The sequence below is a fragment of the Ixodes scapularis genome, unplaced genomic scaffold (genome assembly GCF_016920785.2).
Source record: "Ixodes scapularis isolate PalLabHiFi unplaced genomic scaffold, ASM1692078v2 PGA_scaffold4__175_contigs__length_147842914, whole genome shotgun sequence".
NCBI classification, from domain to species: domain Eukaryota; kingdom Metazoa; phylum Arthropoda; class Arachnida; order Ixodida; family Ixodidae; genus Ixodes; species Ixodes scapularis.
In genome coordinates, this window is record NW_024609879.1 from 23,839,107 (window position 1) to 23,983,285 (window position 144,179).

The 144,179-nt window shown below is 46.3% G+C and overlaps 1 protein-coding gene and 1 pseudogene across 1 annotated transcript; one reads left to right on the forward strand and one right to left on the reverse strand.

Moving 5' to 3' along the window:
• The first annotated feature begins 327 nt into the window (after nucleotides 1-327).
• Nucleotides 328-37,646, forward strand: LOC115331423 (annotated as a pseudogene).
• A 32,180-nt stretch (nucleotides 37,647-69,826) lies between these two features.
• LOC8024709 (translocator protein-like) lies at nucleotides 69,827-111,320 on the reverse strand. The gene is made up of 3 exons (XM_029993548.3): nucleotides 111,186-111,320; nucleotides 97,188-97,415; nucleotides 69,827-70,000 (listed from the first exon to the last, which is right to left on the reverse strand). The coding sequence occupies exons 1-3, from the start codon at nucleotides 111,318-111,320 to the stop codon at nucleotides 69,827-69,829; spliced, it is 537 nt and encodes a 178-aa protein (XP_029849408.2).
• Nucleotides 111,321-144,179: the final 32,859 nt, after the last annotated feature.

A 144,179-nucleotide genomic window follows, 5' to 3' on the forward strand; every position in this document is an offset into this window, starting at 1 on the left:
TCTTTTTTTTCTATGCAAGCTACGGCCAACACTTTCTCAATTGTCTAAATTTTATGATATCTTATGATTGAACTTCAGTTACAAGGCGATAGACCACCAACGCAGTCGCCATTTCGAGGGCATGTCCAAATGTCATCAAAGACGTAAAGTTCAAACGTCACAAGGAGCAGAGTTCTTGACCAAACAAATCCTTTGTATTCAAGCCTGATCTACGTCATGTATGCACTTTTTTTCAAAACAACAAAATGCCAATATTCATTGTGCAAATCAGCAAGGAATATATATAAAACTTGGAGTTAAGGCAGCTTACATCACCACGCGGAGAAAATGTTGTGGTATGTTATTTTAAGTGTCGTGTCTACATTAATCCAAGAAGCCACTTTAAATGGTTAGTAATATTTTTGTGTCCAACCACTATATTTGCAAGTGGGTGTTCATCTGATGTTATACGTATTAGCATGTATCCGCTTATGAATTTCTCAGACTATCTTATATTCGCTGATGAAATCTTTAGATTTGTTTATTTCGAAATCAATTTGTCATGACGAGACAAAACGGATTTTGAGAATGACAGCATTTTAATGAGGATTTATGCTTGATACAAGCTGTTTCATGAGCTCATAAACCACATAGGTAGCACTGTTGGCAGAAGCCAAGGTAGATCCGGACTCAAACTTATTTTGCAAGAGTCCGGGTATCTTGGCCCTATTTCGTGAAACAAGCGCCAATGTTCGGATCCATTGCGGGCAGTTGGGCTCTCATATATTATATGTGGGTTAGAATCATAAAATAATTGTCAGTTATTCTTCATTTCTGGTTGTTAGGCTGCCCGATATGTTCCACTGTTTCCTTCCCTCTACTTGTTTGGGTGTCATCTGGCGTTTTTGATCTACAAACTTAAAACAGACCATTATTTGGCGAGCCAGCAAAAAGTCCTCCAAACGGCGGAAAAAGTACTCGGGCACTAACTGATGCCTCGGCGAAAAACAGCAGTTGACCCGAGATAGCCCTCTATGATTGGAAATATTGTGCCTAGTTAGACGTTCCTGTGGCGTGCAAACCACGGCAGACTTTTGTCAAGTTGGATGCTGTATCATATTATGTGCCGCTTAGGCCCCAGTTGAGGACTTTCACTAAGTGTAAACTACCCAGAGGAAGATACTTTAAGCGAGATTGGCCCTGGAGGATTTTACCCGAGCGTTCAAATTGTTCTCCGGGAAATACTGTGATACCACCCTTGTACTGTTCACCGACGCCCCCTGAAAGGTTGTTTCGACTCAATGCACATAATAAAACTTGAACATACCCAGGTAGCACGCAAGAGAGATGCTCAACTTGGGCAAAAGTGTTGCAAGCGTAACGGCCAAGTTTGAGGCCAGTTAGAATTTACTCCATGGCGCTTGTCAATGCCTAAGTTCGTTGCCTAACTATAGCCCTTGTTCAGCGATCCTAGGGCATGCCAAAGTTTGGCTTTTTTCTGGTCCGCCACAGGAGTGCCAAAGTAGTTGCCGTACTTAAGCCGTAACTGTCAAAGTGAATCCTAATTTGGAAATTCGGGCATGGCAAACTTTGGCTTTCGTTTGGCGAGCAGTTGTAGTTCCAAATATCTGCAAACAAAAAGGACGAGGCCCGCCGAGGTTTCGCATTTCTCTGCTGTACTGAAAAAGTGTCCTTTCCCGCCCTCCAGAACAAACTTAGATTAAATAAGCGTACGGAACACGATGGGCAGATGTCATCCTCTCCGTTCCCAAGCTGCACGGCGGTACTTGGTAGTGTCGTGCCAGTTCGAGACAAAAATTGTTTCCGATATTTGCAGAATGTTCAATTTTGAACCACCGCTCGTTATCCAACAGGTTTTGACGTGCCGTCGTTTCGCCAGCGGCGAAGTATTAGCGCAACATCGGGCGATACTCTACGATGCGTCTGCTCCGTATCGGCCGGACGTCGTGCATCTCCGATTTATATATAGTGTTTTCGTTTTTTTTTTTTTTTTTAACTGCGCAAAATTCAAAAAGAAAGAGAACGTAAGATGGAGTAATTTGAGCCTGGTTCAATGTTAATGGCCACGGTGGCCTCTAGAAAACAGGTGAAATTAGGTAATTAGTTAGAGTAATTAAAACCTACGCTGTTTTAATTTTTTAATTTTTCACTTGTTTTAAAAAAGGAGCTTGACCTCAATATGGTGTAGCCCTGCCATCAAACTTTGATTAAAAACTTTGTTGTAGCTGCTACGGGGTCAAGAAATGTCGCTTTGGTGCACGGTGTCAAAGCGAAACTAAACGACAAAGAGCGCCAATAAAGTCATCGCTCTGTCCTTCTGGCCTTTGTGGATCGTCGTTATCGCAGCCAGCTTTGCCTAAGCAAGTGGAGCCGGCCTCGATAATGACGAATCGCATGCCCGGAAGGGCGGAGCGATAACTTAACCGGCGCTCTTTCCTGTTTAGTTTCGGTTTGACGCCATTTACCAAAGTGACATTTCTCGACCCCGTAGCGCTACCAGGAATTTTTTCATCCAAATTTGACTACACGGCTAGACCACATTGTGGTCGATCTTCAATCCTCTAAATACATTATGTGATCTTAAGTAAAAATTATAAAGTTAGTTAAACAATTTTTACCTAATTAGCAAACTAATTACCTAAACTAATTTTTTTAGAGGCTGTCATGGCCATTAACACTTCTCCAGGGCTCAAATTACTCTATCTCACGTTCTATATTTTTTTTAATTTGGTGCAGCTAAACAAAAAACGCCCTGTATAGGCCGTTGCATTTCAATTGTTGTATACCAAACGCATACACGGAAAAACAAAATTGTTTCCGATCGCTCCTAAGATTTCGTTAATACCCTACTATTACACGCCGCTTATTCTCGACACAGCTACAAAATATATAAATATTTGTAATATATATATATATATATATATATATATATATATATATATATATATAAACATTTATATTATATAAATTGACACTGTTTTCAGCACCACTACTATCAGAAGAATGCTTACATTGTACTTACTAATAAAAGAGCGACACCATGCAATCCGTTATAGAGGCATAATCCGACTCGGTCAGCTCAGAGCAACACAAGCACGAAGTCGAGAAAGAGGGTAGTCGCCCACATTTATGGTGTTTTTGCACGAGAGATCTTATCCCCGGAGAAAACCGAGTACGTCATAGAGCTGAGAGAAGGAAACGGCGCGAGAAGGAGGAGGGAGTGCAGAAAATCCAAGCGAGCATTCGCACGACGGAGTCGCGTGTAGTTGAGTCGCCAGAGCCTTTCTTTTCGGAAACCTGTTGGCGACTTTTACGGGCTCATTGAACAAAAGGCAGGCGAAAAATAATAAAGAAAAGGCACCCCACACTTTAAAGGAATACTACAACGAAATTTCGGCACTCATTTTTTGGCCTATATGTGTTCAATGGAGCAGTATCACATCGAACATACCAATATCTTGTTAAAAAAAGTCTCGAAAATTAATTTTAAAACGAATTAAACGATCAGCAAAGAGCACCTGGTGGATGTCGCTCACGCGTCGTTTCTAATGCCCGTCTAGGAACCTTGACAGCTAGTTACGGTGAGTGTCTCGCCTCCGGCCACGACGAGAGAAGAGGGGGAGGAGGAACTCCCCTCTTCCCGAGAATGCCTTTTGTGTGTCGCAGAAGTCGCTATTGTCCCCCTACAAGATCACAGAAGATTAACCCGTCACTTCAAATTCGTACAAAAGCAGCCGCTTTGGAGGCTGGAACGACTAGGCCACTTCTTGACGTCAGCCTCACCGTAGCTTTGCTCGTCTCGAGACGACCTACGTCACAATTGCGTTGGATGTCACGTGGTCTCCGCTGAGCCTTCTCCGAGCGCTTGCCAGAGTGGGCCGTTTATAACGAAAGATACAGCCGCCAGGCTCAAAATACAAACGTGCGATGGTCATTTACGGATATTGTGGATCATATTACCTATTTTTGAACACAACGGGAATATTTCAAATTTCGTTGAAGTATCACTTTAAAGCAATTCATCATTATCCCTCCCCAAAAGCATGGGGACAAAAGAGGGGGCCCGACCGCTCCGACGGATACCGACGGATAGGCGGATATTCTGTAGACCTGTCACAGATTCTCCTCGGGTCCCCGCGAGCACGCCGGGAGCTCGGGGGATCAGCGAACATCCGTGACGCGGAGCACGTGACCTCAAAACTCGATAACGTTTATTCTTCTCCTCGGGAAGAAGCTCCGTCGTGCGAATACACCAGTAACGAAAGTCTCGCTTTCGCCGAAGAGCAGTTTCTTACCGAAGCGCGTCCAACAACCACATCACAGCAATTCCATAAACTCCGATGAAGAAAACGTCCATTATCAAAAGCTTGGCATGAACGTATTCGTGCCATTTACAACAAAAAATCACGACTGCGACTCCAACGCACAAAAGCTCCAGAACAATGAAGAGCGCATATCGGAAACCGAACCTACATGGACCCCCTGCCCATCTCCAGAACTTGGCAAACGAAGAAGTGATCCCATGAGCGCGTCAGAGAGAGTCGGATGACAAAATGTTTGGACAAATTTGTGCGACACGTTTCATGGAGAGAGGCTAAACTAGGGTGCCTTCACGTTTCCGTCCCTACGCTGTTTAGCGTGGCGACAACGTTTGTGATACATGTTGCCGACGAACCAGTGTTGCCTACCTCGTTACCATGGAAACCTCCGCTGTTTTCGTCGACAATTTTGTCACACTCGCCGGTCGTGCGGTCGCACTACGCCGCTAATCCTCGTTAGGGCTAGTGAGCGCTCACCGCTCTCGTTCCGACGGCGAGGTCTCGGCTTTCAATGCCGGTCTGTTGCGTTCCATTATGTCGCGGGAACTCGCGTTCCGTTAAACGCGACGTACACGTCCTGCTCACAACATCAAAATATGAAACACCCGAATAAAGACAGCGACAGCCACCACGACCGCCATTCCGCTGAGCATCCGACTTTTCTTATGAACGGAAACGGAAGTGGCCTCACAATGTTGCTGGTGTTTCGAGACTACAGAAACTCAACGTTGTTTACGTTTAGCGAAATAAGAAGTTGGAAAAAATGGCGGTGGGTGAGGATCTCGGAAAGGGTGACAAGACGTTGGTGCCACCCTAAAGCGGGGCGGAAACATGTAGGCACCCTAGGTTAAACGTTTAGCTCCACGCCTCTGTTCTGCACATGATCTTGTTGTTAATATCTGAATTTACTTTTCTGCAAAGCCCTGGCAACTTATTAGGTGCCGAAAACACAACCTCATCAGCTACTCTACTTCCCACTTTCTTCAGGTTATGTGAGATACCATGAAGATACGGTACAACGGTGACGTTTTTTTCACTTGCCTATCCTTCAGGGTGGAATTACTACGCCTTTTCTTTAGTGTGGTCTTAGTCACGGCAGGGTTTTGCAGAAAAGTAAATTCAGATGTTAACAACAAGATCGTGTGCACTAAGAAACACCAAAATCAGTTCGTTTGTTGTGTCCAAGAAGTGGTCTATTCTATTCCTTTATCTTGCGGCCGTCGTTATATAGGACAAACGGGAAGATGCTTGAACGATCGACTCAGAGAACATCGATACAACGTTTTTAAAGTCGTGTCAGGGAACTTGGGCGTGCACTGCAGAGATTGCGGGTGCATTCCTGCCTTAGAGGGATGCAAAGTGTTTTTTTTTTTTAAGTAAAGACAGAGTGGCGTGAGAAACAATAGTTGCACGTGATATTGCGCGACTGGGTCCTGATTGTGTTAGTGCCCCGTCACTCGTACTTTCGGATAATGAGCGGCAGTTCTTAGAACGATGAGGGCAAAGCAGTGACAGGGTTGTATCGAAAACGTGACATGTTATATATCTTTTGTGTTTTTCTTTGATTTTATTGGGTGGCATGTTGGCTATTTACAACAGACGCCTACACGAATAAATCTTCAGTTGAAAGTCAGCGCTGTGTCCCGTGGTTTCTTCTACTTCGTCCTTGTCTTTGCGCTGTTTTGTTTTTATCATCCCAACTTTCCGATGTGTGAATGAATTTTGCATCTCGCAAAGTACATTGGGTTAAAATTTTGGTGTATGCTTTATTCGTTCCCATGATAAACAGGACCTCCCAAGGAATACATTGCCTTTCCACGCCTATTTGAGGAAAGAGGAACACATGGAAAAAAGTTATTGCATATTAAAAATGGACTAACACTGCGATTCGAGAAAATTTCTTCGATGGGAGAAAATTTTGTCTTCACCGAAAGAAATGGCAATCAGACAATTCGCAGACAGGTATGTTTGTTGTTGATATATTATTATTCTGCGTCCACCCTGATCGTATAGGCAAAAAAACAACATTGCTTTCTGATATATTATTTGGAGATATATATGGCTATAGATAATCCTTCATCTGCCAAAGGGAGTTAGGTGTGTTCACTTGTGAATTCTGCAGTGTTTGCGACTGAGCTGACGAAATGGACATATCTGCTGCTCGTATTTCAAGTTAAAGAGTGGTGACACTACAACAGGTTCAAATATCAGAACTAGTAAAGAGCGGCATTAAATTAGGTGAAGCAGCTCTTACGAGTTTTATATTAGTAAAGAAAACATAAAAGAAAAACAAATTAAGAACGTTTCCAATTTTCTGTAACGCCAAATTAGAGCGCAAATCGTAAGGAAGAGGAGGGGAGGGTACGGAGGAAAGGGTATTCCCCTCTTCCTTCCCTGCTAAATTTAGCGGGGAAATGTTTCCGCAATATTTACCGTGAAAATTTTACCCTTGTTACGTCACACGTGACATAACGTGCGACGTCACACGTGTCGTCACATGTGACGTCACGAGGGTAAATTTAGCGGGAAGGTTTTTCGCCAAATTTGGAGGAAAATTTTCGCCACTAAATTTAGGGGGAAGACGCATTATTAAATGCGTATGACGTCACGTGACGTCATACGTCACGTGTTTTCTATAATGACGTCACACGTTATGTCATGTGTGACCTCACGGCGGTTACCCTCTCAGCTACCTTTTGAGGGTAACCCACGTGACCCTCATGAGGGTAACCCTTGTGAAGTCACACCTGACGTCACGTGTGATGTCATTATGGAAAATGTGCCAGAATCTGACGCGCAGTTACGCCGATGGCGACGGCGTCACCGCTCAAGCCGGAAACGGGCGCCTAAGAGCTGCGCTCTAAAACGTTACGCTTTTATGAATTTGCATACAACCAATGCCGGAGTAACTGCGCAATAATGCCGTTGCCGTCACATCCTTGAAATACCTCTCTTATCTTTTGTTACTAATTATGAGCTTTTTGCCACATATAACCTATATAATATGATGTTCCTAACAGTAAAATTATTTACTTTATCTACATAAAGTTTGGTGGGGTCCAAGGAAAAATCTTTATTGTGCAGCAGTCCTCATACCCTAAAATGGTCCTCTGCATGCACGCGTGCTGCACACAACGATGAACAGCACTCAACGTACAGATACACAAAAATTACTGTCAGAAATATGTGAAAATCGTTTCTGTACAAAGTAAACAAAATGCAATTGACATAAGTTACTGGGCCGTATATTAAGCCCAATTAATGAGACAAGAATCTTCAGTTATTAGACTAAATATTAGCTAATATTTGCAAAACAATTTTCTTAACCGACATGGCAGGGTAATTTTACGCATTTGGAAGCCAAAATTTGTATCGTCATTTCTGCCTGACGAAAAGGGTAGGACAGCAAATTACTTCTCAACATCGCTAAGGTTTGCAAAAAGCATGTGCTTTTTATTTTGCCTTCTTAAAACTAGTGAATAAACGATAGTCACCTAGCTTATAAACAGTAGTCATATTAAGGCTCTGAAACTGGTATGGGCATAAGCCACATCAGAAACACATTTTCAGAACTTTTTCTGGCGGGAAAATTGTTATTCAGTATTCGACAATGTTGACGTGCCCCTAATAAGGTGGCAGTAAGCTAAATTGATATTAATAGACATAAGGCTTTCGCGATACGACCATCTCCGCTTAATATATGAGCTCCCCTCGCTTTCCCACTCAGAAGGAGGCGTCGAGTGCTTGCGGCCGCAGTTGAATGTGTTGACAACCCGCACGACACTGCCCACTTAAAGGCCGGTGACCAGACACGAGAATATGCAAGGCCGAAGATCCTCCTCACCCTGGGGGAGGAAGAAACACGCGACGGTGGACAGGGTAGGAGGGGGGAGAGGAGGAAGCGTGAGAAAAGTGGAAAGCGCGAACTGGTCGTCGGTCTTTAACAATCTGGGCACGCACTCACCACCGAATTTCCCCCATTCCGTCCGCACCGCCCCGTTTGACGACTTCGCCATTCCCTCCTCCCTGCGCCCTTCCTTTTTTTGTTGACCTTGTGGTGAATGAGTTAAAATACAGCCTCCACCCTCTCTCCCTCCTTTCCCATCTCTGCTTGGGCTCCCGGCATCTGCCACCAGCCTACTAATAAATGTTTGTTCTCTGAGTCGAAATATGTCTAGCCTTGCCCGTCCCTTTGTTTATTATTTTTTATAAGTTTTGATCTCAACCAACGCGGTCACCGAAACTTTATATGTAAATCAGTAATTGGAAATACGACAGAAAATCTTGAAGACATCGATTTATAAGCACCACACACGAGCTAGCTTCAGAGTAAGGTTGTTGATATGGTATTGCACTACTTGTTTGCATTAAAATAACTCCGAGAGTCTTAAAACAACCTTTCCAATTGATGACGATTCTATGTCTTTAGTCTTTTAATTACGAGATGCCTAATCTTGGTCGAAAAACTACCGCTTTTTTACTAAAGCTTCCTTGAATGTCATTTATCATCATTTATTAAAACCTTGAAGGCCATTGCTGGCATTACACAAGGTGGGTGTAACTGCTGAAGAAACATATAAAGGAACAAACAAAAAAGTGGGTTACATGCTGGAAAACATTGTTATATAAAGCAGCAAAAACAGAAGAAAAAAACACTTAAAACATTTTTAGGGAAAAACAGCTGATGAAACAGAAAAATACCCAAATAAAACATTTCTATAAACACGAGTTGACTTTACTATTAGTGTAAATGCAGATGGATGGTCAGTTGGGATATGAAAGTATTATAATCTGTCTGGGTCACGATACTGTTAGGCAGGCTATTCCAGTCCGTTATTGTGAATGGCAAGGTGGAGTAAAGAAACGAAACTGACGATGCGAAAATTGGACAAACTTTACAGACGTTATCAATGCGAGGAAATATACGAGTGGCTGGGGATAATAGTGAAGTTCTGATGTCATGGTTATGATAGTAAATCTTGTGAAAAAGAGAAAGGCGTGATAATTTCCTTCTGGTTGAGAGGAGATCAAGGTTATCTTTCATTCGTAAAGAAGTGATGCTGGTGTCTCGTGAGTAATCTGAAAAAATGAATCTGATTGCGCGATTTTGAAGTGCCTCTATCTTTGTTATCAATGAATGTTGCCAAGGGGACCAGATGGGTGACGCGTATTCAAGTTGCGATCTTACGAGTGTAGTGTAGGCTAGTTGTTTAACTGATGATGGTGCTAGTTTCAGATTCCGTCGAAAATACCCAAGAGAGCGGTTAGCATTAGACAGGACGTGTGTTATATGCGTGTTCCATGAGAGATCGTCAGATAAGTGAACACCCAGATATTTGTAAGATGGACACTTGGTAATTACCTGGCTGCACATGGTGTAAGTGAAAGAGAGAGGACTATGAGCACGCGTGAAGGAAACGAGATTTGTTTTAGAAAAGTTAATTGTCATTTTCCACTGTTTACACCAGTCGGCTATTAGATTAAGGTCAGCTTGTAGGGTTATGTTATCGTTCAGGTTAGATACAGATCGGTAAATTACGCAGTCATCAGCAAAAAGTCGAATACAGGATGTTATGCGATCTGGTAGGTCATTTACAAATGTTAAAAAAAGCAGAGGTCCGAGAACACTCCCCTGGGGGACTCCGGATGACACAGGAGAATAAGCTGACGACTGGTTGTTAATAACAGTATGCTGAGTACGATTGGTTAAAAATTGTCCTATCCATGATGTTACGAGTGGATGAATGTGAAGTTGGTTTATCTTGAGCATGAGTAAACTGTGGGATACCTTATCGAATGCTTTAGAAAAATCAACGAATATGGCGTCTGTCTGTATGTTATTATCGATGTTACTGTGTATTTCATGAACAAGTTGTACAAGTTGCGTTTCGCAAGAATATGATTGTCTGAACCCGTGTTGGTTTGGAAAGAGGATGAGGTTATTTTCGAAATGCTTCATAACATTTGAATATATTATGTGCTCAAGTAGCTTGCAGGGGACACTGGTTAGAGAAATAGGACGATAATTTGATGGTGAAGTTCGATCCCCCGATTTGTGTATGGGGACCACTCTGCCAATTTTCCAATCTGTAGGAAGCTCGCCGGAAGACAAAGATTGTTGGAAGATTATTAACAAAAAACGAGCTGAGTGTAATTTAGTGTTTTTCAGTAATTTGGAATTAATTTTGTCGTCCCCAGAACTCGACGACATCTGTAACCTTTCTATAGAGCTTATGATACCTGCATACGTTATTTCAATGGCAGCCATGGGAGTGTGATATGCGTTGTTAAGATGAGGCATGTTACTGTGGTCATCTGTGGTGAAGACTGAGGTGAAATAGTCGTTAAGACAGTTGGCGCTTTCTTCATCCGATAATGGCAACCGATCATCGCTCATTAGTTGTACAGGTCTAGACGTTTTTGGATTAATTACCTCCCAGAACTTTTTAGGTTTATTGCGAAGAATGTTTACTAAGTCATTGTTAAAGAATTTTGCCTTCGCCTCTGTAATAGATTTCTTATAAATTTTAGCAATATCATTGTACTGTTTCCAAGCGAGATCGGTAGTCAGTTGTTTGGCGCGGCTAAATAGTCGTTTCTTTTTTCTGTTTAGTTGGTTAAGCGTTTTTGTGAACCAGGGATTTGATTTGTCGCAAGTTATGTTTATTGATGGGATGTAAGTGTCGGCAAGGTATGCAAGTTTATTTCTGAAGAGAATCCAGTTTTCATCAACTGTCCTGCTCATACAGCCATGCTGAAAACTATCGAAAAATATTTCAAGCTCATTGTTAATTGCGGTGTAATTAGCTTTATTATAGTCTTTAATGGTTTTAAAATATGGTGATTTCCGCTGAGTTTCAAATTCAATGTTGAAATGAATTACGTCATGGTCACTAATGGGTGGGTGGTATGTTATATTTTTAACAAGTGTAGTGTCAGTAGTGAGGCATAGATCTAAAATATGACTTGTTCTTTGGGTTGATCTGGTAGGTTGAGTAATCAGCTGCGATAGATTAAATGTCAGACATGTGTCGACGAGTTCTCCTGAAATATGAGTCGAGAACGAAAGAGTATCCCAAATGATGTCAGGACAATTGAAGTCGCCTAAGAGAATGCATGATGCGTTTCGGGATTGGTTGAAGATGAAAGAGAGCGCGTCATGAAGCTTATCAAAAAAACCATTAACAAAGTCGGGCGGTCTATAGCACACCCCAAGCTGTTATTCTTTCATAATTTTGATTTTATTCTGTCTGGTTGGCTATGTCAATTACTTCATTACAGCGTAAAGGACACATTTGGCCTCAAGGTGAATGTTTACAACATAGTGATGATATTCTTTATTGTAGAAGGGATGGCGCTATTGCCTCAGTGGGAAGGGGGCTACGGAAGCACATGTTCACATTCTGGGGTCGACGCCGGTCGAGCGCGCAAACATGCATAACGAGAGTAGTGTCTTTTTAGTATGAGCGTCGTTTGTTGGGGTGACCCAGTCCTGCAGATTTTGGATGCTTGGGTTTAGGTACTCGGCTCTTTTTTTTTTGTAAGCCGCTGCAGTCCCATAATATGTGTTGAATAGTGGGAAGAACGCCGGCAGAGCACGTAGTGCAAGTTACCGGCGCTTTTGACCCCGACGCTTCCTCGTTCCCCGGCGCCTGATCTGGTGGGCGGCCTCACCGTGGCTTGTAGTCTGGCCATCTGGAAAGCACATACTCTGTGAACGCAGCTCCGGTACGGGCTTTGTGTACTAGCACTTGTGCCCCCCTAGGCAGTCCCTTGGCTAACGGTGCGGGGCTGTATGGTGTCTGTTCTCGCAGCCAACGCCGATATTCTTCGTGGGCCACAGCTTTCCGTTCGAGGGGGTCTGGGTCCGGCAATGCGAACGGGACTGAGATTCCCAGGTTGGAGCGGTCTCCCTTGTGCTCGCTCACCCACGTGTAAGCGGCCTTGTTACCGACGCCGCCTGGTGTCCCGAGACCCAATTCACGCGTACTTTGATGTCGTTAGCCGTTAACAAATCGGAGCACAGGCTTTTGATCCGCTGGCAGAGCGTGCTTTCGCGAGGAGTCTTTCCTAGGCGTGTGAGGGCCTCCCTGCAGTCCGTAAAGATTGTTATACGAGTAAGAACGTCCGCTCGGTAGCAAAGTTCTTGTATGCGAGAGAGCGCTAGGTTTATAGCACCAAGTTCTAGACTACTCGTGCTGGGCTTCCTGTCATATTGGAGAGTCTGAGCGTAGCAGTTCCGACCGGTCGCATACGCTAGGGTGGCCCCTTTGGATTCTTCACACCACACGGCCTTTGAGAAGACCGCGTGCGCCACGAGGTCCGTACGGGCTGCAAGTGCGGCTCCTACTTCAGGGTGGTCTTCAGGCCTCTCCTTGCGAGTGAGCGGTTTCGGTTGTCTCACCATAATGTCTTCTCAGTGAGGTATGCTTCTCAAAGGCGGGTTATCTGCTCCGAATGGCCACCAACGCTGTAGTTCCAGGAGGGACTGATCGGCGCTAGTCAAGGTTCGGCGCCTATGATAGCCGGCTACGTGGGTCTCGATAAAGCTTGCAAAGTAGGAAGGTCCGAGTATCAGTACAGCTCTTCCGTTCTGGTGTGTCTTGGAAGGCCTGTAATTGCACGCAGGCATTCTCCATGCAAGACTTCCAGCTGCTTGTGCTGAGCCTTGGTCAGGTCGAAGCACGTGGCCCTGTAACATGCTTTCGATGTGAGGAATGCCTAAGTTAGCAAGCGGATTGTTTGCATGCCTGCGCCACCGAAGCGGTTGCCTATTCTTTTTATCTGGTGGAGCTGCCGTCGCCATGCGGGTTTTAGTTGCGTTATCCATTTTTGTGCGCCACCTTGCTCGTGCAGCGGGACCCCAGTACCTGAATCAAGCGTTCACGACAGCGCTGACTGGGCTGACCACCCAGGGTTAGGTGTATCTGACCTCTGGAGTGCTCAAGGCCGCGGACGATCAAGAACGCCGTCTTATTTAGAGAGGGCTGCCTGCCCCTGGTCTGCACGCACTGGTCGAGTGTGTCCAAGGCCGTCAGCATGGTGGCTAGCGTTTCCTGGGTGTCAAGCTTTGTGTTCCGAGGGTCCACCCAAAAGGTGATGTCGTCTGCATACGTTGTGCGTTAAAGGTGGGCGACAGCCGCAACGCTCCCGCTATCTTTCTCATCACCAAATTAAAAAGGGAAGGCGAGAGTATGGCTCCTTGAGGCGCTCCACGGACGTTGCTAACAGTGCGAGGTTGCTTGGCGCCCGAGCTGATCTCGAAGCTGCGATTCCGGAGGTTTACAACATTTATTTATGTTTACAACAACAAATATATAAAACTTTAGCAGACATGCTCGCAATATACTTTCTTGAAGAGCACCGGTGCCAATGGGTATTGTAGCGGAATGCAAAATCACAATTTTGCGTATCTAAGGATAACCATTTATTTGTCTGAAACAATCTAAGCGTATATTTATACTAAAATCACCATCGTGACCGAGGTTATGTTTACTTCGCTGTATAAATATTCAAAAGTTTGACAAAAATTTAAAAAAAGGCTGGAGGGCTACCGTCCAGTGATCGGTAAAATAATGGTTCTATATTATCTACACAGAACATTTCAAAGTCATTTGCAATGTAATAACACTCACTAACGTAAATCGCTCCCTATACCTTCTCTTCTCAAAATAACTAATCCTTCTCCGCGATTTATAGTGCGATTTAGACAACGCGGATAAAAATGGGTAACTAATATAAAACTTAAAATAAAGAATTATTGAGGCCAACTTGTGCCTACAAACATAGACAAAGGTGCAAGCATCCTGCGTATACGACGGAAAGGCGATTAACCCCACAAAGCCCGTTATTCCGGCTGTTAGACCTCTCTACAACTCTAGGAACGTCCCGAACCGAAAGAAACGACAGCCCAAAATGAGCTGAAAATTTTAAGAAGAGTGCAAAATGATACAAGAAAGAGCCGGGCCGCGCGGGCTTCGACCCCCGTTCCTCCAAGTGGCAGCAGCATGCGTTGCCAAATCAGCCGTACTTGCAAGAATATGGTGATATGAAGTGGAACATGTCTGAATAATCAGTATACCATGTCTCGGTAAATATGGCGATATCGAAGAAATCACCAAATCATCCAGAAAACTGTTTAAGATTGATTCATTTATTTACTGATGACAGCGTGTTCGGGTGAAAACACTTTAAACGGGAACTTTATTTTTAACCAATGTGGCATTTTATTTCAAGGGGAAGCAATTCTAAGGTTTTTCATAACCACTCTAGCTCCAGCGAATAGCCCTTATTTCTGACTACGTTTTCCCATTCCCCAGCCTTTCTATGAGCCAAAATGTCGCCACTGCGGTTCTCTTCATAATAAAACCGAGCAGTTTGGAAAGCTCTTTTGCTATGTAAAAAAACGCCTTGTTTTCTTTCTTTTTTTTTTTTCGGGTGTTTTCATCAATACAAAGTTAGAACTTCGCGCTCCACAGTTTTTTTTTTTTTTCTGAGAAACCACTTGGGACTTCCCTTTTTACCCAGCACAGTGAATAATTATAGGTGGCACTTTGACGTGTATTGCGGGTGATGTGGGTAAGGCAACGACTTCGTTTTTATAGAGGCGGAATCTGCAACCTGGACGCAACCTCATAAATTTTTGTCGCACACTTTTTTTTTCTTCTGGTGTATGAATTTTTTTTTTTTTTTATCTCCAAGTTGAGCTTTTTTGTTTTCCACTGGAGATGATTTATCTCACCTCCAAATCCGTCTATTTTATGAGCGTGTTTTCGTGTTTAAATAACAGTTATACGCCTAATAACTTCTTTAATGTGCTTTTTTGTTCTGAAGTTGCTTTGTAAGGATATAAGCATACTTTTCAGACAAATTTTAAACTTCCTAATGCTGTCCCCGGTAATATTGGGGGGAGGGGGGGGGGCAGAGCATCTCGCTTATGATTCACCCCCCTAAGGGGGTTGCTAGGACAGGCTGATTTTTATTTGCTTGCCCGGCTCGCCTTAGGTTTTTCAACTTTGGAAGTAGGGCAAAACCTTTTTATAGCCGTGTCTTTTAGATTTAAATGCTGACTCCTCTACAACAGTGCAGTCGCCCAAGTGATAAGACAGTCGGCAATCCGAGCATGACGACACATTCCCATTAGCATGCAGTGATTGTCATATTGCAAACAAATCGCATTCTCTTCTTCCGACATTGCCCAGTACAAGGCATATGAGGTAACAAAAAACCACAATAACAATGCACGTGGCACTCGCAGCAGCAGGAGCAGTGATAACAAGCACTAGGTACAGCAAAGTCAAATACAGGAAGAATCTGAAAATAGAACGGAAGAAGTCGGCCGTGTGCTACGATAGACGGTGCTGCCGCTGCCAGAGTGACAGTCCGCACGACTGAGTGGGTGTTATATCGCAGACATCTGGGCAGGGCTCTTACACATCAACCGTTGACCAAAAGCGCACGTGCTGATGGCAATAAATGTTTCTTAGGATAACTATTCAATCTTCTTGCTTGAAGCCGGTTAGAACGTTCACAGCTTTCAGTGAGCAGTCCGAGCCGTGTGCGACCTTGGAGAATCTCAAAATAACACAGGAAGAAGTCAGCGGTGTGGTAGAATGACGCTGCTGCAGGTGCTAACGTTAAAATACACGCGACTAAACAGCCTCCACATCGCATATATTAAAGCGGTGCTGTCAGAGTCAAGCCGGTGACCAAACGTGAACGTGCTGATGACGGTTAATGTTATTTTTTATATAGTTTTTCTCGCTGATGACTTGAAGCGGGTCCGAAGGTTCACAGTTTCCCGGCAGCAGTCCGAGCATTTGACAGCCTTGAAGAAGCTGAAAATAACACAGGAAGGAGTACGCCGTTGGTTACCAATAACACTGCTGTAGCTGCCAAATATAGACTGCTATACAAAACAGCTGATTATGTTTTATCAAATATTTTTGTGATCGTGGAAAAGCAGCTTGCAAAATTATGATCAATTTTATTCCTTACAATTTTGTGATAACCGACGCAAACAAAATATTGTATATAAATATATGCTAATTCGAACTTTTTTCGGCATGTTTAGAAGCAAAACATAATCAATCAATCAATCAATCAATATATCTTTATTATACAGTGCCCAGGAACAACCCTGAGGTCTTGGTGCTGGTACGCTGGTGGATAAAAAAAACAAAAAAAAAACACACTATACACATTTTCGCAGAAGATAAGATACATTTTTAGCATAATACTAGGCAGTGCACGAGTAATTAGTACAATGAAATAAAAACGAGGCAGTAACAGTAGAGACGGAACACAAGACCGAAGGACAACAAGTACACCACTAGAAAACACGACATGGAGATCACGACATTCAGACATAACAAAGCAATTCAGCAATGCTCATCCTGCACGGGCAAGTTTTTAATAGAAAGGACAAACGTCCTGTAGCAAGGGTTGAAAATATCAAGTTTTTCAGAGTAATGATTCAAATGCTGAGCCATTCTTACAATTGGGTTTACCGGACTAAACGTTCTAGAAACATAAAAAGATGACAGAAGACGAGTAGGCACACGTGGGACCCTAAGGCACAGTTCAGATAACAGGTTCGGAGAATTGATGAGTCCATGCAGCGTTTTAAACAAAAATAGTAAGTCCGCGTTCTCCCGACGCCGGTGCAAGCTAAGCAAACCAACACGCTCTAACGCAGACTCATATGTTAAACATAAACATCCTCCTTTATGTAGCGATGTTTAAAGATAGAAACAAACTTTTTTTGCACACGCTCGGTCTCCAAGGAGTGACTTTTAGAAATTCCATTCCAAACAACTGAGGCATATTCTAACTGTGACCTGGATAGCGAGCAGCATAACTCGATAAAAGCCGTCGGGTTTTTGAACTCCCTGGTTAAGCGAGAGGCAACACCCAACATTCGCAAAGACGAGTTAACCAGCCTACCAACGTGATCAGAGAAACGCAACCCAGAATCAACAATGACTCCGAGATCTTTCATTACACTTACTCGAGACAAAGTCTCTTCTTGAATATTATATGCAAAAGAGATATTGTGAGTTTTCCCAGAGAGCGTCATGACCTTGGTTTTGGACGGGTTCAAGAAAAGGTCATTTTCAGAGCACCATCGGTAGAAAGAACATGCATCTTCCTGGAGCTTAGCACAATCACGTTCAGTAACTATTTCTCGATAAATTTTTATATCGTCAGCATATTGCAGGAATGAAGAATTTAAAACAGCAAAAGGGAAGTCATTTACGAAAATTGTGAACGGAAGGGGTCCTAAAACAGATCCCTGAGGAACGCCAGAGCGAGTCCTGTACAACGAAGAGTTCATGTTGTTAACCCGGACATATGCCTCTCTCTCTGACAAGTAGCTTTTTAACCAGTCATGTACTGAGCCACATACTCCATAGGAGGAAAGTTTGAATAAAAGAATAATGTGATTGACAACGTCAAAAGCCTTACTTAAGTCAAAGTAGACAACGTCTAACTGACCTCTGTTACATATTACACGAGATGCAGCAGACATAAAGCTGACAAGATTGGTAGTTGTTGATCTGCCGCTCATAAAGCCATGCTGATTGGGAATTGCTAAGTTTCGAAATTTGAAAGACAGGAATTGATGAAGTACCATTTCAAAGAGCTTAGAAAATGGAGAGAGAAGAGAAATAGGTCTATAGTTACAAATATCACCTTTTTTTCCCGACTTTAAGACTGGAACAACAGCAGCGACTTTCCACGTTTCAGGAAAGGTTCCCAACCTTAACGAGTTGTTAAATATAGAGCACAGTACCGGCGTGAATGTGTCGTGATACGTTTTGAGAATTGCAGAGGGAATGCCGTCGGGCCCTACTGATAATGTTGCTCTCATTTTCTTAATACAGGATCGTACGGACTCTTCATCAACATTAATGCAACTTAACAAGTCACCAAACCCATCTAAGTGAGGCAGCACAGGTGCAGAACGCTGCGTACTATCCCTGCAGACGGACCTAAAATGCTCAGCAAATAACTCAGGCACGGACTTCAAATCGCTCTCGTGATTATCCAGGACAATCTTCGACTCGATATGCCTCCCAGAACGTGAATTAATGTACCTCCAGAATTTCTTCGGATTATTGACGAGATCTGATTCCACTGAGCAACGATGAGCCTGGCGGTCGCGATCCAGGACCGTCTTACATTGCTTTCTGCAGTTCTTGAATTCCACCTCCCACTTTAAAAGGCCACTTTTCTTAAACTTCCTGTGAAAGAAGTCCTTTCTTTTCAGTAGTGTTTTTAGCTCACTGGAAAACCAGTTAGGAAAGCGAGATTTAGTAACTGTCCTTAACGGAATAAAAGTATCCATGGCCTTCCAAACAGTTTGCGTGAAGAGCATGACCTGGTCATTCACATCAGGCGACTCCAAGATCAATGCCCAATTAAAACTCGTGAGGTAATGATGCATCCCGACATAGTCCCCTGCCGACAGATTATATGAGGTGTGCGGCGGGAAATCACTAGAATGAGCACGAACAGAAGAATTCTCGAAAGAAAGTACTATATCAAGTGCAGGATGATATGTATCCTGAGGAACTAATGTTCCTCAGGATAATAATAATAATAATAATAATAATAATAATAATAATAATAATAATAATAATAATAATAATAATAATAATAATAATGTGCTTTATTCCCTTTACAAAGGCATATAAATAATGCTGGCCTACAAAAGCAGTAGCCTGCTTGTGCATCAAAGAGCTAAGCAAAACAGGTGTCCCATACAAAGAAAAACTCTACTTTTGATAGGTTAAGTTGGATGGCCTCCATAACAACTACATTTATTTTAAATCTGAAGTAGAACACACGCTCACTAGGCAACATTATTAAAATGGTTGCACTGAAATCTGAAGTAAAACACACGCTCACTAGGCAACATTATTAAAATGGTTGTGTGTGCAGCACTAAAAATAGGCAGCGAATGAAGCATTTTTTTAAATTTTAATGAATATCACATTGATTTGTTTCAATTCATTTGAAGGCAACTTTTAACATTTTACTTTTTTCTGATAAGCTTTACGGACTACACTGAGTTGTGTGCTCGTATTCAAAGATGCTAAGCCTAATGAACTGCGAAATTTTGTTAGGTAAATTAAACAGACTTTGTCTAACAAACAACTACTTCGAAAAACTCGTAAGGGTGCAGGCGAGCTGGTGAATATTAACCATGTTGAAATAACCTGAGACTGGGGTAGAGAAGAAGCATCAAATCGTAGAAGGGACAGAAACGAGACGTCGTCCTGTCTATTTTCTGTCCCTTCTACGATTTGATGCTTCTTCTCTACCCCAGTCTCAGGTTATTTCAACATGGTTAGATACTTCGACATTTTGTGCGTTAAAATAAAGATTCAACTTGTGCCTTTCATTGTAAACATTATTTCTATCTCTCATGTTTTAATGCTGGCAAGCTTCATAAAGTAAAAATAAATGATGTATTGAAATATATATAGCCATTTGCCATTCATTTGCACTCTTAATAATTTCTATGTATATGGCTCCCAGATTGCACCCAAAGAAGTATCCATGGGAGAAATCAACAAATTTAAATAAATTAAAAAATATCTAGTATAACGCATTGTATGGAAAATATCATTTTGCACTAACTAATTTCTAGATAGTTTAAAAAAATTGGTTATATGAAATGAATACATTACTGAGAATTTGAGAACATTTCTAGAAAGTGAAGTAATAAATATAGCAGTTCTATCAATATTACGTTATTAGCTTTACACAGTTTTGCGTCAAACACTTCTGAGTTATGAGCATAAATATATTTCTGAATTATAGAAAGATAAATGATGAAATTAGCTTTCAATACACTTTCTTTTTTTTATTTGGTACTGCAAACATTTAAACCAATCTCATGTAGAAGCGAAAAAATTAACCTGCATGGTCATTTCAAATTTCATAAAACATAGCTACAATTAAGGACTGTATGAAAGAACTTCACTAGTACATTTTAAATGTCAAGAGTTGCCACTTTTAATTTGCCTTCCAGATAAACGGGAAAGAAATCGAGGAGGGCTTGTACCAGGACAAGCACCAATTGGCCGCTGTGTCTGTGAAGCAAACTGATGAAGGTGTAGAAATTGTATGTATCTTCTGTTATTTATTTATTTATAAATATTGTATGCCCCACATGGGTTCAAGCATGAGGGATAGCACACATATAAATGAAATGATAATACACACAACAAACCACAGCCAAAACTATACTTATTTATATATCTGCTTAAAACAAATAATCATAGAGCATATGAACCAGTATGTAACCGAGGTTATTAAAATGCGCAAATAAACAACAAAAAAAGTGCAGTTAGCGAAAAACTGTCCTCTATTGCAATATTGTTTATAAAAAATGGTGTTATTAGACAGGGTCTCACATATGAAAAACAGATAAACCGACTAACGTATACGGGTCTGTACTCATGTCGCATAGAAAAAAATAGTAGGTAATGTAAATTTTGTGTCGGAGGTGAGGGTTGCGGAATGGTATCAGCACGTTATTTCTCCTGTAAAACACTCTTATTTCTCTGGTTAAAATACTCTTATTTCTCCTGTAAAATGCCGCACTGAGCGGGTTAAATATGAAAATTGAGAAGACAATAAATTATATAAAAACTTTAAATATTTTAATGTCGGTACAGCATTTCTTAAAAGTGTGTGAGGCTTACAAAGTAAGTTATGAATCCAGCACCATTAACCTTTCAATTGCAATATTAGAAACAGCTCACTTAAATGGTAACGCGCTACCTCAAGTGCCACACCACAAGGCACGTGCGACTTACATTTTAAATTAGATGAAAGTCGAGGGTTTCGGTGTTTAAAGCCAAGCACTCCAACATAAACCTAAAAAAGATTTTAGTGACTTAGTCATACTTCACAAAATTGCCTCACAAATTGCTAATGTAAACTTCAAAACACGTGACTAGGGAGTGAAGGAACGTTCAATCTTATGAACATTGTATCAATACACAGGGTGGAATGCTCAGCTCCACTTTAAGAATCGAACCGCTTTCGCTCATGGATTGATCTAAAAATGGAAGCATAGCACACAAATTTTTGAGATTGAAGCACACGCTCACAATAACCATGATTACATCCGTAAGTAACTTATTTAAAGCTATACGATATAAGGTATGGTGGATATCGATTGTTCTATTAGGGTTTACTGTTCATTGCTAGAACTGATTCTTGCCCAGTACACTTTATCTTCTGTCATCAATACTTAGAGAATTGTGTTGTCCTATCGAAAAGGAAACCTTAAAAGATGTTAAAATACCTACGTAAAACATTTATATTTAAAAATAGTGGTATTAAACAGTGTCTTTTGATTTGTGAAATTGTACTTAACACATTTGTGATATGCCTGCACGTGATATCATCTAGTATTACATTGTGCGAGCGCATTCACCCTTTTCTTTTATAAGTAACTTGCTTGAAACAACTGTCGTTTGTGATATTATGTACTTCTCAAATGAGTAAATTTATAAATTTATCTTAGTTATGTTTCGATATATGCATTATAACACGCATGCTCCAGTAAAAAAAATCAAAGGGTTTTAATTTCTCAACTCCGTTTGTCTAGTTAATATGCAAAGGGGTTTTAATGTAACCAGGTGGGAACAAAAATAGTTCCCTTAAGTTTCAAAATTGTTTTATGTGTTATTAAACATATATGGTTCAAGCGTTGTCAAACTTAAAGCATATTAGAGCCCTTGTATTTTAAGGGATAACTACTTTTATTGCTTTAGAAACTTTATTATTACCTTCGTATAGAGAAATTCCTTACAGGTTTCACAACGTAGCACAATATTAGCCGAACTCGGTCGGTGTTTCTGGAAAACGTTGCAAAGAATTTTCCCATATCAGTGGTCTTACCATTCCCTTCGAGAAGATAACCTATTGTGTCCTTTGCCTGAATGTTGTAGTATTAATGTTCAAATAATGGATATAAACACAAAATGACTATTTTTAATTAAAACAGAGTTATTTAAACCAATCCTTAAAAAGTAGACAGATCCGGTTTGTGCACGTGAGCTACAGGACCAGGGACATTTCGTAACGATGATATTTTAATCCGCGAAAACGCGATAAAAAGATCATCGTCCGCGAATTCGTACCGCTAGCGTGGCCCCTGTTGCATGACCAGAAACTTTATCGCATTTCTGCGCTTACCACGAGCTTCAAATATTTCTAAAATTTATTTATCGGCTTTGAATGACGCTCAAAAAATTTTTAATTACAACTTTTCGTATATTTTCACTAAGTAAAAGGTTAATCAACAAGATCTTTCGTATAGCATAACCTGCTGCGTGAAACAGCTGACTTTATTTGTCCCCCTGGTTGCATAACTCACCTCCAAAAAACCGCATTAGAGTTTGTTTCCCGGGTCGGCTTGAAAAATATGTTTCAATTAAAAAATAAGCTCACTGTACATCTCTGGTGTCAAACAAAATATCAATGCATTACACATAGACAAATAAATCTGCTTTAAGGAAAAACACTAAATAGCCACTCATTGGTTTCTTAATGTTGATTTCAGAAGTTTCATTAAAAAAAGAAAATGAACGTCGTTTACAATGCCCAGTAACGCCAAATCAGAGCGCAGCTCTTGAGGAGAGGGAGGAGGGAAGGGTATTGAGGGGAGGAGGTGGGAAGTCCAGCACTACTAACATGGGTGTGCATCGAAGTGTGCCTAAACAGAGTCGCAAAAAATGCACATCTTTGGTGAGAGCATCGCGTGTGAATTTGGCGGGAAATTAGGGGTGTAATTTTTCTCCTTACTTTAGCGCGGAACTTTTTCCACTAGATTTAGCGGGCAAATTTTTTCCGCTAAGTTAAGCGGGGAATATTTTTCCACTAAAATTAGCAGGGAGATGTTTTCCGCTAAATTTAGCGGGGAAATTTTTGTCACTAGATTTGGCTTAGAATTTTTTCTGCTAAATTTAGCGCGGAATTTTTTCCGAAAGATTTAGCGGGGAATATTTTTCCGCTAGATTTAGCGGGGATGTTTTTGCAAGTGACGTCACACGTGACGTCACTGATGACGTCATCAGTGACGATGACCATGGCGTCATCCCGATCAGGTCCCGTGACGTCACTGGTGTTCCTTGTGACGTCACGTGTGACGTCACATGACGTCATAGTGATGACGCCATTGTCATTGTTACTGCTTACGTCATCAGTGAGTTCACCAGTTACGTCACGCGTCCCATAATGTACCGCGCGGTTACGCCGACAGCGACGGCGTCGGCGACGCCGCTCAAGCCGCAAACAGGCGCCTAAGATGTGCGCTGTAATAAAAATTGGAAACCCTTGGCCCCCCCATCTAGTTCATTACGGCCATAACTGTCTGGGTCAAAACTCAGGTTAAACCTTTTTCTCAAAGCAGAATCAGCTATTACCATGTTTTAGTCTAAATATTTGAGTTTTCTCACACTCCTCGGAATGTATCTTATCAGTGAAGCTAAAATATCAAGATCTTAGATCATTGGGTGCATCCATCAGTTCGTTTATAAGGACACTAGTGTTTCGCTCATGACACCAGCTAAACTTTAAAAAATCTAGCTGACATAATGTTTTAATGTTTTGATTGTATTAAGTTAATTTATTTTCTTGTGTTCTTTCCATACCATGAAGGGTTCTTATCACTTTTCTAGCCTTAGAACTCATTATTGTTTGAGACTACTAGACAAAGAAAGCATGACATGCACAAAACTAACTGGGTTACTTCTCTCAATACAATAAAGTAGAAAACAGTTGCAGCAAGATTTATGTAATCAGGTTGTCCCTAATTCAGCTTTACAACAAGTTGAATCTTTGATAATTACGATCGCAGAAAATGGAGTCAAACACCGTTGTAGTTCTCTTTATGAGCGATTTGTGGTTCCTATTTTCTGAATTAAGTATCTGATCGTGTTGCGTAAATAATCTGCGTATTTATTCCAAATTTCCGGGAAGTGATGAGGCACCAAGAAAAACTCCCTTAAGAGAGGGTTGCTAAGATTAAAAAAACTAAAACAACTACAATTCAAGCAATGTAGAGATGAAGGTAACCTATGATTTCATTATTTATCAAGAAAACCTGAGTCTTCAACATATAAACGCCAATTTGAAAATAAAAAACATGTTTTTACTTATTTTATACATTTAGAATATACTGCCTTACAACTTTTGAAGGCCAAGGCATGGTGTAGGCAGTACAATAATAAATGGGTCGAATTCGCTGCTGCCACAACGCTGATTCTAGAAGACATGCGTTAGCATTTCGCGCAACAGCAGTATATAACAAGGCATGGTGAATTCAGCCTCTCGGTATTTTGATCATGGGGTGAACATTTCAGAAACGCCTATTCTCTCTGGTGCAAGCAGTTCTAGTTCACTTAACGTGTGCATGAAGTACGTACGCGTGATGCGCGTGAAACTACGGAGCCTTTTCGTCCTGCGGATTTATCCACGGCAAACGCGCGTTTAATCGTGCGGCGAATAGTCGGAGGTTTCGTACAAACGCTGCCGTCGATCCTTTTGGGCCTTACGTTGCCGCGCGTGCTGTGCATACGGGTGCGACAACACCGTGCGCTTACGGACCGGTGACATGGTAAGAGGACTTCGCGTCAAGAAGGGCGTGGCAGGCGTGGCAGGTTGAAGAACGGAACCGCAGCCCCGTGTGCGTCCACAGGTCTCCAAAGCCAACGGCAGGAGCTTCCGAGGGAGCCCAAAGCGCTCACCCGCACACCGCGAGCCATCTTTCGACGCTTGCAGTAGACGTTTCTCATACAGTTTCCACAGCCAGCGGCACCAAGGTGCCATCCCATGGCCATATTGGGAACATTGGTTAGTCTAATCCAGTTCAAGGTCAGGGCATGCACCAGGGCAAAAATTCTAACGCATTAAATGTCAGCAAAGCAAGTATATACACAGAAATATTCAATCAAAAGAATAAGCAGTTTTGCCCTGCAGTACATTCCAACGAAGAAAAGGACATCACTTCCACTCCAAAAATAGCAAAAGAAACAACACCTGTCGCGCTACGCGGCAACTCGTTCCAGTCACAACCGGTACGCGGAAAAAAATATTTGAAAGAATCTTTCCTGCAACCAAGCTCACAAACCAGTTTCAGGTGTTTCTGTCATGTGTCATATGGCTACCATTATACTGAAGATGGTCATCAAACTTGAAACAAGTTTTGTTATGTATTCTGCTATGTTAAAACATTTAAGCACTGTGGTTTCCTTCGACATAATAAAGTATGCAGTCCAGACACAGCATACAAAAGAAAATTGTGATTATTTGCCATAGACATTATACATGAACCTAGGAGATTTTCTTGGACCCCTCTGACAAGTCTATACGATAGATGATTGAAGGTTCCATTATATGTCCACATATTCTAGTAAAAGATGGATTAGAGTTATCTACACCATTAGCTTCGTTTCAGGCGTGTAGTTTATCATATTCATTCGCAACGTCCAGAGCTTTATAGACGCTTTGGCTATAACCGTTCCTATATGGTAAATCCAGCTTAAGTTAGATGTAGTTGCAACGCTTAGATCCTTGTATTGATTTATTACTGCTAAAGCTTTAGGTTTGATAGTGCTGCAAAAAAGGCGGTACTTTATTCAGAGTTATTTTCATTTGCCCTCAGTGATTAATGTTTAAGTTTTTTGAGGCTATTGTTTAAACATTTTTTATCAGAAACGCAAACTATTTTGCAAAAGAATATGCAGCCATCTGAAAAAAATCTACACTGTCTCGAGGGCTTATCTACCATCAACTCATTGATGAAAATGAAAAAAATAATAGCCCGACACCGAGCATTCGGGTACTTTCGGTACTCGGCAGGAGCCCTCGAGTACTGTTTCTTGGGTCAGACAGAGTTCCAGTTATTGGAGATCACTTTAAGGTAACAAGTATTTCTTATAATATATATTTCAGTTCAACCTGACTCCTTCTTGAAAGCACGTTATATGAACAATTACTACTGGACTAGATGTAAGTAAATATAAAACCATAACTTGAACTTTCTTTTGTGAGTTGTTTGCAATGTGTTTGTATATGCCAAACAAAAAGTAATGTTTTTTTTATTTCATCGTTATTGTACGATAATTTTTTTTGCATATCATGCATGACGCAGTGACGCAAAATGCCCGCAATATATTTAATTATATTTTGATATTCATAATAAAAGAGAGGGTAAAATTAATTTGCCGATATTCAGCATAGTCACCAACGTGTTCCGCGCATGTGCTCAAGCGCTTAAATAACACGTTGCTGCTGCGTTAGACATTATATTTATAATATCAAAACCCAAGGGTGCACCCTCCCTCTCAGCTCATCCTATTCACGGGATTTTGTTCCACCAGGAACTGCGTCGAATGGACCAAACAAATTAAAATCAATTGTCACCAATTACTTTGGGTATAGCGGATCCGAAATGCACCGAATACGCAGATCCTTGAATTGTTTTTGTCGATGTCACATGCCGTCTGGTAGTGCGCATTTTTGTGCTGTAGCAACACACCAAACGTCAAGAAACCATGGCACTTTGACTTGGTCACAGACGTTCCATCAATTTAAATACCTCAAAGACTGCATGTTTTTATCACATAAGAGATGGCTAAGAAACAAAAACCAGTGGCGAAAACCGCTGAGAAAAAGATAAAAAGAGCAACTCAACTACAAAACATCGAAGCAAGTGAAACTTCTACTCATAAACTCGTTACGCACAAATCTTGAATATTGTATCTAATAAAAGTTTCTTCAATTATGTTGTGTCAGGGGTTGCGCCAAGGTTTGTTGTAAGACCTTTACAATCAATGGCAGTGCGGAAAAGTAAAGAATTTAGGAACGGGACTGATATTGCTTTGGGCGTGCACGTCGATGGTATGTCCCGTGCGGCTGCGACGGAATGCTTTTAATGGTTCTCAAGCAGGACGCGATACAACCTGCTGTTTGCACTGATTTCCTTTGGTTGTGATGTTCAAATATTGATCCTTTAAGGTCTCAAAAGATGTTGAGCATAACTTCTGCCCTGCGTCAGACCTGCCCGGATCTTTGGTCTTGTTGACCAAGTGTATCTCCACTCTTTGCTTGCCCGCTTCGTCTCTGGCTGGACATTGTGTATTCAACATTCGTCCCAAGAGACGATGCGTAGAAGATTTTTTTTCTTTGCCGTATTGCGTCCCAGCAGCGCCTCGCATATATTCACACGACGTTCCTTACCATCTGGCGGAAGTTGTTTTGGTTCCCGCCTGCTGGACACTTTTTTGTACTTAAGAATACCATTAATCATGTGGTACCCTGGGTCATTGCCAAAGTTCAATGATGACTATTGTCACACCTACTAATGTTCATTTAAAAAATCAAGAGCATTTTAAGTTTATTGCTTAAAACCTACAGCGTAAACAGACAAAACAGAAGAGGGAGGAAAAACTTTTTTGCTGTTTCCTTTATCCTTTTAATGTTTTTATTGTTGAGGCTCTCTTGCAAGATATATAACAGCCTGTCAATGAGGCGACTCGAAAGGGCCACAGTAGAGTGGGCCATATTTTCTGATTTATTTACCGCAGAACGTGCCACCTATGATATGAATAAAGAACCGCAAATAACTAAGAGTCATATGTCACAGTCTAGATGTTCAACCAACTTGCCCCCCAATAGATCTTAATGCAGAGCGTACCAGCGCCGCGTCATGGGCTCCGACGTTCACGAAGACGGCCCACACTAAGGACGCCAGCAACGGTTGTGGATATACTCTCAGACGTTCAGTAAACTGCCGACCACAGATAAACAAACCGATTCTCAGCAATGACTGTTTGATAGCACGTGTACGTTATAACAGCCCCATAATTCAGAGACGCACTAAGCTCCTCAAAAGGTGCTTACAAGGCTTTACACTGAGCTATTGGCGGGCGTATCTGGGTCGATTGTGGATCTGCTAACTGCCGCCTGATACGTTGCCCCTCGTGACAATCGCTGGCAGGCAATCAAGCAAAACGTATGCAGTAAATAAATTTTCACAAAAATGACGAGAAAAGATGGGTCCAGAAACAATTTCGCACGGAAAAGTTCAATGAAGAGCGCTTGGGTCGACAAAGCATTAAATATGACTTTATACTACTCTGCGTACATGCTTAAGTTAGGATTTTGACATACCTCACTAGGATACATTTACCCTTAACGGAAACCGTTAATAAATAAATACTGGGTCATTAAGCCTGAAAAGAGGTACCTTGCAATCTGCAGCCAGTATCAACTCCATATTTCTACTATTAAATAGAGAAAACATCAATCTCATTGAAAATGTGCTGAAAATGTGATAACATACGAAGCGCGATAAATGGAATTTGTAATGCTTTCCTATTACAAACATATGAGAAAGTAAATGTGTATGGATACAACCAATATATTTTTGTCTCAAGGAATACAATGAGCTCATATTTAAGCACTATTCATGCATACAACACGTATTCATCAAGAATATATGCCTATTATTTATTTAGGTGTTTGGTCCTAAACAATAATAAAACTCCGAAACTACGCTCATTATGTTTATTATGTTTATTTTTCTCTGCCATCGCCAGAAGCTTGTGCATTCTATTTTTTTACCACTTTCAGCAACTCCAAAAACCTGTAACCATCCCCGACCTTTTCGAAGTTGAATTAAAACTTGATGTGGACAGACATCACCACGAGCATTTTGATCATATTGAAGACTTAATAAAATACCTTCTTCTCATCATTTCTATGGTAAGATATATTTATCTGGCTGATTCGGTTCGAAATATGTTATATTTATGAATTCATGGCGTAATGAAGCATTACCCAATATCACATATTTTATTCACTAAAACACCCCAGGGATGTGTGGATTCTATATACTCAATGAATACTCAAAATAATAATGGCAGTCAGAAGAGGGAAACGCATATATTGAAATAATTCTTCTTCTTTAAACCGTGCGTCGATTTTACCTTAATAATGCTTTTAAATTAATACGACCGTCGTCATAGGTGCTAGCGAGTACTGTCATATAACAAAGATACGGAATCGGAAAGTCTACAATTATATATAATCGCGAAAGCTAGACTTAAGACATTTCACTACAGGCTTCGTAATGTCGCACCTCGTGGAACCTGTCGATGTAAAGCTATGTGCTTTAGTGAGGCAGAAGAAGAAATGCGGGTTGATAAACGTGCGTTTCTGGGTTCATTTGAGTGTTTCCGCCATATTATGTTAGCACTGGTAATTTGACTTGCTTGAAGCCATGTTTATGTCTATCTCTTCATACACAGCAGCATTTTACTCTTGAAAGCCAAATATTAAACTGTTATTGAGAGTATGGGAATGGCAGGGCTTATCTTTCAAAATTCCAACACTAAAGCCACCGCCTGTAATTTTCGTAGATATGTGGCCGCGCTTGCGTGCTCGAGATTGAGACAGCTGATCGTCATTGAGGGCAGAAAATTCGCGCTTGAAGGGGGACACGTAAATTAAGTACCTCTTTGCCGTTCTTGTCCTTTCAGTATTTATTAAGTGTATTGTATGTCGCGGCATCGGCCACAACGGCAATATGTTTCGCAATCTCTATGCTTCGTCGTGGGGAGGCGATTTAGACCTTCGCCGACAAGGTTTGTATAAGACAATCAGAAAAGTGCGAATGGATTCTATTTCCCCCCGCGCCCGGGTCGTCTTGTCTTATCGGCCTTAACCCCGGGACTTTAGGCGTTAGTTTTACAGTTGTATGAGCGAATAATAATGTATTTCCAATCACCCTTTACGCAGACGGTCTCATGTGAAACCTCCGTAAAAGGACAATGAAGAATATCTGAAATAAATTTAACCAAACGAAATACACCAGGAGAAAAATTTGCTTTTTCTGAAAACTAAAAAAATGGGAATTTATATGTTCACATCAAAACCATGATTAGGAAAACTTAGTTTCCCAAATTGTTTTTTATTTTGCAAAACAGATTAAAATTAAAAGCGTGTGCAAATCAACACACCACGATATCTTTTAAACATTAGGTCGCTGTTTTAATTCCTGCTTTTAATGTATATTTATAAACGAGCCCTTGAAACGACTGTGTATATCACCATCTTAAATAATATACAAAAATGACGACAGAGAACCTGACCGAAATATTGCTACACAGCCGGCATAAAAATGCGTATTTGTGAGATAGTTTAATTCAATTCAAAATTCCCACTATTCACTTAAGTCCTGATATTTTTAATATTTTAGCAAAAGGTTACCTAGCAGTTCAATCTAAGAGCACCGATCAAATTTATATTGATGCTTCATGCCTTCCGAACCCATACGTCTGCACCGGTGTGCGACCACTGTGGAGAGTATGTTTTACACGTTTTTCTTTACCCTTGACTCCTACAACAACGGAGTCTATTTTTCCCAATATTGCCGCGCGCGCAGCTGGACAAGTAGGCAGCGCGCGCGTGGCCTAACGGTTATCGCGCTTGGCTCCCACGCAGAAGGCCAGGGTTCGATTCCTGGCGCGACTACACATTTTTGTTGACAGTGTAATTTGATGTTCTAGTGAATTCGAGAACCGTCTTGCTGATTCGAGGTTAGAATGTTCTACACACCGAACCTTCTACGCCGAACGATCCAGAAACCCACGAGGGTACATAAGGGATTCCGCCAGGCGAGCGAATTCAGTTTCGCCCCAGCGTTCGACTGTGCTGCTCCGCCGACTTCGACGCCCGCGACGCTCTGTTATTATCGTTGTACCCCTTTTATTTTTTTGGCACAAGTTCGCCACATTAAACGTTTATTTCTTCCTGTTTATTTCCTATTTTTTTGGTCACCACCCGTGACATTTTGGTGGAGGTGCTGGGTAGCACATGCCCGTGCAGCGTTCCCCTCCCAGGGCCCGCAGCGCAAGCCCCATTCCGAGCCCGGTGAGAAGACCACCCGACGCGGAACCTGACACTCGGACCAGTCGCCGCACCCAAGGTCTACACCCGGAATACGGACTTCTGCCCCCCAGGACCAAGCAGCCAAGGAAGCCGACGATGGACGGCCAGCAGTCACAGACCCCGGCCGCTCCTGCCTTCATCTACCTACCAGTCGCACCCCGGACTCCGACGCCATTCCACGGGGACGCCCACGAAGACGTCGAGGACTGGCTTCAACAGTACGAGCGGGTGGCCCAGCACAACCGATGGACGGAGGACCAGCGCCTGCAGAACCTTTACTTCGCGCTCGAAGGAACGGCCAGGCACTGGTTCGAGAATCGGGAGACATCATCGATCTCGTGGACCGCCTGCAAGAATGAGTTGAGGCGAACTTTCACTAACCAGTATCGACGGGAGAGGGCCGAGGACCTTCTTCGAATGAGAACCCAGGGCGCAAACGAGACCATCACCAGTTTCGTCGAGGATGTCCTGCGCCTGGTCACTCGCGCCGACCCTGAAGCCACCGACGAAAAGAAGTTGCGGATCCTGATGCGAGGCGTACGAGATGACATCTTCGGAGGCCTCGTCCGGGACCCGCCGACCACCGTCGAGACGTTTGTAACAGAGGCGACCAACATTGAACGGGCCCTGCAAGCACGAGCCGCTCACCTTCATCGAGCCCCTGCCGTCGCTGCACCCACGCCGTCAAGGTGCGCCCTCAGCCCCAATATTCCAGGGATCCGAGAAATAGTCCGGGACATCGTCCGTGAAGAACTGAAGAAGCTGATACCTGCCACCGGACGTCCAGCTTCACTCTCGATCGCCGAGATTGTTCGAGAAGAGGTCCAGCAAGCACTCCAGCCAGACGTTCTCGCCAACGCCGCACCGGAACCACCAGCTGTGACCTATGCTGCCGTTGTTCGTCGTCCGCAGCCTCCTATTGCTCGGCAGTACCCATCTGCACCCCAACGAGAAGTCTCTTCGCCGCAGTACGCGCCGCGCCAAGAGCAGCGTGGACTTCGAAAGACCAACGTGTGGCGCACGGATGACGGACGCCCGGTGTGCTTCCACTGCGGGGAGGCTGACTACGTTTACCGGAGGTGCCCCTACCGCCAGCTCGGCCTGCGAGGATTCGCTCCAAACGACCGTCGACCTCGTTTTGGAGAACGACCAAGGGACATCGAGGAATACCTCCGTCGCCCTCCGTCACCAGCGCCCACCGCACCACGAGGTTCCCGTTCTCCATCCCCCCGACGTTCCGCGTCGCCTTTCCGTCGGTCGCGCCGTGACAGCCTGTACCCCCTATCTCGTCGGGAAAACTAAGTGCGGCTACGCCTGGAGATGCCGTTGCCGAAGACGACCTGAGTAAAAAGCCTCCAAGAACGCCGGAGCGCTCCCACTCTCCCGACGCCACGCATCGCTACGACGCGCCTGCAACGGTGTCCAACAACCTAAACGTCGTCATCGACGGCCACGACGCATGGGCACTCGTGGACACCGGAGCAGACTACTCAGTCTTGAGTGGGAGGCTCTCCCGCCGCCTTCGAAAAGTCATGACGCCGTGGGAAGGACCCCGAATACGAACCGCCGGAGGACATCTCATCACACCAGTCGGGGGATGCACTGCTCGCGTCGAGATCCACGGTGAAACGTGCCCTGTCAAGTTCGTCGTTCTGCAAGACTGTTCGAGGGACGTTATCCTCGGAATGGACTTCCTCTGCGAGTATGGCGCCGTCATCGACCTCGGAACAAACCGGCTGACGTTACGAAAACCTGCTCCACCAGCGGAGGAACCCCAAGCGACGTCACCCACGGTCCGAGTCCTCGCAAACCACGTAAACCTACCACCGCGGTCGAGTGTTTTCGTACTTGTCGGGATCGATGAAGCTTCCTGTGGCGAAGTTCTTCTCGAGGGAAGCCTCCAATTGCTCCTGGAAAGAGGCATAGGCGTCGCAAGGGGAGTAGCTGAACTTCAGGATGGGCGGACTGTGGCCCTCGTGACGAACTTCCGAAACGAAACGCAACACCTCACGAAAAGTGCAGCCGTGGGCCACGTCGAGAAACTCCGAAACCCCGCCGAAATCACCGCGATTACTGACGAATCCTCGCCGCCCCAGCAAGACCGTACGTCGCCAGCGCAGCTCGACATTGAGCCTAAGCTTCCGGACCCTAAACGGCGTCAGCTGGTTAACCTCCTCGCCGGATACCGCGACTGCTTTGCGACGTCGTCGAAGGTGCGCCAGACCGCGGTTGCCAAGCACCGCATCGTTACCGAGGACGACGTGCGCCCCGTGCATCGATCGCCGTACAGAATCTCCGCTAAGGAAAGGGAGGTGATCCATCAGCAAGGTTAAGAGATGCTGAATGACGACATAATCCAACCTTCAAGCAGTCCATGGGCCTCTCCAGTCGTGCTGGTTAAGAAGAAGGACGGAACTCTTCGGTTCTGCGTGGACTACCGGCAGCTCAACACGGTTACGAAGAAAGACATCTACCCACTCCCCCGCATCAACGACACTCTAGACCGGCTGCGCCACTCTCGATACTTTTCATCGATGGACCTGAAGAGCGGCTACTGGCAAATCGAGGTCGACGAACGGGACCGAGAGAAGACAGCCTTCGTCACGCCGGATGGACTGTACGAGTTCAAGGTGATGCCCTTCGGACTATGCACGGCGCCAGCAACTTTCCAGCGTGTCATGGACACCGTACTGGCAGGGCTGAAGTGGCAGAGTTGTCTCGTCTACCTTGACGACGTCGTAGTATTTTCAGCTGACTTCGACGAGCACTTGAGACGACTCCGAGCTGTTCTTCAAGCCATTCAGACCGCCGGACTCACACTCAAGCCGTCAAAGTGCCGGTTCGCCTATGACGAACTGAAGTTCCTTGGCCACGTGGTTAGTAACGAAGGCGTCCGCCCAGACCCCGAGAAGACTCGCGCCGTCGCGGCATTTCCAGCGCCGACAGATAAGAAGGCCGTGCGAAGAGTCTTTGGACTTTGTGCCTATTATCGACGCTTCGTTCGGGATTTCGCAAGGATTTCCGCACCACTTACGAATCTCACGAAGGACGCCGAGAAGTTCGAATGGGCCGAGGAGCAACAGCAGGCATTCGACGAACTGAAACGACGACTCCAGACTCCTCCTGTGCTTGGACATTTCGACCAGGATGCGGAAACAGAAATTCACACGGACGCAAGTAACGCGGGACTGGGCGCAGTACTAGTCCAAGTGCAAGAAGGCATCGAGCGAGTCATCGCCTATGCAAGTCGGACATTGTCCAAGGCGAAGAAAAATTACTCCACAACTGAGAAAGAATGCCTTGCGGTCGTCTGGGCAATAACGAAGTTTCGTCCGTACTTGTACGGGAGCCCGTTCCGTGTAGTCACGGACCACCACTCGCTCTGCTGGCTTCCGAAGCTGAAGGACCCGTCAGGACGCCTCGCTCGATGGAGTCTTCGACTACAAGAGTTCAACATGACAGTGGTCTGTAAGTCAGGCCGCAAGCACAGCGACGCCGACTGCCTGTCCAGAGCCCCCGTCGAAACCCCTTCCGGCTGCAGCGACGACAATGACGACGAGTACTTCCTAGGAGCAGTGAACACCGACGATATGGCACGACGTCAACGGGACGATCCTGAGCTGCGCGAATTAATCGAGCACCTGGAAGGGGGCAGGAGTACCGTGCCACGTGTCTTCTCACGAGTACTGCCGACCTTCGCCATCCGGCAAGGTGTACTCTACAAAGAGAACTTCGGCAACAACAACACACCGTGGTTGCTGGTAATCCCGAGTGACCTTCGAGAGGAGATCTTCCAAGCCTGCCACGACGACCCGACATCCGGACACCTTGGTTACAGCCGGACACTGGACCGTATTCGTGAAAAGTATTACTGGCCGAAGCTCCCCAAGACCGTCCACCTATACGCACGATCATGCCACGAGTGCCAGCGACGCAAGAAACCGGCGACGAGGCCGGCCGGACTTCTGCAGCCCATTCCTCCTCCAACTACACCCTTCCAGCAGATCGGAATGGATCTACTTGGTCCTTTTCCGCCTTCGACGTCGGGGAACCGCTGGATCATCGTCGCCACAGATTATCTCACGCGGTACGCCGAAACGAAAGCTCTTCCTTCAGGGACTGCTGTGGAAGTCGCCAAGTTTTTCATCGAGTCCATCGTCCTCCGGCACGGCGCTCCCGAAGTTCTGATTACAGATCGCGGATCTTCGTTCATGGCCCAGCTGACGCAAGAGGTCCTTCGTCTCAGTGGTACCGGCCATCGTCGAACCACTGCATACCACCCGCAGACCAACGGGCTGACCGAGCGACTCAACAAGACAATCGCCGATATGATCTCTATGTACGTCGACGTAGAGCACAAGACGTGGGACGAGGTGTTGCCCTACGTCACGTTCGCCTACAATACGGCGGTTCAGGAGACCACTGGATTCACCCCTTTCCAGCTGGTACATGGTCGGAAGGTAACGACCATGCTGGACGCAATGCTGCCCCATGAGCCATCTGACAATGAGAGCGACGACGCCCAGGCGGTTGCTCAACGCGCCGAAGAAGTCCGCCAGCTCGCCCGACTAATGATTCAAGACCAGCAACGCGTCGACGCGGGCCGCTACAACCTTCGTCGCAGGGACGTTCACTTCCAGCCCGGAGACAGGGTGTGGGTGTGGACGCCCATCCGTCGCCGCGGCCTCAGTGAGAAACTGCTGAAACGGTACTTTGGACCATACAAGGTACTTCGTCGCCTCGGCGAGCTGAACTACGAGGTGATGCCCGACGGAACAAGAACATCATCACGCCGCCCACCACGACCTGAAGTCGTCCACGTCGTGCGCCTGAAGCCGTACTACGCTCGATAGGACTGTGGATCTTATGTGTTTCAAGTGACTCTTTAGTTAGCCGTTCTTTTTATGTGCTTTGTTTTGTTTTGGGTTGCATCGGGACGATGCACTTTTTAAAGGGGGGAGTAATGCCGCGCGCGCAGCTGGACAAGTAGGCTGCGCGCGCGTAGCCTAACGGTTATCGCGCTTGCCTCCCACGCAGAAGGCCAGGGTTCGATTCCTGGCGCGACTACACATTTTTGTTGACAGTGTAATTTGGTGTTCTAGTGAATTCGAGAACCGTCTTCCTGATTCGAGGTTAGGATGTTGTACACACCGAACCTTCTACGCCGAACGATCCAGAAACCCACGAGGGTACATAAGGGATTCCGCCAGGCGAGCGAATTCAGTTTCGCCCCAGGTTCGACTGTGCTGCTCCGCCAACTTCGACGCCCGCGACGCTCTGTTATTATCGTTGTACCCCTTTTATTTTTTTGGCACAAGTTCGCCACATTAAACGTTTATTTCTTCCTATTTATTTCCTATTTTTTTGGTCACCACCCGTGACAATAATTTCCGGCACTTCATTTCATTCCAACCCACTCTGTTTTAATGGGAGTAGCCTATTATATCATTTCACAATATTTTAGGTTTTAAACAAAATTAAATTTAATATACACAAATTATAGCCATTTTTATTCCTGTTATACTTTTACTATTGCTTTCTAGTTTACCTTGTTTGATGCAGTATGGCTATCGGCGTCTTTGCGCTATAAATCCCGCAAACAACAACAATAACTCTGAGATGTAATTTGTTTCACTAAGCCTAACCACAAACAAATTGTACGTAGCAGTGTGCCTCCAACTCCACCCACTTCTACAAAAGTGCATTCTACAGACATCAGTAAAACAAATAAATCTTTACCGTTTCATTGTATAAACACGTAACACTATGGCAGGAAAGCACACGAAAACAGCGTGTTACAGTAAGCTCCCGTAAAAATAGCGCATTGTAATAATAGCACGATATAGCAACAGGACAGAGGCTTAAGAGCGCGGTCGGCAAAACCACGGCGTCGTTTCATACAGGGTGCAAACCTGCCTTTTCTATTCACATAACAAATTTCGTGTCTCAGAAAATCCAGTTTAAAGTTTTGTCCGAAATATACCACAAACTTTTGGGGTGACTTTATTACAAATACCCAATATCTTCAGATGTCACTCATGTACCAAGAGGTTACTTCCCCGATGATCAAGTTTCTACTTGTGGAAGTTGAAAAAGACAATGTATGTATTCGGAATATGCAATTTTTATTGGCCAACTCGAGATATGATATTTCAGACTCAAACACCATAAATTTTTTTATTATTTCTCTAGGGTAACTACTTTAGTACCACAGTCAATGGTCCTGATCCAGAGCATTCCGAACGCAAGAACAAATTATTTCTTAATGCAGAGGACACAATGACAAAACTTGCAGATACCCAATAGGAAAGCGCAGCTGATGTTGTGATCCTAATTACCGGGTAAGATTATGATGTATTTATGTCAATATTTCTAATAATTTAAAGTATATCCTAGACATAAGGCATCCACATATACTCATATATATATATATATATATATATATATATATATATATATATATATATATATATTGATAATTTTTTTTGTATATTGCTTACTGGTCTTGGAAATATAAGAATTGCAGAATGCAAGACATAAGGCAAATAAACATTTATTCGTTCACTCATTCATTTATTTGTTTATTTTCTGTGGTCATGAACAGCTTGACGCCTTGATAATGATGCACAACAAATTGATCACAGGTTAGTTACAAAAGTCTTAAAAGCTACGAAATTTGGGTTAAAACCATCAATATGTGCTCCACTGAGGGTATTGTAGAAGTGTGAACACTCGACCCCAGGATCAACAAACCGTTTTCAAGCCCAGTCACCTACTTTGACGCTACATTCTCACCGGCGTCCTTCCTAACCCTAACGGAGTGGAGTGTTATTTCAATAGGCGTAACCTGCGTAGGCGCAGTTTCAAACGCTGCTGGCGGCTCAAATCTTGTCTTTTCCAGCTATATTTTGTGCTTCATAGTACATATATTTCCCCAAGGACATTGAGAAAGCATTGAACCATATTTAAAAAAAAGCAAAAAACAAAAAGCTCTAAACTATTTTTGTTGGCTACGTGCGCGACAGTGCGAATGCGACTGGAATGTAAAGTTCTGGTTATTTGTGTTTTTTCTCACGATAAGCTTTGACGGCGCCGCGGGATTCGCCGCATGTTAAACGACAAAGCGCTGTGGTGTCAAAAATAAATTGTAACAGAAAAGGCCTGAAAGGCATGCATTTTTTAGACTCACAAATATCTTGTCTACCAATGGACAGGACACGGACATACACTTACCCAAGTAGCACAACACGCCGGGTTGGGGATGGGGCGGTAATGGCCTGCCGGGATACCGATACCGGCCGGTACCGGAAACGCCCCAAGGGGTGACATCGGCCGGGCCCAATGCCGAAATCCGGCCGGTACCGGGAACGTATTGGGAAACCGGGATGCCGGGAATACGGGATGTTCCCAGCGAGCTCCCGACACAGATCCCCGGCATGGAACCGGTGGTACGGTAGGAAACCATCAGTGTGCCAGCGTGTTTCCGGGTCAGAGCCAGTCCAATTGCGGATTAGTCCCAGCGTAAAAACAGATCAGTGCCAGCGTAATTGTGGGTCAGTGCCTGCGAAATTGCGGATCAGCACCAGCGTATGCGTCATTCAGTGTACCCAGCATAGAACCAGCAGATTGCTAGCTGTGTCAGGCTTTAAAGCCCAGGAATGAGATTTTACTGCATTTTTGAACAGCTAACTTCTCAGTAGGTCAAATTGACTTAAACGTGGAAATGCTAAATTTCTCTGTCCAAACTATTTTATTGGTTTTCATATCTTTTATAGGTGCTGACCGTTTTTAAAATGTTTTTCGGACTTGAACTGAAAAAAGCCGGTTTAGTATTTGTGCAATTTTAAGAAACAATTCTGTGTGAACAATTGACTTTCTCAATGTATACAGTATACTCATGGCAATTATTGTATACTCGTTGAGACAACATGTCCCATTCATCTGTCGCCCAGATGCATATTGTGGGTAGCAGAAGAAGGGAACATACAAAGTTTTTTTTTTTACCGTGACATTCTTTATTGCGATTCGTGCATCCATAGCAGCTAGCTCCTCAGCCAGAGTGTCCCTCATCGTCAAAGGCGCTTGGAACCACCAATGGAGTGTCCGTCTTTTTAACTCTATTGCCCTTGCCCGCCTCCCTGCCCGTCAGCCACTTCTGCACCGCGTCCACGCTGCACGAGTGCGACTTTGTATGGCACCTGTAAAGAGAATTGTCAGATCACACAGATTAGTTGAGGGATAGGGGAAGCCAATATCTTGCATATTAGCTACACACAAGGTGCTGTTCACACACTGCAGTTTGGAAGCATTTCCTTTGTGTAAATATAGGTCCCTCACCTAGCCTACAATTCAAAGGTGACAGAAAGAGAGCACCACAGAGGTGGAGATAGTGGGTTCGGCTAGCACGCTAAGGTGCAGATTCTATGGAGGCATATGGCTATTTCACGCAACATCCTATTAATCTGAAATGGGGGGCGAGACGGGGCGGGCGCAAGAAGGGGTGGGGTGCAGAGATGAGTGGTTAAAAAAAGAGCAAAACTTCCCCAACTGACACTCTACAGACCAAGGCCTCTAAATGGACGTCATTAGATTTTCAACCTGGAAACTAACAGGATAACAAGACAAGAGCAACAAAAACCTTTTTTCACAGTTCCTTCAAGACGCTGCTTTTCAGTATGAAGGTTCCGAGAATGCTAACATAGGAGATATTCATAATAAAAAATGCAAGTCAAATTAAAAAAAAAAAAAACGACAGAAATTGACGACTTAAATTTTGCATATTGCAAGTCTTAATAAGAAACTGAAGCTGTTCTGTATTTGAGGAAGAACACCAAAATCGTCTTGATATGGCCTCCAGGATCACGAATATCGAGTTTATTTTTTCAATCTGGTGCATGGAGGCTGCAGAAATTAATTTCTAAAGTACAGCTGAAGCCCGTCCTTCCCAGGGCGTGACGTCATGCTGGGAGTTTCGGAATTTCTGCTCTCGCTCATCTTCAGCTCCTGTCAAACCTATGCACGTAAACTCTTGTATTTGTAAAAAGGTCATAAATAGACGCCACAACTGGCGTCAGTGTGGAAAAATACAACTGGCAAGCTTTCAATTGCACGCGCCGCCCACACGATCGACACGTGCTTGGCGCCCCAAAGATCCTAGTACGACGTCACGACTGCTCTGAGGTTTTTCGTGTTTTCTCGTGTCTAGTTACACCTTCGGGGAAAACGAAAGCGATATACAGATTCACAGGACAAAAATACGCCAGAAGTCACCTAAACTCGTTTTTTTGTCAAAAAGTGTTTCAGTTTCCCTTTAATTGTCAACATATTTCAAAGATTGTGCTTGTCTATTGTGCTCCAATAGAGATACCATCAATTTAATAGCTAGTAAAGAATATGCATTACCGATGACCACCTTACACATCATGGCGTCCTTGAACCTTGTCTTACCTTGGTAGCCCAGAAGGGCCGGAGAACTGCTCCTGGACTTGCTTTGAGAACAGGCGTCCCACCATCTCTCGTACCACCTTCTGCAGGTTCTTGCTGTCTCCTAGAGACACGAGCTGCTCCTCCTAGAAAGACAAAATGTGTTCTCAATATGTCAATAAAGTTATTTATATGCAGATACAATGGTATGAACATGTCTCAAGTAAGAGAATGTGAATGCCCAGGTAAATGCAGCAAGCCACACTATACATGCATCAAAATGTTACAATATTTACTAGAGAGAGAATAAAAAATATTAGAATATATGGCATCTCTACCTGTCTTAGACGAAACCAGAAAGATTAAAATATTCCCCTCCATACTCCGCTAAATCTCATTAGTCAGTCAAATTCGTTGGAACGTTCAAATTGTGCAAACGTTTTGATGGATCCTCCTTGCCCTTCAGCATCCATTCAGTAACTTTAATAATGTATGTGGTTCTCAAAACAGTGCATTCAAGACCCTGCGCATCTTGACTTTGTTAAAGCTTAGTCTAGCTGCCGGCTAGTCACCCTACAAATTTATCACCTATTTTACGACTTTACGAAGACTGGAATTGAAAAAGGCATAAAAAGGCAGGAATTGACCAAAACCGTCATCATAGCTGCAAAAAATGGCAACAGCAGCACAGTATGAGTAGTTACCTTTCCATATTTTTGTTTAGTGCTGACACAGTTGTGGCCCTGTAGGTCAATGAACCAACTTACTCAGCTCAAGCTCGCCTCGTGTAATAATCGCTGTGCGACTACCGTATGCTATGCCTGGAGACACAGCTACGCAAGCACTCACACCCCCTGAATAAAGTGGCGGATGCAATGACAGTTACTCTTTCACCTTGGAAAATTTGATTTCCTCTCATAGGGTGACCTTCGGGTTAGGACTGGTTAACATCTCATTTTGGAAATGCACTACTAATGTAAAGTAAAGATGGAATTAAGATTTATCTGGCAACCCCTTACAAATTTGTTTGGGCATACGCAAATGGTGGGCACGCTCAAAAGCGATCTTAGACCAGGCTAAAAGTTATTTTCAAGCATGTACCTTTATTTCTGCAGCAGATGCCGAAAGCAGAAATGAATTTATTGCCCTAAATATTTAGATCTCTTGACTATAGCCTCAAGTGAGAACAGGAACAAAACCGAAAGAGGCCCAATATATACTACAGCATCTCGATCCTTCTGTCAAGCAAGCATTAAACACAAAAAGCACGCAGGCAGGTTTGTGCGTGCTCCGCACACATACTCACGGCGAGAGTTGTTGCAGGTCTGGAATTTAACTTCTAAGGATAAAACGGGCAGAAGTGTCGTAGCAAATCAGCATGATTTATGATTATTTGCAGGCCAACATTTTGTAAGCACCCAAAGGCAAATATGTTGGCCGATTTTACTTCCCCCATTGTGAAATGTTTTACTTAAAAGTATTTCAAGAAGCGGCAGTTGAAAAAGACATAAAATGCCGTTCAATGAGGATGCACATGAAGGCCTCTTGTCTACACGACCTTCGGGTGGAAAGAACTGTTCAAAAATGTAATGATGCACAAATATGTAATTTTCGGTGGCCACCGTCCGTCATTTCTCCCTTCAGTAGCCTCTATGAAACGCAGTTTAACAATTGCAAAAAGTTTACGCAGGCTACTAAAGCTGACTTGCAAAACGTGCAACTGGCGTTGAGTCACCTTGACACAATTCTATCGCACGGTTCAGTTTAAGGGTACCGCTTACAATAAATAGCCTTCCATTGTGCATTGGCTGTGGATGCACTCTGCTGTTATAAATAACAGAAGGCCCGTAATGAAGGTAGGGCAACTTACTCATTTTTAATTTGCCACCGACCGTGCTTAAAACATAGTTTGGATGGGCATCCATTTGAAATATTACGGTAAAAGGCTTCAGTCCACATTCCAACCCCATTTGCATAAATCTTCAGATAACCCAAGTTAAACCACAAAGTAAGAATCGCAGCCTTATGCCCGTCAATATTGTGAAAAAGAGGACACATAAATACCGGCAGTGTCCTGTTGGTGAAGTTCTTCAGCTGCGCTTCTGCAGCACTAAGCTGTTCCATGTTGCGGAGGGGCATCAGGAACAGCTCGGGTGGTTCAGGCCTGGCCAGTTCCTGGGGCGTCGCCTGTTCCCCGGGCCTGGCCTGCTCTCCCTGGTGCTTGAAAGACACCACGTGCCCGAGCACCCGCCCAACAGACTTGCAGTTCCCTGTTCTGCTGCTGTAGGTGCCCATTCTGGATGTGCATGTCTATCACGGCCTAAGCAGCTGAGCGTCGGAGGCTGCAAGATAACCAAGGCATAAGAAAGCATTATCCCTTTTGCTGATCAACATTATGCACTGATGATGCGAAGAAACTTTTTCAGAAACTTGGGTTTCGGGAAGTTTCAGAAGGACGCTTGAACCTTCAGGTGTTTCGGATGGTTTGGGTAGCTTTGGAACGGTTGCCAGACACAGTGAGTGTTTAAAATTTTTGTAAAAATTTAAGAGACATTATTATTTGTATGCAATATTTATAAATTTAATAAAAAAAAATGTGTTGATCAAATAAACTTTCTGAAAAAGAGACACAGCCCCAATTTTCAGAAGTTCACAGTTTTGGCTTGTACGGTCAGAATGAATGCTTCCACAAAGTTTTATGATGTTTTTTGACAATCAAAGAAAATAACAATACTGATTCGTCGGCGACACACGCGAGACGCGCTGCGCTTGGCTGCGATAAGCACCAGTTTAAAAATCTGATATATAGGTCCGTGCCTATTAGGCCTAGCTTGGTGCCTGTACCCTTGTTGGAACTGCCATTTTCTGGGCTTTCAGGACGGCCTTTTTTTTTTTAACTATCAACCGTCTAAGAATGGGAGAGAATCCCGTTAAGAACACTTGCCCTGGTATAGAAAATGAAATTGGCTGCAAGCGGCTGCTCTGTGGTCACATGATACCTCGCACCTAGGCATATGACGCTTTAGAATGAATTGGCACTTCCAAGTAAAGCACAGGTCATCAATTGCGCCCCTTGCTAAATAGCAGAAGTTCCCCATGCAACTTTTTTTTCTATCGTTTCACTTGCAGCATACAGCGTGTAACAGATGATCCACCTTTCTTCGGTTCTGGTAGCAGACGACGCAACGGCGTCTTGTTTCCTGCAGCAAATGACACTCTAGGGCAGACAAACCCTCCCTCTTTACTCACGTTAGCAGGCGACGTGTCTGTTAAAGAAAGGTCAGCTCCCTCAGTACAAGCCTGTTGAGATCTCAATCTCACAAAACACCAAAATTGGGCCATTAGTACAACATTTCAAGGTACAGACAGAAGCTGCACAGCACGGCGCCGAAGCGAACTTGCTGCACCTAAAAACAAGCCTCTACGCTGTCCGTCGAACCTCTCCAGAGTAGGACAGCACCACGGCCGTTCTTGGCAGCATGCAATGCTTTCCCACAGCATTACGAGAAAGTTTTGTGACCAGAAGCGTATTGAAGGACTCGGTCACTACTGTAATTGTGCATGTGTCACTACGAAGATTATGGAGCTAACTAAATTGAGCAACTGCACGCAAGCGAATCTGGTCAAGCATGCTAACAGAGGGCAGATCAAAAACGTGTGCTAGCACATTATCAAGACTTTAGGTGAAAAGGAACAGTACAAAATAATACTTACTGCATTTCTGCAAACTTGATGCTCTGAACGAAGGCCAGTCAGGGTCTGGTGCTCGGCCCGCTCGCACACGAGACAAGATGTCCGCCCCAAACATTTTGCTTGGCCTCACGCCGTTGTTTCATACTCACGTCGAACCACAACAGAGGGACGGGCGCCACCGTTATTTCGTCATTCTCTTCGATGAACAGTACTCCTCCTCACTAGAATAAAAGGCGTGGTCAGACATGATGTTCATTCAAGTTACTTCACACTGTCAGGTCTTCGCAAGCTTTAGCATATATTATAATAACTCCATGGCTATATCCCCATGCACGGCCACAATGAAACACGACGGCGTCGTATTCCGGTAACGCCAAGTAATAAAAGTAGCAGTAAAAGAGAAAAACGGTGCTCATTTCGCGTAAAGGTCTGTTTACACCATGCTTTGTAGCTTTTTACTTGCAACGGTTTCGTGATACCGAGGTTTCGTGCAAATAGCTTATTTACATCCAGTTTTTCAAGCAATGGCAATGGCGTTTCGACTATACTCCGTTCATTTTTAAGCTGAGACTAGAAGCTCCGCCTTCAACGCAAGCTTTCTGCCCTTGCTAACACAAGTGCGATCATGCAAGCACGCAAAACCAAAGCACTGCAGAAGCCAGCGAGCTCGCACTGAAGGCGGAGATTCTAGTCTCAGCTTAGGGGCGAACGAAGTATACATTCCTTGCATAAGACGACACGCTAGGTAAGGACGGGGCCCTGTGCCATGCCGGTGGTGGACTTCACAAGGCGCGGTTTTGCTTATCAAGGCGTAGGATGCCGCTAACTGCCTGGACATACCGTAAAATACCGTGCATCCGCCCATTCCACATTAAGCGCCCATTACCAAATTTGTGAGATCTGAGGAAATACGCACAGTACATTTATATGTAAAATTGACGACCGGACAAGCACCCATCCCCCATTTGTTTGCGATTATTTCCAAAGTTTGAGTGCGCGCTTGCCCGGTATTTAACGGTACACCATGTTTTCATAGAAGGAACCTAGTTTTGTTTGATGTGAACTCGGAAAAACGAGCCGAGCTTATGATGATGACGGTTAGCCAGTACGTGCGGAATTTTTCAGCATTGGTGCGATTACTTTACGAGCAGAAAGTTTCGATATACCGCTAAGTTATAATGCAAAACAAAATGTGTCGAAAAAAAAAAGAAGCTGTATTGCGTGCCGCAAAATTTGACGAGCGGCTCTAGGAGTCGCCTGCAGAAAAATCGTTACAACTTTGCGAAGTATGGCAAACAATGCAAGGTTACCGTCATAATCTAAAACCTGATGCAAGGATAAATAAAATAACAGACAAGCGTCTCGCGGACGGCACAAACCAATGCCCCGCCAGCAGCGCCTCGGCGAGCTAGCATGCCTCCACCAACACGGCGCGGTCGCCCCCGGAGACCGCCTTGATCACCGGACACCGCGCTGTGCCAGACACCAGTGCTAAACCCCCCCCCCCCTCACACACACATACTCACTCACGGATTAAGCGCGACGTTGGGATGACGAGCTAGCGGGACGGTGAGACGCTCCTGACGCCCGACTCCTACTTCTTTCTATCTTCTCCCCCACTTTTCTCCCCTCACTCTACCCCAAGTCAGTGACAAATGCGCCTAGCGCGCGTACACGATTGACTCTATCGCCGCCGCCGCCGCCGCCGCCGCCCCCGCCCCCCCCCCCCCCTTAATTTTACTTCAACGCTTACAACAACACACGGAGGCCGCCGCCGACCGATCGCCGTCTCGCCGGGCTAGCGGCGCGACACTCGTCCATACTCGGCCGGGAGCCCCGAAGGTGCGCTCGAAGCGTGGAAACAGCGCGATGCAACGAAAGGCAATGAGCATCTACACTACGAACGGGCAGAAGCCGATGCAAAAACGTGCGCGAACGTAAACAGAAAAGTGCCGCCGCTCGCCACTACGAAATAATACGCGGCCGCATCCCTTTCCTGCTGCTCGTACTTTCTCTTACTTGACGGCTACTCTGTCTTGCGGGACATGCCGACGAAACGATCGTCGGGATACGGCGAAGGGCCGTCAACACCGTCGAGTCAATCACCAGCAAGCGTTGTTGAGCGGAAGTTGGTTCACTAGGCCTACATACGACGAAACCGACAGAACACGAACATCAAAATCAAAGCACAGGCGGTAACTTTGAGCGACTTCTGCCTCGCATAGATTTACATGCAGCGCTTTCACTCGCCACCACGGTCACATACAATTTTTCAACCCTGGAGCCACCGTACCTGAACCATGCCGCGAACCACGCCAACGTCCCGCTCTCCATTTGTGTTTGCTCACCTTGTCCGGCTTTGGATTGGATGCTGGATCGGCTTTCTAGCAGAGTCTATCAACAGCTGGCTCGATGCTGGATGAGGTCTGTTCTAGTCTAAACACGAAGTCGCAAATATATAATTATGCTACTGTGCTACTCTATAAAAAAAAAAAAAAAAAAAAAAAAAACAACAACGGGGGCACGAAGAAATACATCACGCTTCGACAAAGTGCCCTCTGGGAACTAGTTGGCCACTCAGTTTCAGTTTCGATTGAGCAGCTTCCTTTCATGCTATCACGCCCTGACTAGCCGTGACCTAATGCGCCGCTTGAGTTTTCGATTATCTGACTTTTCACGAATGTACAATACATTCATTCTCGAACGAAACAAAACGAAAACTGGGGCGATTTCCTTGCACACAAATTACTGCACACAAATTACTATGATGTCTTCCTCATGTCATCATATATCGCCCACTCAAATTTTACGCTGATAGGAAATTAGGTTTTCGCAAACGCTGAGGTCGGCTAGCTACGACAGAGGCTCTAACAAGCGTCTCCTACTCTTCGCTAAGCCTTTTTGGACGAGCTTTACTGACGCCCAAGATCTGCGTCTGAACGGTGTTTGAAATTATCTCGGCATACTCAGTCAGGAAGAAAGCAAACATATAAATATTACGGCCATTAGCAACCGTCAAATGCGCTTTGAATAATTTCGTTCCTTTGGCACACCGCATAGAGGTTCACACCCGTCCGACGCACTTCCGGCGAACGGTGCGACATTCTTCACACAATTGCTCGACCTTTGCTTTCTTAAAACGGTTTGTGTGTGGGAATGTGCCTATATGATTGCGCGTAAGAGTTAGATGTAGTGACCCTTTCTGGTTGAATATAGGGTGCACGTGATGTTTCAATTGTGATCATGCAGAAAGATGTAAGAACCGAATGTGCCGCCTGAACTGTGTCTTCCTCGGACAGACCGCTCGGACCCGGAGTAGTTCTCCGCGCAGCCTTTTTCGGGGGAGTACGATCTGTAGTCACTCGCAACATTTCAGTTTCGTTATCAACGTTGCCGCGGGGGAATGAAGGAGTTTCGCTGTTTTTTTGTTTCGATTGCTGGGTGGGCTCTCTTGCTGTGCTTGCTTTCGTTCTTCTTGTCATGACCGACTGGCTCGAGCATACTGCGGCGCTGAGGTCGCTGCAGTTAATTTCAGGAGGTCCAAGAAAACGCATTAGCAACGAAATCAGCGACAGCGACGAAGATGCCAGCTTAGCTCCAGCTCGAGTGACGACGAGGCAGCCGTTCTCGGCGAAGTCTTTGCCGACTCATTCGCCTTGCCAGCGAAGAGGCCCAAGATATGGCGTTACGTCGAAGACGTTGTGCGCACCTATTCGGATGAAGAGCTAGGTATGTCGTTTGCTAGAAGACAATACGACAAATTCCCCTGAGATGGAACTCGCCTTCGGAGATGACGGTCGCTTTACGGCATACGTGTTTGGTATTGCTTAATAGGCCCTTTGCAAAACGTACAGCGCCACGACGGCAGGAAATTTTGGGAACCCTCGGTACAGATCACGCGCACGCGCTTTCTCGTTGCGCCTCCGTGACTGCGCGCGCGTCCCGGCAGCTACCGCCAGCAGCCGTTGCAGCCATCCCGCCGAGTCGTACGTCGTTGCCGGCATACCGTATCTGTGGCAGCGTAAAGGCATCGCGACAGGTGAACTCATTCCAATACGTTATTCGTCGGAACTTACCTTCACGTATTGAAGTGTCACCAAATCCATCTAGTTTGCACCGCAACCATGGCAGGTTTCGACCAGGTTTGACAAAGCGTTGGTGCAGCAGACGACAGAACCGGTACAAAGGAGAGGGATACGAAAGGGGCAGCCGTCGGATCGTCGCTCGCCCAACCAGCGGCCCAACTCGGCTGCTTTGTTGCCGTGGTAACCTGTGCCTGCTCGTGTATGCCACGTGGAAGCCGGAGGAGGGGAGTACCGAGGACTCCCATTATTTGAAGCGCGGCGCGCGCGGGCTTTTGGGATTTTTGCAAAGGGTCTATTGCATCCTGCGGCTCGTACAAAAGTACTTGTAGTTGTCTTCATCGGGTTTATATAACTGTAAGGAAAAATAAATACTGCCTCAACGTCGGGGTCACCGTTAATAAAGTAGTAACAATCAACATTTTGTCAAAGCATCAAGTTCCGATCAGAACTTCATGCTTTCAGCAAGATAGCAATGGGAACCGAAACTGTTAAAAAGCGAGGGCAGACGCTATGAAAGCGGTGGCAGCGCGTGCAACTGGGTGGATCGCTTACTGAGGCCGACCGCTCAACGACCGCTTGCGCGGAGCGCTCGGCATCTGCCTGGGCGAAGGGCTGGATCGCGCATCCCCGCTTGGTCGCTGCAGCTGCAGCGCGAGAGTGGAGCCACCGATCGGCGATTTTGCATGTTGAAAAATCGCGTTTTTGGAGCGTTGCGGAGGCTGGCGGCAACATGCTGAAGACACGTTTTCTACTCGTTCGTAGTCATTCGTCGAAGAAGCTCTTTAAAACCCGGTGTAAGCCCTGAGACTTGTCGTTGAGAACATGTGGAAGCGCAGTGCCGCAGTAAAAATGCCCAACTCATCGAAAGCAAGTTTCGCCGCCACGATGCAACGCGCAGGTCACGAGTGACCCGCGCGTTGCATCATTGGACTTTTTTTCATAATGCAACGTGCGGGACCCTTGTGACGTCACGCGTGACGTCAATTGTGACGTCATTATAGGAAACGTCCCATAATGCAATGCGCGGGTCACGAATGCGACTGCACATTGCATTATAGGACGTTTCCCATGACTCAACGCGTAGTTACGCCGACGGCGACGTTGGCGTCGCCGGCCCGCGCGTTGCATCATGAGACGCTTCCGATAATGCAATGTGCGGGTCACAAATGAGGCGGCGCGTTGCATTATGGGACGTTTCCCATAACCCAACGCGCGGTTACGCCGACGGCGATGTTGCCGTCGCCGTCGCCGACCGCGCGTTGCATCATGGGACGCTTCCCATAATGCAACGCGCGGGACCCTCGTGACGTCACACACGCCGTCATTATAGGACGTTTCCCATAATGCAACGCGCGGTTACGCCGACGGCGACTGCGACGGCGATGCCGCTCAAGCCGGAAACGGGCGCCTAAGAGCTGCTCTCTAAAAAATTAATAGATGTAAACCAAATTAAATTTTCATTCCACAGCCATGTTTGATTCCGTCTTTTTTAACAAAACTGAAATAAGCCTTTGTTAAGTGGTTTAAGGATGACGCGGCGTTAATACTAGGCCAAGGATAATATTAGGTGTCACCTTTTAGCATATTGAAGACATGCCCAACCTAACGGTCATTTGTAACCATCATATAGTTTCGATATCAGCGAAAAAGCCATGTCGGTTACATATCAAAACTTGCGTGGCTCGAATGGCCTGTGAAAGCAGCGAAAAAACGATGTCGGCCAGTCACCGAAAACTCAGTGGCTGAACTGGCCGGTGATAACAGAAAGAAAACGATGTCGGCCAGTCAGCGGAGACTCCACGGCTAGACTGGCCGCTGACTACAGCAAGAAAACGATGTCGGCCAGTCACCGGAAACTCTATGGCTACACTGGCCAGTGACTACAGCAAGAAAACGATATCGGCCAGTCACCGGAAACTCCACGGCTAGACTGGCCGGTGACTACAGCAAGAAAACGATGTCGGCCAGTCACCGGAAACTCCATGGCTAGACTGGCCGGTGACTACAGCAAGAAACCGATGTCGGCCGGTATCGGGAACTTTCCGGCTGGTGCTGGCCAGTTTAGACAAAGAGTCCCCGATATCGGCCGGCGTCGGTTTCTCACCGGCGTCCCTGGCCGGGATCCGCCGTACAGCTCCCGGTACTGGCCGACGTAATCCCAGTATCGGCCGACATGGTGTGCTACCTGGGTAGCAACCTGGAATGATGATATAGCTTCGAATTCTTCATGCCCAGCCAAAACCAAAGCACTGTCCTCGGCGTACGGATGTACCTGTGAGGATAAGTGTAACTTGCTACTTACACTAACGTAAATGTTAAAAACAAGGTTCTAAAATTGGGTTCTAAGAGATACCCGATTTAATTAGAAGTCAATTGGCCTTCACATCGCCAATTTTTACTAGTTGAAGACCTGAATGTTAAATAAATATTCGATAAACTGATCTCTGAACAGCGAGTGCTGTAATTTAGATATAATTGACTCGTGGACAATTAAATCAAATGTTAATGTAGAAATAATGCAAGCAATTGTTGCATTAATACTGTCTTACGATAATTATCGGACAGATCTTCCAGTTATGTAATTGTCACTCTCTTCTGAGGAAACCCGTACTGGAATAGACCGATCTCACCGAGCGTTCGACGCTTGCGCGAGGCAGCCATAACTTTAGTTTACAGGAGGCAATCGGCAGTGCACGAGACTGTTCGTGCCCTGCACGCGCAGAGCTCTAGCGAGGTTGTCCCACGCGCAGAAAGACTAAAGTTCCCTCGAAGCATTGCGGCAGCGGTGGCGTGGTCAAACTGGCTGGGGTGATCGGTCTATTGAAAAAGTAGAAAATAGTTTTAAACTATTAAAAAAAGTTTTAATAATTAGCGATATCTCATAGAAGATATTAATGCGACTGTAATTTAACGAAACTTTCTTAATTTTTGTCGTTTTGAAAATGGGCCCAACAACAGCAACTTTTAGGGCGCCGAGAATCATTGCCGAGGCAAGAGTGAATGAACTATATTGAATAGCACATGCCAAAATTTTCAACATTTGGCAAAATATATCTTAAACGTAATCTATCATTCCCAGGTGGTTTGCCCACCAACCTACTTTTAGTAGTCATCCTCCAGTCATCTTCCGTCATCTCTTGCAACTTGGCCGAGTTGCAGCGCCCCCCACCAGGGTGGCTGAAGCGCCGCATCAGCTACGCCATGGGGACTCGAGGTCTGAAACGCTCTACACGAACGCGTCCATCAACCTGCTACAGAATGACTTAAGGTCACAGTCTTTAAAGGCCTTTTTACATTGTTAGATCAATTCTTTCTTCAAACTTACAACCAATTAACTCATACACTCGATCCCTGATTTTTTTTGCGTACCTTTGATTTCGCTAAAACGAGCGGCAGGCATCTTTTCTTTTTGTTGGTAGTTTTAATTCTGCTCTAACCATATTTTGTAAACTTCTAAGGTCTCCCTTGAGTTCGCTATCCCCGGGATAAGGTTTGCATCTACGCCACATTCTGTCCTTTTTATGGCAGAGCTACATCATCTGAGTGGTAATCCAGGCATTCTTCCGTTTTCCTTGTTCCAGCTTAATTTTGCAAGTCACAGTTACTATACATAATTTCGAAATTTTCAACTATCTTTAGGTGGCAGTAATATAATCAAATTATATGAAAACCCTCTAATGATATTCATTAACTAATGTATCTCTCCGCAGGGGGCACCTGTGAAAGCAGGTGTTTGGGGAGTGGCGTCTGCACGGACCTTGAGCCATGCGGGTTCGCCCGCCCACGTCTGGCTGTGCGTGGCTTTCCCGTGTCTAGAGAAAAGGGCATTCTGGTGGTTGAGCTGAGCCTGGGGTAGGTTTGGACCCTTCGGTGCCCCCCGGGTGAGGCAATACACCACTTCGGCCCCCGCTTCTCATAGACGGGAGTCCTGGTAAGGCCGGGCCAGGATGATTCAGTCTAGTCGCCTTTTCTTCTACTATCCCCTCCGATCTTTCACTTTTACCCTTTCCTGTTTCTTCTACTTCTCTCTTAATTCTCTTACTCCTTTTTCACTCCTTTTTGGCGGCAAGGGCTAACCTTGGGTGGCTATGGACCTCTGTCTTGACCCACACTTGGCTATAGTTTCCAGGCAGCACCGTTAGAGTAACGTTTCTAGCAAAGCCCTTTTTGTTATGGTGCGTTACCTAACCCCTTGTTGGGCTCGATGGTGGGTGGTGCACCGCGGATTCCGAATTTCCTCTCGCCTTTCATGGCTCGCTCTTAAACCTAAACCTTCGGTTCTGGACGCGCCTTTAAGAGGCAGCGTCCTGAACTCTCTGTCATTGCCAAAGATCATGAGGACGAAACATTCCCGAGATTCTTGCTCATTCACTCTGAAAACCAAAACCATCATCTTGCCAAACTGTCGCCTTTTTTAGTTGCAAAGATGCTGGACAATAAGTTTGGTGCAGAATACAAAGCAAAGAAACTCCATTCCGGAGACCTACTTGTTGAGGTGGTAAGGAAGTCAGAGCTCGACGCTTTTGAAAATGACATCCCTTGGTGATCTGCCGGTCAGAGTGAGTAAGCACAGAATGCTGAAGACGGTTCGTGGGGTCATCTCGGAAGATGACCTCTTTTCGACCAGTGAGGATGAAATTTTGGAAGGCCTACGAGCATCTAAAGTGGTTTCAGTCCAACGCATCACTTTCAAACGTGAGGGCACTGCAGTTAAGACCAAACACTTGATTTTGACATTTGAGCGTCACACGCTTCCGGTACTTGTCAAAGCTGGCTACTTGAGCTGCCGCGTGCGACTCTATGTCCCTAACCCACAGCGGTGCCTCCGATGCCAGCGCTTTGGTCATGGGACGCGCAGATGTCGGGGGAAGGAGACGTGCGCTAATCGTGGGAGCCACGATTATGTGGCCGACATTTGTGAAAATGAGGTTTCCTGCGCAAACTGCAAAGGTCCCCATCCAGCATACTCTCGCACCTGCCCCTTGTGGCAGAGGGAGAAAGAGATTTTGGCGCTTAGAGCCAAAGAGAATATATCCTACCCTGAGGCGAAACAAAGGTTGTCCTTCATATCGAAGGGCTCATACTCTGACGCGGTGCGCAGGGGCCTGCATCGCACATGGAATCTAGGGTCACCCAGTTTTCACTTGAAGACTTGGTGGGCCCTCCTCAGGCCCCAAAACTAACCGTGGGGAAGCCGTGTGCCCCAGCTAACACTGGGAGTACACATGCTTCCTTTGCCCCCCAGGCGAAGCTGCCGGCTGAACGGCCGCCTTGTTCTAGTGGGTCTTCTCCACGGGACCAGGAGCGAGGCCATCGCTCCAACTCCCTGGATGCAGCCCACCAGCCTAACGAGCAGCATGGCTCACATGCTGCTTCCACCTCGAAAAACCTGGGAAACACAGCTGTGGGTGACGCTCGACCCAGCACGTCGAAGCCGCCTTCGGCTGGGTCTGGTTGAGGAAAGAGGTTCGTACCGCGGGATTCTGACCACGCAAACAGTGGCAAAACTGCCCCTATAGAGCAGGCTTCACAAGAAGCAGTCAATCCTGCTAACCCTTCTGGTCCTTCATCGGACCAAGAAGAAATGAAATGGCAGACCCCTAAGCAAAAACACAACTAACAAAGACCGGTAGTCCCTCCTCCTTAAGGCAGAGCATGTCACTAGTGCAACAAAAAGGCCTAGTCTCAACTTTTTATGCAAGCCTTTACATCTCTAATTTACATATCGACCACAACCATGAGTACTCTTTAGTGAAACTGTAGAGGACTATTATGTAATTATGATGATGTCTACTCTCTGCTTGAAGAACATCATCCAATAGCCTTCTGCCTTCAGGAAACTCACCTGAAGCAGACTCATTATAATTTTCTGAAGCCTTTTCACGTGTATAGAAAGGACAGGCCTGGCACATCTCACGCTTCTGGAGGTGTTGCAGTCATCATCCCTAGGTCACTGGCATGCGTGGAAGTTCCACTTGACACTCAGCTGGAACCAGTCGCTGCCCGAATTTTAGGTGACCGGTTGATCACAGTTTGCTCGCTATATATAACACCCACATACTCTCTCAGGTATGTGGAGCTCGAGGCACTCGTGATACACCTTCCTCAGCGCTTTCTCCTACTGGGTGTCCTGAATGCCCACAACCCCCTTTGGGGAAGTACCCGACGTGACACTCGGGGAGCGAAAATTGAGCGGTTTCTTCTTTCTGCGGGCCTCTGCCTCATGAACAGTAAAGAAGCCACTCATTATAGTTCCTCCACACATACATTTACATCCATAGACCTCTCAATCGCACATGCTGCCATTCTTCCACTATTTACATGGAGGGTTATTACCAACCCATATGGCAGTGATCACTATCCTGCGATGTTAGAGCGTACCCCTCCACCAGTAACACTTTCCCAACGTGCCCCATGATGGAAATTTAATGAGGCCGATTGGGCTCCGTTTGGGCAGTCTACATTGCTTGCCTGTGCATCACTCGATGAACTCACAATAGACGATATGAATGAACTTCTGAGCAAGCACATCCTTGCTGCAGCAATTGTCTCTATACCAATGACATCGTCTCGTCTTCCGAAACGACCGAAACCTTGGTGGAACAACGAATGTAGTGAAACACGGAAAAAGCCCAACCAGGCATGGGGTAGGTTGCGCCGCTACCCTACTCAGATTAACCTTATAAAGTTCAAAAGAACGGAAGCCCGGACTAGGTACGTACGAAGGCAATCCAAGCGCACCAGTTTTCAAGCATATGCCTCCTCAATAAATTGCAGCATAACGACAAAAGAACTATGGGATAGAATTCATAAAGTAAATGGCATATATCGAGCATTCTCTGTTCCTCTGATAACAAAAAAGGGGCTCTGCCCAAAACGCCTAAATGTGCAGGCAGACATCTTGGGAGAGTATTTTGAATTTGTATCGAGTTCGGAACACTATTCAGCTACTTTCCGCAGTATAAGGTGCAGGCTGAAAAGAAGGCCATCAAAACAACGGGAGGCGAAAGGGAGCCATATAACACCGCTTTCACACTACTTGAACTTCAAATGGTCCTCCTTAATTCTAAGCCTTCAGCAGCGGGACCACATGGCATTAACTACCACATCCTTATGAACCTCCACCCCTCTACCTTGGAGATTGTTCTATTTCTTTTTAACTGTGTATGGCAAGAGGGTTTGCGGCCCCTTCCATGGAAAAATGCTCATATTATTCCTATCTTAAAGCCTGGCAAAGACCCTTCTAAAGTATCTAGTTACAGGCCCATTGCCTTGACTGGCTGTCTTGGAGAAACTTTTGAAAGGATGGTCAATAAGAGGTTAATGTATATATTAGAAAAATACGGCCTGCTTGATCGGTTTCAATGTGACTTTCGATCTTCCAGGTCAACCACAGACCATCTCGTACGACTTGAAACCACCGTCCATGAAGCCTTTGTAAATAGACAGTTCTGTTGTCTTTGACTTGGAGAAGGCTTATGACACTGCCTGGCGTCATGGAATTCTCATTGATTTATATGCCTTTGGCATTCATGGTCAAATGCTCGCTGCTATTAAAGACTATTTAAAACACCGTACCATTCAAGTTAAACTAGGAGCTACGCTCTCTAGATAATTCCTGCAAGAGAATGGTGTCCCTCATGGTGGTGTGCTTAGTGTTACCCTTTTTATAGTCAAAATTAATTCACTCGCCTGTGTTATTCCGAAATCGGTCCAGTATTCTTTGTATGTAGATGACATTCAGATTTCTGTGTCGTCTTGTATTTTTTCTATTTGTGAACGTCAGGTGCAGCTGGCAATTAATAACATGGTTAATTGGGCAGACAGAAATGGATTCAAATTTTCTACTGAAAAGACAGCTTGTGTTACTTTTTCGTTGACCATTTATAGCCAACCAGTCCAGAACAAAACGACTCATAAGTTTTTAGGCCTTATGTTTGACCGAAAATTGACCTTCATCTGTCATATAAAGAAATTGAAGGAGAGTAGCCAAAAGGCATAAAACGTCCTAAAGGTTCTGTCTCACAAGTCATGGGGATCTGACCGCTTGTGCCTGCTGCGCATCTACCGCTCACTTGTTCGGTCCCGCCTTGACTATGGATGCATTGTTTGTGGATCGGCAACGGTGTCTGCCCTGAAAATGTTAGATCCTGTTCACCACGCAGGCATACGGCTTGCCTCGGGAGCCTTCCGCACGTCTCCTATTCATAGTCTCTATGTTGAAGCAAATGAATTTTCCCTGGAAAAAAGTAGGGCAACTTTGAGCCTTATGTACTCGTTGAGTATCAGTTCGGTTCCAGAACATTCATCTAGGGAGGCTATTGAGCGGTCTCGCTGTGAATAGACGTTCGAGAACAAGCCGAACACCATTCCCCCACTTTCAATAAGAAATAAGAAAATAGCAGAGTCAATAAGCCTTGATACGAACCTCAGCGTAGCCCAGTATCTCAACAAGATTGCCGACTGGGAATATGTCTTCATTTACTGTGACCTCTCACTGACAAAATTTAATAAAAGGGAAACACCATGTGACGTGTCAAACAAGAATTTTTTGAACTGCCAATTAAATACTATCGTTTCAACAGGTTGTACACTGATGGCACAAAGACAGACTTGTATGTCGGCTGTTCACTGGTGGGACCCTCTGTTTAAGAGGTTACAATGATTAATAACTCGGCAACAATACTGACTTCCGAACTGTATGCTCTCCTTCTTGCAGAAGAACATATTGAAAATAGGGTTCCCTTCGCAGTAGTTTACTGCGACTCTCGCAATGCGTTAAGATCACTCACGTCTTCAAAAGTCACAAAAACCCTCTTATTATAGCACTTCAGAACAAAATAATTCTTGCATTAAAGTATAATGTGAGGATAGTTTTTCGTTGGGTTCCCGTTCACATTGGCATCCGAGAAAACGAAGAAGCTGACCGTTTGGCACACACCTCCATCCAAAGATCAATTGATTTCTCAAAGATCTCTGATACAGACTACCGCTCATCAGTGAAGAAATCCATGAGACGATGCTGGCAAGATGAATGGAATGCAGCAATATATAACAAGCTACATGGTGTAAAACCACTACTAGGTGAATGGAAGAGCGCACGACACAGAAAACGTTTCTTCGAGGTTGTCCTGTGCCGACTGCGAATCGGTCACACGCACATGACCCATGGCTACCTTCTGCGCGGGGATGATGCCCCCTTGTGCGAACATTGTGACAAAGTCCTAAGCATTTTTCATATTCTCATTGAGTGTCCTGTGTATGACAGAGATTGTCTTATTCATTTTTTTTCCACTTTATAAAGAACATGCGCCACTTCACCCAGCACTGATTTTAAGTGATGAGCCCCTTGTGGCATATAAAATTGTTTTTAAATTTATGGACTCCATCGGCATTCTACACCGACTATAAGTGTTTTAATAAGTATCTCATGGCCATCGTTTGACGTTTTGTATTTCATACACGTGTTTTATTTAACCACCGGCTACTAAAGCCCTTTCTTCTTTCTAACCCTTAGTATTAAATAGGCTAGTTCTTGGCGCTCTATAGCGTTAGTTGCTTTTGCGCCACAAAAACCTAAACAACCAACCAACCAACCAACTAATGTATCTATTTTTTGTTATTTGGTATTTTATTTTGCCGCTTTATTTTTGGTTCATCGTTTAATGTGCATCCAAACTCAACGAGATATAAAATATTGGTGTGCTACTTTTTGCTTAATTACTCCTAACAGTGCCTAAGACTAGTTTGATCTGATGACAGTATGATCTATGCAGATGCTTCTAATTCAACTTCGCAGGCAATCTTCCCTTGTAAATTTCGATATCACATATTGGAGCCCAAAACCATATAAAGTATTGAGATAGTCGTTAACTCATTATTTGTAAAAGTTCATCACATCAATGTTAAAATCACCAAACAGATTGAAACATTTTTCCATTTCATCATAAAATAAGGAAGCTTTCAACTGGGCGTCATGTCAACTGCGTGAACAACAAATAATGTAACTTGATTTGAGATTAAAATATTCGATATCTAATGCAGAATGAAAATAAGTGAAACCCATCTAAAGCAAACAATGTGCACGTTTCTGCGTTTTTATTTACTTCGGGTAACATAAAAACATCAAGAATATGAATTCGATCGGCCAAGTAAACTACAGCTTGAAACAAGGAGACGCCAGGCTCTTTAAATCGACCGGAAAATTCGGTTTCTTAACCTATCGCGCTACGACTTTGTGCAGCGTTGCCCGCAGATGGTGCATTTCTTTTTGTAAAATTTGCGAAGAGCGAACTTACCTGAGGAAAAAGAAAAAAAAAAAGAAAAAGGCTTACATCCTATGGAAACAGAACGACGCCACCGGTCTGCAAACAACACGGCGCCGTTTCGCACGGGAGACAAGAGATGGCGCAACAAACGACGCCTACGAACGAGCATACGGCGCCGAGAGCAGGCTGTTTTAGCAGACGATCGTTTCGACTCAAAAGCGGCGCGCGTTCCGCAGGCGGCGACAGTCGCAGAAACAAAAAAGACAGGCGCGGTAACAGCAAGGAACTGCAGTTCCTTGTCTGCAAAAGAGCCGGCTCTCGGCGTCGTCTGCGCGTTCGTTGGCGGCAGTTGGCGTCGCGACCGCTTGCGCAATCTCTTGCGTCCCGTGCGAAACGGCGCTGTGTTGTTTGCAGATCGGTGGCGTCGCTGCGTTTCCATAGAAGCTAAGCCTTTTTCGTTCTTTACTTTTCCTCAGGTAAGTTCGCTCCTTGCAAATTTTCCAAAAAAATATGCACCATCTGTGGGCAGCGCTGCACAAAGTCGTAGCGCGATAGGTTAAGAAACCGAATTTTCCGGTCGATTTAAAGAGCCTGGCGTCTCCTTGTTTCACACCGGAGTTACTATCCCAGTGTTTAAACTCAGGGCCGAACAAACAATGCACTCTCACGGAATTCTAGAGACTCCCCGTTTATTCTTACTAGGGGTGAAACGTTTATCATTTCGTCTTTGTTTCTTGTTCTCGAAAGTTCCTGTTCATTCTCGCCCCGAGCGCGCGACTCTCGAAACTTCTTTGCCAAATATTCTAGATAGTGACGTATACTAGATAATAAACTGACAGCGACCTTCTGGAGTCACTCAGTCTCGCTCTCGCTTGCTGTTACTCCGAAGAATCGCCGCCCTCTTTTCTGCTGCCTCGATGTTCGTTCTTTACTTTTTGTTTGGCACAAGTTCGCCGATTAAACCTTTATTTTCAGTTGATTGCTCGTCCTCTCGTCACATTAATTTGTGACATTTCTGCTGAAGGTGCGGGGTACTGCAGCCCATGAGGCGCACCACTCCGTGGCATCGCAGCGCAAGCGCAGTACCCGGTTAAGGAGACTGTCCGTGGAGACAACTGAGACGCGAGGAAGCCGCCTCCCCAACGGCGAACCCCGGAATTCGGACATCTACCGAACCCGCAGAGGAAGTAATAGACGAAACTAACTATGACCTCCCGGGGCCTGCAAACTGAGACTATCGCCGCTGCCTCCCTTGTCGTTTACCTGCCCATTGCCCCTCGAGCACCGACGCACTTACACGGCGAGATCCCCGAGGACGTCGAGGACTGGATCAGTGTTGTACACGTTCCTCAAGAAAAGGAACGAAAGCTCGTTCCTCGTTCCTTCTGATTTTTGTAACGCGTTCCCGTTACAAGTTCCATATGTGAGAAAGGAACTCGTTCCCGTTACTGTTTAAAAAATGGAACGTAACGTTACATATACGTTACATTTGTATTTTTTGCTAATTATCATATTTAGTTAAACCAAGCAGAGTTTTTTTATATTTTTTTTATTTCTGCCGTTAATAGTCAACATACGAGTTTGTATGCCGTGATGGAAGGGCACCCGGAGAAGAAAACACGCGGAAGCAGGGTTTCATTTGTTGAAATATTCATGTTAGAAATCTCAGCTATTAGCCATGTCCATGCTTGTAGTGGACAATTCAGACGAGCCAAATGTACTTTTACCCAAGATTGCTCAAGCGTTTTACAACAAGCTCACACGTTTCAATTTAACAGACTCCCGTGTTGGAGCTTAACGACAGTTGTTTCTCGATGTTGCTGTCCGCAAGACGAGCGAGTAAAGGAGAGGGTCTTTTGAAAAGTCAGTCTTGAAAGCTACAAATACTTCGTTGTGAACGTTGAATTTGCTGTTCAGTTTGAAGGTTGGGGACAAGCCAAGGAATAAAGGTTATTTTTTGTTTATCCTTTAAGGATACAGGGGTGGGTCCGATATCTGGCGATCTGTGATCTTGATGTAATTGTAGGTCTTGATATTGAAGTTCAGAAATGGCAGTAGTCGGAATACGATTTCTGGGTCTATAAGGATTCGTGGAACCAAAGAAAGTAACTGAGTTGAAAACAACCCTCCTTCTTTGTCTTTTCCTACGATTAAAAGTTTTGCTTTTTGTACCGCAGTTTTTGGGCACTCAAAAACGAATCAAGACCCACCAGCTCTCCTGCATCCTTAACTGTTAGCAGGCGAGGACCACACAAAATAATTTTTAAGATGAGTAGCCTAAAGGTTAGCGAGATCCTGCACTTTGTAAAGGTATTGTTTTTGTACTTTCATACTTTCCCTGTTAGAAATCAAATGAAAATAACCCCACTGGACGAAAAAAAGGAACGCCGTTACTCTTTTCGTTCCACTAAAAATGTAACGCGTTCCCGTTCCAGTTCCAGCGATGCAAAATGGAACGGCGGCGTTCCTTCGTTCCTCCTAAAAGGAACGCGTTCCAGGGACGCCGTTCCTTGGAACGCCGTTCCGTACAACACTGGACTGGATCCAACGCTACGAGCGCGTCACACACCGCAACGGACAGGCCGCCAAGCAGTGCCTCCAGAACCTCCACTTCTCGATGGAAGGTACCGCGAGGCACTTGTTCGAGAACAACAAGGCTCCGCTCACTTCGTGGGACATCTGTACCACCGAGCTGAAGCGGACCTTCTCGAGCCAGCACCGACGGCAGCGGGCAGAGGATATGCTTCAAGCACGGATACAGGCCCCCAACGAAAGCATAACCAGCATAGTGGAAGATGTGGTATGCCTAAATGCCCGCGCCGATCCACAAGCTACCAACGAGAAGACGGTACGCTTTCTTCTAAGAGGCGTGTCAAGTGAAATCCCCGGCGGACTTATTCGCAACTCCCCCGACGACCGTTGAAGGAGCCGAAGCAACTAACATCGAGTGGCCGCTAACGGCCCGAGCGCGCCACTACCATAAGCTCAACGATGTTTGGACTCTGGCATCGGCCAGCTCCGAGTTCAGCACAAGAGCCGACGAGCTTCGACAGATCATCCGCGACGTTGTACGCGACGCAAGCAAGAAACTTCTACCTTCTGCCAACCCCTCGGCATCGCTGTCCGTCGCCGAAGCTGTGCGGGAAAGAGCTTCAGAGAGCAATCGAACCCCAGGCTCCTGTCAACCGTGCTGCGCTCGAGCAACCGACCATGAGCTAGGCCGCCATGGCCCGACGACCGCTGCCGGCAACCCTCCAGTATACCACCACGTGGCGCCCCCTCGAAGGGAGGCCCCTACGGCGCATTACGCTCGGCGCACAGAGGAACAAGCTCCGTACGTCAGAACCGAACCCCCGGCAATAAGGAAAATGGACGTATAGCGCACGGCTGACTGACACCTGCTGTGTTACCACTAAGGGGAAGCCAACCACGTCTACCGCCGTAGCTCGTACCGGCAGCTTGGGCTACGTGGCTTCCGCCCCGACGACCCGCGCCCACGCTACGGTGAGCGACCGCGGGATATCGACGGCTATTTACTACGTCCACCCCCTCCGATCCCTGCGCCTCGACATGGGTCCCCGTCGCCCTCACCACGACGTCCAGCTTCGCCGAAGCATAGGCCCCAGCGTGAGAGCCTGTCGCCCCTCGCGTCTCGATAGAGAACGAAGCGCGACAACTTGTGGAGGTGGAGTTATCAAAAACAACTGTCAGAAACATCCTTCAAGAACATCGGAGGTTCCCCACTTTAGCGACGACCGCGACGCTTTCGATCGCGCACTTCGGCAATACTGTGCGAAGAAAACTTGGCCGATAACAAGTGAACGTGGCTGTCGGTCAGCCCACAATGTATCGAGCGGAAGTATCCAAAGCCTCTGGCACGGTGCGCTCCAAGTGGTGATTACAGATCGAGGGTCGTCGTTCTTGGCGTAACTGGTACAAGAACTTTGCCTCTACAACACGAGCCACCGTCGAGCCATTGCGAACAATCCACAGACCAACGGGTTGACGGAGTGCCTAAACAAGATCATCGCCGACGTGATCTTAATGTATGCCGACGTAGAGCAAAGAGTGTGGGATGAGATTTACTGTCTGTAAGGTTCGCCTACGGTAGTGTGGTAGAGGAGCCTACTGCTGTCACACCATACGAGCTTGTCCATGGTCGGAAAGTAACGACGATGCTGAACGCCATGCTGTTCCACGAACCTGAGGAAAACAACAACGGCGACTCTCAGATCGTCACTCAACGGGCAGAGGAAGTCAAACAGCTTGCCAGGCTCCGATTAGAAAACGAACAACGCGTTGATGCTCACTGGTACAACCTTCGTTGTCAGGACACCTACTTCCACTCCGGAAACCGGGTGTGGATATGGATACGGACACGATGACGGGGTCTCAGCGAAAATCTTCTAGAGCGCTACATCGGTCAAAAGAACGTACTTCGCCGCCTAAGGGAGCTCTACTACGAGGTGGTACCCGACGGAACATAAGCACAAATATAGCGTATTTGATAAGCATCCTGACGACGCTGACCGCGACCCGTGACGGCTCATGTCGTTCGACTCAAGCCCTTCTACTCCTGATAGGAGTCTGGATTTTTTGCGTTACGGATTACTCTTCAGGTAAACATTCTTTTTTTTATTTTCCTTGTTTTGTTTGGTGTTGCGTCGGGGAGATGCAACACGCGGCTGTGCCAGGAAAGCACCGTGCCACACAGAACGCTTGGCGGTCGAGGCGACACCTGGGACTGCGGCGGAGGTAGAAATGCCCGTGAATGTAGACTTTCTGAGCCGACGTGGTGAGCAAGGTGGTCGCAGTCCGTTTTTCGGAGATACCGTTGGCAGACGCGACGGTGTAGAGGCGGTGGTTATAGGTTCTGGATGCGGGTGTCATGGCAGATCTTCCTCCCGCAAAATCGTCCGAAACGCTCAGCCGTTGCTGTGCACCGGACCGCGGAGAACGTTCCCTCTGGAGGGCAGGCGATCGTAGTCCATCATCAAGTCTGGGTCACAAATTTGTAGCCCGTTCTTTGTTGAGAGTGGAAGACATGCTATGACCGACTCCGAGCTTAGCCGAAAGCGTTCTGTTTATTAACTCGTGCCATTGAGCTCGTATCGACGAGCAACGCTGTCGTTGTTTATCCGGGGTGTGGCACGCCGATGGACCGCCACAATGATCAATACGGGGACTTCCATTCCACGACTTTTTTTAATAGGCGCGCAACTCCGAGTTTGCTTTAAATGTTCTCCGAACGAGTCTTGAACGAAGAAAATGTCTTCCGTGTTAACATCAAGGAATAGCGTGCCACACCTTCAAACAACCTTAAATCCCAATTGCAGACAAAGAAATTGTTTTGAAAAGCAGAAAGTCAGATAGAATCCAGATAGATTTCCAGTTCATTAATCCAGGTAGCGAAAAGTTGAACTGGGTTTTTCGGTAGGGAATGAACTTTTAACGAGAGATGAAACCAAGCGATTTCTCTCTTGCTATTCGACGTCAGGTTTGGCAGGACTCAAACAAATTACAAGTGCGACGCGGCTTCGACATTTGCTGCAAATTCTGCCTCAATTGGGTCCAGGAGGTCTAAACAGCGCCTAAAAAACAAAGCCGTTCTGCTGCATTTTCTACGTAGCCTTCCGGGAACCGGCGTTCTGGAGGGTTTGGGTACGAGTGATACGTCAACGTAGAGATATGCGCGGGCTCGGGTGAGCCTGAAAGCCCGAGCCTGAATTGGCAGTCAGGTCAGTCATGGGCGAATTACTGGAGACCACGGTTCAGGTTCGGGTCGGGTTCGGGCCGATTCATTCCAAACTGCGTCGGGTTCTGGTCGGGCCTAGCTGGAGACATTGGGACCCGATGGCCCGACCTTGCAAATTATTTCGGAATTGGTGCAAGCAGTAAGATTCAGGCATTAGCAGATAAGAATTCCGAACGAGGAATCACGAAGTATGAACATAGTAGGGTCACTCTATATCAAACGTCCCATACGGTAATATGGACCACCACCAATTTATATGAAGAGAAAAAAGAACCGGGGTTGTTCGTGAGATTCTGAATGAACGTTCGCCAAAATATTTTTTACAGATTTTTTGATCTGGTGAGCGCTTCCTAAAATTTCTATCACTAAGCTGAATGAGGTGTAACTTAATATCTTCCCGAGAAATCGAAGTGAAAAAAGGGGGGTATGCCAAATACTTTTACATACTATACTGAGATAATTATTTTGTATAAAGCCAGCACCTATGTTAAGTAACTGCGGGTATTTATTATGTTGCTGATACCTGTTCTAAAGTAAACAAGCAGAAAATGCTACATGATCAGCATTTATAACAGGAAGCGCTGTCGACCTCATGTATATTTGAACATCTTACATCTGTTCGAATGTTGCTATATTTTACTCTTAAAGCTGTTTGAGAACAATAAAGCGAGCACGTTTACAAAAAGTAAATATCGCGGTCGTTAAAAACTTACGTTTTTTAAAGGTTCAGGTTCAAGTTAAGTGTTAGGTCCTTCGTGACAAGAATATGTAGGACGGCTCGTTAGGGCCTGTAAGGATCAACGAGGGCTCCACGCGTGGGCCGTTAGCACCAGGGAGGCTTGGCTGATAGGAACGCATTGGCGTAAACACTTTCCGTGGTCGGCCACCTCGAGAGACAGGCGTACTTTACGACGTGAGGTTCAGAACGCACGTTTCCTGCCGAGAGAATCGGAGCGTGCGTTTCGGGCCTGGAGAACGCGGTGACTCAGGCCGGCACTGTTTACACAGCGTGTTTACATCGGTGTAGTCTTTCTCGCACGCGTGTGGGGGATCAGGGCGGAACGACAACGTCAGACCGCGTCTGGCAGAATGAATAACGGGATTGCTCACTTAGTCGGCGCTCTCCACACCGGGCTCGGTTGTCCGCTTCGCCTTGCGAGAAATGATTTTGCTTGCATCCGAACCAGCCCGACCTTCGGCCTTTATCAACTATACACGTGACCGTCAAGAAGGGGCATGATGCGATGTGATTGAGTGAGAAATGCGAAGCATTGTCGCAAATGCGGTCTGGCGGAGGCGACGGGCGTCCCTGGTATCCACTACACACCCCTGGAGGCGTGTTGGAAAACTTACAGCGTCGTTGGCAGCTTTGGAAGGCCTACAGGGGCGCGCGTGTTCTCATCTGGGGTCTGGCAAGGGCCGAAATTGACGATACGTCGCCAAGCATGCAATAAGAACTCCCGCAGCACTATTAGTCGAGCATGGCGGCCGCCGGCACGGTCCGCGCTTGGCTACGTCTAGTTGCTGCTTTTTTGATCTACTCGCGCTTGCGTGCCTTGTTTCTCACCGACGCCTCTGAACGTGAACTTCCGGGCTCACCCGGAGAATGAACTGCCGGCCCTATGCGTGAGTAACGTCGGTACCACCGTCGGTTACGCCGTAGCCTCAAGTGCCACTAGGCCTAAAAGCCGTGAGGCGCGGGCCTAAAAGCCCGCGCCTCACGTCTGCGTGACCGCACGTCGTTTGGCTCCTACATGCTGCCGGAGACATTTCCCTAAACCCCGGACCAAGGCACCCGTGCCCTCGTTGCGCCCGGGCCATAAAGGGCAACACAGCAGCACTACAGTGCGACCAGTGCCAACTCTGGGTGCACTGAAAGTGCGAGTACTTCCGCTTTCGGCCTACCGCCGTCTCTCCGCATCTCCCGTGGTATGGTATTGCGGCACATGCCAGCTCCCACGCTTCGACGACGAGCTATTCGCAACAGTAACCCGGCAGTCCCCCACAGCTCCCTTATCCACTACACCTCGCAACCCACCAACAAACGACCCCAGCCTGTCCACGCCACGAAGAAAGCATGCAACGCACCTGAACTTCTGGTACTCTAACGTCTGATCAATCAAAAACGAGCTGCCTGAATATAACACCATGATCGAGACCACAGACGACGCAGTGTTCGTCTTCACTTAAACGTGGCTAGATGAAACGACACGCGACAGCCAAATTGCCAACTCTACCCGTTACCAGATTTTTTGCAAAGACCGCTCTACCTCCCGTGGGGGCAGAGTCATGGTGCTCGCCCCGTCTCACATCTTCTGTCGGCGCCGAGCCGACCTGGATCAGGATGACCTTGATGCTGTCTTCGTAGAATTGTGGACTCTCCGCAGCAAGATCCTTCTGGCCTGTGCTTACATAGCCCCAAGCACGCACTCCTTGAGGTTTGATTCTCTCCAGACTTCTATCGACAGACTTTTGGAACTCAGCACATCTTATGCAAGTGTCTACCTACTAGGGGACTTCAATGTGCAGATTGATTGGAGAGACCTATCGTCACCTATACCCGCGGACCCAGCGCTTCAGCAGCTCCTGGAGATGGTAGAGACATCCGGACTCGTCCAGCTCTGCAGTGACCCCACATATTGTTCAGCTGCCGGCAAGGAATCACAATTTGACCTTTGTTTCACTACAAACCCTACCCTTGTGTTGAACTGTAACGCACAGGGGAGTCTGGTCGGCTGCGACCACAAGGCTATATACATTGGATGTTACACGTCTCTCTCCCGCCAAGGAAATTTCTCTTGAATGATATACTGGTACGGAAAGACGGATCTCTCCCACCTACGCGCGATCCTTCACCTGGCACCCTGGTCGATGGTGCTGTCCGAACCCTCCACCCACGAATGGTACGACCTCTGGACTGATTTTATGACCGCAATCCAAACGGAATGCATTCCTCACTCACCACCCTCAAAGAGACCTCCGTGGATTACCACAGACATTGTAAAACTTGCAAGACGAAAGCGCCTACTCTTCAATCGTGCTCGAAAGCAACACTGTGCATCTAGCTACATCGAAGCAAAAAGTCTGCAAAAGGACATAAAGAGACTGGTGCACAAATCACATCAGGAATACCTCACCAGCATTGCAGCCCGAGCAGCCAAAGAGCCCAAGCTGTTTTAGGCCTATGTCCAATCCCAAAGAAAGACCTCTTCACCTGGCCACCCAGTGTTCAAACACAACCAGAAACTTGCATCAGACCCTCCCCCCCCCCAACACACTATAGCCTCTCTGTTTAGTGAACACTTCTTCTCAATTTGGTCTCCCCACACGACTCCCGCCTCACCACTACCCTGAAAGCCTCTCGTACCTCCCCAAGCCTCACCTTCCCCCCAGCTAATCATGAGTCATCCCCTTCACCTGGAGCCTCTCTGTCATCCCTAGCCATTACCCAACAAGACTTAGAAAAATCACTAACCTCCCTTCGCCCAGCACAGAACCCTGGGCCAGACCGAGTGCATCCTGCTTTTCTTCAGCTCCCCGCCCCTGTATTCAAGCCCATCCTGATCCGCATGTTTCAACGCATACTCGACTCTGGCACTGTACCCCCATTCACAAAGGAAATGGACTTGACACCGACAGCATTGATTCGTATTGCCCCATCGCCTCCATTTCAGTTGTGAGCCGCACACTGGAAAGAATAGTAAATAACAAAATCCTGAACCACCTGGAGGATAATGGCCTGCTAAATCAGCCACAACACGGATTTCAAAGAGGATGCAGCTGCGACACTGCCTTGGCAGTAGCAGTTCACACGCTGAGCTCACACCTAGACTAGTGCATCCCCTGCCAACTGGTACAATGGATTTTTCAAAAGCATTCGATGGCATCGACCACACTCTTCTCTCTAAAAACTCCAGAAACTGGGTATTGAGGGTTCCTTGGCCAACTGGCTAATAAACTTCGTCAAAAATCGAACCCAGCGAGTCGCCTTCCACGGTCATATTGTCACGAATTAAGGCGACGAGAAGGAAAAGAGCAAACTGAAAATAAAGGTTTAATGGGCGAACTTGTGCCAACACATTAAGTAACGAAAGAGCGTCGAAGCGGCAGAAAAGCAGGCGGCGATTCGGCGGCGAATCAGAGAGCGTGAGCGAGACTGAGACTGACTCGACAAGGTCGCGGGCAGCTGCTTATCTACCGTGCGTCACTATCTCGAAAGTTCGGCAAAGAAGGTTCGAGCGTCGCGCGCTCGGGGCGAGGATGAACTGGCACTTTCGACAATAACAAAGCAGAGGGAAAGTTACGTCTGCTGCGAGAATGACCGCGAATCCTCTAGAAGACCGTGACCAAGCGTTGCCTTCTCGGCTCTGCGGGCGGCAATATCTCTTCCCCCTGTACTGTGCTCGGCGATGTGCCGCAGGGCAGTGTGCTTGGCCCTACGCTTTTCTCGCTGTACATAAACGACGTCACCGATGGACTGAAATCTAAGGCAATACCATGCGCAGGCGACCTCTCTCTGATACAAACAGGAATCTCCAAGGATGCAGTCACTTCCCTTCAAAACGACCTCGATGCCTGTTACAGGTGGTACGTGACACAAAGCCTCGCACTAAACCCTACAAAATGCCTTAGCATGACAGTCGGCCTGTCCTTGGCTAAGCCCTCACGCTCCCCACCCCTTGCAATAGGTGGCACCGAACTCTCTCGTGTCACTCACACAAAACTGCTCGGAGTCGCATTGGACGAGCGCCTCGAGTTTAGTCGCCACATCCAAGGAACCGCTTCATATGCGAGGCGGACACTGGATTTCGTCACCCAAATTACGGGCGGCATGCCAGCCGCACCACTGGTGCACCTGTACACGTCGCTGGTACTCCCGCAGCTGGAATTCTGTTCTGCTAACTGGGACCCCCTATCAACAACGCATAAGAAATCTCTCGAGTCCATACAGCGGAGGGCAGCCCTTACGCTGTACCGACGAAATTCCCCCTCGTCACACCACACCACACCACACGGCAGATCATTTTATGTTTGCAGGACTAATCGTTGTAGTCAGTTGGTGAGGTTCAAACGTAGAAAGGTTACACACATATTGATTATAACATTTCGGCAACCAATGTCTGTTGTTTGGTCGCCTTGAGGTGCGAGGTCCTTAAGACTTCATCCTTAATTATGGATAAAAGATCTGCGATAAAGGGAATATACATCGTGCACTTTAGGCAGGTCGGGATGTTATTTTGTTGTCAATACTGGTGGCTAATTTTTGTCCCGAACGACATCTTCTATCAACGGCGAACTATGCTAAAATGAGCAGTAGTGTTTTTTGCATCTCCAGACGCTGTAGTTGAACAGGGCGGCAGTGAATGTCCACAGGAAGCATGGCGCCATGAGCTTGGATGCGTGCCTGTTGATGGGCAGGTAAGCGTGGCCGAGCATCACAACGCTGCCACAGAGCAGGGTGATGTCCAGCATCGCCTGCGCCACAGTCAATTAAAGGTAACTGAGTTTAGCCGTCAGTTGTTATCTGAGCTACAAACAGTTTTAAAAGGACGTTGGAACAATATTCAATTAGAATATTTTTCACTTTACACAAGCTTACTGGCACAAGCGGGACTCAACGACACTCGCATGCAACGCCCCGTGCCAAGCAACTCCTTTGTTGCGGAGTTATATCAAGGACAAAAGCGAGCGTTTTCAAAACTTGATGATGCAGCTGGGCGGTTCGGAGTACCCTCCAGTGACGATGTTTAAATGCAGCTCATAGATTCTTCCCGTAAGCTCTCGATTCGGGCTCGTGATAATCGACAGCTCGACAATTATTCGGGTAGTGGCCCGTGTCCAATCGCTGCAATGACGACAATAGCCGAGCCATAACGATGTCTGGAACTCAGTGCATGGCCTGTGCCTTGCCGGCCCCCGGCGCGTGGCTATGATCAACATTGGAGGCATATAATCGGCTCCGGATCAGGCGGCCGCTTGTTCTGGCTGCGAGTTCAGGAGGTGAACGCGGCTTGTTTACCTTCAATTTTGTTTCTGCAACTTTAATTGCGTATGGTGAAGAACGAACGGGTGTTTTACAAGCCATTAACGTCAACGATCCGTTCTAAGCGGTGTTTGAGCAAATTTAAAAAAATCGTTGCATCGCCCCTTTAATTTTTCGGGGCATGACTGATGAACAATTTCTAAAACACGAGTGCTAACACATTTGGGTTAATATTTACATAAAAGGATGTAAACGATTAAATCATTAAAAATACCCAAACTATGGTATAACTTCACCTCACAATTGACTTTATAACCAAGTGTGATCAATGATGACTTACCCATATAAACAGTCAAATCGCACGTAATTGGTTACACTTCAATATAATGGTCACATAATTTGTTGAAGTAAACTTTACGAATAGCATGATTATGTTTTTTTTTTAAATGTATGTCAAATCGTTAAGCAATTGTTTTAGATACCTGAAACTTTCTTGTATCATTAACGTTTAGCGATACTTTGGCCTTCCAGGCACCAAACGCCGTTGTTCACGGCACTGTTCATTAGAAAATTTAAAGCGTAGTATTCGTAGTTTGATGCTTGTCCCCAGAATGAAGATGCTACAGCTAGTCAGGCTGACAAACCTGGCGGTCTTCCAGAGCCTTCCATATTTTTGAGCTCCTCTGTTTCGGAGCGCACATGTGGTCGAGCTCTTCCTGCGGAACATCTATTTTATGTTCCGCATCTGCTGAAGTGCTTGCAAAATATGTGCTTCAAGTACACTTTTCAAGTTGGGGACAACACGTTAAAAAGCTCCTTCCTAAGGGAAGCCAACAAAAAGGACAAACAGCTTGAAATCCGATTCATCCCCAGGCTCAACGAAAAGCATTTTAATTTGACTTTTGCTCCAAGATGTCAGTGAAGCTATCTGCACAAAGATTCAGTAATCACTGTGCTGCTGCAATGTTCGCCATGGTAACTTTTCAGCAAATGCCAGTTGGAGTTATCCACACGGCACGGTTCATTGAAAGAATGGATCGCCTTTTCGATAGCTTGAACAGCTCACGGAAACGCAGGAAGAGTGCATATGTGTCTGCAATGCACGAAGGCTCTGTTCACAAAGAGTTTCTGAGGGAATGCTTTGTCATGCTGGAAAGCCTCAACGTTCTTGGGTGCCCACGGCAGCCTGATAGAATTCGCGGTTTCTGCTTGACCATTCGATCCGTGATGCTGATTTGTGAGCACCTGACATCTAAGTATGGTTTCAGATACCTTTTTACTCGCCATCTAAACCAAGATGCACCTGAAAACACATTCTCCGTAATAAGGTCGAAGTCTGGTGCGCACAACAATTCCTCTTGCCGGCAGTTTCATGCAGCCTTTAGGCATCTCCAAGTTAGCAACTTGTTTAAACTGTCCGACAAGAGCAACTGCGAAGAGGACATGACAACTCTTTTAGCGGCTCTCCCTGTTGGTCTCCCAGTTCCCTCACCTTCACTTAGTCTAGGAAGCTCCCTTTCACAATGTGCAGCTGACCTCACACCCTGTAGTTATCCCTCCTTATTATCACTTAACAACGTGGTTTACTTCGCTGGATGGCCGGTAACAAGATTTGTCAAGTTCCATACATGTCAAAACGTGACTCAGCAGTGTGAATTGCTAATCAAGAATGACACTTTTTTTGATGAGAGCCAAGTGTTGTTGCATTTAAGTGTGAAAGGAACGACTGAAGGAGACTTTGGAAGCCTCTCAGTCCCTTCATCTTGCTTTGTTTCCTTCGTTCAAGCTTGTGAGAAGGTTTTTGTGGCGTCAGTTGACAGTCTGGTATTAAAAGAAGGCATTGCGAAGGCGCCTTGCATTACTCTTCGTGAGAAGGTCGAAAAGCTGCTGACTCCATGCAGTGAGGATGTCTATAATGATGTATTTGCTTTGTTTGCAAGGGTACGACTTTATTGGTTTGCCCGTAAAAAGAATACTGAGTCCCTTGATACAGCTGTGAGACGCAAATCTAAGCAACAAGTCCAGAGGCTGTGCAGATGAAAGAACACTTGCGTTATGCCCACATGAATTGCCTTTAGTTTGTCTTATATGTTGCATTAAATGCTCGCGCTAGCATACGTGATTTGTGAGTACATTCCTTTAAAATATCGCATGCCCTGCCGAAACTGTATACAGCGATGACGAAATGAATATAGCATACTTTAAATTTGGAATACATATTAGCGCTCAAAAAACAGGGACAAAGAGGCGAGAAACAGACAGCACAGTGCGCTACTAACAACTGATTTTATTACGTGAAACAACACTTTTATACCATCCGAGTTTCTGATTTTGCTCCACCACTAGCCAACCCGGTGCCAGGCCGCGTCATTGAGGAACGCACGCTCCTTGTCCAGTAAATCAATTGAGGCCACGCTGACACATGCTGCACCACCCTTCCTAATCTCATCTGCCTCGATTATCTCCCTCACAGTTTTTTCCTTGTGCCGTGCCAGAATCTTGCTCTCGGAAAACAACGGCATAAAATCATGCCACCATGTGATGTCAGAAGGCCTGGGCACGCAGTGTAGGCGGTTGTTGGCAGCTGGCTTCCCGAAGAATGTAGTGGTCTCAGTTGCAGAGATCGTATTAAAAAGATTGCGTAATGAAGATCGCCCTTGCCCAATGGCTCTCAGAGATAAACAGAAGGTCGCGGTGATACCGTACATTCACAAAACGGCGCATGACTTGAAAAAGGTGGCCAATAGATCAAACGTGAACGTAGTGTTTTCCGCACCAAACAAACTTAGTAGATTATGTAGGATGACAGATCCTTTTCGTAAGGCCCCTTCTGGCTGCGCGGTAAAACACAGGGATCCCTTCGTTGAATGTGCGGAGGGAGTAGTATATCAGATCCCCTTATCATGCGGAAACAAGTATATAGGTCAGACAGGTAGGTGTGTTAATGATAGGCTGAGCGAGCACAAACTTAAAGTAGGAAATTATCGGGACGGTCATCTGTCTGATCATTGTGAAAGGTGTAAGTGTATGCCGTTGTTTTCCGAGAGCAAGATTCTGGCACGGCACAAGGAAAAAACTGTGAGGGAGATAATCGAGGCAGATGAGATTAGGAAGGGTGGTGCAGCATGTGTCAGCGTGGCCTCAATTGATTTACTGGACAAGGAGCGTGCGTTCCTCAATGACGCGGCCTGGCACCGGGTTGGCTAGTGGTGGAGCAAAATCAGAAACTCGGATGGTATAAAAGTGTTGTTTCACGTAATAAAATCAGTTGTTAGTAGCGCACTGTGCTGTCTGTTTCTCGCCTCTTTGTCCCTGTTTTTTGAGCGCTAAAATGTCTTCCAAATTCCAAAACCAACTAGCCCAACAATCGACTATACTGATACTTTAAATAATGTGTAAAAGTCCGTTTCTCATGCTCAGACACTGCAATTAACTTATAGGTTCAACTAGATGAACTTGAGTTTTCCAAGGATCAATATCAAAATTTCAGTGTCGCAGCACGCAAATCTGATTTTTTAAAATTTTATTTAAAATACGTTAGATTAATTCCACCCTCGCTGTATAGTACTAGATGACGCCGCCCACTCGAATGAGTGGACCAAATCACTTATTCCGAATTCCCCGATTTCCCAATGTTTTCCTGACTATTTCTCTAAAATGCTGACCGTTACTTCGGTTCAGGGAGTACTTAGTGGCCTGCGCTGCCTAGTGACGTGTCGGGCAACGTTATTCAGTGCAATGGCACCGACGTGCAAACCTCGGGCTTCGTTGCACGCTGCCGTTGCACTTTCACTTATCATTCTCACTTACTTGGAACTTTTTTTAGGGTTTTCTTGGTATTACCCTGTCCTTTCAATATAATCCAAATTACTTAAGAATTTTAGGTTTTTCAGGTTTCACCCTACACACACTGTGCAACCCTGTGCATGATCGAAGAGAGTGTGAAAACAAGCGTTGGGGTTTCGTTGTGTACCTGTGCAGCGTAACGACTTGAAATATAAACCTCATTTAATGTTTGGTTGTCTGAGGTATACAAAAGCAGATCAAACTGCGATGAAAGGTAAATCGGTGAGTCAGTATGGTGCTAACAATATGCAACAGAGCAAATTCATAACCTTTTCTTTAATGTTTTTTTTTCCTATCGATTTGTGGCAGTTTCTTGCGTGTTAGCGCTCACATAAACAGTCAAGCTGTGGAGCACAACATGTTTGTGGCGAGCGCATGTACTATAACGAAAGGTATACATTTTCAATCTCATGAAGCATTAATTGATGTGGACATTCAAATGCAAAAGATATGCATGGCCCCGCACTTCCACCTGTTCGATATCGTTTAATCTAGCTACGAGTTCTCAACGTGAACAGTGCAAGATAAATGCGTAAGCGTTCTTCCTGTTGAAAGTATTACGCAAGGTTATTAAGTGCGTGCATAGAGTTTTCCAAACCTCCGTTCACTATGTTTTCATCACCATATCTCTATCTTTAAGTGTCGCAAATAGAAGACTTGAAAGTATAAAACGGCGAAGACAAGGACGGGAACAGGACACCTTTCATGAAAGATGTCCTGTTCCCGTCCTCGTCCTTGCTGTTTTATACTGTCAAAGTTTGTATCTATTAACCAACACACTCGTTTTCAATCATAGCTTTAAGTGTCCTATGGTGATGTTCTAAGTTTGCATATAATAAACTGTGCAAACCAAGGTTGTGCCGTTTTGTCTTTCTTGGCAAACAAGCCGCAGTTACAATAAGAAGTATGTCTTCATAGGCGTGCTGTAACACCCTGCTTAGTTGAAAAGGATAGTAACTTGTTGGTGGTTCCCAGAACTTATAAAAAACAGGTTCTCTTGCAAGAGAGATTACATGGGAGTAATAGACACAAACAAGGCTATGAGCGTGAAGCAAGGTATGAAGGACGGTACTTGCGCAGGCATGTAGAACATCTAAAAAAAAAAAATTTTGCGCCACCGGCGATTATTATTTAAATTTCGCGCCAAAAGCAATTAAGACGTCACAATCATAAGGAAATCGCGTCACGTCCTGTTTCTTTTTAATAAAGCGTCACTTCCTGCACGTCACAGGCGAGCATGACTATAACAATGCCGCGCATCTCACAGATGGCGGTGCGCCTGATGAGCCGCCATTTTTGCGTCTATTGGGCTTCTATGGAAGCTTCGGTACCACCGAGCCCGAACAGCCGCTGAGTGCTTGGCTCAGAATCGCGCATGTGCAGCTCGCGACACCAGATAGGACGCTTCTCCTGGGAGACGGCGCCACAGGTACGCGAGGACACGCGCTCCGCTGGTCTATTTCGTCTCGATGACCATTGTACAAGGAGGGTGAGCACCGGGACTATTCGCGCTGAGAAACTCGCTAGGGTCCCTTCTCTTTTCCTCACTAAAGGCCTGTTCACACATACAGCGGACCGCTAAGTTAGCGCTAGTTGAGTGCTCCAAGGAGCGCGCATGTGGCGCTTCCAAGCGCGTGATCTAGCGCTCGGTTAGCGCTTCAGCAGCGCTCGGTTAGCGCTTCGGAAGCGCTGTGTTAGCGCTCTGTTAGTGCTTCAGAAGCGCTTTATTATAGCGCTCTCACGCTCCTTGGGGGGGATCGGTGGCCGAGTGGTCTAGCGCACACCAGCTCGGAGCACGTGGAGCGAAAGCTCGCGCTGCAGAACCCAGGACACTGGGTTCAATCCCCGCCCCTGCCCGTTTCGATCTGGATGAGCATCGTACCGGCTTGCGGTCGTATATCACTACTGCGTGATGCACGTTAAAGATCCCAGGCTAGCGGTTGTGCCGCACTGGCTAAATTGCTCATCTACAGCTGGGAGACTCGCAGCCCTTGGAGGCAGACCAAGTTCTAGGCTGTATAAACATACACACAACCCAATTTTCACGCTCCTTGTGCCGTGCTTGCTGCTGCGGAATAGCGCGTGCACGGCGATTCCTTTGTTGTTGTTTTTCCTTTGACATTGAAAGAAGAGGAAGTAAAAGAGCCGCTCCCCAGCGAAAGGGTCGGGCAGGCGATCCAGAGTCATGGACTCTGAGCGACTAATTCATTGGGTACGACCTCATTGCTTTTTATTCGATATGCCTGACCCTGGTTTGAAAGAAACGCAGTTAAAAATAATCACCTTCGAAAGAGCTCTGCGTCCTGGTCCCTCAGCCTAGGAACAAGGTTCGCCGGGTACCCGTCGGTAATATCGGTGGCGAGAGATTTCGCGCACCCAGAAGGCTCTTCTGGGCGTTGAGCCGTCCACACGTACGTACGCGATTCAGTAATCGCGTATCTAAGAGCATTTATCGCATTTCTAATTCAGCATTCCACATGTCCGCCATGGTGCTGCTGACGCACACCCAACCACAGGAACCGGAACCGCAGTGCACACGCTAATCCGCAGGACCGCGGTACAAGAAGCGATACTGAAGCGCTAACAAGGCGCTGCTAAAGCGGTAATCACGCGCTATATTAGAACGAAGTCACGCGCTGGGAAGCGCCACATAAGCGGTCCTTCGAGTGCTCATGCACGTAGCGCTAAGTTAGCGCTCGGCTGTATGTGTGAACACGCCTTAAGGACAGTGCTCGTGCTGCGGACGCAGTGAGGTTTTAATATTCTTAGTGCATAGACGCTTGCCATTTCCCGTGCTTACACCAGCAAAGGACAATGAATTGTCCTCCCTCTGGGTTGGAGGAAATTCCGCCAGGCGGCGATACCCGAACTTCTCGCCCCAGATAAACTGTTTGCGCTTGTTGAGAGGCTCCTTAGGATCGTAGTGACGGCTGCAGTGAGGCTTATTATGAGGCGGAGTAGGAACGTGCTTTTGACCTAAGAGCACTCGTAACAACCGATCACATCTATCTGCGGAAGTGACTGATGAATGACGAAGACGAAACGGCGTTTGGACTTAAAAGTAGCGTCTAGCACATACCACTCAACATGCCGCAATAGAGCCCTTTCGAAAGTCCCGTGCCGATTATTAGAAGGTGAAAGCCACCGAACGATGGCGGAACAACTGACACCGCGGAACGTGCGAGTCATAAGATAGTGAACGTCGGAGCGCGATCAACGATACGAGCCGACGAGCCAATCGCACAGCGTCAAAAGTGCAACGTCACTGCACTCATAACATTTTTTGTGGGAGCGTTTTTGTCGTCTAATCGAACCAAACGCATGAACTGTGCCGTCACGTTTCGGTCTTAGTCCGCCTTTGCACGGGGATACAACAGCGGCCAACAGAGGGCAGTCTTAAGAAAAGTGCCTGTAACATTTACGCCTAGCAGGGCCTACATTTTTCAAAAATACTCTCGCACGAAAACGCTTTTTTTTTTTCGCCTTGCCAATGGCCAGACTCGCACCGCGTATCGAAGAACGCCTTCTAGATACCAAAATCTTATAGGCCAACACTCTGCTTCAAAACTAGCCCGCGTTTGGCCAGACCAGGTGCGGGCACTGTGCGAACGCAGACACCAGATGTTCACGAACCGAAGCACTTGCTTCTGCGCCGTGCCGACAGACGCGCCACTGTAGCGGGGTGCCGTCAAAGACACACGTTGGTGTATAATTCTGGATTTTTTATGTCAAATACAACTGGCCAGCGCCACGCACAGCTTTTACGCAAGCGCTGCATGAAGCGTTCGGTAGTAAAGTCAGCACTGCGACCTTCCTATATATTGCCGGGCACCATGACAGAACAGCCCACGACATAACAGCACGCGACAAATCAGTACGGTTAAAAACAGCACGCGTCAAAACAGCACGGTGACAAAACAGCACGCGTCAAAATAGCACTCGACAAAACAGCACAACGTCAAAACAGCACAGCGACAGAAGAACATGTGCCAAGGCAGCACGGCGTCAAAAAAGCACAGCGTGAAAGGAGCACTGCGGCAAGACAGCTCAGCGTCAAAAGGGAGCAGCGTCAGAAGAGAACGGCGGCAAAACAGCACCGCGACAAAACAGCATAGCGTTAAAACAGGACATTGACAATATAGCTAGCGTTTGGCGTTTTCGGTTCTTAAGGCCACGGTCCCACTGATTGTGGCAGTTTAGGTACTTTTTGGCAGGTGATTACTCATCTCCTTTTAAAGACTGTTTTGTGGGATTGATGTCATTCGAAAGGCAATGCAATCCTCTTTCATTTGATATTATGCGTGTGTTGGTTTTGTCTGTTCATGCGCGGTTGTAGCGTTGCGAATATGATGTCGCGAACCCTCACTTGCTCCGCTAGTTCATGTTTTATGAACGATCCAGTAAAGATAGCACGGTTCCAATATAGCAGTTTTGTTAAGATGATGTCGGAGCAGAATGTAACGATACATGTTTTGGGTATTTGCACTACTTTGTTTTTTTGATCCCTCCAAACATTGCCGTAAAATTAACATTTTTCAGCACAAATATGTTTTTAATGAAACGCGCTAGGACAATGAAATTAGCTATAGATGTAGTGCTTATTATTGGTAATATTCAGAAAAACTTTAATGTTGCGCGAAATGTTTTTCTTTAGATATTTTATATCAAACGCAGCACTTTTTGGTGCTTCGAGTCATGGTAATTCAAATGCCGCCGAGGAAATCATTAAGCTATGATAAAATTTCTTATAACATTTAGAGCTACAATGGTTGCCCAAGAGGTGGACGATGGTTTTTTTTCATTTTCAAAGTCGTAACGCTCCAGGAGCTCTTCAAGCTTACCTGGTTTTGCCGCATATCTTTTTTAGACATCAAACAGATTTATTGGCATCTAATAACATTTATTGTTTGGAATAGATATACATTGCAATGTATTAAATTTTCACAATAATATTGCTTTGGTTTTTTAATAAGTGTAGAGCTTAGATACTTTTACAAAACAATTAAAAACTGTTTGGGTATTTTGTTGCGCTACATGGCGAATGGCAGACAAACTGCTGATTTCTAATGTTCAAAAAATTTCCGAAGGCGGCGTTGGCGTCTGTATCATCATCAATCTCCGCGTATTTTTACCTTCACATTAAAAAAATATATTGGAAGATTTACTATAGATAAATGAATGGTTTAAGTAGTGAGTCAGGTTAATAAATCTAAGACAAATAATTACGCAAGCGTAGCGTGATATAATGTGTTCATTGTTCGATATGATTGAAATCAATAAACAATAAAGACGAAGAGGAAAAGAATACATCCAAGTTCACTTCATGCCTAGAGTCACTAAATGAGCTTTAAAGTATCGGCACTCCTAGAGCCACTAAATAAGCTGCGCTTAGAGTATCGGCACTCCGTTCCCCGACATTGTTGTGGGCGTCGCCATTTCGGCTCGTATGCAGAACAGACGTAACGGCCGATCGTCATGATTCAAAAGTGCGACTTCCTCAGCATTAGATTCGGTGTTAGGAAGGTCATGTAATATTGCTTTGCTCTGTCGCGAACGGTTTAAACATTTGTGGAGGGCGGAAAAGCATTTCCTGTGATGTCACACTCTCAGAAAAAAAGGTGTATTATTACACCCCTTGTCCCATATAATACACCCCAAAACTTCAATTGGACGTACAGCGCCCCATAATCGAACAGGCGGCTCCAAAGTTTACGTGGGGCTTGATAGGTGTGTGGTACAACTTATTAAGGTAGCTGATGTACGTATTATTGATTACAAAAACAATTATCGGAGTTTTCTTGACCGTACTGCAAAAGCTCAGTGTTTCCTTTCTTTGGTCTTTGATGCGTACTTTAGCAATTTAATAAGTTATATCGCACCGTTATCAAGACCCTGGTAAAATTTGGTGCCGTCTGTTCGACTATAAGGCGCTGTACGTCGAAATGAAGTTTTGGGGTGTATTATATGGGACAAAAGGTTGTAAGGTGATACCCTTTTTTTTTAGAGTGCAGATAAAGCTTCAGATAACTGGCAATTATGATTTTAAGCCACAATATGGCCAAGTGTCGTTACTCTGAAGCGTAGCTTATTTAGTGACACTAAGCACTCCGTTCCCCAAAAATTGTTTTGGGCGCCGCCATTTTTGGTCTTGTTCAGAGCAAACGCAACGGCCGATCGTCATGATCCAAAAGTACGACTTCCTCAGCATTAGATGCACTGCTAGGAAGCTAATGCAATATTGTAATGCTCTGTCGCGGGTTGTTTAAACATTTGTGGGGGTCGGAAAAGCGTTTCCTGTGATTTTAGATAAAGCTTCAGATAACTGGCAACCATGATTTTAAGCCACAATATGGCCAAGTGTCGTTACTCTGAACCGTAGCTAATTTACTGGCACAAGCGGGAACAATAAGGAAGAGCCAGGTGTCAAAAGGTAGTTGCTCGTGGAATCCACGGGCTTACGCCATGGCCCCTCCAGGTATTACAAGCCTCTTGAACAAGAGCATGTATAATGTCATTAAATAAGCTACGCTTTAGCGGCACTTGGCCATATTGTGGCTTAAAATCATGGTTGCCAGTTATTTGAAGCTTTATCTGAAATCACAAGAAACGCTTTTTCGTCCTCCACTTTAAACAGTTAGCGACAAAGCAAAGCAACGTTACATGAGCTCCCTAACACCGAATCTAATGCTGAGGATGCCGCGCTTTTGAATCATGACGTTCGGCAGTTGCGCCTGCTCTGCACAAGCACCAAAATGGCGGCGTTCACAACACTGTCGGGGAAGAGTGCCGCGAAACTCCTTTTCCCTGACTGACACTGAAACTAGATACGAATAATACACCATTATTATAGCTTATTTAGTTATAACCAACTGCACATAATGAAAGGAGGAAGCGGCCGGGTAGGAGAGACGCGGGTTTTGTGTGCGACCGTTCTAACCGTCTCAAAAGAGAGAACGCGCGAGCTTTCGCTGGTTTAAAAAAGGTATCCAAAGAAAAGAGGCGGCACGCTGTGTTCTATATTATTATGCGTCTAATTGCAAATTGTTGTCTGTGTATGTTTATACAGGCGGAAGTTAGTCTGCCTTAGTGGGCGTCCGGTGCCTCAGCTGCAGATGAGCAACTTAGCCAGTGCGGTACAACCGCAAACCTGGGGTCTTCAACGTGCACCACGCAGTAGGGATACACGACCGCACGCCGGTACGATGCTCATCCAGATCGAAACGGGCAGGGGCGGGGTGGGTTCTGCAGCGCGAGCTTTCGCTCCAAGTGCTCCGAGCTGGTGTGCGCTAGACCATGCCCTCGGCCACCGACTCCGACCCCCCCCCCCCCCCCTTTTGCGTCCAATTTAAATACAGGTATAAGTATTTGAAGATCGACGATGGACGTCGATCGTCTCGAGGTAATGTAACGTAATAACATTATATATAAATAATAAATTTGTTGAAGGACTGAACGACTCAATTTTTCAATTCTTGGATTCTAATATTGTCACGGGTGGTGACCAAAAAAATAGGAAATAAACGTTTAATGTGGCGAACTTGTGCCAAAAAAATAAAAGGGGTACAACGATAATAACAGAGCGTTGCGGGCGTCAAAGTCGGCGGAGCAGCACAGTCGAACGCTGGGGCGAAAATTGAATTCGCTCGCCTGGCGGAATCCCTTATGCACCCTCGTGGGTTTCTGGATCGTTCGGCGTAGAAGGTTCGGTGTGTAGAACATTCTAACCTCGAATCAGCAAGACGGTCCTCGAATTCACTAGAACATCAAATTACACTGTAAACAAAAATGTGTAGTCGCGCCAGGAATCGAACCCTGGCCTTCTGCGTGGGAGGCAAGCGCGATAACCCTTAGGCTACGCGCGCGCTGCCTACTTGTCCAGCTGCGCGCGCGGCATTACTCCCCCCTTTAAAAAGTGCATCGTCCCGATGCAACCCAAAACAAAACAAAGCACAGAAAAAGAACGGCAAACTAAAGAGTCACTTGAAACACATAAGATCCACAGTCCTATCGAGCGTAGTACGGCTTCAGGCGCACGACGTGGACGACTTCAGGTCGTGGTGGGCGGCGTGATGATGTTCTTGTTCCGTCGGGCATCACCTCGTAGTTCAGCTCGCCGAGGCGACGAAGTACCTTGTATGGTCCAAAGTGCCGTTTCTGCAGTTTCTCACTGAGGCCGCCGCGACGGATGGGCGTCCACACCCACACCCTGTCTCCGGGCTTGAAGTGAACGTCCCTGCGACGAAGGTTGTCGCGGCCCGCGTCGACGCGTTGCTGATCTTGAATCATGAGTCGGGCGAGCTGGCGGACTTCTTCGGAGCGTTGAGCAACCGCCTTGGCGTCGTCGACCTCATTGTCAGATGGCTCATGGGGCAGCATTGCGTCCGGCATGGTCGTTACCTTCCGACCATGTACCAGCTGGAAAGGGGTGAATCCAGTGGTCTCCTGAACCGCCGTATTGTAGGCGAACGTGACGTAGGGTTACACCTCGTCCCACGTCTTGTGCTCTACGTCGACGTACATAGAGATCATATCGGCGATTGTCTTGTTGAGTCGCTCGGTCAGCCCGTTGGTCTGCGGGTGGTATGCAGTGGTTCGACGATGGCCGGTGCCACTGAGACGAAGGATCTCTTGCGTCAGCTGGGCCATGAACGAAGATCCGCGATCTGTAATCAGAACTTCGGGAGCGCCGTGCCGGAGGACGATGGACTCGATGAAAAACTTGGCGACTTCCGCAGCAGTCCCTGAAGGAAGAGCTTTCGTTTCGGCGTACCGCGTGAGGTAATCTGTGGCGACGATGATCCAGCGGTTCCCCGACGTCGAAGGCGGAAAAGGATCAAGTAGATCCATTCCGATCTGCTGGAAGGGTGTAGTTGGAGGAGAAATGGGCTGCAGAAGTCCGGCCGGCCTCGTCGGCGGTTTCTTGCGTCGCTGGCACTCGTGGCATGATCGTGTGTATAGGTGGACGGTCTTGGGGAGCTTCGGCCAGTAATACTTTTCACGAATACGGGCCAGTGTCCGGCTGTAACCAAGGTGTCCGGATGTCGGGTCGTCGTGGCAGGCTTGGAAGATCTGCTCTCGAAGGTCACTCGGGATTACCAGCAACCACGGTGTGTTGTTGTTGCCGAAGTTCTCTTTGTAGAGTACACCTTTCCGGATGGCGAAGGTCGGCAGTACTCGTGAGAAGACACATGGCACGGTACTCCTGCCCCCTTCCAGGTGCTCGATTATTGCGCGAAGCTCAGGATCGTCCCGTTGACGTCGTGCCATATCGTCGGTGTTCACTGCTCCTAGGAAGCACTCGTCGTCATTGTCGTCGCTGCAGCCGGAAGGGGTTTCGACGGGGGCTCTGGACAGGCAGTCGGCGTCGCTGTGCTTGCGGCCAGACTTATAGACCACTGTCACGTTGAACTCTTGTAGTCGAAGACTCCATCGAGCGAGGCGTCCTGACGGGTCCTTCAGCTTCGCAAGCCAGGAGAGCGAGTGGTGGTCCGTGACTACACGGAACGGGCTCCCGTACAAGTACGGACGGAACTTCGTTATTCCCAGACGACCGCAAGGAATTCTTTCTCAGTTGTGGAGTAATTTTTCTCCGCCTTGGACAATGTCCGACTTGCGTAGGCGATGACTCGCTCGATGCCTTCTTGCACTTGGACTAGTACTGCGCCCAGTCCCGCGTTACTTGCGTCAGTGTGAATTTCTGTTTCCGCATCCTGGTCGAAATGTCCAAGCACAGGAGGAGTCTGGAGTCGTCGTTTCAGTTCGTCGAATGCCTGCTGTTGCTCCTCGGCCCATTCGAACTTCTCGGCGTCCTTCGTGAGATTCGTAAGTGGTGCGGAAATCCTTGCGAAATCCCGAACGAAGCGTCGATAATAGGCACAAAGTCCAAGGAATCTTCGCACGGCCTTCTTATCTGTCGGCGCTGGAAATGCCGCGACGGCGCGAGTCTTCTCGGGGTCTGGGCGGACGCCTTCGTTACTCACCACGTGGCCAAGGAACTTCAGTTCGTCATAGGCGAACCGGCACTTTGACAGCTTGAGTTTGAGTCCGGCGGTCTGAATGGCTTGAAGAACAGCTCGGTGTCGTCTCAAGTGCTCGTCGAAGTCAGCTGAAAATACTACGACGTCGTCAAGGTAGACGAGACAACTCTGCCACTTCAGCCCTGCCAGTACGGTGTCCATGACACGCTGGAAAGTTGCTGGCGCCGTGCATAGTCCGAAGGGCATCTCCTTGAACTCGTACAGTCCATCCGGCGTGACGAAGGCTGTCTTCTCTCGGTCCCGTTCGTCGACCTCGATTTGCCAGTAGCCGCTCTTCAGGTCCATCGATGAAAAGTATTGAGAGTGGCGCAGCCGGTTTAGAGTGTCGTCGATGCGGGGGAGTGGGTAGACGTCTTTCTTCGTAACCGTGTTGAGCTGCCGGTAGTCCACGCAGAACCGAAGAGTTCCGTCCTTCTTCTTAATCAGCACGACTGGAGAGGCCCATGGACTGCTTGAAGGTTGGACTATGTCGTCATTCAGCATCTCTTGAACTTGCTGATGGATCACCTCCCTTTCCTTAGCGGAGACTCTGTACGGCGATCGATGCACGGGGCGCGCGTCGTCCTCGGTAACGATGCGGTGCTTGGCAACCGCGGTCTGGCGCACTTTCGACGACGTCGCAAAGCAGTCGCGGTATTCGGCGAGGAGATTAACCAGCTGACGCCGTTTAGGGTCCGGAAGCTTAGGGTCAATGTCGAGCTGGGCTGGCGACGTACGGTCTTGCTGGGGCGGCGAGGATTCGTCAGTAATCGCGGTGATTTCGGTGGGGTTTCGGAGTTTCTTGACGTGGCCCATGGCTGCACCTTTCGTGAGGTGTTGCGTTTCGTTTCGGAAGTTCGTCACGAGGGCCACAGTCCGCCCATCCTGAAGTTCAGCTACTCCCCTTGCGACGCCTATGCCTCTTCCCAGGAGCAATTGGAGGCTTCCCTCGAGAAGAACTTCGCCACAGGAAGCTTCATCGATCCCGACAAGTACGAAAACACTCGACCGCGGTGGTACGTTTACGTGGTTTGCGAGGACTCGGACCGTGGGTGACGTCGCTTGGGGTTCCTCCGCTGGTGGAGCAGGTTTTTGGTAGCGTCAGCCGGTTTGTTCCGAGGTCGATGACGGCGCCATACTCGCAGAGAAAGTCCATTCCGAGGATAACGTCCCTGGAACAGTCTTGCAGAATGACGAACCTGACAGGGCACGTTTCACCGTGGATCTCGACGCGAGCAGTGCATCTCCCGACTGGTGTGATGAGATGTCCTCCGGCGGTTCGTATTTGGGGTCCTTCCCACGGCGTCATGACTTTTCGAAGGCGGCGGGAGAGCCTCCCACTCAAGACTGAGTAGTCTGCTCCGGTGTCCACGAGTGCCGATGCGTCGTGGCCGTCAATGACGACGTTTAGGTTGTTGGACACCATTGCAGGGGCGTCGTAGCGATGCGTGGCGTCGGGAGAGTGGGAGCGCTTCGTCGTTCTTGGAGGCTCTTTACGTCGGTCGTCTTCAGCAACTCCACCTCCAGGGGTTGCCGCGCCTAGTTTCCCCGGCGAGGAGCGAGGGGTGACAGGCTTTCACGTCGGGGTCGGTGCATCGGCGAAGCTGGACGTCGCGGCGATGGCGACCGGAACTCTGGATCGTCTCTGGTTTCTGGATCGTTCGTCCAGCTGCGCGCGCTGCCTACTTGCCGCGCGCACAGCTGGACAAGTAGGCAGCTCGCGCGTGGCCTAACGGTTATCGCGCTTGCCTCCCACGCAGAAGGCCAGGGTTTGATTCCTGGCCGCGACTATACATTTTTGTTTACAGTGTAATTTGATGTTCTAGTGAATTCGAGGACCGTCTTGCTGATTCGAGGTTAGAATGTTCTACACACCGAACCTTCTACGCCGAACGATCCAGAAACCCACGAGGGTACATAAGGGATTCAGCCAGGCGAGCGAATTCAGTTTTCGCCCCAGCGTTCGACTGTGCTGCTCCGCCGACTTCGACGCCCGCGACGCTCTGTTATTATCGTTGTACCCCTTTTATTTATTTTTTTTAACAGGAAGAAATAAACGTTTAATGTGGCGAACTTGTGCCAAAAAAAATAAAAGGGGTACAACGATAATAACAGAGCGTCGCGGGCGTCGAAGTCGGCGGAGCAGCACAGTGGAACGCTGGGGCGAAAACTGAATTCGCTCGCCTGGCGGAATCCCTTATGTACCCTCGTGGGTTTCTGGATCGTTCGGCGTAGAAGGTACGGTGTGTAGAACATTCTAACCTCGAATCAGCAAGACGGTCCTCGAATTCACTAGAACATCAAATTACACTGTAAACAAAAATGTGTAGTCGCGGCCAGGAATCGAACCCTGGCCTTCTGCGTGGGGGGCAAGCGCGATAACCGTTAGGCCACGCGCGCGCTGCCTACTTGTCCAGCTGCGCGCGCGGCAATATGGCTGCAGCCTATTGTACTTAATGTTGATGAAGAGCAATATGAGGTGACGAGGTAATGATTAAATGATGAGGCTCTATATGGACGACGATTTTAGTGGGTATCGAACCACAACGTACAGTGCCAGACTCGTTTCAAGTATCGTGTACCCAAAGACTTTCTTCACCCGCAACAGTATATGGTAGAATCAATGAGGATGCTGCTTTACAACTGTACGTGGAACAGGAAAACTGCACTCTGCAGAAATGCGGTTTATTCGTTAATATGAGGGACGGATTTCTAGCAGCGTTCCATGATTGACTACTTGGAACAAATGGCCTCGTTGACGTAAAGCGTCCCCGTTCTAAAAGATTCTTGAAGCGTACTTAAACCGCAAAGGAGTATGAGGCGAGAAATAAGGAAAAGGAGCCTGGTGTGAAAGGTCCAAATCACCACCATAGCTTCTACTATTAAATACAAGGGCAGTTACACGATACACCACGAGAGTTTTGTGATTTAGTTATATTTACACTCAAGGGCATTGATATCCAACGAATTCAGGGGGATGACACCTTCTGGTCAACCAACATAGAGCCTTTTCTTCTCAAGTTTTACATGGAAGGCCCGACTTCCGCTGAAATTCCTCACGTAGACGAGTTTTCCGACCGAATAAACTGCCATTACTTCGGATCTGGGAATGTCGCGATCTTCGTTCATAGGCCATGGTATCATGAGATCGAGGGGTGTGGCTCTTCGTCCGCCGAATATTGCTTCGGCGGTTTTTTTTTACCGTGTAATATGAGACCGTCGCGTGCTTCTGGAACAAGAACCAGGCGATTCGTAACTGAACTGCTTCTTCCGTAAGGTCCAAAAGGGCATTTTTCACTTTCGCACACCATCTGTTCTGCTTGCCCGTTAGTTGCAGGATTGTATGGTGCACAAATGTGATGCCTGATGCCGTTTTTTCTTTTCTTCAAAAACTTGTTTATTTTATTTGAAGCAAGATTTGGCGCGTTATCAGAGAAAAGTATTTTTTTCGGTAGGGCAAAAGTAGGTAAAAGAGACCGTAGAACGTCAATGACGTGTTTGGACGTCGTGGCAGGCATTGTGTAAACTTCCAGCCAGCAGCCACTTAGACTACGTATCGCCCATGACTCCGCAGATGTGGATACGTTTCGCCACCCACCAACTGAATAGTGGATCGTTTTCAGTTACGGTTCATGATGGCGTTGGACTCAAGGAAGACTTCGAGTCTTTCCAGAAAGTTTCTGGGAACCCTCCCCCCTATAATGTAACAACCTTTACAACATCTTCCGTACCCCGTGAAACACAATATTTTGTCATTTATTTTAGTGGTCATTAAAATGGTGAGGTAAGTACCGTAAATCGCGAAGCAGTTTACTTGACGTCCGCATCCACTGGTGTCTTGGAAGATTGAGTCTACTGAGCGTGCATTCCTGCAAAAGAAATTTTCATTGATAGAATATTGACACGTCAATCAACATTCGATTCCTTCTTGGTAAGATTTATTGCGAAAGCCCGTTACAACCGCCGAACCGCATCTCCCTATATCAGAGAACAATTTATACCCAGCCTGACATTCTCGCATACATCCGTTTGCTGGGCCACGCTAGTTGAGCCAGCTGAGCACAGCTGGCAGCGGCGCGAGCAAGGCCACGAGGGGAACGTGATGGTGCTCGAGCCATCCCACTGTGAACCAATGTTTCGGCAACCCCACGGGTGCGTGTCGCAATCTATTGGTTGAGCTAACGCCTTGTTCAAGATGGCTGCAGTGGAACCACAGCCTTAATGATTGGAAATTCGGCGTAATTTTTTCGGGTTTTATTCCCAACAGAAGTTTTCGGTTTGTTGCAGTGAATATTTGTAGACTCATGAACGTCTCGGTTCTTTTCGTCTTATTGCGGTGAATATTTGTAGACTCATAAACTCCTCGGTTCTTTTCGGCTTATTGCGGTGAATATTTGTAGACTCATAAACTCTTCCGTTTTTTTCGGTTTATTGACGTAAACCGGTAGACTGGTGAAAATGCAATATTTAGAGCCGTTTGTTTAAAATGTATAGTGAGTAAACCAGGTATTGTTTTTTTTTTGTTTTTTTTTGTTTTTTTCATTTGTTGCTGCCTGTGGCAAATGACGCGACCTGTTCTGCAAGACGCACTGAGGCCCAATCGTGATCTGACATTATCGTTGTGTGCTTGTATCTGCACACAGGACGAACATGAGCTTTACTACCACTTCAGTCGGAGGGGCAAATATCAAAATCCAGAAATTTGCAAGGATTGTACTCAGTGCGTTTTTTCCCCATTTTCACGACTGCGAAAGGGGGTAAATTCGCGCCGACCACAGAAACGACAAAAAAGCAATAGTATTTATGCCCTCCTCTAGTAGACGGAAGCTAGGGGTGTTAAAAAAAATCTGCAGCATTTGCGGACACCCCTGATTTTTATTGTTCAGTATACGACTAAACTCTCTTGTTTGAACAAAGAATTCGACACTCAAGTCCCTATCAGGCGAAAAACCCAGATTTCGTACTGCGCCCCCTAGCTTTTGTTGAAAGCTCAACGGATCTCAGAAGAGCTGAAAACTGCGAAATGAAGTGGTCATATGGTCAGTAATGAGTCACATCGCTGCCCCCCCCCCCCCCCTTCTCACCCCTCCAAACGCCCTCGAAAATACTGACCTTTTTGAGTTCAAACTGAATTCAAAAAAATGAATTCGGCGTACATGTGCCGGTTTTATTCGCTTTAAGCCGAAAACGCTGAACCCTAAATATAGCGCATGCAGTTAAAAATGCATGTCTCAAAGTAGGCACTGTTAAGGGGTGGAGGGCCAGCCGAATTCCTCGAAGACCCACTCGTCGAGGCCCAATTTGTCGAATCCGTTCTCTTGGGAGCAAGTTCGGAGTGGGGAGAATACTCGATGCGCACATGAAGGCTCCATGGGCAGTACCGAAGCCCCCACTGGTGCGTATTCTGGCTATTTCTCGACCAGTTCTGTGAGTTTTGACGAGCAAGTCTGCTGGTGATGTCGTCTACAATAAATGAATCAACGCACTGCAATGCGTTGTCATTAGTTGTTAAAAGAAAAGAACAAAAAGCGTGTGCGGCACGGTGTGCTGAGTCCATGCTCTCCGGCAACAGCATTGAGGCTGTGGCATATGTTTCTGCTTCACCAGTTTCCACTCGATGTAGGACTTTGTCGGCAATAATGAGGGAATTTAACTCAAAACAACTTCTCGACCGATCTATGGGGGGAAAGGGGTGGGGGGTAGCAATAGCTTCCATCAGTATTTTCCTAATATTCTTTTCTTTTGGTTATAAATTTTAGTTTAGCTAGCTTCAGCATACATTGTGTTACTTGGATTGCGATTTGTACTCATCATTGAAACTGACCCTTGTAACTTCGTAAAAAGCACAAGGCGGCGTCACAAAGCTGATTCCCCTTCTCCAGGGATTATTTTCATCATTCTTGTCCAGCTCGCTTGCACCTTTGCATTTAATTGCATTATAATGATATTTGGTTTTTTTGTTTGTTTTTTTTTTGGCGGGGGGGGGGGGGGGGAGAGGGGGGGAGTCGGGTTGCGGAGTTTAGTAAGCACTGGCATAGGCAATCAATTCCTTTATAACCAAGCGACAATAAGTGAAAGGCTCAGGAGGTTTGAAATTATTCCCGCAGAGAGAGAAGAAGAGCGCGCTCGAAGGTGCTACATATGCATGCTGTTTTGTCGCTGTGCTGTTTTGACGCCGTGCTGTTTTGACACGTTCTCTTATGTCACTGAGCAGTTTTGACGCTGTCCTGTTTCGTCGCGAGCTATTTTGACACGTGCTGTTTTGTCGCTGTACTGTTTTGACGCTGTGCTGTTTTGACACGTGCTGTTTTGACCGTGCTGTTTGGTCGCGTGCTGTTTTGTCGTGTGCTGTTCTGTCGCGTTCCCATATTGCCGCATTGAGGGCGAGAAGTGCAGGGAGGAGCATCAGGGTTTCCGCCCGTAGCACGAGCTGCGATATTCTAACCCACTGTAAGTGCAACTGCAGCCGACGCTGCGGTCCTGAGGAGCTTGCACAGAGACTGACGAAAAGTGAAAACGTCTGATAAAATCCAGTATCACACTGATCCGGCTTCTTTTAATTTCACGCGATCTTCTTCTTTTCCCAGTAATTATCGCTACACAGCCCCCCCCCCCCTTCCCCCCCCCCCCCCCCCCCCCCGCTCCCCTTCCTCTTTGGAGGCGAAGCCGTCCCAGTGAACCGTCCCGAAGTGTTTGATGCGGGTCGCGGGTGCTACTGTGGATCTTGAGGCAGCTTGCACGGTGGAGAGATAAGCCGGCTGAGCGATCACATGACTCTCCTCAAATGCCGGCTTGAGGCGGTCAATGGTCACGACCGTGTCACGGCCACTATCCTGCAGAGTGAGTGTTTTTTTTTTTTTTTTTGCCGCGAGCCACGACGAGGTGGGGACCAGTGTAAGGTGGCTGGAGCGAACGGCGAACCAATTACTTTACTAGGGGGAATACATTCCACTCCTCGAAAATACTATAGCCTCGGCGCGGACAGGTTTTCTGGGCTCGGCGAGAGCCAGCTATCGTCGGAGAGGTCTCGGCTACCGGGCGGTTAATGATGATGACGACGATGATGATGATCGTTCGTGTTATTGAGGATGGCTTTTCCTTCAAAGTACAGTGCTCTAGAGAGTTGTACTGGCAAGAGCGGCGGCCGCCGCGTGAAGATTTTGCGCGTAGCACCGTAGCGCTGCTGTTCTGAGCCCTAGGAACGTGCCCCCTCAGCCTCGTCGGCGCTGCTTGGCGTGTACTATTGTGGTTCGACTGGAGCTTTTCGCGACGCAGGACAATACACCGATCTCACTAATCGTTCGGCGCATGCGTGACGCCGCCATAACTTTAGTTCTCGGGAGGCAGACGGCCGTGCACGCGAGGGCTCGTGCCTTCTCGTGCTTTACACGCGCAGTGCTCCAGCGAGGTTAACACACGTGCAAAAAGACTACAGTTCCCTCGATGCATTGAGGCAGCGGTGGCGCAGTCAAACTGGCTGGTGAGATCGGTCTATTGCTAATGTGAAAAATCGTAGTTATTTTTTTTCTTTCACTAATGCCTCTAGAGTGTGTGCTATCCTCTACTTTATCATTCGCGTATTTTTGATGGAGATCATTTGGTTAATATCGACTCCTCCCCTCCCCCCCCCCCTTCCTGCAGTACTGACAGATCGTTCAGCAACGCTATCAGTTGGGCTGCACGCTTAGTAGCTGCGAAAGAAACCACGCGATACTAATATAACAAGGAAAAATAGAAAAATCTCAATAAATCTCTCACTTTTTGAATGGTGAGAGGAACAATAAACTAGTTATTGTTTTTTGCCATCGTGTTGCTGATGCGGAAACCAACCTTGTGTAAGCTGCAAGGCCGAGCGCGTTTGGGAACTACCAAGGTGCCGCTGCAACTGGCGAACATATACCAAATTGTCTTTTGTGGAAAGCAGTCTATGAAAAATGCTAACCTGACTCTCAATCGCTCGCCGCAAAGGACGATTTTGAAGAGGCGGTACTCTAGGTCACTTGAGATTAAAAAGTGAAAGCCGTTTACAACTCCCTGTAACACCGAATCAGAGCGCAGCTTTTGAGGAGGAGGAGGAGGGAAGGGTGCTGGGGGGTGAAGTGACCTGGGGGGGTCACGTGACCTTGGGGGTCACGTGACGATGCCGATGATGTCATCAGTGACGTCACTGATGACATCATCAGTGACGATGATGATGCGGACTCCGATGACGTCATCAACGACGATGACAATGACGATGCGGATGCCGGTGACGTCATCAGTGACGTCACTGATGCCGTCATTCGTGATGATGACGATGACGATGCGGATGCCGGTGACGTCATCAGTGACGTCACTGATGACGTCATCAGCGATGATGACGATGACGATACGGATGCCGGGCAGTGAGGTAATCAGTGACGCCACTGATGACGTCATCAGTGATGATGACGATGACGATGCGGATGCCGGTGACGTCATCAGTGACGATGACGTCATCTGGGAGGTCACGTGACCCTGGGGGTGGTCACATGACCTCGGGGGGGGGGGCGTGTCACGTGACTTCAGGGGGGTCACGTGCTCGGGGTCACGTGACCTTGGGGGTCACGTAACCCTGGGACGGTCACGTGACCTCTGGGGGTCACACCTTGGGGGTCACGTGACCTTGCGGTGACCTTGGGGTCGCGTGACCTGGGGATCGCCTTGGGGGTCGCGTGACCTTGGGGTGACCTTGGTTACGCCGACGGCGACGCCGACGCCGTTCATACCGGGAACGGGTCCCTAAGAGCTGCGCTCTAAAGAAGTGACAGCCGTTTACAACTCCCTGTAACGCCGAATTGGAGCGCAGCTCTTAGGAGGAGGAGGGAAGGGTCCTGAGGGGAGGGTAGACGCGCCCTCCTCCGCCCCTTATTCTTTAATATGCTCCGGGGGGGTCACCTGACCTCGGGGGGAGGGGGCGTCACGTGACTTCGGGGGAGGGTGTCATGTGACTTCGGGGAGGGGGGCCACGTGACCTCGGTGTGGGGGTCACGTGACCTCGGGGGTCACGTGACCTTGGGGGGGTCACGTGAGGGTCACCTTGGGGTCACGTGGCCTTGAGGTGACCTTGGGGTCACCTGAACTTGGGGGTCACGTGACCTCGGGGTGACCCCCCCAGGTTACGTGGGGTTACCTTGGGGGGTCACGTGACCTCGGCGGGTCAAGTGACCTTGAGGGGGGTCACGTGATCTTGGGGTGACCTTGGTTACGCCGACGGCGACGGCGACGCCAACGGCGACGCCGCTCAAGCCGGAAACGGGCGCCTTAGAGCTACGCTCTAAAAAAATACCTTGACTGGGAGTACATGACGCATTAAAATACAGTATGACCAGAAACTTGAACAACCTCTAATATATAAAAACAATTATCCTCAACTCGCTGCCTATGACTCCTCAAGTGTGGTAATACACTTCATTGACATACGCAGCAGTCACGTGATAGATATTCAGCCACATACTACGCAAGAAGACTACAAAATAGTTATAATATATTGCGGCATAGAATCCTAATCTCTTCACCGCTGACGATGTGCACATAGTCCCGAAGGGTAAGGCGCCGCTCAAAATGTCTGTCGCACACCCCTGATGTCTCGGCGAGGCATTTATTATCTCGATTACGATTTTTTTTCCCACTGGAGTCTGCGCGACTCCTCCTTTGGCGCACAAAACAGCGACTGCATATGATTGCTGGTGCTTCGGCTGCTCTTGTTGAGCGTGTAGCCCGACTTGAGTGCCGGCGTTAAGCAGTGGGTGCGTCCATCCTTTTCCTCGCATTTCTGACCAAGACGGCGTCGGAACGGGGAACACTCCTTATCACTACACCACAAAGAAAAGTGCTACGTTCGGGAGGAGCGTCACGCCTCAGCTTCGTCGTCTTCTTCGCGTATCTGCCATCTGCCATGAATTCTCCTAGGGCATAGAAGTCCAGGCCACTCGCGGCATCTACGTTGACCGTCTTTACGCGGCCCATTGTAAGCGGCCGCCGCTCTTGCCACTACATCCTCTATACTCGTTTTCATCTCAAGAATCAAAGTAAAAAAAGTACGGCTTCTCGCGGATCATTACTAATTTCCCTCTTTAGGCGGCGAATTGAGATATACGCAGAAGCATTTTAGATTACATATATGTTACCTTATCGAGACGTACACGTTTCAATCACCAGAAGTATATTTTCTGCCTCCGAAAACCAAATCTTGTAAGAACTACTTCGTGCGGCGCATGAACATTGAGCAAATCTTCCTTTTTTCTTGAGGAGAAAACGGGTATAGAATACTGTACTCCAAAGGCCACGCCCGGTGCGCGCGCCGCTGGCCACTCGATTGTGTCTTTTTATCTATCTTTTCTCCATTTATACACGCATGCGCGTATAAATAAAGAACACGACGAAGGCGACGTTGAGAGGACGACACACAGGGTGACGGCGGTGCCTGAATCTGAGCCCCAGGCCTCGGTTCTTCGGAGGCGGCAGCTTCTGCTTTGACTGGGCTACTTCCTTGAAATCTGATGCTTCGACCGCAGTGAACCCCAGTGAGCAACAGTGCCATCATGTTCGTGGGGCTTCTTCATGCACCGATCGAACGGCGTGCCAGATCCTCCAGCTCGCTTCTGACACGCCCAACCCGGCTCCACGAAATCTGCAGGTCTACAAATCAGACGGCCATCCTCCCCATTACCAACAATCCATGTCGTATTCATTATGCATGCATATACTTATCACAATTTTATGTACACTAGACGCGGCACCGGGTCCTCCATGGTACAAGCCTTTCCGCGGTGCTGCGAGCCAAATAAACAGCCTGAAGACAAAATGCTTTGCTAACCAACGGCTTGTAGCGCCTTAAAAAAAGAACAATAGTGTTTCCTCGTTTATAGAATACGAATTCTGAAACTACACCATACTAATGACGCACATCAGTGAAATAACATACGCACGTTGCACGCACCACCTGCATCGACGCACCTTGGGCTATACCTTTGAAACAAGAAGGGGCTTTAGGTGGAATCGGAGACGACATCGCTGCGGCCACCGAGGCCGCCGCGAACGTGCACGTGCACATGCGCGTGGACTGTCGCGGGCCTCCCTTCTGTCGGGGCTGAATTCGGCGCTGTAGGCGTTCTGTCTAATGCAACGGAGCAATGTGTCATAAACTAAATGCGATGAGGCACATCCGAGGTCTCTTTTTAAGGCTGTGCGCAACCCTAGTACGAGAATGGGTAGAGACGTAGATCGCTTATCTGGCGTGGCGTGGGCCATGAAGGAAGCTAATCAAGCCGCGCCAAAAGTTAATTGCAGTGGTTGTCATTAGACAGTTTTAGGTAATCGTTTTTGCACGTCTGATAAGGTACGATGAGTCATCCGGTACTTATTTGGCATATGCGAGTCTTCTGTGGTAGCAAATGTGCAGTTCGTACCCGAGGACCGTCGTACCGCATCGGAGGTGCAAAAACGGTTCTGTAAAACTTTGTATTATATTTGTGCTTTTGACTATTAACCAGTAGTCAATGTACATTGTCTTAACAAATTACTCACTGTAAATGTGGCGCAATCCCACGGATCTTTTTTCTGTGCGCGATTTGTTAAGTTCGTGATGACCGACACACAAAAACGAGCGCCGTGATTAGGCACTTTTAGCGCTAATTGATTGGCTTAGACGATCCGCAACGACGGCTGCCGTTAAAGTGAAAGTAAAACGGAGCATTCGTCTATGCCTCCCCCACTTCTCCCCCCCCCCCCCCCCCACACACACACACAAAAAGAAAACTGAGGGAGACGAGGAGACGAGATGCGCGCTGGTTTGGGGTGATAAGTGTGCAAGTCTGAAGCTCTCTGCGTTTTGCCTTGATTGCACTCGTCAAACGCGTTCAAATGCGAGAGTCGAACGACGGACGCCGGCGTTCTGTGTTTTATCGCGTTCGACCAGTGGAGACAAAAGAGCTAGCCATAGATGTACCCCTTAATGACTCCAACCAGTGGTGGGCGTTCTGACGTCCCCCGCGCTTTCTCAACTTTTCCTCTCTCTTAAGCCTCTCTTGTACACAGACGTCATGCGGGCAGCAAACGAGGCGTAGCACAGCGGACACCGATACTGATTGGTCGCAGATATCGAGCTTCTGCTCGCCGGCCGTTGGAAGTCTCACGTTCTGCGCTACGATACGTTCGCTGCGCTCCACGTCGGATTATAACAGAACCTTTAGTTTCTCGGCGCATAACACTTTGACGTTCTTTTGGATGTGCACGTGCATGCAAAGCGCGACAATACGCAGTGAGAACATCCTGGGCCGGTTTGCTCCTCTTGCGACCGCGGCCGCGGCTGCGGCCAAGAGGGATTTTTATGTCACGTGACCAGCTCCATGGGGACAAGAAAATGCCTAGAGTCCCTTCCTAATGGCGGAAAAATCCCTATCGCTTGAAGCACAAAATCCTAATTTCGCTCTCAGAAACTGACTGCAGGGACTTTCAACTGGAGTTCCTGCAGTCAATTTCAGCGGGCGAAATTAGGCTTTTGTGCTTGAAGCGATACGGATTTCTCCACCACTAGGCAGGGACGCTGGGTACTTCCATGTCCCCATGGAGCTGGTTGTGTTACAGAAAAATCCCTCTTGGCCGCAGCTGCGGCCGCGTCCGTTAGATGAGCAAACCGGCCGTGGAAGTCGGGTGTCTGAAAGCGATGTCCCGTTGTTCTCATCCTGTGAGTGACTACGGGAGGTGTTGATCGACGTCGTGTGCTTGCCTAGTGCACAGTAAGAAGGCGGAGCCCCAAAGTCATTTAGGCGCGATGTAGCGAAGAAGCCGCACATACTAGGGCGTAATATTTGCAGTGGTAGAAGAGGGGAGGCCAGGCCCAGTTGTAGCCGAGGCTGGCCGCGAACAGCACGACGGACGGGCGGGCCGGTCCCTGCAGGCCCCCACCGTCGCGAAAGGCCAGGAACGCCGCGTAGCCCATGGTCGAGTTGAAGACGGTCCACAAAACCACCTGGCCCACGGCGCTCGGAAAGGACAACGGCAACGGCCGGGCCACGCGGCATCTCTGGTCAAAAGGAAACGAAAAGAATCCAGCTTCGACAAATCCCATCTGGAGGACAATGCCAGCGCCATCGCCCCCCTTCCCTCCTCTTTCCGCTCCAGATGATATCATTAGTGGATTCCCGCAGCATCGCCTACCTCGCGTCTGCATCGTCGGCGGCACGTCTTGCTGCATCCCACAACGAGCGCGAAGTTAGCACGAGGCAACGCCAAGACGGACACGTCTGTCGCCTGGCGGCGGCTCTCGTCGTGATCCAGCGTGTTTGCCGTTTGGGGCGTGTCGGAGTTCCAATAAATAAAACCCCTTCATGTTTCAAAAGTAGCGGAAAGTTTGCCGGTCTACGAGTCACGTGCAATCTGCTGCCCTTGGGAAGATCATGCCGGCACAGCGCAGCACTGAGCTAGATTTCAGACGCCATGTTCTTCCCAGAAGTGGCGCGCGGCACGAGTCTCGAGCATTTGCACAACAATGAATGGCGCCACTTTTCCCAAGATAGAAGGACTTTACCAATAATGATGACGGCGTCGACAGTGTTTGAAATTGCCGGAGCAGAATTTGAGATGTCGGGCCATGAGCTTACGCGAAAGACATTTGTATTGTTTCCTGTGGTTGCAAGGCTCCGAAAAGTATCTTGTAGCGCAAGCGATAACGAGAGTTAGCGCGATTGACGAGCTCGCTGAGATCTGCAGAGGGGCTTAAGGATATGGTCTGTGGCTCTATCATTGTTTAATTTGGAGCGGAAAGAAATTTCCAATTGTCAGCCCGCGCGCGTTGTCGCCGCGCGGGAAGTCAACCTCCACCTGCACATGTTGCACCCTAACAACTTTATTGCTGCAACGGAGGCTCTGGCGAAAGACCCGTTCCCTGGAGGGTGGAGACTCGGGATAGGACTCCTCCCTAACCAAGGGGAAAACCAAATATCACTACGGCGATTGGTTGGTGGCTCATGGTTGTCATTGACTCGTCGACCCACAAGTGCGGCGCATATTGTGTCTTGTCGCGGAGGAGGGCTGGTTGATGGGCTCCGGGGACCTGTTTCCCCGTCGGTCCTTCTTGGGTTGTTTCTCTTGGTGTCGCCCAGACATATTTTTTCAAGTTCCCTGTGGTGTTCTACACTAAATTCGCACTTGATCTCAGGATCTGATGCATTTATGTTGGATTGGATTCTCACTTTAGCATGCGTGCTATACCTATGTGGTGCGTGCAAAGGGGGAACATTTATTTCACAGTTTTTAGAGCGCAGCTCTTAGGGGCCCGTTTCCGGCTTGAGCGGCGTCGGCGTCGGCGTCGCCGTCGGCGTAACCAAGGTCATCTCAAAGTCACGGGACCCCCAAGGTCACCCCAAGGTCACGTGACCCCCCAAGGTCACGTGACCCCTCCTAAGGTCACCTCAAGGTCACGTGACCCCCAAGGTGACCCCACGTGACCCCCTGAAGGTCACGTGACCCCAAGGTCACCCCAAGGTCACGTGACCCCGAGGTCACGTGGCCCCCTCCCCAAGGGGCTCTCACAGGAAAAGCCAAGCATGTTGTAAACATCTTAAATACAAAAGCGCACAGGACAAGGAAAGAACTAAGATATGCACAGGACAAGCCGACTGGACAGGAAAGCAGAAGCCGTTCCTGACTTAATCTCAGCAACTAAAGATTACCCACGAACTACCAAATAACAGCACCTTTCAATTGCTAGATCTTCAGCTGTCCTTTGAAGAAAACTATGCATGTTGAACCTACAAACCGCGGTTGAAAAAATCAATTCTTTCATTTGAATCGGCGCATTATAAAATATTCGAGAGATGAATTGTAAAAAGCTGCTTCATAGTAGCCTCGCAAAGTTCGTGCAAGCACACAGCCAAGCACAGATTTGAGGCACAAGTCTAAAAACTACATAAATCTAGATATACCAGTTTCATATTTTTTACGTTGCAGAGAGCTTCACTTCTCATAATGAAAGAAGAAAAAGAATTATTAAGACACGCCGACCGGCAGTGAAACCCAAGTGAAACCCTACCAGCACAAAAATCTCTCACAACTTGAAACGAATAGCCTCTAAACATGACATTCAGTTAGTGACATCCGTCCCTGGTAAACTTTGAAAGAAACGGCGCCTGAAGATCAACTCCCAACATGAACGGCAAGAACCATTTTGAGTCCAGCACGCACATAAATATGTCAACTAGAACGTAAACATTGTGTAGAAACTTTTGTTCACATGTTGGAGAGTTTACCCAGTGTTGTCATCGTTGGGTGTAAAAAATCCGCTATAAAGCGATAAGAAATGCGCCAGATTCCGCTAAATTCTAAAACATATTCTCTAAATTTTCCGCGCCAACCCAATCTATTCAAACAAAAACAGTGAAATTCGGCATTATATAAACTTTTATCATTCTTAAAAGCTCCCCAAAAGTGAGAGAGCTGAAATTACGTATCGAAGAGTCTTCTAAAAACGGTAACTAGAATACTAGAGGCTCCAGTGCTGCGGTTGTTGTCAACCTCACCACAGATGAGAATAAAAGTTTTGAATGTTCACACTAATTCAAACAAAAAGAACTCGCAGGTCACAAAAAGAGAAATAGGTGATGTCTTCCTCACCGCTTTATAATGTTCCCGTTGTTATTAGGGATGTAGTTAAAAAAAAGGAAAAGTGTCAATAGTGTGTAAGATTTTTTTACTTTCCTTAAATAATAATAATATAATAATAATAAGTTTATTTCGACATGCATATGTCTGGGAGGCTGCGGCAAAAGAAGACACGAAGTCCTCTGACGTGGCCACCAGCCCCCATTACAGCACTCGGCACGTACTTCTAAGGATACCAAAAACAAAATGAACATCAATTACTTAATTCACATCAAAAAAATGTTTACGGATGAAAACATTTCAAGAGTCACAAAGTTTAGTGAAAAATAACAAACACTGTTACATAACATTAAAAACGAGCGTGTGTTTATTCTTTCCGACTGTTACATATAATATAATTGATCACATTTGCACATTTGAACTAATGGCACAAGTGGCAGGTGCATATTATTCGATTGAAAGAAAATATAATTTGATCATTTTCCTAAACATCTGGAGATTGCTACAGTTGTGTACCATTTGAACTATATTTGCATGAGTATTTAGTAAGTCAGCGATATGATAATGAAGTGTATGAATTCCATAGTTTGTTCTGACACTTTGTTTGATGTAAAAGGTGTGTCTAAGAGTGTAATCGGCAGGCTTATGAAGTTTTTTTTATTTATTTATTTCACAATACTGCAGGCCCCGTTGGGGCCCAGGCAGGAGTGGGGGGAAAAGAAAGGGGAAGGGATGGCAGAGTCGCAAACACACACGTTCTTCAACACAACACTGATACTAAATAGCATATATCATCGCAATTTCGAAAAAAATACATCAGGGGTAGGGCTATCAACAGTGTCTTTTTCTAAGCAATTCCATTCTATTATGGTCCTTGGGAAAAACGAATTTTTAAAAATGTTGTTTGCGCTTTGGTATGGCTCTAAAAGACTTCCATGATTAAAGCGTGTATTTCGGCGTGTGACGTGCTTTATGTAAGGTGATGAATCTAAATTAAAGTAATTATTCTTCATTAGGTACAAAAACTTCAATCTGAAATTTTTCCGGCGCGATCTCAAAGACTCCAATTCAAGTGATTTTACCATTTCTGATGGGCTGTCTAAGCGGCGGTACCTATTGCATATGAATCGCGCAGCTAGCCTTTGAACTTTCTCTAATTCGTCTATGGCTTTTTGTGTACACGGGTCCCAGACTACGCACGCGTATTCTAAAACTGGCCTGACCAAAGTCTTATAGGCACAGAGCTTGACACTGGAGGGTGCCAGCGGAAGTCTGCGCCTTAGGGACCACAACGCTCTTCTCGCAGCAGCACAAACATTGGCAACATGTGCATTCCAGTTCAAACTACTCGTAATTGTTACCCCAAGGTACTTAACTTCAGAGGCTTCTTTAACTTGAGTGCCATTAATTGTATAGGGAAAGTCCAGTACAGTTTTTTTATTTGTAACCCTTAGTAATGTACATTTATCCAAGTTCAACGGCATTTGCCACTGTTCACACCACGCATAGACATTCTGAAGATTATTTTCGAGAGCTAGCTGGTCATTATGGGTTTCTACTTCTTTGTACAATATGCAGTCGTCTGCAAACAACCGAACCCGAACTCTGTCATCTATGCTGTCAACTATGTCGTTTATGTAGATAAGGAACAATAACGGTCCCAGAACCGACCCCTGCGGAACACCTGATGAAACAGATAACTGACTTGAAGATTGCTTGTCTATTTCGATAAACTGGGAGCGGTTTGAAAGGTACGACTGAACGAATTGGACTAGGTCGTTTTTAATTCCGATTGCGTATAGCTTCTGCACTAGTTTATGATGTGGTACTTTATCGAAAGCCTTCGCGAAGTCTAAAAAGATGGCATCGACTTCTTTTCTTTTATTTAGAGCAAGGGCAAAATCATGCAGAGTTGTTACTAACTGTGTCACTGTTGATAGCCCTCGACGGAAGCCATGCTGAGCACTGGTAAGGAGGTTATTTTCTTCCAGGTAATCAGTAATGTGCCTGCACACTATGTGCTCCAGTGTTTTACAACAAACAGAAGTAAGGGATATAGGGCGATAATTAAAAACGCACTGAGGATCACCACTTTTTAAAATTGGCACAACACGAGCGCGACGCCAGTCAAAAGGAATCTCTTTTTGTTTTAGTGAGTTATTAAAAATGACGAACAAATAATGCGACAGCCATTCAGCATAGCGTCGAAGGAATTCGTTAGGCACATTGTCCGGCCCACACGCTTTTTTAACATTTAGCCGAAGCAAAAGATCAAAGATTCCTTCCCGGCTTACGACAAGGTCCCGCATGGCCGACGACATATCACAGATGCTCTCCGGCTGTGCTGCCGAACGGGGGCTGAATACGGACTGAAAGTACCTATTGAATTCGTTTGCCATGTCGGTTTTATCAGTGACAAGAATCCCACTAACATTTAAACACTCAACACACTTTTTTGTTCCTGATAAGAAGTTCCAAAATTTAGCGGGCGCTTCCTTTAGAACACTGATAAGAGACTGCGAGAAGAAAAACTCCTTGGAAGTTGAAATCTTTTCTTTCAATTCTTCTTTTATCTGAGAAATTTCAGATGTCCCATACTTGTGAGTTCGCTTTTTACGTTGCAATTTACGTTACAATTTAGGCGTTGAAGAAAGAGGTCTCATCCCGCTTTATCTCGTCAAAGACAATGTTCGCTAATTTAATAGAAAAAACATGTCCGATGGGTAATAGCTTGTATTTTCCAATGTGGGCGATGTATGCTGAATATAACCTAAATTATCTATGAACCTAACGGCCTTCTTTTGTAAAAGAAAACTTTTTCAATGTTTGTTTTTGTCGTGGTGCCCCAAACTAAAAGACAATACTGTAGGCGGGAGTACACAAGAGTATAGTAAAGCTGCAGTTTAAGCCAGTTTGGTAACAAGTTTCTGACTTTATTCAGTTTACCAATTGAACGTGATATATCACATCTAAGTTTATTTACATGGTTCGTCCAACTTAAAAACTCCTCAAACCAAACCCCAAGGAACTTATGAGCCGAAGTGCTTTCTATTGTAGAGTTTAAAAATGTAACATTCAACTTACGCTGAACAAGTTTATTTTTGGACCTGAATATAACATATTTTGTCTTCGCTGTGTTTAACTCTAGTTGGTTAGACCGCAACCACTGAGATAGCTCATTAAGCCAGCAATTTGCACACTGTTCAATTTCATCGAGATTTGACCCGGAAAAGAAAACGTTGGTGTCGTCCGCGTACTGGATAATATCGGGGGTTCGCGGTATATTAACTATGTCATTTATATATGCCAAAAATAACAAAGGTCCGAGGATTGAACCCTGAGGAACGCCGTACTGTATCAGGGAAGTTTGTGATGTAAAACCGTTTAAGGATGTGAATTGTCTTCGAGCTGATAAGTAATTCTTGATAAGTTCGAGAAGTAATCCCCTTATACCATATCGTTGTAGTTTTCCAAGAAGAATATCATGCTTTATAGAGTCAAAAGCTTTCCGAAAATCTAGGAATATACCGAGTGTGTAAAGTCAATTTTCTATGTTACTTTTTATTTTGTTTTTTATGCATAGCAAAGCTGTTTCTGGAGATTTCCCTTTCTGAAACTCATATTGACAAGAAGTTATAATATTATTGCATAGAAAATATTTAGAAAACCTAGTATTTATTACCTTTTCTGCAATTTTTGAAAATAATGGAAGCACTGATATGGGCCTGTAGTTGTTGAGGTTAGTTAATGTACCGCCTTTGTGTATAATACAATTTCTAGCTAATTTCATTTTATTAGGAAATATACCAGTTTCAAGAATTATATTGCATATATGAGCTAGAGGAGAACAAATCCAGTCTTTTACTGCTTTGATGGGGGCTACCTTCAAATCATCATATCCAGAGGCGCTGCTGCACTTCAACGAGACAATTATATCATTAAAGCTGCGGTTCCACGGCAGCCATCCTGAACAAGGTGTTAGTTCAACCAATAGATGGCGACAGGCACCCGTGGGGTGTAGGGTGCCTACATGTCTGTCTGTCTCAGGGTGAAGACATCCATTGTTGCCCTGAATCTGCCAGCGCGTGTCGCTCTCGCGCACTCGGTGCGCAACTTGGGCGGTAAAATGGCGCCTATGTAATAGCCAAAGCTACGCGCTCGAGCTGAGTGACACCGGATTGCGCGCACTTCAAAATGCACAAACAAAACAAATGGGCGGAAAAATGGCTGAGATGTCACCACTCAAGCAAAAGCGCGCGTGGGTATGAAGGCACTCTAGTGGGGTGGCCGAAACATTGACATTGGTTCACAGTGGGATGGCTCGAGCACCATCACGTTCCCCTCGTGGCCTTGCTCGCGCCGCTGCCAGCTGTGCTCAGCTAGCTCAAGTAGCGTGGCCCAGCAAACGGATGTATGCGAGAATGTCAGGCTGGGTATAAATTGTTCTCTGATATTAGCGGCGAGATGTTTTGGTGGCGCCCTCCTATGGTTCCCCCTTGTGACGTCATTACCTTGCGAACAACAAGTTCGATGGTGTTTGTAAATAGCATGGTGGATGCTTGAAATCATTGCGCTCCCAAAGCAACACTGCCAACACCGTCGAAATTAAAGTTTTTTCATTCCTCTTATTTCCGTCGATGGTATACCCTTTCCGACGTCATAGTCAGCTTTTGGGCCAATCGTGGAAGGCCACCACAGCGACGCTTTCGGTCGCGCACGTCGCCAATAGGGAGATGCGGTTCGGCGGTTGTCACGGGCTTCCGCAATAAATCTTACCAAGAAGGAATCAAATGTTGATTGACGTGTTAATATTCTATCAATGAAAATTTCTTCTGCAGGAATGCACGCTCGGTAGACTCAATCTTCCAAGACACCAGTGGAAGCGGACGTCAAGTAAACTGCTTCGCGATTTACGGTACTGACCTCACCATTATAATGACGACTGAAATAACGTCACGAAATATTGTGTTTCACGGGGTCCGGAAGAAAGATTGTTACATTATAGTTCCCGGAAAACAAACGCCGTTGCAATAATTTCGGAAGTACCGACACACATAATGTTGTAAGTACAGCTTAGGAGGAATATGATGAAAACCATCAGAAGAAATAGGAAGACGCTTATTTGCAATGATGACGATACGAATGAACGGCGTTTAGCGACGGCAAGCTATGAGCGTTCGGGAATTTATAATTTCACGTGATTGCTAACTATGGACATGCGTTTTTGTCGGGAGATGATGTTGCGGTGACGACCTGATATCGGACGACTCGTGGCAGACGAACAAGCAAGTTTCTTTTTAGCGAATGGTAAGTGTCTAGTGTCAAGCACAACACGTGGCTACCGACGTTGTCGACGTTAGGAACACTTACCGCTTTCGACAAAAGTCCTGGCACCTAGGCTAACTTTCTGGAAAGACTCAAAGTCTTCCTTGAGTCCAACAATCTACTTTTCAATCGGTGGGTGGCGAAACGTATCCGCATCTGCGGAGTCACGGGCGATGCGTACTCTAAGTGGCTGGAAGCTTACACGATGCCTGCCACGACGTCCAAACACGTCATTGACGTTCTACGGTCTCTTTTACCTAGTTTAGCCCTACCGAAAATACTTTTCTCTGATAACGCGCCAAATCTTGCTTCAAACAAAATAAACAAGTTTGTGAAGAAAAAACAACCGGCATCAGGCATCACATTAGTGCACCATACCATCCTGCAACTAATGGGCATGCAGAACAGATGGTGTGCGAAACAAAAACAAAAAAAAGCCCTTTTGAAGCTTACGGAAGAAGCAGTTCAGTGAAGAATCGCCAGGTTGTTCCAGCAGCACGCGACGGCCTCATCTTACACGGTAAAAACACCCGCCGCAGCAATATTCGGCGGACGAAGAGCCAAACCCCTCGATCTCATGATACTATGGCTTCCAAACGAAGATAGAGACATTCCCAGATCGGGAGTAATTGCAGTTTTTTCGGTCGGACAACTCGTCTACGTAAGGAATTTCAGCGGAAGTCGGGCCTTCCATGTAAAACTTGAGTAGAAAAGGCTCTATTCTATGTTGGTTGACCAGAAGGTGTCATCTCTCTGAATACGTTGGATATCAATGCTCTTGAGTGTAAATATAACTAAATCACAAAACTCTCTTTGTGTATTGTGTAACTGCCCTTGTATCTGATAGTAGAAGCTATGGTGGTGATATAGGACCTTTCACACCAGGCTCCTTTTTCTTATTTTTCGCCTCATACTCCTTTGCGGTTTAAGAATCTTTTGGAACGGGGAAACTTTACGTCAACGAGGCATTTTGTTCCAAGTAGTCAATCAGGGAATCCTGCTAGAAATCCGTCCCTCCTATTAACGAATAAGCCGCACTTCTGCACAGTGCAGTTTTTCTGTTCCACGTACAGTTGTAAAGCAGCATCCTCATTGATTTTACGGGTGAAGAAAGTCTTTGGGTACACGATACTTGAAACAAGTCTGGCACTGTACTTTGTGGTTCGACACCCACTAATGTCGTCGTCCTTATAGAGGCTCATCATTTAATCATTACCTCATCACCTCATATTGATCTTCATCAAAATTAAGCACAATAGGCTACCGCCATATTACAATCCAAGAATTGAAAAATTGAGTCGTTCAGTCCTTCAACAAGTTTATTATTTATATGATGTTATTACTTTACATTACCTCGAGACGATCGACGTCCATCGTCGATCTTCAAATAGTGATACCTGTATATAAATGAGACGCACAAGGGGGGGGGGGGGGGGGGCGGGGGGGGGTCGGTGGCCGAGTGCATGGTCTAGCGCACACCAACTCGGAGCACTTGGAGCGAAAGCTCGCACTGCAGAAGCCACCTCGCCCCTGCCCGTTTCGATCTGGAAGAGCATCGTACCGGCGTGCGGTCGTGTATCACTACTGCGTGGTGCACGTTAAAGACCCCAGGTTTGCGGTTGTACCGCACTGGCTAAATTACTCATCTACAGCTGAGAGTCAGACGCCCACTAAGGCGGACTAACTTTCGGCTGTATAAACATACACACAACAATTTGCAATTAGACGCATAATAACAAAGAGCACAACGTGCCGCCACTTTTCTTTGGATGCTTTTTTTTAAACCAGCGCAAGCTCGCGCGTTCTCTCTTTTCAGACGGCTAGAACGGTCGCACATAAAACCCGCGTTTCTCCTACCCGGCCACTTCCTCCTCTCATTATGTGTAGTTGGTTATAACTAAATAAGCTATAATAATGGTGTATTATTCATATTTACATTCAGTTTCAGTCATGGAAAAGGAGTTTCGCGGGAACTAGAGCAAATAAATTAGCTGCGCTTAGAGTCTCGGCACTCTCTTCCCCGACAGTGTTGTGAACGCCGCCATTCTGGTGCTTGTGCAGAGCAGGCGCAACTGCTAATCGTCGTGATTCAAAAGTGCGACATCCTCAGCATTAGATTCGGTGTTAGGAAGCTCATGTAATGGTGCTTTGCTTAGTCACACACTGCTTAAAGTGGAGGACGGAAAAGCGTTTCTTGTGATTTCAGACAAAGCTTCAAATAACTGGCAAACATGATTTTAAGCCACAATATGGCCAAGTGTCGCTACTCTGACGCGTAGCTTATTTAATGGCACTATTCATGCTCTTGTTCAAGAGGCTTGTAATACCTGGAGGGGCCATGACGTAAGCCCCGTGGATTCCACAGGCCACTACCTTTTGACACCTGCTTCTTCCTCGTTGTTCCCGCTTGTACCAGTAAATTAGCTACGGTTCAGAAGAGCGACACTTGGCCATATTGTGGCTTAAAATCATGGTTGATAGTTACCTGAAGCTTTATCTAAAATCACAGGAAACGCCTTTCCGTCCTCCACAAATGTTTAAACAACCCGCGACAGAGCATTGCAATATTGCATCAGCTTCCTAGCACCGCATCTAATGCTGAGGAGGTCGTACTTTTGGATCATGACGATCGGCAGTTGCGTTTGCTCTGAAAAAGACCCAAAATGGCAAAGCCCAAAACAATTTTGGGGAACGGAGTGCCGATACTTTAAAGCTCATTTAGTGACTCTAGGCATGAAGTGAACTCGGGTGTATTATTTTTCTCTTCGTCTTTATTGCTTATTGATTTCAATCATATCGAATAATGAACACATTATATCACGCTACGCGTGTGTACTTATTTGTCTTAGATTTATTAACCTGACCCAGTACCTAAACCATTCATTTATCGATAGTATATCTTCCAATATATTTTTTAACTGTGAAGGTAAAAAGACACGGAGATTGATGATGATACAGATGCCAACGCCGCCTTCGGAATTTTTTTGAACACTAGAAATCAACAGTTTGTCTGCCATCCGCCAGGTAGCGCAACAAAACACCCAAACAGTTTTTAATTGTTTTTAAAATTAGCTGAGCTCTACACCTATTAAAAAGCCAAAGCAAGATCATTGTGGAAATTTAATACATCGCAATGTATATCTATTCCAAACAATAAATGTTATTAGATGCCAATAAATCTGTTTGATGTCCAAAAAACCTACGCCCCAAAAACAGGTAAGTTTGAAGGGCTCCTGGAGCGTTATGACTTTGAAAATGAAAAAAAGCCATCGTCCACCTCTTGGGCAACCATTGTAGCTCTACATGTTATAAAAGATTTTATGATAGTTTAATTATTTCCTCAGCGGCATTTGAAGTACCATGACTCGAAGCACAAAAAAGTGCTACGTTTGATATAAAATATCTAAACAAGAAAATTTTACACAACATTAAATTTTTTTTGCATATTACCTATTATAAGCACTACATCTGTAGCTAATTTCATTGCCCTAGCGCTTGTCGTTAAAAACATGTTTGTGCTGAAATATGTCCATTTTAGGGCAATATTTGGAGGGATGAAAAAAACAAAGTAGTGCAAATACCAAAAAAGTGTATCGTTACATTCTGCTCCGACATCATCTTAACAAAACTGACATATTGGAACCGTGCTATCTTTAATGGATCGTTCATAAAACATGAACTAGCGGAGCAAGTGAGGGTCCGCGCCATCATATTCGCAACGCTACAAACGCGCATGAACAGTAAAGACCAACACATACATAATATCAAATGAAAGAGGATTGCATTGCCTTTCGAATGACATCAATCCCACAAAACAGCATTTAAAATGAGATGAGTAATGACCTGCCAAAAAGTGCCTAAACTGCCACAATCAGTGGGACCGTGGCCTTAATTTCTGTTTCATTGGTGGGAGTTAAAAATATAGAGTTAGCTAAGTTCATGGTTATGTACGTTTCATAGTTGCTGTAGTCCATTAATGTGGGAACACTGCCATCTGCAGTCAAAAAATGCAAGTTGAACCTCTCGGCCAGTGACGCGTGAGAATATATCTGATCATCCATTGTGAGTTCATTTGGTATGACATTAGGGACAGGGGATAGTACGTCTTTAACAGTCATTCATACTTTTTCTGGGCTGTTTTTTATAGATACAAGTTTATTTGTATAATATCTAACTTTCGCTTTTTTCAATTCTACAGTCAGTTTATTACGTTGCTTTTTGTATTCAGTTAAAATATTATGGTCTCTAGTTTTGATAAATTTATCGAACAGCTTATTTCCTGCTTTGATTCTTTTGTATAACTCTGCAGTAACCCATGGTTTCTTTGTTTTGTTGTGCTTTTTACATTGAACCCGTGGAAAAGCTGAGTCATAATATTCTCTTATTCTTTCCACGAACATATCGTACGCTTTATCAGGGTCTAGTTCGGTTAGAACATCGTTCCAGTTATCGTTCGAAATGAGTATGGTAAATTTTTCAATATATTTTTGGTTACTAGTATGGCGATAAGTCAGCTTTTCATGTGCGCTAGATTGCTTACTGCCCGAGTCTTCCAGCAGATAAAACAAAATATAGGAAAATGATCGCTTAGATCCACCGAAACTACGCCTGCTCTTGTGCCATGAGTCTCATAATTTGTTATACAAAGATCGATCAAAGTTTCAGTGTGTTCCGTTATTCTCGTAGGCATGTTCACTAAGTTTGTACAACCAAAATACTGTATTATTTCAAGAAATTCAACTTTCGGCGGTTCATGAGACCGTAAGTCTATATTAAAATCGCCTACTAGGATAATCTGAAAATTCATGGAATTAACATACTCCAGTAAGCCTGTAATGAAACTAAAAAATATACTAAAGGATCCGTTCGGTGGCTTGTATATTGCAGCAATAACCGTTCTAGAACTTTGAACGACTAATGATTCATGATTATAATCAACACCCGTGAAGTCTGGAATAATTTTATATTTCAGACCTTCGCGCAAATAAAGTTACACTCCACCTCCTTTCCGGTTTGTACGATAGATTTGTTCGCTCTTGAAATTTTTGAAGTTAATCACATCACAGTCTCCGGTAAACCACGGCTCCGTGAATGCCAAAATATGAAAGCTATGAGTTAGTGAACTTAAAAATATTTCAATCTCATCACTTTTATTTCTAATGCTTCTCGCATTTAAACGCATCTAATGCTTTTCTCATCTAATGCTTCACGCATACTCCTTACAATCCCTCTTTAACGTTCATGACTGAATGAACTTGATTAGTTTTCCTTTCTAATCAATGGCACTCGGCAAATAAATTCGAGAAATATGAGCATCCTTCATCCCCTCAACTTGGAGCCGGAATAAGCGGTCACGCGGCCTGGTGCACGTCCTATGCCGTCAGCGTTAATTATAGCCACGCGCTGGGTTTGGCAAAGTAGAAAAAGAATGCTGAGCCTCAGGCATTGTTAGAGTTAGGCTAGTTTGATAACCGCACTGGTTGGACACGAGCAACTATCCGAATGCCCGTTGAGGTATGGGTTGTTGCAAGCCGAAATCCAGTCCTCCCGCAGTTCTCGTGTCGAATCCATGAGCCGCACTCGACTGTCGTCAGGCAGGTGGCTTCGATCCCACAATTGCGTCATCAACCTTTACGAAGGAGACACTGAAGTGAATAAAGCGCTTTCATCCTCGCAATTTTACCGCGACAAAGAAGCTTCCCAGTCAGTGGCGCTCTGCGCGAGTATACTTGGGCCAGGCTAGGACCAGTACGCCTCAGTAAAGTCATTAAAATTCCAACTCGATGACGTTTGATGACCCATTTAAAAAGACAATGGTTCTTATAACTCGCGCTGCTGATTGGGGGAGGGGTCAGAGCGCTGCTCTCACGGCCGGCAAGTTGTCGTGCTTCCTCCACACGATGTAGTAGCCGGCGAGGCCTCCGAGGTTGGGCACCATGACCCAACCAAGCTCCTTCGGCATCGCCGTCTCCGTGGGCTCCATCGGGGCGCCGGCGAGGAACATCTAGCCGCGTTTTCCGGAACACGCCGTTCCAGGTTCAGTTCTGTGGACGGTCAGATGAATGAAACAGAAAGGGTTAGCATTCCATCAAACACGTCTGAGCGTAGAACACGTACACGGCTATCACGGTGCAAAGTTATCGGGGTCAGTTTGAGACGCTCATGCTTAGAATGGGGTTAAACCCAGATATGAAACGTATTGATAAACATTTCTTTTTGTCAACTGAAAGGATACCTACACAAAATTCATTGAACACCACCATGGTACCCAACAAAGTCCCATTTGAAACCATGGTTTTATTTGGTGTTGATATTAATTAAAATCCTCTTTCCTGCATTACTTTACACATGAAAGATTGCACAAAACATAATTCTTTAAAGGGGAAACTCAGTCTAACTCCACTGAAAACTATAATCGGTAACGCGTTAAGAGTTCCAGGGTAAGCTCCTCCCATTACTTTCTACTTTAGGAGAGAAAACACCGGAGAGAGGGCGACCTCCTCTCCAGTGCTGCTCTACTATACACCTTTCCAAAAAACGCTCCTAGGCCGCCGCCATGTTGCTGATGCTGATGCGGCTGGTGCGACTCTCGCGCCCTCTATCAGCTAGAAATTTTCTGCCACACTCTGGGACTGTGAAGACTCGCTCAGCGCGGTTCTCTACCAACGTTTTTGCGGTTTTGCATTCGACGTTTTCTCGCCCCTCTTCAAAGTTTCCACTTAATTTTTTTTTTTATGCGTACTGCCTACCCTTTTTGTGTTATCTTCCATTGTGAGAAATAAGGCTGGTAAGTGCCCGCCATTCAAGCTTTTCTGCTCGACATTCAAGGGAAACGAAGGAGGTGAAAGGCGTCGAACGACCCTCGACGCGATTTTGCGAACATTTTCCTCTCCCCCCCCCCCCCCCCCCCGGGATAATCCGCGTAGAATCCTCAGTCATCTTCAAAAATAGTTGTCCGGGTTGGGGTGAGAAATGGGTCAGTCGCGTTTGTTTCTTTGCCTTGGTGCGGTTGTGAAAAAAGGAAACTTTCCCCAAAACGTGTCCAAAACGAAGTCACCTCGGATTCCGCCCGATCGTCAAGATGTGACTGTCGTCGACTGTGACTGTGTTATTTGAGATCTTTCTCAAATAAATTCTTTTCAGATAACGCTGCATCATGTGGTACGTACGATATATTGTTCGAATGTTACCACTTCCTCAATTGAATGTCCGTTTCCTGTACATCGGTAAACACGTTATTTGTGAGCGTGAAAAATGCATGCCTTTCGGCCCTCTTCTGTTGCAATTTATTTTTGACAGCAAAGCGCATTGTCGTTTCACATGCGGCGAATCCCGCGGTGCCGTCAAAGCTTATCATAAGGAAAAAAAATAACTAGAACTATACATTCCAGTCGCATTCGTTCTGTCGCGCGCGTACCCAACAAAAATAATTTACAGTTTTTTTTTTTTTTTTTTTTCAAATGAGGCACAATGCTTTCTTAATGTCCTCGGGAAAATACATGTACCATTAAACACAAAATATAGCGGTAAAAAACGAGAATTTAGCCGCCAGCAGCGTTTGAAACTGCGCCTACGCAGGCTTCGCCTATTGAAATCACAGTCCACTCGGTTAGGGTTAGGAGGGACGCCGTTGAGAGTCTAGCCTCAAACTCAGTGGCTGGGCTCGAAAACGGTTTGTTGCCCCTGGGGTCGAGTGTTTATTTGGAAAGGTGTATATTGGACACAGGTGGGAGGAGTTTCCCCTGCACTGGCTATGCAGGAAACTTTTTCCTTGTACATTGGTGCGTTATATTCTTGAGAATAGAACGGTATACCTAATCTCAGCTCAAGTGCAGAGGCAGTCGATGCAAGAAGTGCGAGCTCAGGGCTTTCAACGTTTCTGTGAAGCACGCGCGATCGTGCAGTGCAAGCTTGTTTCCGGGACACGTGGTCGCGCTTGTAGCATCGGCTGGGTGTAGACTTAACGGTGTACTCAAACAAACTCTTCAGTGTCTATAATAAGTGCGCACGATCTTTCCACGAGCCAGCAGCCGCCGGTGTGCGCGAGCACACGCAACGAAATGGACGTCATAGTCCCCCACTCGCGCTTAAGGTGACCATGAAATGTGTAAGCTATAGGGAAAAGGAGAGTAATGACCAACTTTTCAGCCCCACAGTGGGGTCTGGTGTAAAAAGTAAGCGATTATTTTTTAATTATTTTACAGACCCCACTGTGGGGCTGAAAAGTTGGTCATTACTCTCCTTTTCCCCTATAGCTTACACATTTCATGGTCACCTTAAGCGCGAGTGGGGGACTATGATGTCAATTTCGTTGCCGTGTGCTCCGCGCACACCGGCGGCTGCTGGCTTGTGGAAACAACGTGCGCCATTTATTATGGACACTAAATTGTTTGGTTCAGTATCCCGCTAAACTGCAAGGAATTATTGGCCTCGAGACCCAGATTGAATTGTGTGGAAGCGTGCTTTTATTTATCCATGCTTCTCTATGAGGCACGTGGGTATGCTATCTTTCTACAATGCTGGTGGGGACAAAGCATCCACATTAAGGGGTATCCACATGAAAGAGAACTCCGCGGACGGATGTCGCGACGTCAGCAACCAAGGAAACTTAGAGACACTCTATATGGCAGCGTAGCTGCCAGAGTAGCGACACGACGCAAACTTATCTAGATGCACGACGTCAGAAGCGCTGATAGTGATCTACATTTTGGGCCTGGGAGGTTGCCATGGTAACCGTGCTTCTAGCGACGTCGGGTGGCAACCTTTGTAGTCTAGTTGATATCTCCATTCGTTCATTGAAAAGTGGTATAATACGCTTGGCATCGCGGCACGGCAAGAACCTCTGGAGGAACGGTGCCTGCTTTTTCTGAAAGTGAGACGATTTGCACCCAGGAACTGTCGGGCGACGAGAGCTGCTATGGTATCGTGCGTTCACGGACAAGGCGAGTGGTTTTCTGCGCCGCCGGGATGGCGGCCGCTTCGTGGGACGAACGTACCGTCCTAGTACTTTCGGACTTCGCTCCGATGGAACAAAATCTGATTACGCCGGCCGCGACGGGACGATTGGCTCGGAACATGACTGCTGCTCGACTGCCCTATAGTGAGCGAGTATATATGTTTAGCATCATACTTCTTCAAGACCCGATCATCCTTTCAAGATGAGATTATCTCACCGACTCGTGAGGAGCGACGTCGACGGGGTTCAACCGTTCAACCAAGAAGGACGGCATGCTGGTCTCCAGGGAATTGTTGATGCCATCAAAAGAATCGGACGCCGGATATGAGGTGTTCTTGCCGACAGGCCAAATGGTCGTTCGGAAGTTTACCGGCATTCAAAAAGTGAGAATTTTCATCTGGTGTACCACACATATCACTGTTAAAGGGGCCACGAAATTATTTTAGAGCGCAGCTCTTAGGCGCCCATTTCCAGCTTGAGCGGCGTCGCCGTCGGCGTCGCCGTCGCCGTTGGCGTCGCCGTCGGCGTAACCGCGCGTTGCATTATTGGTAAATTTTCCAGCTAAATCTAGCGGAACAATTTCCCCGCTAATTCTAGCGGGAAAAATTTTCCCGCTAAGTCTAGCGGAATAATTTCCCCGCTAAATCTGGCGGAAAATTTTCCCCCCTAAATCTAGCAGAAAATTCTAGCTGAAAAGCTTCCCTGCTAAATCTAGCGGAAAACTTTCCCCGCTAAATCTAGCGGAAAAAATTCCCCCCTAAAGCTAGCGAAAAAATTTCCCCCCTAAATCTAGCGGAAAAATTTCCCAACTAAATCTAGTTGGAAAATTTTCCCCGCTAAATCTAGCGGGAAAATTTCTCTGGGGGTCACGTGACCGCCACCGAGGTCACGTGACACCCCCAGGTCATGTGACCCCATTCCGGAGGTCACGTGTGTGTCACGTGACCTCGCCCCCCCCCGAGAACACGTGACCCTCAGTACCCTTTCCTCCTCCTCCCCAAGAGCTGCGCTCTAATTCGGTTGTAATACAGGGAGTTGTAAACGGATTTAATTTTTTAAACTTCTTCTTCCTTACCTGTAATCCTCAGCTTAAGACTGTGAAATCACGCAGTCGTGACATGCTAGGACACCGGTGCGATGACCCCAAGCTTTCACCGTGCTTTAACCACACCCTAGAACTTGGCATTCGCAAGTAATGATAAGTTCCGTCAGGGCACTCATTCGCCAGACACGCGAATTCAAATATTCATGGACGAATTGATTGCTGACGAGCGCCTACATCCGTTCGACACAGTTTTTGTGTCAAATGCGCGAGTTGGGGTCGGCTGACGTCATTTTGGCCTTTGTAGGCTTTGTAAAGAGGATATTTAGAACCATACACAGATGATGATAACGTCATAGCATACTGACATTAAGGAGCCCAAAACGGGCCCAGCTACAGAAAATAAATATTACACTCGTAAGAAATAAATACGTCTGTAACTTGTTAATTACAAAGACGAAGACACCTCTGAGCATCTAAGTTTAATAGTATGTGTTGATGCATTGTCATATAGCAAGACATTTCATATACGTCACTTGAGCAAACGCCAGGTTTTCACTTGAAAAACAAACCAAAAAACACTGCGATCAAATGCAAGATATGGCAACGAAAGCGAGTTATATCGAAATCTTCAGAACTGCCAACTCGTAGAATCGGCGATTAGTAAAAAAGGTTAAAGATCGCAGGAGCTTCCTCGCTAAAAATTGCTGTGATTATTCGGTGACCCAGGGCTGAAACAATTTACCCTAGGCCCTACACGCGCCGTATACCTTTCCTTATGATTCTCAGAAATTCAGATTTTTAAAGGAAGCTAGAAAAATGCGAAAATTTTATCCTAAAAGCTATGTGGAGCGCAAGTTCGTCTGCTTCTTTTTGCAGGGGTTGTGGTGACGTCAGAACGCCGAGATCTGAGTGGCTCCGATTGAAGGAGAATGTGTAGACCTAAAAGCAAGCTGCCTTGAGGTCTACCCACTATTCTTTATTCACAACCAAGCAGAGCTCGGCATTCTGACGTCACCACAACCCCTACTAAAAGAAGCAGACGAACTTGCGTTACGCATATCGTAAAATTGTTGATTACCATACTTGGGAGTTGTGTGAATATTTATACAGCTTGTAATTGGTCAGCCATTTCAAAGTAGCGACGAGGCACTCGCTGTAGATGAGCAATTTAGCCAATGCAGTATAACCGCTAGCTCTATATGTCTTTAACGTGCACCACGCAGTAGTGATACACAACCGCAGGCCGGTACGATGCTCATCCAGATCGAAACGGGCAGGGGTGGGGATTGAACCCAGGTTCCCTGGTTGATTAGTACAAAACGTAAACATCGCAGGAGCTTCCTCGCTAAAAGTTTGTGGTCATGCGGTTACCTGGGGCAAAAAACAAATCCCTCAAGGCCCAACGTATAACGCAGAGATTTCGCATCGATTCTCAGACACTCCAACATTCAAATAAAGCTAAGAGAATGCGAAAATTGCATGGTAAATATCTTATCCATCCTCAAACACATCCGGAAACCCGAGCACCGCTAAGGCGATATTAATGATGCTGTCGCACAGGGGCTAATATCCAGAGCGATCTTGCACAGAAAGGGTATAAAGTATCATTCTTTCGGAACTTCACGTTATACCTACGTCAGAAAGCACGAAAAAGCCCTAAATCGTCGGCAAGCTGCGGCACATCACGACTCCGCGCACCGAACCAGCTCGCATCCACCAGCTCTGGGCGCTGCCATCTTACCGATGACATCACGGCTCTTGAGAGGTCACGTGACGAGTCGTCACTCGGTTGCTACGGAAACCGAGCCAGCTCAGCTCGTTGCTATGGTACGGCGTGTGACCAATCACGGTGAGAGGCGGCAGAGTTAAAGGCGTGGCGCTACTCTGGCCAGAGTAGCGCCACGCTTTTCCCTGTGCCGCCTCTCACCGTGATTGGTCACACGCGGTACCATAGCAACGAGCTGAGCTGGCTCGGTTTCCTTAGCAACCGAGTGACGACTCGCCACGTGACCTTTCAAGAGCCGTGATGTCATCGGTAAGATGGCAGCGCCCAGAGCTGGTGGATGAGAGTTTGTTCGGTGCGCGGAGTCGTGATGTGCCGCAGCTTGCCGACGATTTAGGGCTTCTTCGTGCTTCCTAACGTAGGTATAACGTGAAAATCTGAAATAATGATACTTCACACCCTTTCTGTGCAAGATCGCTCTGGATATTAGCACCTGTGCGACAGCATCAGTAATATCACCTTAGTGGTGCTCGGCTTTCCGGATCTGTTTGAGGATCGACAAGGCCTTTAGCATGCGATTTTCGGATTCTCATAGCTTTATTTGAACGTTCGAGTGTCTGAGAATCGATGCAAAATCTATGCGTCGCATGTTGGGCCTTGGGAATTTGTGTTTGCCCCGGGTAACCGCATGATCACAAACTTTTGAGTGAGGAAGCTCCTGCGATGTTTACGTTTTGTACTAATCAACCAGGGAACCTGGGTTCAATCTCCACCCCTGCCCGTTTCTCTCTGGATGAGCATCGTACCGGCCTGCGGTTGTGTATCACTACTGCGTGATGCACATTAAAGAGCTATAGACCCAAGGCTAGGGGTTATACTGCATTGGCTAAATTACTCATCTACAGCGAGTGACTCGTCGCAACTTTGAAATGGCTGACCAACTACACACTGTATAAATATTCACACAACTCCCAAGTGTACGAATCAACGATTTTACGAGATGCGGAGCGCAAGTTTGTCTGCTTCTTTTAGTAGGGGTTGTGGTGACGTCAGAACGCTGAGCTCTGATTGGTTCTGAATAAAGAATAGTGGATAGACCTCAAGGCAGCTTGCTTTGAGGTTTACCCACTATTCTTCATTCAGAAACCAATCAGAGCTCGGCGTCTTTCTGACTTCACCACAACCCCTGCAAAAAGAAGCAGACGAACTTGCGCTCCACATACCTTTTAGGATAAAATTTTTTTCATTTTTCTTGCTTTCTTTGAAAGTCTGAATTTCTGAGAATCATAACGAAAGGTATACGGCGCGTGTAGGGCCTAGGGGAAATTGTTTCAGCCCTGGGTTACTGAATAATCACAGCATTGTTTAGCGAGGAAACTCCTGCGATCTTTAACCTTTTTTTACTAATCGCCAATTTTACGAATTGGCGGTTCTGAAGATTTTGATATAACTTTCTTTCGTTGCAGTAGCTTGCATTTTATCGCAGTGTTTTTTGGTTTGTTTTTCAAGTGGAAAAATGGCGTTTGCTCAAGTGACGTATATGAAACGTCCTGCTATATAGCAATGCATTAGCACATACTATTAAACTTAGATGCTCAGAAATGTGTTTGCCTTTGTAATTAACAAGTTACAGACGTATTTATTTCTTACGAGTGTAATGTTTATTTTCTGAAGCTGGGCCCGTTTTGTGCTCCTTAATGTTAGTGTGCTATGACGTTATCATCATGTGTGTATGGTTCTAAATACCCTCTTTACAATGCCTACAAAGGCAAAAATGACGTCAGCCGACCCCAAGTCACGCATTGGACACGAAAACTGCGTCGCTATGCGCTCGTCAGCAATCAATTCGTCCATGGATATTTGAATTCGAGTTCCTGGCCAATGAGTGTGCTGACAAAACTTATCATCACTTGCGAATGCCAAGTTCTACGGTGTGCTTAAAAAGCACGGTGAAAGCTTGGGGTCGCCGCACTGGTGCCCTAGCATGTCACGACTGAGTGATTTCACAGTTCTCTTTTGAGTTGAGGATTACAGGTAAGGAAGAAGAAGCTTAAAAATAATTTCGTGGCCCCTTTAACACGAATATGTGTGCTACACCAGATAAAGATATTGACTTTTTGAATACCGGTGAACTTCCGAACGACCATTGGCCTGTCGGCAAGAACACCTCATATCCGGCGTCCGTCTCTTATGATGGCGTCAACAATTCCCGAGAGACCACCATGCCGTCCTTCTTAGATGAACCCCGTCGACGTCGCTCCTCACCAGTCGGTGAGCAAATCTACTCTTGAAGGGATGATCGGGTCTTGAAGAAGTATGATGCTAAACATCTACTTGCTCACTATGGGGCAGTCGAGCAGCAGTCATGTTCCGAGCCAATCGTCCTGTCGTGGCCGGCGTAATCGGATTTTGTTCCATCGGAGCGAAGTCCGAAAGTACTAGGACGGTACGTTCGTCCCACGAAGCGGCCGCCATCCCGGCGGCGCCGAAAACCACTCGCCTTGTCCGTGCACGTACGATACCATAGCAGCTCTCGTCGCCCGACAGTCCCCGGGATGTAAATCGTCTCACTTTTCAGAAAAAAAACAGGCACCGTTCTTCCAGAGGTTCTTGCCGTACCGCGATGCCAAGCGTCTTATACCACTTTTCAATGAACGAATGGAGATATCAACTAGACTACAAAGGTTGCCGCCCGGCGTCGCTAGAAGCACGGTTACCATGGCAACCTCCCAGGCCCAAAATGGAGATCACTCTCAGCGCATCTGACGTCGTGCATCTAGATAATTTTGCGTCGTGTCGCTACTCTGGCAGCTACGCTGCCATATAGAGTGGCTCTAGCCATATCGAGTGGCTCTAGGGAAACTCTGTCCCCGGCTCCGCCACGTGCACCTGCGGAGCTTTCGTGCTAACAGCACGAAGCCTCCGCACCTCCGCCACGGAGGAGAACGGCGCCGCGAGGCGTCAAAAAGGGATGACGTATGTCTTACGTGATGCGCGCTCCGCGGAAGAAAGTGGCGGATTTCTCCTTCGTGTGGATACCCCATGAAGGTGCAACCTCACCGTTCATGACGTTTCGGTGCTTTTTTGACGCCTTATAACTTTCTTTCTAGGCATCTTAAAATTATAAAGGTAATGTAACATTAAAGAGCTGTTTTTCAAAATAGTTTAATGTCTCCATATTACGATTATTTTTAGTTGTTATTTAATTATTTAGCTTTTAATAGACCACAGTCTCTAATATGGAAAAAAGTATTTCTCGAGTTATAACGTCCCATCATCCACGATATTTCACATAAGCGTTCGGCTGGATGTAATAAATTAAAAAAGTAAGCAACAAACTGTACAGATAATTTATATTTAAAAATAAAAAATAAAGTTTAAAATGGCGTTATTTGACGGCGCTATAAAAATTGAAAGCCGTTTACAACTCCCTGTGACACCGAATCGGAGTGCAGCTCTTGAGGAGGAGCAGGGAAGGGTACTGAGGGTCACCTGTTCTCGGGGCGGGGGGGGGGGGGGGGGGGGGGGTGTCGCGTGACCTCGGGGGGGGGGGGGGGTCATGTGACCTTTGTGACCCCCCAGAAAAAAATTTCCGCTAGATTTAGCGGAGAATTCTTTCCGCTAGATTTAGCGGAAAACTTTTTGGGCTAGATTTAGCGGGAAATTTTTTCCGCTAGATTTAGCGGGGAATTTTTTTCCGCTAGATTTAGCGGTGAAGTTTTTCCGCTAGGTTTAGCGGGGAAGTTTTTCCGCTAGATTTATTGGAGAATTTTTTCCGCTAGATTTAGCGGGGAAATTTACCCATAATGCACCGCGCGGTTACGCCGACGGAAACGGGCGCCTAAGAGCTGCGCTCTAATATAACGAGTTTCAGACACTTATAAGAATTCATAGTGGAGTGCGATGCAAAATATGGTTTATCAAAAGCCCGGGAGTCGATCGAGTTGATCGTCTGCTAAAATATCGCATTGCACCCGTGAGAAAAGCACTTCAGTCGATCGGTTTAGATCCCAAATTTTGTTTGCATACTCGCGCTATAGGAGGGTGCTTCGTACCTGGTTGTAACCATCGCGTGGAGAAAGATTCTTGCTTCCGCAAGACCTCAAAGCGCGAAAGAACTGCATAAAAAAAGTAAAAGCCGCTTACAACTCCCTGTAACGCCGAACTAGAGCGCAGCTCTTGAGGAGGAGGGAAGGGCACTGGGGGGGGGGGGAGGGGGTCACGTGACCTTGGGGGTCACGTGACCCCCAATACCAATGATGTCATCACTGACGTCACTGATGACATCATCAGTGACGATGACAATGCGGGTAGCGATGATGTCATTAGTGACGTCATTGATCACTTCATTTCATTTCATTTCATTTATTTCTCCTTAAGGGCCCTGTGGGGCATTACATAAGGGGGGGAAGCTTGTGGGGTAATACAAAACATATAAACACAAAAATAGAACAAACAAAAAAATTGATGTAAAATTAATAGTCACAGTAATACAGGTTAAAATGGTTAAAATTTATTGGATATGTGCAGTCACTGATTGGCGAAAAGCGGATTGGTCAGTAATAAGGATGATTTTTTCAGGAAGGGAGTTCCAGATAGTTATGGCATGAGGAAAGAATGACGTATTAAATGCTAACGTTTTGCCTGTTATGCGTTTGATACAACGGCTGTGATTGAGGCGTGACGAAATTCTGTCAGGAGGTGATATCAGGGAGTTAGATAAGTTGGTGCTAGTGTGGTAAAATTTATGTAAGAGACATAATCGCGAGATTATTCTGCGGTCAGAGAGCAGTGGAAGCTCGAGAGTAAGTTTAAGCTGTGTCACGCTGGTGTCGCGGGAGTATGCTGATGAAATGAATCGGGCTGCACGATTTTGAATTCCTTCCAGACTGTCGCTGAGGTAAGCTTGTGATGGATGCCAGATGGACGAGGCGTACTCGAGTTTGGGGCGGACGAATGTAGTGTACGCTAGTTGCTTTAGGTGAGAAGGTGCTGATTTTAGATTCCGCTTTAAGTAGCCGAGAGTCCGCGAAGCATCAGCAGTGATGACGTCGATATGATGAATCCAAGAAAGTGTGGAAGACAGATGGATACCGAGGTACTTGTATGAGGGAGTAGAGCCAATTGAAACGCCATCAAGTGAGTATGAGTAAGAAAGAGTACATTTTTTCCGCGTGAATGATACAAGTTTGCACTTCTCGTAGTTAAGAGGCATAAGCCAACGATCGCACCAAGTGTTAATTCTTGTTAGATCCCTCTGCAGGGTGATATGATCAGAGCAGTTTGCGACTGGTCGGTAAACAACGCAATCGTCTGCGAACAGCCTAATTTTTGAGTCGATGTTATGCGGAAGATCATTTATATATATGAGAAATAGGAGTGGGGAGAGCCCTGCTCCCTGGGGAATGCCTGATGTTACGTTAGCAAGGGGTGATTGATGATTGTTAGCAATGGTAAACTGAACTCGCGACGTAAGAAAATCCCGAATCCAAGAAATTATAGTTTTGTCAATACCGAGCATTGAAAGTTTAGAGAAGAGGCGATTATGCGGAACTCGGTCGAAAGCCTTGGAGAAGTCTAGGAATATGGCGTCTGTTTGATAATTGTTATTCATATTAATGTGTAGGTCGTGAGTGAATTCGGCAAGCTGGGTTTCGCAAGAGCGATTTTTTAGGAAACCGTGTTGGTGAGAGTAAAAAAAGTTGATCGAGTGCAAGTGGTTGATTATGTTGGTGCTGAGTATATGCTCCAAAAGTTTTAATGGGACGCTCGTTAAGGATATAGGACGATAATTGGATGCAAGTGATCGGTTACCATGTTTATGGACTGGTACTATTTTCCCAAGTTTCCAATCTTTCGGAGAGCGGCCACAAGACAAGGATTGCGAGAAGATTAATGAAAGATATGAGCTGGCGATTACATCGATGTTCTTAAGTATTTTGGAGTTGATATTATCCGACCCGGCTGACGATGAAAGCTTCAGTTTGTTAATCAGCGTAGTTATTCCAAGAGGTGATATCGTTACAGGTGGCATGATATGGCTCGATACCGGAAGAGGTGTAGGTAGATTGTCAAGGTCTTCAGTCGTGAATACAGATACAAAGAAGTCGTTTAGGGCCGTTGCACATTCACTGTCGATGATTGGGTCGTTATTGCTGTCGGTTAGTTCCAGTGATCGCGATTGATATTTTGGTGATAAAAGTTGCCAAAATCGAGTTGGATTAGATCGAAGGATAGAGGGCATGTCATCAGATAGGAATTTTATCTTGGCACGCTTGATATTTGCGGTATATTCTCTTGAAATGATTCCATGGGCATCCCAATGTTGGGTAAGCCCGCTTTGTTTAGCTTTTCGATAGAGGCGTTTCTTTTTGTTATTTAGTGACTTGAGAGTTTTATTAAACCAGGGGTGGTTTCTGTCCGATTTAACACAGACAGTCGGGATAAATATGTTGATGAGGTCGTTGAGCTTGGTTCGGAATATATTCCAGTTATCTTCAATATTTCTAGAGCTAAATGTTCTACTAAAGTCATTGTAATAGGCCTGCAGTGCATGATTAATGGATGTGAAGTCTCCTCTCTTATAGTCTTTAATAAACTTTTGTGTAGGCGCTTTTCTGTTAATGGGAAGCGACAATGTTATGTACAACATTTGATGATCGCTTAACCCTGGCGAATGAGTGATGTTCTGAATATGTTCGGGGGTGGTAGAAAATAAAAGATCAAGTGTGTTGTCGAGTCTTGTTGGTTGCATGATGACTTGAGTGAACGTAAAATCAAGAGTTAGGTCGAGAAAGTTTCTCGATTCATTTTCTGCAGATTTGTTTGCGATTGTTAAATCTGTCCAGTTGATATTTGGGAAGTTAAAATCCCCGAAAAGGAAGAATGATGCTTTACGGCGAGTGTTTCTAAGCTCGTAGAGCGCGTTGCGCAGCTTATCAGTGAAGTCATTGTTGCTGTCGGGTGCTCTGTAGCAGATTCCGATTATTATTTCGGAAATAGGTGATGTGACGCATACCCACATTAGCTCAAGATTAGTATCGCGGTTGATGCAGAAGGAGGATATGTTATCTTTTATGGCAACTAGGACGCCACCGCCCCTTCTCAAGCGCCGGTCATGACGATAGATATTGTAGTTCATGTGGGGTGGAAATATTTCAGTGTCATGTATGTGTTCAGTTAACCAGGTTTCTGTGAGGACGATAATGTCGGCTGCGCTATCGTCAATGAGGCCGTGTAAGTCATCCCGCTTGGGCATGACGCTACGTATATTAGTGAAGAGGACAGAGAACTGCAATCGCTTTTCAGGTTTATGTTTTATTGCGGAGGCGGTGCAGTTTTTCCGGGTATTGCATAGTTAGCTCCGCGATTCGATCACTAAATCCGAGTTGGCGTCGTATATATAGCATACGTTGCCTACATAGAGCCTATCGAGCCGTAGTTTGAAGGGACATTTCTTTAGTTTGGCGAACTGAAGAAGTTTGCTGCGTGCTACTCTCGTTGCCGCCGAGAAGTCTTCACGAATTGCGAAGTTGGTTCCCTTCAGTTTCGGCCCGCATGCCAGGATCAATTCCTTGTCCTTGACCTAGTGATGATGACGATGACGATGCGAATCTCGGTGACGTCATCAGTGACGTCGCTGATGACGTCATTAGTGATGATGACGATGACGATGCGGATATCGGTAACGTCATCAGTGATGATGACGATGACGATGCGGATGCCGGTGACGTCATCAGTGATGATGACGATGACGATGCGGATGCCGGTGACGTCATCAGTGATGATGACGATGCGATGTGGATGCCGGTGACATCAGTGACGTCACTGATGACGTCATCAGTGATGATGACGATGACGATGCGGATGTCGGTAACGTCATCAGTGATGATGACGATGACAATGCGGATGCCGGTGACGTCATCAGTGATGATGACGATGACGATGTGGATGCCGGTGACGTCATCAGTGATGATGACGATGTGGATGCCGGTGACGTCATCAGTGATGATGACGTCATCAGTGATGATGATGACGATGTGGATGCCGGTGACGTGATCAGTGACGATGACGTCATCGGGGGGTCACGCGACATCGGTGGGGGTCACGTGACCTCGGGGGGTCACATGACCTCGAGGAGGGGGTCACGTGACCTCAGGGGAGTCACGTGACCTCGGGGGGTCACGTGATTTCGGGGGGTCATGTGCCCCCCACGAGGTCACGTGACCCCGGTGAGGGGCTCGCGCGGTGCATTATGGGACATTTCCCATGATGCACCGTGGTCACGTGACCTCGGGGGGTCACGTGCCCCCCCACGAGGTCACGTGACCCCGGTGGGGGGCTTCCGCGGTGCATTATGGGACATTTCCCATGATGCACCGCGCGGTTACGCCGACGCCGACGGCGACGGCGACGCCGCTCAAGCCGGAAACGGGCCCTAAGAGCTGCGCTCTAAAACGGAATCACGTCAACTAACTAAAATAACGAGACATTAAATTATGAAGCATCCTTCGATATTACATTTTTGAGAACTTTCATATTGATACATTACAGGTTAAAAATGTTATAAGACCTCAAAAGTTTCCCATTCAGTTACGGCAAATTGTAGTTTCTTAATATAAAGTTCAGATGGCGACACCTGTTCAACAACAGCTTGATGTGCATTTTCCGTCGTGTGCCGCTTGGAACGCCGCGTGCAAGACAGAAAAAGCGCCAGATGCCAGGGTGTCAGATGCCTGGGTGCCCGCAGTGAGCGAGCCAGAGATGTTAGAACAACAAGCGCGAGTCTGCGGGTGCTCCACAGCTACTTTTGCGCGCGTTTCATTGTGTGTCGGTACACATGCCCGACGCGATCCAAATAGAATGGGCGCCATGAAATGCATTCTCTCATTTCAGGTTCCGACACGAATGCGAAAACATTTTAATGTTTTTATCACTTGCAAAAATTATTTTCGCAATCAAATTATGCTTGTCGAATAGTTTGAATATATTTTGTTAGAAAAACCGCCTCGGTGGCTTTTAAGTGGCAATTATATTAAAACAAAAGACAAAACATTAAATCGTCCCAGTGTCTCTGAGCCAACGCACTGGCCCATGAATCCATATATGTCGGGTTTAAATATTGGCCGAGGTGCCCGCAATCCGACGGAGGCCAATCTGAGATTTCGGTTGCACGTCAAAAGATCTCCAGTTAATCAAAATAAACCCGCATTTTTTTTATTGGGGCGTGTTAAGTAATTATTGTTGGATTGGCTTGTGAAAACCTAAGATTTTAATATTTGCTTTGCTTTACCTTATGTTCCGAGCGCAGCCAACGCTACGGGCTGATGAAGCCACTGAAGCAGTGCCAAGAGCGCCAGGTTAAGCAGTTCGTTCTCTTTCTGTCCCTAGGCGGTCGGGCTAAAGTAGAGCCACTAAGTAAGGTAGGCTTTATAAGCATCGTGGTGCTTAAAATGATGGTTTTCAGTTATCTGAAGCCTTTATTTGAACTCACAGGAAACTCTTTTTCGTCCTTCACAAATGTTTAAACATTTCGCAACAAAGCAAAGTAATATTACATGAGCTTTGTGACACCGAAACTAATGCTGAGGAAGTCAGACTTATGAATCATGACAATTGGCAGTTGCGTTTGATTTGTTACTAACACCCAAGATGGCGGCGCACACAACAATATTGGGGGGAAAAGTGCCGATACTCTAAGCGTAGCTCATTTGGTTTAGCTCACAGGCTAAACCAATTGGGGTAGGGGGTCGTTGGCAGTTGTGTTGTGGCACCGCAGATAAGAGCACATGGAGAAATGCTCGAGCGCGAGCCCCGTTCAGAGCACGGAGCTCACGCTGCAGAACCTGTACGGACTAAATCCCCCCGATGTGTTTGCGTTGCTCTTTCCAAAAACCTCAAAGGTGCGAGTGCTCGAGGCCTGTGTCTCGAGCGGCCCTTAGAGGCAAACGGCGGCGCAGCACTAAAATGACTCGCCCTTGAAAGTGAATAGAGGCGCTGCAGCCACTCGTGGCACGTGTCTTGCGCGTTTCCACAACAACGGTTGGCGGTACTTGTAAAAAACGCCTTTATCAAGGAGCTTTAGCAGGGACCTTGGGTTCAGTCGCCCATCTGCATCCTACCGTTGTGCGATTGTGTACCACATATACTGCGTAATACATGCAGAAGACCCTGAGCTAACAGTTGTACTGCACTTTTTATAACCTTCAGCGGGTAACAATGTGTACCTACGAAACTGCCGCTTTCTAAAAAACTAACGACTAATTTTGAATGCGCCGTTACATTGCATTTTTAATGTGTGTTCACGTGTTCGCGTTCTCTTTTTCTTTTTTTTGTCTACATCTTTGATTATGAGATTCTTACTTATAATAATAATAATAATAATAATACTTTTATTGAATGAAAAAATAGCATGTACAGATTCAGGCCTACCGAAGCCTCATCGGGCTTGAAAGGTAGTGCCTGGCAGACAGTGACAAAATAAAGCAATGACAGTAAAACACAAAAACCCCACATAGATAAATCAAGCTACGACACACACAGAAAAGAAATCTTTATACAATTCTATTTCTGAGCGCTTTTTTCAGTTTGTATTTTGTACTAGCACAAAAAATACTCATAGGAAGCTTGTTAAAATACGAGGGAACATAGTAACGGCGCATGAGTTCGCCATATCTTGTGCTGCACCGAGGTATACAGTAACGTTTTTTTGGCCTTAGGCAACGGGCTGGGGCATAAGGTACTTTAAAAGAACTATTCCAGAAATGACGGAAAACTAGTTTCTATCAACAGAGAGTCGAAATTCGGAAAGCATAATGCTCTAAATACGTCAGTATCTTTATCAAGACTTAAATCATAAGAAATAACTTTTAACAAAGAACGCAAAATTGAATTGATTCTTATTTTCCATCGAAGGGCACAGTGGCCGTACACAGTTATTCCATAACGAAGCACACTATAGCCCAGGGCATGAATGATAACCTTACGAACGGATAATGGCATAACGTATCTAACACTGTACATCAAACAAGACACCGCGCGAAGCTTCTTACAGATATGAGCGAGCTGTGAATTCCAGGCAAGATCGCTATCAAAAATCAAACCAAGGTATTTAACTGTAGATGTGTAATTCACAGGGGTACACGCGCAATTAAGACAATTAGACGTGTGCAAAAAAAGCGGAGAAGTGAGACTGACTCGTTTTAATGGGCTATGAAAACAAATTAGTTGAGTTTTTGTCGTATTAATAGAAATTAAATTTGCATCAAACCAGTCCATTGCCCTATTTGCCGCATTTTGAAGCAAAGAGATTGCGTGCAAATACTTAGAAGCGCAGGCTACAATTACAGTATCGTCCGCATATTGAAATATTGAAGTGGGTACGGTACTAGAAAGATCATTCACATAAATATTAAATAATAAAGGACTAAGTACTGAACCCTGCGGAACACCAGCTTTAATTATCGAGAAGTTACTTCGAAATTGTTCAATCGAAACACATTGGCGCCTATCCTGAAGAAAATTTTGTAACAGCAATAAAAGGAACCGCGAAATCCCACCATTGACAGCTTATTTAGCAACAGACGGTGACATACACTATCGAATGCCTTACTGACGTCTAGAAAGAACGCGCACGCGACTTGATTCCGCTCAAACGACGAGTTCAGCAAATCAGAAAAATCTTCAAGTAACACTTGAGTGCCTCGACCTTGCACGAAACCGTACTGAGAGGGCGACATAATACGATGCTTATCCAAAAGGCGTGTCATGACCAAGCACAAGTGTTTTTCTAACAGCTGAGCAATACAAGGTAAAATTGAAATCGGACGATCATTTTCAATATTATTTCGCGCTCCAGCTTTGAAAAGCGGGATAACGATTGCCGTTTTCAATTTTAAGGGAATGACTCCACTATAAATGATACCGTTTAATATTGATAGTAAAACAGTTTTGAGGACTTCGAACGACCTACGTAATTCATTGATTGAAATTCCGTCAATACCCGGCGACTTATTAGATTTTAAACTAAAAAGAACGGTTTTAAGCTCATCTTCGTCCAAGAAGGGTAAATAAGCAGATTCCAAAACGCTATTGTGTAATGTACACGAGTTCGTGTGTTGCCTCGCGGTACCCGATACTTTAGAAAAAAGATGGTTAAAATCATTGGCGATACTCTGTCCCCCTGATGATAAAAGGGAGCGATAATTGCTATGGCTTGTAGCCTTTGTGTTTGTTCCTCTGACATCATTGATTAACGACCATGTTTTTTTTTGGGGTCGGTACGAGCCTCGTTAAATTTGCTACGAAGGTAAAATCGTTTAGCGCGACGAATCATTGCATTGGCCTTATTTCTACACATCTTGTATTTTAGTTGCAACTCGGTGCACCTGGGAGAGCGCTTTAACTGAGACCATAGAAGGTCCTTTTCCTTAATTGCAGCCAAAATTTCAGAAGACATCCATTTGTTGTTTAAGTTCCGTTGCTTGATTTTTACAATGCGCGTAGCTGCTTGCCTAAAACGGTTTAGTTGGGTAACAAGCTGTTCATAACTGTCAGCAGGCGAGACGGTAAGCAAAAAAGTGTTCCAGTCATGCTGCGCAACAAGTTTATCAAAAATTCGGGGGTCAACTATTGAAACTTCCCTCTTATCCGTGGCTGAGGCCGGTAGATCAGATTGCTTCATTATCGAGCAACAAACAAAATAATGATCAGCAAGTTTTTTTTCCACAATCGCTGACTGAGTAGCTAAGTTTAGGGCCCGAAAAACTCTTCACGGGTAGGCTCGCGAATAGTATTTTGCAGTCCCCATTTAGATAGAACATCAAGATAGTCCCCGACTACTGCTAAAGTAGGGCGAAGTGTGTTAATATTAATATCCCCTATCATACAGACAAGATCTTCATAAGAGAGTGAAGTCAGCACTGAATCAAGCTCAGCCAAAAATAAACGCCCATTGAAACATGGAGGCCGGTAAACCGACAGCGAAAATAACGATATTTCAGGTGTACTTAACCGTAATACTACTGCTTCCGCTTGGTGGAAACAAAAACCTAGCTCAGACACAGACCATATATCTCTTACAAATACTGCCACCCCCCCTCCTTTCCCCGTCGGCCGAGTAAAAGAAAAAGTTTGGTAGCCTGGTATTGAATACCCTGCGATGCAATCAGAAGGAATATTAATTTCAGTAAGCACTAAAGCATCAAAAAAGCCATGAAAATGGGAAGTTAAAGAAAAAAAATGGTCCCAGTATTTCCGGATACTGCGAATATTAACGTGAGCTACTCGGAAAGCATGTCCTTGGGAACTTGTAAAAAAGCTATGAACTTCCTGAAATGTATCACAAGTACGGAAAAAACCAGAGTTCATGCTCAGACAATTCTTTCCAGATCAGACATCTTCTGAACACGAATAAGAGGTGCGCCTTCAGATTTTTTGGCCAACACCTTGCCGTCTCTTGTCCAGACATATCTGAAATTTTTCTCTTTACCTTTTGATCTGGCCAACCGGAAAAGCTCTCGGTTGGCCCTCGATAAGTTGTCGTTAAAGTACAGCCGAGGGAACAAACCATCCTGGACCAGTCTAGGCAGGAGCCTTCGGGCACTAAGCCATTTTTCTTTGGCCGTAACATTGTGCATTTGCACAATGACAGGTGGGATAGAGTCTCCCCGGCTCGGTAAACGATGAACAGTTGAAATATCAGCAGTTTTGAATTCAGATATGTTGAGAGCTCCGGCCAAATCGGAAATGACAGATGTCAAATCTTCGTTAGGCTTCCTCGGAAGACCGTGAATTTCAAAGTTAGACCTTCGACTGTACTGTTCAAGGTCATTTAAATCACTGCTCAACTTATCAATCAATGCTGCCTGAGATACTACTGTCGCAGACAGTGACTCCGTCTGAGAGCACAGCTCAGCAACTGCAGCCTGGCCGGCCGTCACAGTGGAAAGAACGGTGTCATACTTCGAGGACAGGAAGTCAATAGAGCTCTGTATTTCGGCCACAGATTCAGCGACCTTTTCGCCCGTGGCCTTAAATGCCAGCAGTTCTTCTACTTTCCCCGCAAGCAACTCAACCGTTGATCTTAACTGATCCAGTTTCTTATTAACAGCTGTAAACTGCTGTGCGAATGAGGCATCACCCGGATTGGAGTCTGTGCAAGGTTGTTTTGCAACAGCGGATCGGCAAGGCTGGCAAAGCCAAGTTTCACGCTTAACGGTAGTCATCTTTGTGAAAGTTCCCTCTGCAACCGCCGAACAGCTCTTTCCAAGATGATAAGCCCCATTGCAAGCAGAACAAGTCAAAAGTTTCCCATCTAAAGGTAACGCCTTAGAACAAGCCACACAAACAGAAGACATTTCGGTGCAGTCAGCGGCAAATACAAAACAAGTGCAAGCAGGGGTTTTTTAAACTCACCTGCCGACAACAAAATAGGGGTTTAGTCCCAGCGAACGACTGGCCGCTGACTGCAATGACGGATCTCGATGGCAGGCTATTTGTAGACAGCGATGGCCACCAGGCGAACTGGGTTGGAAGATATCGGCACCAGGGGAAATGCAGTCGATGAATCAGCTGAGCCCGGAGGACCAGCCGGCGAGATGATCGCAGACGCAGTGCAGATTTCCCGGCAGATGTGCTCGAGATAGCAGGCGAAGCAGCTCAACGGTATGATAGCCAGGCACGTGGCAACCCAGGTAGCCTGCCGACAACAAAATAGGGGTTTAGTCCCAGCGAACGACTGGCCGCTGACTGCAATGACGGCTCTCGAGGGCAGGCTATTTGTAGACAGCGATGGCCACCAGGCGAACTGGGTTGGAAGATATCGGCACCAGGGGAAATGCAGTCGATGAATCAGCTGAGCCCGGAGGACCAGCCGGCGAGATGATCGCAGACGCAGTGCAGATTTCCCGGCAGATGTGCTCGAGATAGCAGGCGAAGCAGCTCAACGGTATGATAGCCAGGCACGTGGCAACCCAGGTAGCCTGCCGACAACAAAATAGGGGTTTAGTCCCAGCGAACGACTGGCCGCTGACTGCAATGACGGCTCTCGAGGGCAGGCTATTTGTAGACAGCGATGGCCACCAGGCGAACTGGGTTGGAAGATATCGGCACCAGGGGAAATGCAGTCGATGAATCAGCTGAGCCCGGAGGACCAGCCGGCGAGATGATCGCAGACGCAGTGCAGATTTCCCGGCAGATGTGCTCGAGATAGCAGGCGAAGCAGCTCAACGGTATGATAGCCAGGCACGTGGCAACCCAGGTAGCCTGCCGACAACAAAATAGGGGTTTAGTCCCAGCGAACGACTGGCCGCTGACTGCAATGACGGCTCTCGAGGGCAGGCTATTTGTAGACAGCGATGGCCACCAGGCGAACTGGGTTGGAAGATATCGGCACCAGGGGAAATGCAGTCGATGAATCAGCTGAGCCCGGAGGACCAGCCGGCGAGATGATCGCAGACGCAGTGCAGATTTCCCGGCAGATGTGCTCGAGATAGCAGGCGAAGCAGCTCAACGGTATGATAGCCAGGCACGTGGCAACCCAGGTAGCCTGCCGACAACAAAATAGGGGTTTAGTCCCAGCGAACGACTGGCCGCTGACTGCAATGACGGCTCTCGAGGGCAGGCTATTTGTAGACAGCGATGGCCACCAGGCGAACTGGGTTGGAAGATATCGGCACCAGGGGAAATGCAGTCGATGAATCAGCTGAGCCCGGAGGACCAGCCGGCGAGATGATCGCAGACGCAGTGCAGATTTCCCGGCAGATGTGCTCGAGATAGCAGGCGAAGCAGCTCAACGGTATGATAGCCAGGCACGTGGCAACCCAGGTAGCCTGCCGACAACAAAATAATGGTTTAGTCCCAGCGAACGACTGGCCGCTGACGTATCATGAAACATACTATGGTTGTCGGACTTCTGGAAAAATATATAACTAAGAAAATAGCACGTGAACGAAAAACACACAAAACACACACACACACATAGGCGCAAATAAAATATAATTGAGATTGTAGAATCGATTATAATTGTGTTTTCAAAGATTTGAGCGCACCATAAGACATAAAAGCGAGCTCGATGCTTTGTATGGTGCGCTTGTTCACTGGAAGTGTAGTTCAGGGCAGTATGTCCGCCTTTGGATGTTCCGCTTCGCTCGCAGGATAAAGCCATATACTTTACTGGTAATCTATTTAGTGAAACAAAACTTACCTTCTGTATATGTGCAATGCCCTCAGTTTTCGCGTGATTACACGCTTGTTTATCATTATTGTTTTCGTTTCTTACTGCGATTCAGTTCGTTCTTTTGTGTGTGCTACATGCATTAGAGACCAAGATAACCCAGGAGCATTCTATTTCGCGGATATTAAAAAAAACTATGCAACTTGCCACGTGGGCAACAATCAATACAAAATATTCCAAGCTTAAGATGTGACCGCTTGCCTCAGTAAAGATTGTTGTTTCTCAAGAACAATTGCCATTTTCTAAAATCACGTGGGAAAAACTCGTTTGAAGCACGCGACCATTGGCATGCAGTTAATACTAATAATCGGCGACGAGATGATTGGTAGCTGTCAGCAGGTGGAGTTTTTCTATCAGCCCAGAGTTTGAATTTTTCCTTCTTTCTGTCATAACCCGAAGGAAAAATCCATCAATGTAACCCTGTTTGGCAGTCAATGTTTTCTAGTGGACCGCTGACTGTGCCTGACTGTACGTCAAGCATGCCTGACTGTCCAACAAGTTACTCTGACCGACAGTCAAACTCCAGTCAGACCCCGCTTGTCGGCTTTCTGATAGTTTCCTGGTGGCAGTCGGCCGCCGCGAAATGCCGTCAAGATTTCTTGGTGGGGATTCTGATTGTACATCGACTGTCTCTGACTGTACACGTCAAAAAGCTTTGACGTGCAGACAGACGTACGGTCAAAGGACGTAAAGTTCGTTCGGATACCACTTTTTCGTCAAATTTAGGAATACGAAAAATAATCTATGTACGAGAAAACGATTTCGGGACGTGAGCCCAAAACACCGCTGATGTTAGAGATACCCTATTGAAAATTCCATCAAGCTACGTAATTTGGGACACTGACTGCCAGTCAGAAGCCTTGGTGGAACGTGATGGACCATCAGACGTCATCTGGTGGTCCATCAGATGACGTCTGACTGCCACTGCCAAGGGAATTTCATCAACAAGGGCAGCATTTATATAAGAGTAAAGCTATACGCACTCATAAATATCGCCAAATGCCTCGATAAAACAAAATGTTCGAAAAAAAATAGCAGGATTACCGCGGATCGAACCCGCGACCACTTGCGTACAAATCAGACACCGTAACCGCTATGCTACGCCGTTTTTTTTTTTTTTTTTGTCTTTATAACAGTTTGATTTACCGACGGCATGTCCAGGCTACATATACATTTTCTAAGCACACATCATTAAGAACGTTTGGAGTTTTCACATAGTTTTTCACATTTCTTTACCCACGAAGGCAGGTCATCTTGATCCGTGTAGATACAACGTATTTGTGTTACAAATTCCACGAAGTATGCTTAAACTGGCCGTGGGTTAAGATCTGCGTTTCTAACTGCCATGCTGGAGCACCAGATACTGTATAGACCAATGAGCATTATGAGGTCGTACGGCACAAGTTCATGAGAAGTAATTGGAAGAAAACGAATCGATTGTGACGTTATTTCTAAGTCCTTTTTCAATGTCCTCTGTAACACGTCCCAAAACAAAAGGGCGTCCCAACAAAAAATAAATACGTGCTCTATAGTCTCAGGCGTTTTACACAGTAGGCAGTTGGTGGTCCAAGGAACAAAAAGTCCTTTCTCGTGGAGCCATGCTTTCACTGGGAGGGTCGAGGTGTGAAGCTTAAAGAAGAAAGTTTTTGCACGCGGCGGGATCGCCATTTTCTTAACACGACAAAGAACATCCTGGCCAGGGCTTTGTCTGTGCACTGCGCGATACAAGGGCTCTGGAAAAAGACTGTCATACAAAGCATTAGACAGGCCCTTCCTATTTATAGATGACAAAAAGTCCCTGGAAAAGCGAACTGACAACAAATTGTACGTATCGACAACCTCTTTGAGAAAACCTTCTATTTTGAATGGTTGCTCCCCGCAGCTTGAGACCAAAAGTGTAGGCAAGTGCCACTCCAATTGTGTTTGAATGACAGTGCGCATAAATGGTTGTTCGATGTCTCGTAGGAAAAGAAATCGTGACACAAGTTTTCGTACAAACAGGTGTGCAAGGCCCAGTCCCCCCTGAGGGATGCGACGGAAAAGATTATCTCTTCTCATCGGTTCCCAACTCGATTTCCAGATAAACATAGCACAGATTCTATGGACTTTTTGCATACAACTTCGAGTACATTGCAACACTTGAAGCACATACATGAGCTTGGCGACAAGGAAGATGTTACAGGCCGTTGCCCTCGCAAATATTGACAAGTCACGGTTCGGCCAGCGTGATACCTTCCGTTTCAGTTCGGCTGTTGCTTCGGACCAGTAAACACCAGGATTGTGCATATGCTGGAGTGGTACACCAAGGTATTTTGTAGGCGTCAAGCCCCATTTGATTCCTTCGAACTCCAATGGTTTTGTAGCCCATGAGCCGTGCCAAAAACCGTAGCATTTTTCTAGATTTACAGCTGCACCACTAACGTCGCAAAAGTGTTTAACCAATGCGATGGCGTTGGTCACACTTCTTTTATCGCTGCAGAAAACTGCAACATCATCGGCGTACGCCAATACCTTGACTTCGAGCGCGTTGAACAGAAAACCTTGTACATTCGCGTTGTTCGCGACGCTCAAACAGAGAGGTTCCAAATAAAGTGCGAACAACAATGGTGAGAGGGGGCAACCCTGTCGCACTGCTCTCAGTTACGTTGCGGTTTACTCTCAGTCGTGTAGAACAGTTCTGATATGCCATTCGCACTCCGTCATATAAAACGTGTCCAATGTTAACATGTCGCAAAATGGCCCAGAGGAATTTATGGTTCACACGGTCGAATGCCTTCTCGAAGTCAATCTGTAGCATGGCGATCTGATCTTCTCTATCGGTACAACAGTCTAGAATGCGTCCGGATACGTGAATATTTGTTTGTATTGTTCTGCCCTTTATACCACATGTTTGATGATCGCCTACCAATTGGCATATTACATGCTGCAGCCTTCTATTGAGAATTTTTGCAAATATTTTATAATCTACATTGCAGAGACTTATTGGCCTATAGCCCTCTACACGACGCAACTTGGCGATATCCTCAGATTTTGGAATTAAAACCGTGTGAGTTTTCATGAAAGACAGCGGCAATACTTTTCTCTTATAAGATTCTTCGATGACAGCGAGCAAAATTGGACACAGCCGACTTTTGAATTTTTTGTAAAAAGTTGAACAAAGCCCGTCAGGGCCTGGCGTTTTACCCCCGGGCAGGTCGCTTATTGCTCTTTCTACTTCTTCAGCGCTGAAGGGTTCCTCAAGCCATTCCCGCGTGTTGTCGTCTAGCCTCGGCATAAGAGACAGGAGGTCTTTCATTTCATAATCGTGCCTTCCTGAAGTGAGTGCAAAAATCCGTCGGTAATGTTCTACAAACGCTTCCTCGATGTTTGTGCTATCCGCCGTGAGGGTGCCTTTAATCTCCATTTCGGTTATTTCTTTGGACATTGCATATCTTTTTTCAGCTATCAAAGCTTGCTTGGTAGGTTGTTCGCCGCAAAGAAACCTTTGCGTTCTTGCGCGGACCACAGCGCCTTCATATCGCGCTTTCTGAAATTGTTCGAGTTGGGCTTTGATATTTTCTACGTCTTTTACTCCTTGACCAGGATTAGTACATTCTGCTTCACTCAGGGCCTCTAAATTGTGCTGCAGTTTTCACTCTTCTGCCCTGGCGTAAAACTTGAGCGTGCTCGATCTTTCAATTGCTGACATTTTAACCTCCTCTTTGAACCGCTCCCACCGTTCTAAGGGGCACATCCCGCTTTGCTCAACCATTCTATCAGGGAGATCGTCCACTGCAGCTTCAAATGTCTTGTCTTTAAGTAGGCCTGCGTTCAATTTCCACAATCGCCAGTTAAACTTTGACCTAGGGGTTTGGTTTTCTCCAATTGTGACATTTACGAGACAGTGGTCACTAAAGAACACGGGTTTTACGTGATAAGATCCAATGTTATTTACAATGTCGCTAGAAAAATAAATGCGGTCAAGGCGGGCGTGAGAGGATTTCTGAAAGTGTGTGAACTGAATTTTCTTTATACTTTTTGAAATGTAAAAAACATCTTCCAAATTATTCTCAGCGATTATTTCACTCAGGACATTTGCACTAGAATCACTTACGCGCGTGAATGGAGTTCTGTCTCTTGCTTCACAAATGCAATTAAAGTCGCCTAGAAGTATAGTCGTCCGATCACATTTAATGTAATGTGAAATCCCTCGGAAGAATGCCTCCCGTTCACTAACTTTACAAGGGGCATAGATGCAGATTACTCTCCACTGCCCTTCCAAAAAATTAAAGTCACACAAAATAAAACGCCCATGGTCATCGGTAATGACACTCACATCTGAAAGGGGAACAGACTTTTTAAGGAATAAAAAACAACCACCTGCAGTGCCAACTGCATGCGTTACGCATACCTCGTACGAGGTAAAAAAAGGCTGTAACGCCCTGGTCACCTGCTCTTCCTCCGCCATTTTTGTTTCTTGTAAGGCCAAAAAGTCTAATTGCTCCTCGTGGAGCAAACGTAGCAGCTGGTATTGTTTTCGAGTGGAGTTTAGTCCTCTAATGTTGAGGGTTCCAAATGTTAAACCTTTAGTGGAAGGGCCAGTTTTTTTAGTCGGAAGCATTGTTTGGATTGGAGGAGGAAGCGTGCATTGGAAAGCGACATAAGAACAACCTCACATGGAAGCTACGTCAGGCGTAACTTTGCAACTGGCACTAGTAAAGCGAAAATGAATCTGAGAAAGACATGACCTAAAGAGTTCGCAGTTTGGATGTAACCAGAAAGTAACCACCTTCTACGAGGTTCGCTCTCGTCCATTGCCCGGGGGAGGGCGGGGCTTGCACCGTTTTTCCTCCCATGAACTGGAGTCCAGTCAGGCCCCTCCTCTACGAGGTCTAAAGGCCTCTTTGAGGGGTCAGCACCTTCATCCATTTCCAGGTCGTCTTCGGACGTGATGTCCGAATGGTGATCGCTCATGCTAGCTGGCCTCGTTGACTGGTCCTTTGAGAGGTCCGATGCAGCACCGTCGACGTCCGGACTGGCGTTCCCAACCGCAGGGTTGTCAGCTACCAGGCAACTTGGCAAGATGGTGTCGCTCTCCCGTGCTAGGTCTCCCTCTCGACCGGCCAGAGGACCAGATGAGATGGTGTCGTCCTTCCGGGATAGGTCTATTTCACGACCAGCTTGGCAATTAGACGCCAAAGTGTCGTCCTCTCGTGCAGGGTCTCCCTCACGACCAGTTGGACAACTTGACAAGGTGGTGTCATTCTTTCGTTCTAGGTGTTCCTGTCGTCCGTCTGTAACCTTTGGGTCACCGGTAGTGACTGGATGTCGAATGTCGTCTTCGCCTTTCTCAGCTTCTTCTTCATCGATGAAGAACTCCGAGTTGTCTTCCCCAGGAGCAGGCATCATCACGGTGGCATATGTTCGAATGCAGTCCTCTTGCTTGTGGCCATAACGATTGCACTTGTCGCAGTGGGGAACGCGGCACTCTCTGCGAATGTGGCCTGTCGTCTTGCATCGGAGGCAGAGTGGTGCCCTCCCTGGAACGACGACCAGGACCTTGCTGCCGAACATAACCAGCTGGTGCGGGAGATGATCTTTTGTTGTGCCCTCCTTGATGTTCATTTTAACAAATCTCGTTGTCGTCTGAACATTCTGGAATCCTTCCACCCTCCACGTGTCCCGGGACACTTCGTTCACCTTCCCGTAAGGCTCCAGGGCCCTCCGTACTGCATCGTCGCTTATGTGAATCGGTGTCCAGTGCAGTCGTAGTCGGACCTCGCATTCGTCAGGGTCGATGAGCAAACAACGTTTTAGAGCGCAGCTCTTAGGGGCCCGTTTCCGGCTTGAGCGGCGTCGGCGTCGCCGTCGGCGTCGCCGTCGGCGTAACCGCGCGGTGCATCATGGGAAATGTCCCATAATGCACCGCACGAGCCCCCCACCGGGGTCACGTGACCTCGGGGGGGGGGGGGAGCACGTGACCCCCCCCGAGGTCACGTGACCCCCTCCTCGAGGTCACGTGACCCCCGAGGTCACGTGACCCCCGCCGATGTCGCTGACCCCCGATGACGTCATCGTCACTGATGACGTCACCGGCATCCACATCGTCATCGTCATCATCACTAATGACATCACCGGCATCCACATCGTCATCGTCATCGTCACTGATGACGTCACCGGCATCCACATCGTCATCGTCATCATCACTGATGACGTCACCGGCATCCACATCGTCATCGTCATCATCACTAATGGCGTCACCGGCATCCACATCGTCATCGTCATTATCACTGATGACGTCACCGGCATCCGCATCGTCATCGTCATCATCACTGATGACGTTACCGACATCCCCATCGTCATCGTCATCATCACTGATGACGTCATCAGTGACGTCACTATGTCGTCACCGGCATCCGCATTGTCATCGTCATCATCACTGATGACGTCATCAGCGACGTTACTGATGACGTCACCGACATTCGCATCGTCATCGTCATCATCACTGGTGAAGTCATCAGTGACGTCACTAATGACGTCATCAGTACCCGCATCGTCATCGTCCCTGATGACGTCATCAGTGACGTCAGTGATGACATCATCGGCATTGGGGGTCACGTGACCCCCAAGGTCACGTGACCCCCAAGGTCACGTGACCCCCCCTGGTTAGTTTAACCCCCCCCCCCAGTGCCCTTCCCTCCTCCTCCTCAAGAACTGCGCTCTAATTCGGCGTTACAGGGAGTTGTAAGCGGCTTTCACTTTTTTCTTTCACGACCAGTTCTTTTGCCGCAAGAAGCTTCCTCTTCGCAGTCAGAGAGTTAAACGTGAAAAGCCAAACATGGTTCATTTGGTACTGGCCAGCTCCAATCAAATCTTGTAGAACGCCATGGCGTTCCATTTGTGTTCGAAAATCGTCTATCTTGTATGGGCGCCCGGAGGTGTCACAATGCGCAAATACAGAGTTCAAAACTTCGGTACCTGTGGGCAGAGACGGCAGAACCACTCGGTAGGAATCCTGAGACATTTCAGTAGATGAACCACGGCCGGTGAAAGCCGTTGCAGACGCTCCTCGGGAGCTCATCAAACTTGCGACCGTTCCGAACGGGGGCACGCGCTTCTCCATGCTACGCCGTTTCTTAGAGAACTAGCTTTCACCATACGTTTTATACGAGATGCTTCGGTTGCAAATGCAGTTAAGCCGTCAGCATGTTATGCAAAGCACTCGTACATCACTCGCCGTTCTTCAGTTCTACTCACCTGCCATGTAGAGTACTTTCGCGTCGTAGAACGATCCTTTTGTTCGCGCGTCACCGGGCCAGTAGACCTGGTACACCTCGTCGTCTTCAACTACACCGCTAAAGTCCCTTACATCGTCGGAACTCCCAACAGGCTGGGTCTTGTCGAGTAGAAATTCTACTAAAACATAAGACATTGTAGAGCCCGGGCAGGATCGACAGGTTGGAGCAAGCGGGCAAACAAAACGAGTCGAGAGCGATCGTTCATGAAAGCTCGGCGAAGCCTCTATGGGCGAAGCGAAGTGTCGTGTTCGGCCTGTTCGGCGCTTCGGCGGGCTTCTGATCAAGGTTGTCGGTCGGTTGCGTGTCATATCTCTAACGTCAGCGGTTTTATGGGCTCACGTCCCGAAATCGTTTTCTCGTGCATAGATTACTTTTCGTATTCATAGATTTGACGAAATAGTGGTATCCGAACGAACTTTACGTCCTTTGACCGTACGTCTGTCTGCACGTCAAAGCTTTTTGACGTACAGTCAGAGACAATCGATGTACAGTCAGAATCGCCACCAAGACATCCTGATGGCATTTCGCGGCGGCCGACTGCCACCAGGAAACCATCAGAAAGCCGACAAGCGGGGTCTGACTGGAGTTTGACTGTCTGTCAGAGCAACTTGTTGGCCAATCAGACATGCTTGACGTACAGTCAGGCACAGTCAGCGGTCCACTAGAAAACATTGACTGCCAAACAGGGTTACATTGATGGACTTTTCCTTCGGGTATGACACGCAACCGACCGACAACCTTGATCAGAAGCCCGCCGAAACGCCGAATTTCTTTGCCGACCTTCCATGAACGATCGCTCTCGACTCGTTTTGTTTGCCCGCTTGCTCCAACCTGTCGATCCTGCCCGGGCTCTACATTGTCTTACGTTTTAGTAGAATTTCTACTCGACAAGACCCAGCCTGTTGTGAGTTCCGACGATGTAAGGCACTTTAGCGGTGTAGTTGAAGACGACAAGGTGTACTACTCTGCCGGAGACGCTCCAACGAAAGGAGGATTCTACGACGCGAAACTTCTCTGCATGGAAGGTGAGTAGAACTGAAGTACGGCGATTGATGTACGATTGCTTGGTTTAACTGCATATAGGGCAGAAGCACTTTTTAGAGCGATGCACTCATTGTCGGAACCTCTCGCTGCAATACTGAAATGCTCTTGACTCGGTCCGAGAGGTTTAGGCAAGAAAGTTTATATCTTTTTATCTGGTGTGCACGGTAAAAACGTCCCGTAAAAAAACGTAGAGCTTCTAATTAAAAGCTACGGAGAAGCATCCGTAATCTGAAATACGATTGACTTGTGCGTAAATCTCAAGTTACGATTCTTTAAACAAAAAATGTTTGCGACAAGCTGAAAATTGTTTTATTTGGTTTAGACTAATAGACAACGGTTCTCACATTTTAAAGGATAATTTATTGCACTGTCAAACAACTAATGATAAACGTTCCGAAACGAGGTGGCGCTAGTTAGCGCTGAATTGAAAAGCACGAGGTGAGATTTTTGTCTAGTATAATCACACTGCCGCTATCTCTTCATCTACCCATCTCCGCTCGCTCGTTTTGCTGCCGTTACTGCCGCGATTGTTTTGTCGAGGGGTAGAGGTGCTTGGTGGTTTCTGTGCGAGCTTTCCTTGTTGTTATCAAAACGGTGAGTTTGTTCTGCTCTTTTTATTAACATTGATTGGGGACTGTCATATATACGTTCGTATTTTTGACACTTATTTCCTCGAAAGAAACGAAACCACGGATTTTTTCGTCGCTTGAAATGTTCGGGTTCAATGACTGTCGCCGCTATCTCAGTTCGTGTTTGACGTTCTTCTCAGAGATGAAAGCTCAAGTCGGGTGCTCGTTTGAACCTTGTGTCATGTCGCGAGCTCGCTGGGACGCGCGGTTCGTCGTTTGTAGCGATTGGGAGGCTATTCGCGCGTGCTGGCTGGCAAGAGTTGCAGTAAAGCACGTGACAACGCATCGTCCGAGTGCGTGAGTGCGCTTTGCGAGTTTCGCATCGTTGTTCGCGCGCCCTGTAGCCTTCTCATTTCGCCGAGGGGTCCCTATCGTTTCGTCGAAATTCGTTTTGCGGCAGCACGTTTCGTGGACAACTTTTCATGGACACGTTTCGTCGACACGAACGTTTCATCGACACTCGTTACGCGAATTTCATGCTGCAGGGACGTTTCGCCACTCGAGTATCACTGAAGTGCGCGTAAACCCACACCCCCGCCTGCGTTCACACCACTTCGCGGCGACAGTCTGCGGCTGCTCGTTACAAAAATGTTAAACCACCTAACCGACCCGTACAGGTAGCTTCGCGGCGACAGTATCATGCAGCTTTACCCCCCCCCCCCACCCCCCTCCCAAAAAAAAAGAAAGAAAGAAAAAAGAAGGGTAATTTGAGCTGTCGATGAAACGATCTGTCGAGGAAACGTCGTTCGATGAACTGATTCCCATTGGTGTATCACCACTGCGTATTTCACATTCACTGGTTGGTTAGCAGTCATAATGCAGGCGATGAATTTCTCATTTCACAGAACGCACTTGTGTCACCGTACGCTGATTCCCCCCAACCAGATAGTCTAAGACCATCGTATTGATATACATTTTTATGCTCATAATATTCTATGTGTATATTAAAGCAATATACCTCCGCTCAATACTTGCACGGCGCCACTCAGGAGGGCACGTAATGCCACTGTTCAACGGACTGCAAAATTGTATGCATTAGTCTTGCTCTTCAGTCAGACTGTTTGTAAGGAACATAGCCACCGTTCCTGCAGTTTCAAATTGTCTGAGATGCAAGCTCATATTTTTTTCAGGAGGCGTCTTCAACGACAATTGCTTCCTTGTCACTGAGCATCGGCCAATGTTTTAAGAGCCTATGCCACTCTTGAAGGCAGTATGCGTCTTGTTTGGAGATTTTTACGTGTTGAATTTACCTATTCAAAGGAAGCCTTGGCCACTCTCGAGTTTATGCAAATGTGAGAAAATCTTGAAATGCGTCAAGTCCACAGGATATGTCATAGAATGACATAATCTATATTAGCCTATCATTTATCGTGCCGTAGCGCCCTTTTTCACAACTCGCACAAACATTGGAGCTGTATTAATTTTACAAAGAATTACGCTGCTGCATATTTATAATGAATTGATAACGTGGGAACACTGGTTGCCATTAGGCTGTAACTTTCAAGGCAGGGAAGCATGGTTATTTTGTATAGACCAGCACGCGGCACTGACGTCACGCAGCTGCGGTGGCGCTGTCGGCGGCACAGCGCAGACGCTTCACTTTGCGCGCACGCACAGTGCTCACACCTGGTGTGGGCAAACGCGGGCTTGCTTATAAGCAGGGTGTTGGTCTATAGAATGTGTGCTTGTTCAGCAGTCATTCAGGTTTAACATGTTCCAACACTACCATAGTCTGACTTGATAGTAGAAAATAAATGGCTTCACCTTCACCAGGCTGAGTATGCATGAAGCAGGCATGGCATTAATGTTAGATGATGCAATATATCTTCCAAATCAACCTGGAGAAGGGGTTGAAGAGAATGGGAGCAGTGAAGCGAACGACGGCCCAGCGCAAGATTTTAGCGATGCTGAAGGGCTTCAAATGAAGTCTCCACAGAAATCCGTTGAACCTGTAT

Coding starts and splice junctions, on each gene's coding strand:
- LOC8024709 (XM_029993548.3), bottom strand. CDS start 111,320: ATGTTCCTCGCCGGCGCCCCGATGGAGCCCACGGAGACGGCGATGCCG. Junction 97,416..111,185: donor AGCACGACAACTTGCCGGCC/GTGAGAGCAGCG, acceptor CCTTTTGACCAG/AGATGCCGCGTGGCCCGGCC. Junction 70,001..97,187: donor ACTGCAAATATTACGCCCTA/GTATGTGCGGCT, acceptor ACTGTGGCGCAG/GCGATGCTGGACATCACCCT.